Raw genomic sequence first — 144,179 nt, 5'->3', positions numbered from 1 at the left:
CCTCTCCTACCCTATCCTACATGTCCTCTCCTCCTCTCCTACCCTATCCTACATGTCCTCTCCTCCTCTCCTACCCTATCCTACATTTCCTCTCCTCCTCTCATACCCTATCCTACATGTCCTCTCCTCCTCTCCTACCCTATCCTACATGTCCTCTCCTCCTCTCCTACCCTATCCTACATGTCCTCTCCTCCTCTCCTACCCTATCCTACATGACCTCTCCTCCTCTCCTACCCTATCCTACATGTCCTCTCCTCCTCTCCTACCCTAACCTACATGTCCTCTCCTCCTCTCCTACCCTAACCTACATGTCCTCTCCTCCTCTCCTACCCTAACCTACATGTCCTCTCCTCTCCCCCTACCCTAACCTACATGTCCTCTCCTCTCCTACCCTAACCTACATGTCCTCTCCACTCCTACCCTAATCTACATGTCCTCTCCTCCCCTCCTACCCTAACCTACATGTCCTCTCCTCCTCTCCTACCCTATCCTACATGTCCTCTCCTCCTCTCCTCCCCTAACCTACATGTCCTCTCCTACCCAAACTTACATGTCCTCTCCTCCTCTCCTACCCTAACCTACATGTCCTCTCCTCCTCTCCTCCCCTAACCTACATGTCCTCTCTTACCCTAACCTACATGTCCTCTCCTCCTCTCCTACCCTAACCTACATGTCCTTTTCTATCCTACCCTAACCTACATGTCCTCTCCTCTCCTTCCCTAACTTACATGTCCTCTCCTCTCCTACCCTAACCTGCATGTCCTCTCCTCTCCTACCCTAACCTACATGTCCTCTCCACTCCTACCCTAACCTACATGTCCTCTCCTCCTCTCCTACCCTAACTACATGTCCTCTCCTCCTCTCCTACACTAACCTACATGTCCTCTCCTCCTCTCATACCCTATCCTACATGTCCTCTCAACCTCTCCTACCGTATCCTACATGTCCTCTCCTCCTCTCCTCCCCTAACCTACATGTCCTCTCCTACCCTAACCTACATTACATGTCCTCTCCTCCTCTCCTCCCCTAATCTACATGTCCTCTCCTCCTCTAACCTACATGTCCTCTCCTTCTCTCCTACCCTATCCTACATGTCCTCTCCTCCTCTCCTACCCTAACCTGCATGTCCTCTCCTCCTCTAACCTACATGTCCTCTCCTCCTCTCATACCCTATCCTACATGTCCTCTCCTCCTCTCCTACCCTATCCTACATGTCCTCTCTCCTCCTCTCCTACCCTATCCTACATGTCCTCTCCTCCTCTCCTACCCTATCCTACATGTCCTCTCCTACTCTCCTACCCTAACCTACATGTCCTCTCCTCTCCTACCCTAACCTACATGTCCTCTCCTCCTCTCCTACCCTATCCTACATGTCCTCTCCTCCTCTCATACCCTATCCTACATGTCCTCTCCTCCTCTCCTACCCTATCCTACATGTCCTCTCCTCCTCTCCTACCCTATCCTACATGACCTCTCCTCCTCTCCTACCCTATCCTACATGTCCTCTCCTACTCTCCTACCCTAACCTACATTACATGTCCTCTCCTCCCCTAACCTACATGCCCTCTCCTCTCCTACCCTAACATGTCCTCTCCTCCTCTCCTACCCTAACCTACATGTCCTCTCCTCCTCTCCTACCCTAACCTACATGTCCTCTCCTCCTCTCCTACCCTAACCTACATGTCCTCTCCTCCTCCCCTACCCTAACCTACATGTCCTCTCCTCTCCTACCCTAACCTACATGTCCTCTCCACTCCTACCCTAATCTACATGTCCTCTCCTCCCCTCCTACCCTAACCTACATGTCCTCTCCTCCTCTCCTACCCTATCCTACATGTCCTCTCCTCCTCTCCTCCCCTAACCTACATGTCCTCTCCTACCCAAACTTACATGTCCTCTCCTCCTCTCCTACCCTAACCTACATGTCCTCTCCTCCTCTCCTCCCCTAACCTACATGTCCTCTCTTACCCTAACCTACATGTCCTCTCCTCCTCTCCTACCCTAACCTACATGTCCTTTTCTATCCTACCCTAACCTACATGTCCTCTCCTTTCCTACCCTAACCTACATGTCCTCTCCTCCTCTCCTACCCTAACCTACATGTCCTCTCCTCCTCTCCTACCCTAACCTACATGTCCTCTCCTCTCCTACCCTAACCTGCATGTCCTCTCCTCTCCTACCCTAACCTACATGTCCTCTCCACTCCTACCCTAACCTACATGTCCTCTCCTCCTCTCCTACCCTAACTACATGTCCTCTCCTCCTCTCCTACACTAACCTACATGTCCTCTCCTCCTCTCATACCCTATCCTACATGTCCTCTCCTCCTCTCCTACCGTATCCTACATGTCCTCTCCTCCTCTCCTCCCCTAACCTACATGTCCTCTCCTACCCTAACCTACATTACATGTCCTCTCCTCCTCTCCTCCCCTAATCTACATGTCCTCTCCTCCTCTAACCTACATGTCCTCTCCTTCTCTCCTACCCTATCCTACATGTCCTCTCCTCCTCTCCTACCCTAACCTGCATGTCCTCTCCTCCTCTAACCTACATGTCCTCTCCTCCTCTCATACCCTATCCTACATGTCCTCTCCTCCTCTCCTACCCTATCCTACATGTCCTCTCCTCCTCTCCTACCCTATCCTACATGTCCTCTCCTCCTCTCCTACCCTATCCTACATGTCCTCTCCTACTCTCCTACCCTAACCTACATGTCCTCTCCTCTCCTACCCTAACCTACATGTCCTCTCCTCCTCTCCTACCCTATCCTACATGTCCTCTCCTCCTCTCATACCCTATCCTACATGTCCTCTCCTCCTCTCCTACCCTATCCTACATGTCCTCTCCTACTCTCCTACACTAACCTACATTACATGTCCTCTCCTCCCCTAACCTACATGCCCTCTCCTCTCCTACCCTAACCTACATGTCCTCTCCTCCTCTCCTACCCTAACCTACATGTCCTCTCCTACCCTAACCTACATGTCCTCTCCCCCCTACCCTAACCTACATGTCCTCTCCCTCCTACCCTAACCTACATGCCCTCTCCTCTCCTACCCTAACCTACATGTCCTCTCCTCCCCTAACCTACATGTCCTCTCCCTCCTACCCTAACCTACATGCCCTCTCCTCTCCTACCCTAACCTACATGTCCTCTCCTCTCCTACCCTAACCTACATGTCCTCTCCTCCTCTCCTACCCTAACCTACATGTCCTCTCCTCTCCTACCCTAACATACATGTCCTCTCCTCTCCTACCCTAACCTACATGTCCCCTCCTCTCCTACCCTAACCTACATGTCCTCTCCTCTCCTCTCCTACCCTAACCTACATGTCCTCTCCTCCTCTCCTACCCTAACCTACATGTCCTCTCCTACCCTAACCTACATGTCCTCTCCTCCTCTCCTACCCTAACCTACATGTCCTCTCCTCTCCTACCCTAACCTACATGTCCTCTCCTCCTCTCCTACCCTAAACTACATGTCCTCTCCTCCTCTCCTCCCCTAACCTACATGTCCTCTCCTCTCCTACCCTAACCTAAATGTCCTCTCCTCCACTCCTACCCTAATATACATGTCCTCTCCTCCTCTCCTACCCTATCTTACATGTCCTCTTCTCTGCTACCCTAACCTACATGTCTTCTCCTCTCCTACCCTAACCTACATGTCCTCTTCTCTCCTACCCTAACCTACATGTCCTCTCCTACCCTAACCTACATGTCCTCTCCTCTCCTACCCTAACCTACATGTCCTCTCCACTCCTACCCTAATCTACATGTCCTCTCCTCCTCTCCTACCCTATCTTACATTTCCTCTCCTCTGCTACCCTAACCTACATGTCCTCTCCTCTCCTACCCTAACCTACATGTCCTCTCCTCTCCTACCCTAACCTACATGTCCTCTCCTACCCTAACCTACATGTCCTCTCCTCTCCTACCCTATTCTACATGTCCTCTCCTCTCCTACCCTGACCTACATGTCCTCTCCTACCCTAACCTACATGTCCTCTCCTCTCCTACCCTAACCTACATGTCCTCTCCTACCCTAACCTACATGTGCTCTCCTCTCCTACCCTAACCTACATGTCCTCTCCTCTCCTACCCTAACCTACATGTCCTCTCCTCTCCTACCCTAACCTACATGTCCTCTCCTCTCCTACCCTAACCTACATGTCCTCTCCTCCTCTCCTACCCTATCTTACATGTCCTCTCCTTTCCTACCCTAACCTACATGTCCTCTCCTCCACTCCTACCCTAACCTACATGTCCTCTCCTGTCTCGTCTCATCATTGACTCATCTCCTCTGCTGCCACTTACCCATACATTAAAACCGGTTCTCTCTGCTGTCAAACCCATCTTCATCTTAATCACCGTCTTCATCGTCATCTAACACCAGCCCTCCAGACTACAACTCCTCCACCTGTCACTCAAAGCTCCCGGGGTGCCAGGTAAGGAACACTCTCGCTCCCCACGGGGAACACCAGTCATGTCATCCCACCACTCAACAAATCAACTTTGGCATGATACATGTGTTTATGGAGGAGAGGTGGATGAGAGGCGAGGGAGAGAGGAGGGGGAAGGGGGACACAGATCGTTATGATGAGAGTGGGAAAGGGAGGAGAGGGGAGAAGAGAGGGGAGGTAGCGGAAGGGAAGATGCACTGAGAGAGAGAGGGAAGGAGGAAAGAGAGAAACTGATTAGGATTTAGGATGAAATATAGATGAGTCACCTCTCTCCCCTTCCTCATACTTTCTCTCACTTACTCCCCCCCCCCCCCACCACCACTACGAGGAGCAATAATGAAGTAGCAGGTCGGCTGAGCCACGCGCTCCCTAATAGTATTCCCTGGGAAAGAGGCTCTGCTCTGCGTCACTGCTTAATTATTCACCAGGAATCTTCAGGAGAGGGAAGGAGTGTGGAAGAATAGAGCAATACGAAGGAGGAAGAGGGGGAAGAATGAGAGCTCCCCCCAGTCACGAGGCACCACAGTAGTTCGTTTTCACCGCAGGACAGACAGAGAGAGAAAGAGAAAAGAGAAATCTGTAGAAAAGAGGAAGGAAACATGTTTCTTTAATAAGAGGCAGACTGTGCAGTCCCCCATCGATTCCCCAGTCCGGGCTGAATCTCATACAGTATCATCTCAACTATGGAGTTTAAAGCGCATTACTTTCTATCTGATTTTTTTACAGTGACTAAGAGAGCGAAAATAGAGAAATCCGTGGAGGGAAAATGGAACAAACGTTCACCGCCTAACTAAGTATTCTTTAGAAAATGATCTGATCTTTTCTGGAAGGAAAGGAGACAAGGAGAAGAAAGCCACTTTAGACTATGGAGACACAACCTTGGCTGCCACTGTAGTCATTGAACATGTACAGTACACTTTGGGCCATATTCAATTTTCAGACAAAAAAAAGGGAACATCCGCTCACCTTTTTTCTTGTTTTGTCCTGCTCCTGATATTACATCGGACGTTCATAAAACCTCCTCCTTTCAGATTCACTCGTCTAACTTCTCCTTCCACTCTCTGTTCTCCAGGGTTGTTCCAGAGGGCCATAGCCCAGAGTGGCTCAGCCATCTCCAGCTGGTCGGTCAACTACCAGCCCCTCAAGTACACCAAGATACTGGCCCGGAAGGTAGGCTGCAGCCACTCAGAGACGGCAGAGTTGGTGGACTGTCTGAGGAAGAAGAACTTCAGGGAGCTGGTGGATCAGGACATCCAGCCGGCACGCTACCACATCGCCTTCGGACCAGTAGTGGACGGAGACGTGGTGCCGGACGACCCTGAGATACTCATGCAGCAGGTGGGAGTAAAGGAGCAGGGGGCGGGTGTATTGTTGGGGGTGGGGATGGGGTGGCGGTTAGTGTGGGTATATTAGTCATGGCTCTCTGACTGCAGAGACGTATTCTATTGGTTCTGATGAAATCTCAGTGCCAGGGTTACCAAGAGTAACATAAAAAGATTAAGGTTATGATAAGACATTACTATAATGGTTAAGTGTAATTTAAGACAGGTTTATATTTTATGCTTTTTGGTGTTAATAGTGCTTTTCAAGGAGCCCAAAGTGCTTAAAATGTTATGAGGCAGCAAAATCTCATGCACTTCTAATGTGTCTACATACCTAACATGTCATTCCCTCGTTTTGCCACCAGGGGGAGTTCCTGAACTATGACATCCTGATAGGAGTGAACCAGGGAGAGGGGCTGAAGTTTGTAGATGACAGTGAAGACAATGATGGGATCTCAGCTGCAGCGTTCGACTACACCATCTCTAACTTTGTGGACAATCTCTATGGATATCCTGAGGGTAATGGTCTCTATATCCCTACTAATTGTAAACTGTCATTGTCAAAACATATTGATTCAAAGGTTGTAAAGATGGGTAGAGGTCTGTCCGTGATAAAGAGATGGTCTGCTTTTTTTGACACCACACTCCACAAAGCAAGTCCTACATGCTCTAGTTCTATCTTATCTTGATTATTGTCCAGTCATATGGTCAAGTGCTGCAAAGAAGGACCTAGAAAAAGCTCTAACACACACACTTACCCCACCAGACATGCCACCAGGGGTCTTTTCACACTTTCCAATTCCAGAAAAAAATGCAAGAAAACGTAAAGTATTATATAGAGCCATGATTTAATGGAACTCTTCAAGTGAACAGCAAACCTGTTTTTTTTTTTTTTTTTTAAATCAACACGGCGTGGACGATAACTGCCGCTATCGCAACGGCTAATGGGGATCCTAATAAAATACCAGAATATCAATACCAATTCATGTGCAGCTTTTTATAAAGTATTGAGTAAAGTAACAATATAATAACGATGTAAGAATATAATAACAATAATAATATCATAACAATATAATACATTAACTCTAGAGAGGAATGATGTCTCAAAGCCAACTTCTGTGGTTTACTATTTGGTAAAAACGTCTCTTTAAACTTCAATTCACTATCATGTGCCTTTTTATCTGACCTCTCCCTTTCTATACTCTCTATCTCTATTTCCCTTTCTCTCCCTTTCTATATTCTCTATCTCTATTTCCCTTTCTCTCCCATTCTATACTCTCTATCTCTATTTCTCTTTCTCTCCCATTCTATACTCTCTATCTCTATTTCCCTTTCTCTCCCTTTCTATACTCTATCTCTATTTCCCTTTCTCTCCCTTTCTTTACTCTCTATCTCTATTTCTCTCCCTTTCTATACTCTCTATCTCTATTTCTCTTTCTCTCCCTTTCTATACTCTCTATCTCTATTTCCCTTTCTCTCCCTTTCTATACTCTCTATCTCTATTTCCCTTTCTCTCCCTTTCTATACTCTCTATCTCTATTTCTCTTTCTCTCCCTTTCTATACTCTCTATCTCTATCTCTCTTTCCCTTTCTCTCACTTTCTATACTCTCTATCTCTCTTTCCCTTTCTCTCCCTTTCTATACTCTCTATCTCTATTTCCCTTTCTCTTCCTTTCTATACTCTCTATGTCTATCTCTATTTCTCTTTCTCTCCCTTTCTATACTCTCTATCTCTATCTCTCTTTCCCTTTCTCTCCCTTTCTATACTCTATCTCTCTTTCCCTTTCTCTCCCTTTCTATACTCTCGATCTCTATTTCTCTTTCTCTCCCTTTCTATACTCTCTATCTCTATTTCCCCTTCCCTCCCTTTCTATACTCTCTATTTCTTTTTCCCTCACTCTCTCCCGTTCTATACTCTCTATCTTTATTTCTCTCTCCCTCACTCTCTCCCTTTCTATACTCTCTATCTCTATTTCTCTTTCCCTCACTCTCTCCCTTTCTATACTCTCTATCTCTATTTCTCTTTCCCTCACTCTCTCCCTTTCTATACTCTCTATCTCTAATTCTCTTTCCCTCACTCTCTCCCTTTCTATACTCTCTATCTCTATTTCTCTTTTCCTCACTCTCTCCCTTTCTATACTCTATTTCTCTCCCCTCACTCTCCCCCTTTCTATACTCTCTATCTCTATTTCTCTTTCCCTCACTCTCTCCCTTTCTATACTCTCTATCTCTATTTCTCTTTCCCTCACTCTCTCCCTTTCTATACTCTCTATCTCTATTTCTCTTTTCCTCACTCTCTCCCTTTCTATACTATCTAATTCTCTTTCCCTCACTCTCTCCCCTTCTATACTCTCTATTTCTCTTTCCCTCACTCTCTCCCTTTCTATACTCTCCATTTATCTTTCCCTCACTCTCTCCCGTTCTATACTATCTAATTCTCTCCCATCACTCTCTCCATTTCTATACTCTCTATCTCTATTTCTCTCTCCCTCACTCTCTCCCTTTCTATACTCTCTGTACTCCATTTCTCTTTCCCTCACTCTCTCCCTTTCTATACTCTCTATACTCTATTTCTCTTTCCCTCACTCTCTCCCTTTCTATACTCTCTATCTCTATTTCTCTTTCCCTCACTCTCTCCCTTTCTATACTCTCTATACTCTATTTCTCTTTCCCTCACTCTCTCCCTTTCTATACTCTCTATCTCTATTTCTCTTTCCCTCATGCTCTCCTTTTCGCTCATCTTCTGGCTCCGTCTGTATCTCTCTTTCTCAACTTCCCTCTCTTGAATTTTCACTCTCTCTTGTGTCCAACCTCCCTCCCTCCCCTCTCCCCACTCTCCCTCTCCTCCCACCACCCTCCACCCTCTCCTCCCCTCTAGGTAAGGACATCCTGAGAGAGACCATTAAGTTCATGTACACTGACTGGGCCGACCGTGACAACGGAGACATGAGGAGAAAAACCCTCCTTGCCCTGTTCACGGACCACCAGTGGGTGGCGCCAGCGGTGGCCACGGCCAAACTGCACGCCGAGTTCCAATCTCCTGTTTACTTCTACACCTTCTACCACCACTGTCAGACGGAGACGCGGCCGGAGTGGGCGGACGCAGCCCACGGGGATGAGATTCCCTACGTGTTCGGGGTTCCCATGATCGGAGCCACCGACCTCTTCCCCTGCAACTTCTCTAAGAATGATGTCATGCTCAGTGCTGTAGTCATGACGTACTGGACAAACTTTGCTAAGACGGGGTAGGTAGTGAACGGTAGAGGTTAGAAAGTGGAAAGAATGGGGCTTTGTTTGGTTTGCTCTCTCTGCTCTTGAGGACTATTTAATTTAGGGCTCAATTCAAACCGTATCGCCAAAATTCAGCACTATAATGCGCTTGAAATTTAAAGGTTATTTCCGATTGAGCCAAACTGCAGCTAACCTATAAGAATCTAAGCCCTGTCTAAGCCCTGTCTAAGCCAGGGGGGGTTCCACTAAGCTATATGGAATTGTTTTAAGAAGGTCATACCAAGGATTTCGATTTTTGAAGTATCCCAAAAAATTTCATGAAAAATAATTTTGGGCCTTTCTGCTCTTAGCCCAAACAAACGCATTGAATAACATATTCACTACATGAAACAACAGATAGTCCCCAAAACAAAATCTGAAGGAAGTTTGTTCTGAAGCGTCTGTCCTACATCTGAGAGATATAAGAAAGAAACATTTGTTATTTGTTTTTACATGTGTTTAACCCCCTATTGTTGGCACTAAACAGTCTCCATATGTACTTCCATACATTTTGTTCAACTGGTGCCGGGGACCTTCAGACGAGTCTTGTGAGGCTTGTGGGCGTCCGCAGAGAGTAAACGCTACACTACAAATGATTTTGTGAGAAGACCGATTTCCAGGTGTCTCATGGTCTGACAAACACCGTTCTAGCTCTGTCACCTTTCACAGCAGATGTCTCATGGTCTGACAAACACTGTTCTAGCTCTGTCACCTTTCACCGCAGATGTCTCATGGTCTGACAAACACTGATCTAGCTCTGTCACCTTTCACCGCAGATGTCTCATGGTCTGACAAACACTGATCTAGCTCTGTCACCTTTCACCGCAGGTGTCTCATGGTCTGACAAACACTGTCCTAGCTCTGTCACCTTTCACCGCAGATGTCTCATGGTCTGACAAACACTGTTCTAGCTCTGTCACCTTTCACCGCAGATGTCTCATGGTCTGACAAACACTGTTCTAGCTCTGTCACCTTTCACCACAGATGTCTCATGGTCTGACAAACACTGTTCTAGCTCTGTCACCTTTCACCGCAGATGTCTCATGGTCTGACAAACACTGATCTAGCTCTGTCACCTTTCACCGCAGATTTCTCCATGGTCTGACAAACACCGTTCTACCTCTGTCACCTTTCACCCCAGATGTCTCATGGTCTGACATACACCACTCTAGCTCTGTCACCTTTCACCCCAGATGTCTCATGGTCTGACATACACCACTCTAGCTCTGTCACCTTTCACCCCAGATGTCTCATGGTCTGACATACACCACTCTAGCTCTGTCACCTTTCACCGCAGATGTCTCATGGTCTGACATACACCACTCTAGCTCTGTCACCTTTCACCGCAGATGTGTCTCATGGTCTGACATACACCACTCTAGCTCTGTCACCTTTCACTGCAGAAGTCTCATGGTCTGACATACACCACTCTAGCTCTGTCACCTTTCACCACAGAAGTCTCATGGTCTGACATACACCACTCTAGCTCTGTCACCTTTCACTGCAGATGTCTCATGGTCTGACATACACCACTCTAGCTCTGTCACCTTTCACCGCAGATGTCTCATGGTCTGACATACACCACTCTAGCTCTGTCACCTTTCACCGCAGATGTCTCATGGTCTGACATACACCACTCTAGCTCTGTCACCTTTCACCGCAGATGCGAAAGTGCAAAATAGGCGTATGTGGTGGATTGAGACGCATCCAATTTATGGGGACGTGGACATCAACCTTAAGGGGTGAATACAGTCTCCGCTAGGCAGGAATGTAGCCTTTAAATGTAAATTGCACTATACCGCTGAACTTCAGTGATACGGATTGAATCGAGCCCTAAGTCTATGATTTCCAGTCATAACAAGTGTATCATACTATATGCAGGCGTGAAAGGAAACTGGTATTGTCTTGTACGAAGTACCAGCAAAATAAATAGTGGGGGTACCCATACCAGTTAAACATGAGACTATCACAATAATTAAAGCAACAATGCTATGAAAACTGTAGGCTATTAAACTATTATTTATCATTACCACATGTTAGTCGCATGAAAAATGTGTGAATGGACTTGAAAACGTGTGAAATACGCTCCAACATGCGGTGTGGTTTGAAAAAACAGTGACATTTTGCAAAGGCAGACTTGGCCAAGACCGAGACATTTGCGGACAGTGGCTGCATCAATTCAGGTTACAAGTCTAGGCCTAAGGGAGGACAATCACTGAACGTCATTCATTAGACTTTTGGGGTTTTGTTACAGGTGTTTATTTCTATTCCTCATATTATGTGCACAGTGCACTGTATGGATGCAGGAATTATTTTAGAGTGAATGAATACGAGCAGGTAGCCAGGTTTACAGAAGCCTTGTGAACTGATTGTTGGACAATCAGATTAAAACATCATGACTGGTTGTGTTTATGCCACACAAAAAGGTCATACATTTTAAAAGTGAAATGACAAAACTTTAGGACTACGCCCACAGAGATCCTATTGAATAAATATCATTAGGCCCATAAACACCTAAATAAATGGTCATGCACTTGTTGTCATGCAAGCATGTGCACACACCTGGAGGTGACACATCAGGAATAAAATGTAATCTACTTTCACCCCTGACTACACAGTTGAAGTCGGAAGTTTACATACACTTAGGTTGGAGTCATTAAAACTTGTTTTTCAACCACTCCACAAATTTCTTAACTATAGTTCTGGCAAGTCGGTTAGGACATCTACTTTGTGTATGACACAAACTATTGTTTACTGACAGATTATTTCACTTCCTGACAGATTATTTCACTTATATTTCACTGTATCACAATTCCAGTGGGTCCGAAGTTTACATACACTAAGTTGACTGTGCCTTTAAACAGCTTGGAAAATTCCAGAAAATGATGTCATGGCTTTAGAAGCTTCTGATAGGCTAATTGACATAATTCGAGTCAATTGGAGGTGTACCTGTGGATGTATTTCAAGGCCTACCTTCAAACTCAGTGCCTCTTTGCTTGACATCATGGGAAAATCAAAATAAATCAGCCAAGACCTCAGAATTTTTTTTGTAGACCTCCACAAGTCTGGTTCATCCTTGGGAGCAATTTCCAAACGCCTGAAGGTACCACGTTCATCTGTACAAACAATAGTACGCAAGTATAAACACCATGGGACCACGCAGCCATCATACCGCTCAGGAAGGAGACGCGTTCTGTCTCCTAGAGATGAACGGACTTTGGTGCGAAAAGTGCAAATCAATCCCAGAACAGCAAAGGACCTTGAGAAGATGCTGGAGGAAACAGGTACAAAAGTATCTATATCCACAGTCAAACAAATCCTGTATCGACATAAACTGAAAGGCCACTCAGCAAGGAAGATGCCACTGCTCCAAAACCGCCATAAAAAGCCAGACCTCAATCCTATGGAAAATGTATGTGCAGAACTGAAAAAACGTGTGCGAGCATGGAGGCCTACAAACCTGACTCAGTTACATCAGCTCTGTCGGGAGGAATGGGCCAAAATTCACCCAACTTATTGTGGAAGGCTCCCTGAAACGTTTGACCCAAGTTAAACAATTTAAAGGCAATGCTACCAAATACTAATTTTGTGTATGTAAACTTCTGACCCACTGGGAATGTGATGAAAGAAAAAAAAGCTGAAATAAATAATTCTCTACTATTATTCTGACATTTCACATTCTTAAAATAAAGTGGTGTGTCACGATCGTTGTATGAACTGGAAATATACTCAGACTAACGTTTTGGGTACCACATGTTTAATAAAGGAAACTTACAAAGCAATAAACAGCAAAGGAAACATGATGTCATGGAGTGCTCACAGGCAACTACACACAAACAAGATCCCACAAGAACCAGTGGGGAGATGGCTGCCTAAATATGATCCCCAATCAGAGACAACGATAAACAGCTGCCTCTTATTGAGAATCATACCAGGCCAACATAGAAATAATTAACCTAGATAGGAACACCCCCCCTTGTCACACCCCGACCTAACCAAAATAGAGAATAACAAGGCTCTCTATGGTCAGGGCGTGACATAGTGATCTTAACTGACCTAAAACCGGGAATTTTTACTAGGATTAAATGTCAGGAATTGTGAAAAACTGAGTTTAAATATTTTTGGCTAAGGTGTATGTAAACTTCCGAATTCAACTGTATGTAAGAAGCGATGAAATGTATTGCGATTTTGAGTTAAAAAAAAAATGTTTTAATGTCAAATTTAAGAGGTTGTTTAACAGTGAAATATACCATATAGTGTCTGTGTGTAATAACTTTGGAATATCTTTGATTTAAATATTTGAAATGAGATTGGTATTCATTTCTCCTCCAGGGACCCCAACCTGCCGGTGCCTCAGGACACCAAGTTCATCCACACCAAGCCCAACCGCTTCGAGGAGGTCATCTGGACAAAGTTCAACTCCAAGGACAAGCAGTACCTCCACATCGGTCTGAAGCCCCGCGTCAGAGACAACTACCGAGCCAACAAGGTGGCCTTCTGGCTGGAGCTGGTCCCTCACCTACATTCCCTCCATGATGAATTCCCCCCCACCACCAGGCTACCTCCAGGCAGCACCCGCCCACCCGGGGTCCCCTGGAAGCCCAAACCCCGCACCACAGGCCACCCCTACCCCACATTCCCTGACCCCGTGGAGCCCTACGGATCAGAGCGGCCCAGACTGGACCTCTTCCCCGGTGACACACGGGATTATTCCACAGAGCTGTCGGTGACAGTGGCGGTGGGGGCGTCGCTACTCTTCCTCAACATCCTGGCATTCGCCGCGCTCTACTACAAGCGGGACAAGCGGCAGGAGATGAGGCGTCACCGGCTCTCCCCGCAGCGCCACGGCGGGCCCGCCAACGACCTGGCGCACAGCCAGGAGGAAGAGATCATGTCCCTGCAGATGAAGCACTCGGAGCATGATCCGCACCACGACATGGAGCCCCTCCGGCCCCACGACATCCTGCGGCCCGCCTGCCCGCCCGACTACACTCTGGCCCTGCGGAGGGCCCCGGACGATGTGCCCCTCATGACCCCCAACACCATCACTATGATTCCCAGCACCATCACCGGCATGCAGCCCCTCCACCCCTTCAATACCTTCCCCAGCACCGGCCACAACAACACCCTGCCCCACCCCCACTCCACCACACGCGTATAGTAAAGCTAGAGCTCCCTCTGGGGGACCGGTGGACCAACTACTACGCTCTCTGGCTCCCTCTATATGGATATCTCTCTCTCTCTTACTCTCTGTTTCTCCAACCGTCAGCCTGCTGCCCTGATGCTGTGTACTTCCTACAGTGCCACCTGTTGAGGTTAAGTGGAAGTGCAGCTGAACTGCAGGGGCAGCAGATGTTAAGGGGGGACATTGAGACATTTAGAAACTATTTTGATGGGGTCTCGTATTCTCTGACTCGGACAGCCCCCAGACCCTACCAGAGGACAAACCTCTTACTGTGCTTTTCATTTTGTTGTTTTTTTCATCCCCCTTTATATCCGTTTCTGTGCTGTAACAGGGTTGGAGATAGTTTTTGGAGTGTTGGGTAAAGTGACCTCTGATATATTGGAAAACCTCTATCTCTCTATCTCATGTCATCTGCTTACTTGATATAGTGTTTTCTCTTTTCTACATCCATCTCTTTCCCTCTGTAGTTCTAAACCCCCCTCAAATGAACCCCTCAGCCCACCCTTAGGAATTGTTGGGAGTCTTTTTCAAACAAGGCGTACAGTACATACAGTTAGCATCTATCATGAAAATATTGATATTCTGATATCGTCTTTCTACCAGCATTCTTGGTGCCAAGTACTGTGTTGTTTTCCCATAGGATGGAACTGAGAGAGAATCAAGAGTGTGGAGCTGTATCAAGATAGCCTACTGACTGTGTTCATGAAATGTGCCAATTTGGCCTATCTTGTGTGGTTTTTTCTTTGATTGTTTGATTGTTGCTTTCAGTTCTTATTTTTTTTGTGGAAAGAATTTTAAGTATATAGATATATAGTTATATATAAAATGTGTACAAAGAAGAAGATATATAAATGGCTTTCTCAGTGGGGGATCTATGCATGAATTATTTTTTTAAATGATGATGGGGGAAGGACACTGGATAGTCAATGTTTCCACACTTCTCCTGTTTTAAACCATTTCTATCTCTATTTCATATGCTTTTTCTTCCTATTTTATTCTTCAAAAACAAAAAATGGAGGCAATTAAAAAAAACTGCACGGATGCTTCTTTGATTTGCACAATTATCCTTTACAACAAGAAGAACCTGAATGGAACAAACATGAATAAAATAATGATCATACACCTTGAATATACAACACATTGCATATCATCACCATCTCCCATGTTCATTGCTTACTGTCTACTATTGCACTATAGACCACATGCTACCCCAACCAAATCAACTACCCCAGTAAATCAAAACAATCTTTATTCTTACAACACATTTCATACAAAGCAGGTGCAAACCAATGCGACCACATATCAGTCACACAGAGACCCCTCTCTCCCTGCTCTGCTATCATCAGGCCAGGGCCCCTGAGGGCCCCTCTTATGTAATGTGAGATATTGGTGCCACTCTAGCAGCTCTGTCTTTGTCTCGTAATAACCAGGCCATCCACTGAGCCCTGGGCCCCTGTCTCTCTGTGAGTCATTATGGCAGGCATGGAAGCCATAATCTGCCACTGAAATGGCATCCTATTCCCTAGTGCACTACTTCTGGCCAGTCAGGCAAAAAGTAGTGCCTTATAGGCATTAGTGTGTTGTTTTGGACACATTTCTAGAGGTATTGGTGTCCATTATAATCTGGTCAAAAGAAGTGTACTATGTAGGGGATAGGGTGCCCTAGAGGTATTGGTGTCCATTATAATCTGGTCAAAAGAAGTGTACTATGTAGGGGATAGGGTGCCCTAGAGGTATTGGTGTCCATTATGCTCGTTTCAAAAGAAGTGTACTATGTAGGGGATAGGGTGCTGCAGGTAGAGATATTGAAGGTACATACAGTACTCAAGTCTTGGAGGCTCATAGAATGTTCCTAATTCTGTTAGTAGGAAGGAAAGAAAAGGACGAGCTGTTCTCACTCTCCCTCCTTCTTTCACACATTCTGTCCTATCTTCACCTCTATTTCCAGCACATGCATATTCTGTTTGATGTGTGTGTGTGTGTGTGTGTGTGTGTGTGTGTGTGTGTGTGTGTGTGTGTGTGTGTGTGTGTGTGTGTGTGTGTGTGTGTGTGTGTGTGTGTGTGTGTGTGTGTGTGTGTGTGTGTATGTACATGTCAGCACAGCTTCACCGGGGCATGGGTAATTAGAGTTTATGGAGAATGATGGAGGGAGACAGAGAGGGAGAGAGGAGAGAGAGAATGAGAGAGACAGACGTCTCAACTCAGAGGCTCATCCCCATGATGCGAACCGTACTCCAAAATAACATTTCTCCAACTGCTTACACACACACATTCTATTTTCCCTATCCCTTTCTCCTTTCCTCCACCAGTAAACACCAACATTTAACTAACTAGGCGTAATAGCTACATGAATTTGAAGAGTTGAGTAGAACTCACATACTTTTAAACTCATAACTTTGCTGTGTACAGTCATTCAACCCTGCATCTCCTGACCCTTAATCCCTGACCCCTCACCCTGCTGACTCTGTTGCTCCCACAACCCCTTAGCTCTACTGCTGTATATGTAACTCTAAGCACACTGAGCAAGATGGGGGTCTGTCAGCCAGGCCATGGTCTTTGATAACAAAGCTGGGAGAGGACCTTAGACCAAGAGGCAACAAAGTGATCAGTTGTTGCTGGGTTTTAGTTTTATTTCTTTTTTTTAACAGGGAAAAACATGTAAAAGTCGAGGGAAAGTCTATAGAGAACGCCCCTGACTGTAATGCTCTAATATGGCCAGTAGAGGGGGCCGACGGGTTAACATGATTAATCCCACTGAACACAACTGTAGAGCTATGTGTGAACCCATAGTGCACTGTATCCTCTATGGGAAACCGTTAGCGACCATGTTGTGTCTATGCTTGTGTTTAGCTTCAGACTTTTCTTTGGTTTCTATTTCATTAATACTTGAGGATTATGGAAGTTGCGGGGAGAATGTGAGAGAACACAGTGGTAGAGTCAGACTGTGTTGGCCGACTGAGAGACAGTGTGTGGTGGGGAAATGATCAGCTGCACAATATACTGTAACATAGACTGGACTGGGGTTGTGGTCAGTGGGAGCTAGAGAAGACTTAACACAAGCTGTGTTCTTGGACTAGAAGAAGAAACCTGGGAGAGAGACTCAAAGCATCCAAGTCATCATCACAACCTTAAACAAAGGGGAAAGGTTGTGAGATGTAACTGGTCAACTGGGACAGTGGACAGACTTGTTTCGTTGATGGGAGCGATCGGCGTCTGTCCTATGAAGAGTCGCTGTGCCATTATATCCTAGTGAACTATTTTATACTTATTCATGTGATGTCGCAGAGGAAACTACTACTAGTACATATACAACAAAACAGAACTTCAACCAGTAGAAGAGCGACAGAAGCTATTTTTTTCTGTTCTTTTCCTCAACTATTTTCTAGGTTTACACACGAGAGGGCGCCATGGTGACACACAATCACCATAACAACGTACCTGTCATTCTCTGAACATTCGGAATGTGGAGGAATACATTGTTGCGTGACATAGAGACACGTCAAAAAAGAGGAGCAAAACTGTACATTTTTAAGTGTAAGAACAAACAAACAGAAAGAAATATTTGTAAATATAACATTTCTTGTTTGGTTTTTCGAGTGAATGAAATGACTTTGTGACAACACCAGAGACAACAGGTGCAAGTTGATAAGGGGCCACCAGCTAGTATTGTACCTTCACTGTACACCATTTGAATATATTCAGATTCTAGTTCTATGAGCCCCGTGTTGTCAGTGTAGGATGTAACCAAGTTGTGCAGAAGTGAGTAGACAATGGACATTCAGAACAAAGTCATAGAGTTGTCTATGTTGACTGCTAAAACCTGTGAAAGCACTAAGTAAACACTGTAGCAGGGATACTGACGCATTCTTACCCTGTGCTGTTGTTTATATGGTCTCTCTCCCACATGCAAATGGGACAATGATAACTGCAGGCCTTTGTTAGCTGTCTACCACACCAGCATATCTGTATGATGATGCAGGATACCTTAAAAACAGAATCTGTCGTTCCCACTTTCCCCTATGGCAACTACAATGCAGGGACACTTTTACCGGAAATTAAAGTTACAGAGTGCACCTTTAAAAACAACCTTGTGACTTCTGGAGTCCGGATATTCACTCCCTGTTGACTTCCGTATTGTAGCGTAGCCCCAAAATCACAGGGGGATAGAGAAACGAGGGCTTTATGTAACCTAAGATGCCTCTGATTTGGCCTAGTCCCAGATCTGGTTTTGCCCTCTTACCAACTAATACGGTCATCGTCACGACTAGGAGTTGACTAGACAGAACAAACAGATCTGGGAGCAGGCTACCTCTTATCATCATGGGAAATCACATACTGCGGGTGGGTCACATGTCCCTCTGTATACACTGCCTTACGTACAATGTGTGTAGGTGTCCTGTTCATGTAGGTTGTGCTACATGACCTCATCATAAGCTATTGGTACAGCTACGCTTGCCTTCCAGGTGGAGAGGTGTGGTGGGAATGAGTTGCTTAAGCCACTGCACGCCTAGTGGCCAGACGTTTGAACTACATTACAAGACAGGCATAGATATGGACCTGGAAGAGAGTGTATAAGTGAGAGCATGTGTTAGAATAGCTAATGTGTTGTGTATGCGTTAGGTGTGTACTCCATTTTGTTGTAGCCTTGGTTTGGACTGACACAGAGGGAGCAGATATCCAGTGTTAGTTTAAGATGACTTTCAAACAATTGAACTGACCCCCCCAAAATATCCATATTGGATTTTAATGTATTATTCCTCGCACTCAGACCACGATGAGAGTCATTATTTTTGGTCCTAAACCAATTTTGTTGACGGTGTGTTTTCAATGATTATAAAGCAGTCATCATAGTTTTATAGATTTGCCGGAGCGGTGCTCTTTTGGAAAAACACCTGAAATAAAAGGGGCACTACGTAACAATGTTTCATGTAGGTTAACTTCCTGCCTTGCTTGTGACTACATGTCATGGTTGACCTTCAAAACAAAGAAAGGTTTGTATATGTTCTGGTCGATGTACCTGAGTCCAGGTACCCTGAAGCACATGACCAATAACCCTGGGAAACATTCGGAGTTGGGTGTCAGTTCGGCCTGCATAGCAACATTTGCACCTGTTGTCTTCTTTTACATTTCTTTATTGAATTAAGAAACCCAAGACTTGAGATGAAGAAAACATGTTAAAAATTCATTTCAATAAAGAGCATTATTAAACAGGTCAAATCAAAGTATATAAACAAGGTGATGATATTTCTGTTTAGTTATGACACACTGTATGCTGTGATTCTGAAGCGAGGCGCATAAAGACGTCCATAGCCAGGCTGTCGAGTACGTCTCTTCATTTACCTAATGCACCTCCTCAACTTCATTCAGAAGACTGCTTCTTCCATTAAAGCCCCACAAAAGCAAAAATGCACTTTTTCCAGCTAAAAGACAATCCCCAGAGTTTACCCATGATGTTGCACAAAGATTTAAGCCAATAAAACATTGTTTTAGTCAAAGTATGATATGGGTTTGAAGTGGGAAATCCGAGGTGTGAAAGTGTTTCCCCTTTGAGATGACGTGCTAATACTTTTCAGACAACGTTTCTTTTCAGGGCTGGGTTTTATTTAGTTACCACCCACCAGCATGGCATTGTTTTATTTAGTTACCACCCACCAGCATGGCATTGTTTTATTTAGTTACCACCCACCAGCATGGCATTGTTTTATTTAGTTACCACCCACCAGCATGGCATTGTTTTATTTAGTTACCACCCACCAGCATGGCATTGTTTTATTTAGTTACCACCCACCAGCATGGCATTGTTTTATTTAGTTACCACCCACCAGCATGGCATTGTTTTATTTAGTTACCACCCACCAGCATGGCATTGTTTTATTTAGTTACCACCCACCAGCATGGCAATGTTTTATTTAGTTACCACCCACCAGCATGGCAATGTTTTATTTAGTTACCACCCACCAGCATGGCATTGTTTTATTTAGTTACCACCCACCAGCATGGCATTGTTTTATTTAGTTACCACCCACCAGCATGGCTTTGTTTTATTTAGATACCACCCACCAGCATGGCATTGTTTTATTTAGATACCACCCACCAGCATGGCATTGTTTTATTTAGTTACCACCCACCAGCATGGCATTGTTTTATTTAGATACCACCCACCAGCATGGCATTGTTTTATTTAGTTACCACCCACCTGCATGGCATTGTTTTATTTAGATACCACCCACCAGCATGGCATTGTTTTATTTAGATACCACCCACCAGCATGGCATTGTTTTATTTAGATACCACTCACCAGCATGGCATTGTTTTATTTAGTTACCACCCACCAGCATGGCATTGATTTATTTAGTTACCACCCACCAGCATGGCATTGTTTTATTTAGTTACCACCCACCAGCATGGTATTGTTTTATTTAGTTACCACCCACCAGCATGGCATTGTTTTATTTAGTTACCACCCACCAGCATGGCATTGTTTTATTTAGTTACCACCCACCAGCATGGCATTGTTTTATTTAGTTACCACCCACCAGCATGGCATTGTTTTATTTAGATACCACCCACCAGCATGGCATTGTTTTATTTAGATACCACCCACCAGCATGGCATTGTTTTATTTAGTTACCACCCACCAGCATGGCATTGATTTATTTAGTTACCACCCACCAGCATGGCATTGTTTTATTTAGGTACCACCCACCAGCATGGCATTGTTTTATTTAGTTACCACCCACCAGCATGGCATTGTTTTATTTAGTTACCACCCACCAGCATGGCATTGTTTTATTTAGTTACCACCCACCAGCATGGCATTGTTTTATTTAGTTACCACCCACCAGCATGGCATTGTTTTATTTAGTTACCACCCACCAGCATGGCATTGTTTTATTTAGTTACCACCCACCAGCATGGCATTGTTTTATTTAGTTACCACCCACCAGCTTGGCATTGTTTTATTTAGTTTACCTCCCTTCTAGGCCTACTGTATACAGTAGTAACCTCAAGGGGTGTGTGAGGCCAAGAGCACAAATCTGTAGGAAGTGTTTGGAGCTGCTCAAAATAGGAAATCATTGGGTCCCAGGTGGAATAAAATGAGTTTACCCTTGAATTGTATACTTAATTTTATTCCAATTTTAGGAACAGCATCAAATCTTTGAGCCTAAGGGAGGATTGATAGATTTCCAATCCAATAAAATCCTTCTGCAGGCCAACATGGAGGCAAAGGCAATGACATCTAGCTCTCTGTTGGTCTATTGCTGTCTGGTTCTCCAAAAATAGCCATTTCTGCACGAGGCTGCAACTCTATGTTACATGCTTCAGAAAGGGGTTTAAATCAATAATAGTGGACCAATAGTCTGCCAAGCGGGGACCAGAATATGTGAGTCAAGTCCGCCAAGGAGATTTTACACCAGTCACATGTACCATCAATATTTGGGTAGAATTTGGACAATCTGGCCTTACTGGAATGGATACAGGCAAGTACCTTAAACTGTATAAGCCTGAGCCGGGCACAAGAGGAGCTTCCATTTACCCGAAGGCAGGCACTATTACAGACTATCACAGATCTCTCCACCAAGTTCCTTTTTCCACTCAGATCAGATTTTATTGAATGATGGGTTATCATGGGACATGGTGATCTACAAAATATGGGATGAATCCCTTTAACCCGATGATAGAATTGGAAAGGTGGGGCTTTGAGTCAGATTTGGAAATACGTAAATACATTTGAATGGGGTAGATTACATTTGATAGTGAGGTCATTGAAATTGGCATAGGTGCCATCAATATAAAAGGTCAGTAAACTTAGTAGGGCCATTCATCTGCCATAGCCTAAAAGATACATCCAGTTTGCCTGGAAGGAAGAGGTGATTATTACATACAGTGCATTCAGAAAGTATTCAGACCCCTTGACTTTCCTGATCAATCTACACACAATACCCCATAATGACAAAGCAAAAATAGTTTTTATCTTTTGTATTTATTAAAAATAAAAAACAAATATCTTATTTACATACAGTTGAAATCGGAACTTTACGTACACCTTAGCCAAATGCATTTAAACTCAGTTTTTCAATTCCTGACATTTAATCAGAGTAAAAATTCCCTGTCTTTGGTCAGTTAGGATCACCACTTTATTTTAAGAATGTGAAATGTCAGAATAATAGTAGAGAGAATGATTTATTTCAGCTTTTATTTCTTTCATCACATTCCCAGTGGGTCAGAAGTGTACCAACACTCAGTTAGTATTTGGTAGCATTGCCTTTAAATGGTTTAACTTGGGTCAAACGTTTCGGGAAGCCTTCCACAAACTTCCCACAATAAGTTGGGTGAATGTTGGCCCATTCCTCCTGACAGAGCTGGTGTAACTGAGTCAGGTTTGTAGACCTCTTTGCTCGCACACGCTTTTTATGTTCTACCCACACATTTTCTATAGGATTGAGTCTCAGGGCTTTGTGATGGCCACTCCAATACCTTGACTTTGTCTTCCTGAAACCATTTTGCCACAACTTTAGAAGTATGCTTGGGGTCATTGTCCATTTGGAAGACCCATTTGTAACCAAGCTTTAACTTCCTGACTGATGTCTTGAGATGTTGCTTCAATGTATCCACCGAATTTTCCATCCTCATGATGCCATCTATTTTGTGAAGTGCACCAGTCCCTCCTGCAGCAAAGCACCCCCACAACATGATGCTATCACCACCGTGCTTCACGGTTGGGATGGTGTTCTTCGACTTGCAAGCCTCCCTCCTTTTCCTCCAAACATTATGGCCAAACAGTTCTACTTTTGTTTCATCAGACCAGAGGACATTTCTCCAAAAAGTACGATCTTTGTCCCCATGTGCAGTTGCAAACCGTAGTCTGGCTTTTTTATGGCAGTTTTGGAGCAGTGCCTTCTTCCTTTCAGGTTATGTTGATATGGGACTCATTTTACTGTGGATATAGATACTTCTGTGCCTGTTTCCTCCAGGATCTTCATATGGCCCTTTGCTGTTGTTGATTTGCACTTTTCGCACCAAAATACGTTCATCTCTAGGAGACAGAACGTGTCTCCTTCCTGAGCGGTATGACGGCTGGGTGGTCCCATGGTGTTTATACTTGCGTACTATTGTTTGTACAGATGAACGTGGTACCTTCAGGCGTTTGTAAATTGCTCCCAAGGATGAACCAGATTTGTGGAGGTCCACCATTTGTTTTCAGAGGTCTTTGCTGATTTCTTTTGATTTTCCCATGATGTCAAGTAAAGAGGCACTGAGTTTGAAGGTAGGCTTTGAAATACATCCACAGGTAAATCTCCAATTGACTCAAATTATGTCAATTAGCCTATCAGAAGCTTCTAATGTTAAATAATCTGTCTGTAAACAATTGTTGGAACAATTACTTGTGTCATGCACAAAGTAGATGTCCTAACCGACTTGCCAAAACTATAGTTTGTTAACAATGTAAAGTTCCTGACTTCATCTTTAAGTATTCAGACCATTTGCTATGAGACTTGAAATTGAGCTCAGGTGCATCCTGTTTCCATTGATCACCCTTGAGATGTTTCTACAACATGCCTACACACTTGTCTATATAAGGTCCCACAGTTGGCAGTGCATGTCAGAGCAAACACCAAGTAATGAGGTTGACGAAAGAGTTCCGAGACAGGATTGTGTCGAGGCACAGATATGGGTAAGGGTACCAAAAATATTTCTGCACCATTGAAGGTCCCCAAGAACACAGCGGCCTCCATCATTCTTAAATGGAAGAAGTTTGGAACCACCAAGACTCTTCCTAGAGCTGGCCAACTGGCCAAACTGAGTAATTGGGGGTGAAGGGCCATGGTCAGGGAGGTGACCAAGAACCCGATTGTCACTCTGACAGAGCTCCAGAGTTCCTCTGTGGAGATGGGAGAACCTTCCAGAAGGACAACCATCTCTGCACCAATCCACCAGTCAGGCGTTTGTGGTAGAGTGGCCAGACAAAAGCCACTCTTCAGTAAAAAGCACGATTCCCCACTTGAAGTTCGCCAAAAGGCACATAAAGGACTCAGAATGTCAAGTTTCACATCTGGAGGAAACCTGGCACCATCCCTTCGGTGAAGCATGATGGTGGCAGCATCATGCTGTGGGGATGTTTTCAGCTTCGGGACAAGTCTCTGAATGTCTTTGAGTGGCCCAGCCAGAGCCCAGACTTGAACCCGATCGAACATCTCTGGAGAGACCTGAAAACAGCAGTTCAGTGACGCTCCCCATCTAACCTGACAGAGCTTGAGAGGATCTGCAGAGAAGAATGGGAGAAACTCACCAAATACAGGTGTGCCAAGCTTGTTGCGTTATACCCAGAGAGACTCAAGGCTGTAATCACTGCCAAAGATGCTTCAACAAAGTACTGAATAAAGGGTCTGAATACTTATGTAAATATGATGTCATGACGTTGCCCTCTTTGGGTATAGCAAGCCCCATCCCCTCTCCCTGCCTCCCCCTTGCCTCCTTCAACTAGGCTGCTGTGGAGAGAGGTCGTAAATTCCCGAGAAGATCCTGCCACATGGCCGCATAGTATAAGGGGCAGAGTACATTTTCATAGAGCACAAAAGAATTTCATGTTCAGGAGAAAGTATAAAAGATCGGTGAAGAATCCAGTTACGAACTGGTCCGTTTGTTACAACTTGGGGAGGCTCATGGGAGACGGTGTGGCCACATTACCATAATGCTGTTTATATAATAGCCTCAGATATGAGGTTTACATCTAAATGTTGTATAAGATGAATGAGTGAGTATGATACTGTTTGTAAAATTGTGTAATACGATTTTGGACTGATTAAATGTCAATTCAATTCAATTTAATGATAGTAAAGACACGACAGTGATTTCAGTTTTTTTTCATAAGTTTGCAAATATGTCTAAACCTGTTTTTGGTTTGTCATTATGAGATATTGTGTGTAGATTGATGAAGGGGAAAAAAACAATTGAATCCATTTTAGAATAAAGCTGTAAATTAACAAAATGTGGAAAAAGTCAAGGGGTGTGAATACTTTCTGAATGTACTGTATAGGACCTTGAATAGAGAAATCACAGAATTTAAAATGTTCACATAATTGAGCCAGCATTGTAAGAGTAAAGCCAAATTTCCCCCTTACAGAGCATAAATATTCACATTCTACCCTGTCAAATACCTTCTCTGCATCTAAAGAGATATTTACTGCAGGAGAGTGTATGACATTAAGCAGACGTTGAATGTTAGAAAAGGAGTGGCGACCCTTAATAGACCCATTCTGAGCCGTTGAGATGATGTCAGTCATAGTAGACTCTATTCGAGAGGTGTGCAATTTCACTCACATTTTTACATCTGCATTTAACCGTGAGTTCGGTCTGTATGAGGCACACTCAGATGCATCTGTGCCGGGTTTTAACAAAAGTGTGATCGAAACCTCTGTCAGGTTTTGGGGTAAAACCACCCTGGTCCAGGGCGTTTTCAAACATTTCAAGCAGGAGGGGTGCCAGTTTGGAAGAAAACTTGATTGCGTAGCCATTTAGGCCAGGGGATTTCCCACTTTGCATTGCTGTAATATAATTAATAATCTCCTCTAACTGCAAAGGTTGATCAATTTCCTCTCTCTTCTCTGTACTAAATAGAAGGAGTTTCCAAATTGTCAAGAAAATCATTCAAAATGGAATTGTCTTCAGGTGATTCTGATGTGTAAAAATATTAGTAAAATGTTTTGAAAGTATTATTCATTTCAATGGAACAACCTGGGGTGGCAGGGTAGCCTAGTGGTTAGAGCATTGGACTAGTAACCTGAAGGTTGCAAGTTCAAACCCCTGAGCTGACAAGGTACAAATCTGGCTTTCTGCCCCTGAACAGGAAGCTAACCCAGTGTTCCTAGACTGTCATTGAAAATAAGAATTTTTTCTAAACTGACTTGCCTAGTTAAATAAAGGTCAAAAATAAAAAAACACCTGAGGTTTTGAGGGAGTGAGGCAGATTTGCACTTGATTGATGAGTTAGAAGTCAACCAGCGTTTTCTCCATGCTTGTAAACAAAACAGCGCTTGTGGAGGAGCTGCTGCTCAGCCTTATCTGTGGATAGTAAATTCTACTGAGTTTGAAGCCTATCTCTGTATAGTTCTGGTGATGGAGAGGAGGAGTATTCTTAGTCTAATTCCAGAATGGCGTTGTTGTTTATTGAGTTTCCCAAAGTGTCAATGGAAAAATGTAATCTGTTATTTGTCTCAATAAAGACATAATTTGCATTTGATAGAACGGTGCAGAATGAATTGTTCAAAAGTAAAGATGTGTTAAGTCTCAGAAAAAACTGCAAAGTCCTTCCTCATCATGAGTCGCGACTGAGCTGAGCCAAACTGCCTTTTGACGTCCCCTTGCCTGAGCCATTGGAACAAATAAAAATAGGGGGTGAAAACGTATGTTGTTTTTTTACCAGAAATGTTTTGAGTTAGTCTGTATATATATACATATATATATATATATATACACATATATACATATATATATATATATATATACATATATATACATCAAGAAACTTGTGAGAACCTCTGTTTTTATATTACTTTGAGGTATTAACAGACACAAGTAAATATTCCTATAATATTATTAAGTACTACTTTCTTACAGAGAAACAAACAGACAAGCATACTTGAGTAAGTTTATTTTCATTAAATGAAATGTGTATTTACGTTAGAATCTAAGAGAACATTGCCATTTCAATGATGGATCCTTTTCAACACTTGACTGAATCACATCAGTAATAGGGTAACAATGCGTGGTTTGATCCGTAACAAAATTAAATGAAAATGTTTACCCTATTCACCACATAAGAACCAAAATATATATATTTTGAAATATATATAGGAACATTTTGACTTCCAAAACGTATGAGGCATGAATAAAATGCAATCAACATGCAAAATTTTGAAACTTGAATTATTTTTACTTACAGAAGTGAAGTTCGTAAGCAGTTAAAAACAGATTTAGCCTCAGAGCCTAGTACCCTAGGTAGACTGATTCACAGTAGGATTCATTATTTAATCAATTGCTTTCCAGCATAGCAAATAAAACCCAAGTGCAGGACAGATTATCATACCTGCCACCATTCCATGGCTTTTTTTATTGGTAGATTTCAAGGGCCCATGTCTTGACTGAAAACTAAGAACACTTGTTTGGTGTTTAATCTAAGAATGTTCCATGCAGTCTCTTGAGAAGTATTGATGTGTTGGGACTCAGTCAAACCAAGTTAAGGCTATTGCTCTTCGAGGCAATTTAGAGAATCTCACTTGAAGCTAAAAGACTCTTTTATGCTTCTTTCTGCCTGTTCCTTTGAGATCCATTTCCAGACAGGGGGAATATCTGCAGGCAGTGCACCATACTTTTCGGCAAATTGCTTGTTGAATTTTGCCATCACAAATTTCCAGTAGTCCGAGGCCTGTATGCTGGAATCCGCAGGAATAAGCCAGTCAGGGTAAATGTCCCGATATTTCTTGTAAGGATGCCACTGTCCACGTGTTTCATAGCATCTGAAGGCGGAATCATTGAACACTGAAGAGGAGCAGATGTCAGTGACAAGATTTCTTGAGCCCTCAAAACTAACACGACCAAGTCCCTTTGGTCGATGTATTGAGGCACAGTGGTTTGTGTGGGCTTTTCCTCCTGCCTCGCACGGTGCCTTGCAGAATGGACACTGCTTCCCACAGCCAAACACTTTTGTGAACAGCTCGTTCTGTGGCTTGATGTTCTGTCTTTCCAATTTCGTTTTCACATCCTTTGCTCTTTGGAACTCTTCTCTCAGCGACTGTTTCATATCCACTACAGATATTTTAAGCCAGTGGGCAAACGATTCCTGGTTGGAATTGTTCAGCATCATGGTGGCTTCCAACGCATCTTGGGGAAGCACCAGCTTCTCTCCTAGGAGGCTGCATATGTCCTTAATGAATTCCTTTATGTTGCCCTTCTCATTCATCTGTGCTTTTGTGATTGCCTCAGTGATGACACTGATGATCCCTTTGAGTTGACAGTCTTCCAAATCAAACATTTTGTTTCCTTGTGAGAAGCGCTTCAAGATTTCATCCAAAATCCAATTCTTGACAAAGCCTTCGTAGTCACAAATGTAGCTCACATAGTTAGCAAAGTTGAATTCTGACAGTAGTTGCTTCAAGATAGAGGACTGGAAAAATGTCCGAGAGCTGAATTGAAAGGCATTCTGTCCCGTCAGCATTACATCAACAATTTCAGGACCCAGGGAACTGGCAACATAGGCTTTTACTGCTGGTTTGAGACACAGGGTGGTGAACTGCTCAGCTTTCTTATGACACTGATCTTGTCCACTGATCAAGTCTTTGAAGTCTTCCAAGTATTTATCTTTGAACTGTTCAAGGCACAAACGAGGATTATTGTCAGTTATGAACTTTTCATGCAGATTCTGGAAGGTCCTGGCTGCAAACCCACAAATGTGCAATTTGATGTTCAGTTCAAATTTGAGGCTTGTGTCAAGTTCTTTGTTGGCATCCAGCTTCTCTTCAATCATGTGCAGAATCTCTTGTATGTATGTTTCATGGTAGTCTGTTTTCTTTTGGACCTTCTCAAACACAAACTCTTTGCATTTGGCTATCAGGTTGTCTGCCATGGCCTGGGTTTTTCTTGTGTGCTCATCGATGTAAAACTCCTTTAATAATCTCTTGAAAATCCCCTCTGGAGTGACTATGAAGGGTTCTTCTCCATGATCTTCAAGTTTCACTTTGTTCAGCTTTTCATTCACTGAACCTCCCTTCTGGACCATGTTAGACCGAAGCTGGTTGAAAACATCACTCAAAACATCTTGTGGCATCAATCCTTCAAAGTTGGATAGCTCATACACGGTTTCCTCCCATACCTTTTCAAATTCTCTATCAAGATCCTTCTCTGACCGCTCAGAATGGCTCTTTCTGCAGTTCTCAAGCAACTTCAGCACTCTTTTCTCCATCGCGGCTGTGTGGTTCTTCTTGATTGTGTCAAGCTTGATCATTACTTTTCGAATCTCAAAAGCAGCTTCCAGTTTACTCATTATAGAGTTTTCTATCTCCCTTTTCATACCTTTGGTGCTGTTTGCAAAATCCTCTCTGTATCTCTCCACAAGATGGACATGGCCCTCTGTCTGTTCGAAGTACTTGGTCAGGTTGTCAAGAATGGTCTTCTCCCATTTGACAAGTTCCGTTGAGGCTTCCATTTTCAATTTGCTGTGAAAATCCCTCATGTTGTCCATCTGGTATTTCATTGCAACTGTCCCAAAGTTGGAAATCCTTGTTTCAGCATTTGTTGTCCATGTGTGCATGTGCTTTTTGAATGACCATTCCCACTTACTGAACTCAACGCACAACTTCATGTAGGCATCAGCCACCAGGCTGTTTCTGAAGCTGAAGATGAAGTTTTCATACTTCACAGCATTCCAAAGGCTTTTTGTCCACTCCAGAAAGTCCATGATGTTCCCAGAGGCTTCACAGTCCTGGAAAACCTTGATCATGTTCTTTTTGAACTCGTAGACGGACTCGCTGTACCCGGCGCTGACAGGTGCCATTGGAGGGTTACCATGCCAAAGTCCAGGGATGTACCAGTTACCAGTCTCTGGGTTGTACTCCATCACATCTGTGAAGATCTTGTTCTCTTCCTTTTTTTCCATTCTGGCTGCTGCTTGGGTCATCTCGTTCAATTGCTCCAAGAGCATCTTCCGGTCTCTCATGTTCTTGTCGTGTGCCGAGACATCTGCCACATTCTGGTGGACAAACAGACACTTGGGCTTCTTTCCCACCTCTTTCATTCGAAGAAAAGCATGGACAACAATTTGAAGGATGTCCTTCATGTCGGTCGAATTCTCCATGGCAATATTGACAATTGTGACATCACTCAGCCCAACAACTAGAGTGGCTAGCTCATTGTCGTGCTCATAGCTGTCATTCAGCTGTGCCAGCTCTGGCGACTTCAGTCCTTCTGTGTCGATGATCACTAAAAAATCGCAGTTCAGCTCCTTTTTGAAGTCGTCTTTGACTTTGATGAGAAGCATGAAGGCTCCTCTTGTGCATCTGCCACTACTGACTGCGAACTGCACTCCAAACATTGTATTCAGTAGAGTGGACTTTCCTGTGCTCTGAACACCTAGAACAGTTACCACCAGGATCTTGTTCTTCGGCTGCACTAAGACATTGAGCTGATGCAGCACATCACTCACCCATCTCAGAGGTATGTTGGATGCGTCTCCGTCCACCAGCTCCAGAGGAAACCCATCCAGAAGCAGCTCAGCACATAGTCTGGGCAGGTGCTGCATTTGTTGCCGTGACACATCAGTTTCTCTGAGTAAGACAGAAGACTCATAAAGTTGACCCATTTCACATAGGAAATGCTCGGTTCCCAAAGAACTGTTTGAAATCTGTCTGTCAAGGTCTGCAATTTCTTCTTTGTTTTCAGAGGAGTTCTGGCACTTCTCTTTGTACAGCTCTCTGAGGCCAGACAAGTTTCTACGGGACAGATTGTCCAGGTTCATTCGCATCCATTTCAAGAAGTAGGACCTTTCTAGCCCTGTCCTTGACATTGCATTTATGAAGAAAGACATTGCACCTGATATGTCATAGTTTCTCTGCTTTTTCCTGAGTTGTATCTTCTGTGATCGGAGATCACTTTTATACATCTCTATGTTTTGATTACTAGCTTTCCGCAGTCTGCATTCCTCCTTCTCTAGACGTGCCAACTCCTTCCAGACCTGTCCTTGCAAGGGAAGCTGACTTTCCTTATACTGTGGTATGTCATGTATGTTTGAAGTAATTGCATCAGCATTTTGCTTTGCACTTTGACATTCTTGGCAGTCCTCGTCAACCAAGATCCCAAGATTGTGTGCCACTTCAGCCATCTGCTCCAATGGCATTTTGGACTTTGAACTCTTGATCACCTGACCAACTGCGTTTTGCAGCTTCTTCACAAAGTCTGCATCATTCATCTGTTTGTTCTTCAGGATGACGTTGCTCGTCTTCAAGTTTAGCTCTTTGGCGGTTTTCTTCAAAGCATCAATGCTGAAACTCTTGCTCTGTGGGTTACCCACTAGAAACAGCTGTGCCTTGGTGTTTTGGCTGGTCAGTAGCTTGTACTTGTTGTCCAGGTTGTCAAAGAACACAAAGACTGCTGCGGAAGTCTGACAAAGAAAGGAGTACTGGGTCTCAAAGGAACTGATGTCCCCTCTTAGATTAGCTACAGCGACAGGTTCACCAAAGATGTCAATGTTCTTGTTCCCACAGGGAAGGTACCAGCTTATCTCAACCAATCCATTGGATATCCTCCTTGGACTATCACCACATTCCATGTCATGGTGGACAAATGTATCATGATACTGTTGGGGATTACTCAGTAGCTTGTTCAGAATCTGTGACTTGGACACAGAGCACTCACCCAATCTGACAAAAGAGACCATGGGGAGGTCAGAGTGAACAATCCTGTCTTCAACAAATCCTCTTGGGTCTGACAATGAATGAGGTCTAAACTTCTTGACAATGTCTCGCATTGCCCAAAGCATCAGCATGCACTGTTTTGTGTCACAATTGGGGAGAAGTAGGGGCACAGAAAACTGACACATTGACATTTTCAAGACCATCTCTTGCTGCAGAAAACTGTTAGAGCACAGAAAGAGAGCAGTAACAACGTCTAAGGGGTTTATAACATTACTAGAATCCAGGTTATCAACCAGACTCTCCAGATCTAGCTCTATGTTGCAAAATGAAGCATCACAACTTTCCTCTCCTCCTGATGAGGTACATTTCACACTCCTAGCTGTTACATTAACCATCATTAACCTCTTCAAGAAAGTCCATGGTAGGGCTGAGAGAGTCTGAGCGGGTTCATCTCTGACGGTCTTCTCATCGATCTGCAGCACGGTGCTCAGGGTGAGCTTCTCTGTGTAGTGTTGCTCCAACCCCAGGTTCAGCAGCAAGCTCTCCAGGTGGGTTTCTGTGGGGGGAAAGATAGAGATATTTGATCAGGTGAATTTAATACATCTTTTTTTATTACATCTGTAAAGCACAACCCTTATTTTATAGATGACATATCAGAACAGGGGTAGACTGGCCATCTGCCATTTCGAGAAAATGCCAGCTGGTCCATTTTGAGCCCAGTGGGCCGGTCTAATTATCATTATCTGGCTTATACTGTGAGCCTCAAATAATTCTGAAAAAGAAAACACTAATATATCTTAATTAGATAAGTATTCACCCCCGAGTAAATACCATGTTAGAAACACATTTGGCAGCATTTACAGCTGTGAGTCTTTTTGGGTAAGTCTATGGGCTTTGCACACCTGGGTTGTACAATATTTGCTCATTCTTCAAGCTCTATCAAGTTGGTTATTGATAATTGCTAGACAGTCATTTTCAAGTATTGCCAATGATTTTCAAATAGATTTAAGTCAAAACTTTAAGTTGGCCATTTTGGAACATTCAACGTCGTCTTGAGTTGTGTTTTATATTATTGTCCTGCTGAAAGGTGTATTTGTCTCCCAGTGTCTGTTGGAAAGCGGACTGAACATGGTTTTCCTTTAGGATTTTGTACGTGCTTAGCTCCATTCTGTTTATTTTCATCCTGATGACAAGCATACCCAAACAGGATGCATGTTTTGGAATATTTGTCTTCTGTAAAGACTTCCTTCTTTTCACTTTGTCATTTAGTTGAGTATTGTGGAGTAACTATAATGTTGTTGATCCATCCTCAGTAGTCTCCTATCACTGCCATTAAACTGTTTTAAAGTTACCATTGTCCTTATGGTGAAATCCCTGAGTGGTTCCCTTCCTCTCTGGCAACTAAGTTAGGAAGGACGCCTGCATCTTTGTAGTGACTGGGTGTATTGTACACCATCCAGACTGTCCTTTAAGTGTCCACACCACTCCCACATTCTCAAAAATAGAAATATTGTTTAATTATTCAAACTTTTGATGTCCAAAGGTCTCTCTGTGTTCCACAGTTTACACTCCAATCTCAAACACTACAGAGCATAGGGGCAGCGTATTTTACGACCGGCTTACAGCCGACTTCCTGCTCTCCCCCTCTATGAGAGAGAGCACGCTGTAGAGCAGACCCACTGTAACCTGATCCTTCTAACCGTCACAGGAGAGTTATGACAAGTACCGACAGGATGCACTGTGTCACTGTGTGTAGACAGCCTGGTCTCATAAACTGGATGCACTGTGTCACTGTGTGTGACGAATGCAGAGAAAAGCTCAAACCAAGTTCTCACCCCACTGGATTCTGCATTTATATGCCATAGCTTGCACATAACCAACAATAATTTATATGTCAAGACAAGGTTTAGGGTGTGACTTCTCATAAATGTTCATCTGTTTCCCAGAACTGCCTGTTGGTCTATTGTTGAGCGGCTGGTCTCACCTCCCCCCCTCCATTATTGCTTAACACATTGCATTGGTGTCAACCATGCTTTTATTCAGTCAAATCCAGCTGAACCCAGTTATATCTGTTGTAAATGTTTTTTTTATCGTAACAAACTGTGTCTAAAGTTTCATGACATATATTTGAGACTTTAACAGTTAACATGGACATGGGAGGAGATCCTGGATGGTAAGAGACCCTGGAGGCAGGCTGGGGAGTATCGCTGTCCACGGGAGGAACTGGAGGCAGGCTGGGGAGTATCGCCGTCCACGAGAGGAACTGGAGGCAGGCTGGGGAGTATCGCTGTCCACGGGAGGAACTGGAGGCAGGCTGGGGAGTATCGCTGTCCATGGGAGGAACTGGAGGCAGGCTGGGGAGTATCACCATCCACAGGAGGAACTGGAGGCAGGCTGGGGAGTATCGCCGTCCACGGGAGGAACTGGAGGCAGGCTGGGGAGTATCGCTGTCCACGGGAGGAACTGGAGGCAGGCTGGGGAGTATCGCCGTCCACGGGAGGAACTGGAGGCAGGCTGGGGAGTATCGCTGTCCACGGGAGGAACTGGAGGCAGGCTGGGGAGTATCGCTGTCCATGGGAGGAACTGGAGGCAGGCTGGGGAGTATCACCATCCACAGGAGGAACTGGAGGCAGGCTGGGGAGTATCGCCGTCCACGGGAGGAACTGGAGGCAAGCTGGGGAGTATCGCCGTCCACGTGAGGAACTGGAGGCAGGCTGGGGACTATCGCCGTCCACGGGGGAACTGGAGGCAGGCTGGGGAGTATCGCCGTCCACGGGAGGAACTGGAGGCAAGCTGGGGAGTATCGCCGTCCACGGGGGAACTGAAGGCAGGCTGGGGAGTATCGCCGTCCACGGGGGGAACTGGAGGCAGGCTGGGGAGTATCGCCGTCCACAGCAGGAACTGGAGGCAGGCTGGGGAGTATCGCCGTCCACAGCAGGAACTGGAGGCAGGCTGGGGAGTATCGCTGTCCACGGGAGGAACTGGAGGCAGGCTGGGGAGTATCGCCGTCCACAGCAGGAACTGGAGGCAGGCTGGGGAGTATCGCCGTCCACGGGAGGAACTGGAGGCAGGCTGGGGAGTATCGCCGTCCACGGGTGGAACTGGAGGCAGGCTGGGGAGTATCGCCGTCCACAGCAGGAACTGGAGGCAGGCTGGGGAGTATAACCGTCCACGGGAGGAACTGGAGGCAGGCTGGGGAGTATCGCCGTCCACGGGGGGAACTGGAGGCAGCTAAGGCGGAGCGGCAACAGTATGAGGGAACACGGCTGGCAAGGATGCCCGAGAGGCAGCCCCCAAAACATTTTTGGGGGGGCACATGGGGAGTGTGGCTGAGTCAGGTTGGAGACCTGAGCCAACTCTCCGTGCTTACCGAGCATTGACTGGTCCTTGGTACCGGTACCCCCTGTATTTAGCCTCGCTACTGTTATTTAACTGCTGCTGTTTAATGATTTGTTATTTACATTTTTTACATTTCTATTTTTTACTTAACACTTATTTTTCTTAAAACTGTATTGTTGGTTAAGGTCTTGTAAGTAAGCATTTCAATGTAAAGGTCTACACTTGTTGTATTCGGCGCATGTGACAAATACATTTTGATTTGATTTGATACGAGAGATGAAGGCGAGCCTTGAAATGAGTGTTGAGAAAGCCGCAACAGTTGAAAAATAAACTAAAAAGTTGAAGGGTACAGTTAATGTTATTAAAGCTGACGATAATGAACCTAAAAAAGAGAGCAAGTTGTTAACCTCTTGAAACTCTAGGGGCGCTATATCATTTTTGGATAAAAAGACGTGCCCGTTTTAAGCTCAATATTTAGTCACAAAAAGATGCTCGACTATGCATATAATTGGTAGCTTTGGAAAGAAAACACTCTGACGTGTCCAGAACTGCAAAGATATTCTCTGTGCGTGCCCTAGAACGTGAGCTACAGGCAAAACCAAGATGAGACGGCATCCAGGAAATGAGCAGGATTTTTGAGGCTCCGTTTTCCATTGTCTCCTTATATGGCTGTGAACGCGAGAGGAATGAGTCTGCCCTTTCTGTCGTTTCCCCAAGGTGTCTGCAGCATTGTGACATATTTGTAGGCATATCATTGGAAGATTGACCATAAGAGACCACATTTACCAGGTGTCCGCCCGGTGTCCTGCGCCGAAATTGGCGCGCAAAACTCAGCTGCAAGTATTTTTCCATGGAATTCAGAGAAGAAAGCATGCTTCCACGAACGATATATCAATGAAGAGATATGTGAAAAAACACCCTGAGGATTGATTCCAAACAGCGTTTGCCATGTTTCGGTCGATATTATGGAGTTAATTCGGAAAAAGTTTGACGTTGTTGGTGACTGAATTTTCGGTTCGTTTCGGTAGCCAAATGTGATGTACAAAACGGAGCGATTTCTCCTACACAAAGATGCTTTCAGGAAAAACTGGACATTTGCTATGTAACTGATAGTCTCCTCATTGAAAACATCCGAAGCTCTTCAAAGGTAAATGATTTTATTTATTTGGTTATCTGGTTTTTGTGAAAATGTTGCGTGCTAAATGCTACTCAAAATGCTAAGCTAGCTTAGCATACTCTTACACAAATTAGTGAATTGCTATGGTTCAAAAGCATATTTTGAAAATCTGAGATGACAGTGTTGTTAAGAAAAGGCTAAGCTTGAGAGTAGGCGCATTATTTTCATTTTATTTGCGATTGTCAGAAATCGTTAACGTTACATTATGCTAATGAGCTTGAGGCTATAACTGTATACAGGTTTTTTTCATAGCCAAACGTGAACAAAACGGAGCGATTTGTCCTACACAAATAATGTTTTTTTGAAAAAATGAACATTTGCTATCTAACTGAGAGTCTCCTCATTGAAAACATCTGAAGTTCTTCAAAGGTAAATGATTTTATTTGAATTATTTTCTTGTTTTTGTGAAAATGTTGCTGGCTGAATTCTAGGCTTATAGCCATGTTAGCAATCAATACTCTTACACAAATGCTTGTTTAGCTATGGTTGAAAATCATATTTTGAAAATCTGAGATGACAGTGTTGTTAACAAAAGTCTAAGCTTGAGAGCAAATATATCTATTTCATTTCATTTGCGATTTTCATGAATAGTTAACGTTGCGTTATGCTAATGAGCTTGAGGCTATAAATAGAATCCCGGATCCGGGATTGTGCGACGCAACAGGTTAAGAGAACTTGTTATACAGACTACATCAATGCACGAAAATCAGGTGAATTCATGATTAAAGCGGTGCAGATCCCAGGCGATACTGTTGATCAAATTTAGGGCATTGATACAAGTGCCAATCATTGCCAAATTCGCACCCTTTAAAGATTAAATATTGGTTAAAAGCCGGGGCACAAAACTTGCCGGCTTTCAAAATGGCCTGAACGATCCGTTCCTAAAGGAAATAGCAGAACGACGCAAAGTACTGTACCCATCTTCAAAGACAATAGACAAGCTATACATACATTGATAACTGTTTCAAGAAACCAAGACCACTCCATGGCTATTCAAAATGAAATGGAAATCGAAACCTATCAATGGTAGGGATTGTAATATAGAAAAATAAATATTTAAAAAATACAATTTATAAAGAAGCTACACAGTGCATTCAGAAAGTATTCAGGCCCCTTCACTTTTTCCATATTTTGTTAAGTTACAGCTTTATTCTAGAATTGATTAAATAGTTTTTTCTCCCTCATCAATCTACACACAATAACACATAATGAAAAAGCAAAAACAGGTTCATTTTTATACATTCGCAAATGTAAAAAATGAAATAGCACGTTTACATTCAGACCCTTTACTCGGTACGTTGTTAAAGGCACACCTGTATTTGGTGTGCCTTTATCACTGCAGATCCTCACAAGCTCTCTCAGGTTGGATGGGGGGCGTCGCTGCAGAGCTATTTTCAGGTCTCTCCAGAGATGGGCCACTCAAGGATATTCAGTCTGAGGTCCTGAGGTCCTGAGCGCTGAGGAGCAGATTTTCATCAAGGATCTCTCTGTACTTTGCTCTGTTCATCTTTGCCTTGATCCTGACTAGTCTCCCAGTCCCTGCCACTGAAAAACATGCCCACAGCATGATGCTGCCACCACCATGCTTCACCGTAGGGATGGTGCCAGATTTCCTCCAGACATGAAGCTTGGCATTCAGGCCAAAGAGTTCAATCTTGGTTTTATCAGACGAGAGAATCTTGTTTTTCATGGTTTGAGAGTCTTTAGGTGCCTTTTGACAAACCCCAAGTGAGCGGTCATGTGCCTTTTACTGAGGAGTGGCTTCAGTCTGGCCGCTCCACCATAATGGCCTCATTGGGGGAAAGCTGCAGAGGAACTCTAGAGCTCTGTCAGAGTGAACATCGGGGTTCTTGGCCACATCCCTGACCATGACCCTTCTCCCCCGATTGTTCAGTTTAGCTGGGCAGCCAGCTCTAGGAAGAGTCTTGGTGGTTCCAAACTTCTTCCATTTCAGAATGATGGAGGCCTCTGTGTTCTTGGTGAACTTCAATGCTGCAGAATTCTTTTTGGTACCGTTCCCCAGATCTGTGCCTTGACACAATCTTGTCTCGGAGCTCTATGGACAATTCCTTCGACCTCATGGCTTGGTTTTTGCTTTGACATGCACTGTCAATGGTGGGACTTTTTATAGACAGGTGTGTGCCTTTCCCCAAAAAATTATGGAAACCCAAAGGAATCATACCTATCTGCCCCAGTGACTTTCCATGTCACCTTTACACATACAGTTGAAGTCGGAAGTTTACATACACTTAGGTTGGAGTCATTAAAACACGTTTTTCAACCACTCCACAAATGTCTTGTTAACAAACTATAGTTTTGGCAAGTCGGTTAGGACATCTACTTTATTTTCCAACAATTGTTTACTGACAGATTATTTCATTTATAATTCACTGTATCACAATTCCAGTGGGTCAGAAGTTTACATACACAAAGTTGAATGTGCCTTTAAACAGCTTGGAAAATTCCAGAAAATTATGGCATGGGTTTAGAAGCATCTGATAGGCTAATTGACATAATTTGAGTCAATTGGAGGTGTGCGGCTTGCTATAGACCACCCTCTGGCCCCAGCTGTACCCTGGACACCATATGTGAATTGATTGCCCCTATCTATCTTCAGACCTCGTGCTGCTACATGACATAAACTGGGACATGCTTAACACCCCGGCCATTCATCAATCTAAGCTTGATGTCCTCAATCTCACACAAATTATCAATGAACCTACCAGGTACAACCCCAAATCCGTAAACATGGGCACCCTCATAGATATCATCCTAACCAATTTGCTCTCCAAATACACCTCTGCTGTTTTCAACCAAGATCTCAGCGATTACTGCCTCATTGCCTGCTTCCATAATGGGTCTGCAGTCAAACTACCACCCCTCATCACTGTCAAACTCTCCCTAAAACTCTTCAGTGAGCAGGCCTTTCTAATCGACCTGGCCCGGGTATCCTGGAAGGATATTGACCTCATCCCGTTAGTAGAGGATGCCTGGTTATTCTTTAAATGTGCCTTCATCACCATCTTAAATAAGCATGCCCCATTCAAAAAATGTAGAACCCTTCGTTCACTCCAGACCTGACTGCCCTTGACCAGCACAAAAACATCATGTGGCGTACTGCATTAGCATCGAATAGCCCCTGTAATATGCAACTTTTCAGGGACGTTAGGAACCAATATGCACAGGCACTTAGGAAAGCACAGGCTAGCCTTTTCAAACAGAAATTTTCAGCCTGTAGCACAAACTCAAAAGAGTTCTGGGACACTAAAGTCCATGGAGAAAAAGAGCACCTCCTCCCAGCTGCCCACAGCTCTGAGGGTAGGAAACACTGTCACCACCGATTTATCCACAATAATTGAGAATTTCAATAAGCATTTTTCTACGGCTGGCCATGCTTTCCACCTGGCTACCCCTACCCCGGTCAAATGCGCTGCACCCCCCACAGCAACTCGCCCAAGCCTCACCCATTTCTCCTTCACCCAAATCCAGTTAGCTGATGTTCTGAAAGAGCTGCAAAATCTGGACCCCTACAAATAAGCTGGACTAGATAATCTGGACCCTCTCTTTCTAAAATGATCTGCCGAGATTGTTGCAACCCCTATTACTAGCGTGTTCAACCTCTCTTTCGTATTGTCTGAGATTCCAAAAGATTGGTAAGCTGCCGCGATCATCCCCAGCTTCAATTCCATACAACTCTCTTTCCATGGCCTCCAACTGCTCTTAAATGCAAGTAAAACTAAATGCATGCTCTTCAACCGATCGGGGCCGCACCTGCCCGCCCGTCCAGCATCACTACTCTGGATGGTTCTGACTAAGAATATGCGGACAACTACAAATACCTAGGTGTCTGGTTTGACTGTAAACTCTCCTTCCAGACTCACATTAAGCATCTCCAATCCTAAATTAAATCTAGAATCGGCTTCCTATTTCGTAACAAAGTCTACTTCACTAATGCTGCCAAACATACCCTCGTAAAAAGGACTATCCTACCAATCCTCGACCTCGGCGATGTCATTTGCAAAATAGCCCCCAACACGCTACTCAACAAATTTGATGCAGTCTATCACAGTGCCATCCGTTTTGTCAGCAAAGCCCCATATACTACACACCACTGTGACCTGTACGCTCTCGTTGGCTGGCCCTCGCTTCATACTCGTCTCCAAATCCACTGGCTCCAGGTCATCTACAAGTCTTTGCTAAGTAAAGCACCGCCTTATTTCAGCTCACTGGTCACCATAGCAGCACCCAGCATACGCTCCAGCAGGTATATCTCACTGGTATATTCCCCAAAGCCATTTCCTCCTTTGGTCGCCTTTCCTCCCAGTTCTCTGCTGCCAATGACTGGAACGAACTGCAAAAATCACTGAAGCTGGAGACTCATATCTCCCTCATTAGTTTAAGCACCAGCTGTCAGAGCAGCTCACAGATCACTGCACCTGAACATAGCCCATCTGTAAATAGCCCATCCAACTATCTCATCCCGTTACTGTATTTATTTATTTATTTATCTTGCTCCATTGCACCCCAGTATCTCTACTTGCACATTCATCTTCTGCACATCAACCACTCCAGTGTTTAATTGGTATATTGTAATTACTTCGCCAACATGGCCTATTTATTGCCTTACTCCCTTATCTTACTTCATTTGCACACACTGTATATAGACTTTTTCTACTGTATTATTTAATGTATGTTTGTTTATTCCATGTGTAACTCTGTGTTGTTGTATGTGTCGAACTGCGTTGCTTTATCTTGGCCAGGTCGCAGTTGTAAATGAGAACTTGTTCTCAACTAGCCTACCTGGTTAAATAAAGGTGAAATTAAACAAATTTAAAAATAACAGTACCTTCCTTCAAACTCAGTGCCTCTTTGCTTGACATCATGGGAAAATCAGCCAAGACCTCAGGAAAATAATTTGTAGACCTCCACAAATCTGGTTCATCCTTGGGAGCAATTTCCAAACGCATGAAGGTACAACACTCATCTGTACAAACAATAGTACGCAAGTATAAACACCATGGGACCACGCAGCCGTCATACCGCCCAGGAAGGAGACTCATTCTGTCTGCTAGAGATGAATGTACTTTGGTGTGAAAAGTGGCAATCAATCCCAGAACAACAGCGAAGGACCTTGTGAAGATAGAGGAAACAGGTACAAAGGTATCTATATCCACAGTAAAACGAGTCCTATATCAACATAACCTGAAAGGCCGCTCAGCAAGGAAGATGCCACTGCTCCCAAACCGCCATTAAAAAAAATCTAGAATACGTTTTGCAACTGCGCATGGAGACAAAGATCGTACTTTTTGGAGAAATGTCCTCTGGTCTGATGAAACAAAAATAGAACTATTTGGCCATAACGACCATCGTTATGTTTGGAGGAAAAAGAGGGTGGCTTGCAAGCCGAAGAACACCATCCCAAATGTGAAGCACGGGGGTGGCAGCAGCATATTGTGGGGGTGCTTTGCTGCAGGAGGGACTGGTGCATGTCACAAAATAGATGCATCATGAGGATGGAAAATTATGTGGCTATATTGAAGCAACATCTCAAGACATCAGTCAGGAAGTTAAAGCTTGGTCGCAAATTGGTCTTCCAAATGGACAATGACCCCAAGCATACTTCCAAAGTTGTGGCAAAATGGCTTTAGGACAACAAAGTCAAGGTATTGGAGTGTCCATCACAAAGCCCGGACCTCAATCCTATCGAAAATGTGTGGGCAGAACTAAAAAAGCGTGTACTTGCAAGGTGGCTTACAAACCGGACTTAGTTACACCAGCTCTGTCAGGAGGAATGGGCCAAAATTCACCCAACTTATTGTGGGAAGCTTGTGGAAGGCTACCGAAAACGTTTGACCAGAGTTAAACAATTTAAAGCCAATGCTACCAAATACTAATTGAGTGTATGTAAACTTCTGACCCACTGGGAATGTGATGAAAGAAATTAAATATTAAATAAATAGTTGTCTCTACTTTTATTCTGACATTTCACATTTTTCAAATAAAGTGGTGATCCTAACTGACCTAAGACTGGGAATTTTTTACTAGGATTAAATGTCAGGAATTGTGAAAAACTGAGTTTAAATGTATTTGGCTAAGGTGTATGTAAACTTCCGACTTCAACTTTACCCCTGCGTGCTCTGTCATTGTGCTGAGACAGCGCAGCGGAGATACAGATTTTGCACCAACCTGTCACTCAATCATTTGGATCTTTTTGCTCTATATACAGTATAGGAACATAAAACTAAAACTGAGGGGGAACAAGTTTCAACATTTGCCCCCTTGTGGAGCCGGGTAAAGTTCACACATTATTGCAGGAATCATACTTGAGTAAAAGTAAATATACCATACCTTATAGCCTACCCAGTAAAATACTACTTGAGTAAATGTCTAAAAGTATTTGGTATTAAATATAATTATCAAAAGTAAATTAAATTGCTCAAATAATATACTTAAGTATCAAAAATATTAATAATTTCACATTCCTTATATTAAGCAAACCAGACAGCACAATTTTCTTGTTTTTTAAATTTATGGATAGCCAGGGGCACAATCAAACACTGGCATAATTTACAAAATAGATCCGCCAGATGAGAGGCAAGAGGCAACTCTTGGCAAGTGTGTGAATTGGACCATTTTCCTGTCCTGCTAAGCATTCGAAATCCAAAGGACTTTTTGGTGTATGGAGTAAAAGGGAAATGTTTGGAGTAAAAGGGAAATGTTTGGAGTAAAAGGGAAATGTATGGAGTAAAAAGTACATCATTTTCTTAGGCAAGTCAGTTAAGAACAAATTCTTATTTACAGTGACGGCCTACCCCGGCCAAACCCTAACCCGGACGACACTGGGCCAATTGTGTGCTGCCCTATGGGACTCCCAATCATGGCCGGTTGTGAAACAGCCTGGAAACTAACCAGGATCTGTAGTGACGCCTCTAGCACTGAGATGAAGTGCCTTAGACTGCTGCATCACTCGGGAGCCCTATAAGAATGTTGTGTAGTAAATGTGAAAGTAGTCAATTATAAAAATAGGAAAGTACAGATACCGCCAAAAACTACTTAAGTAGTAATTTAAAGTATTTTAGTTTAGTACTTTATACTACTGCATTCTAGTCAACACAATGCGCCACGCCAATCTCGCCACAGTGCGGACCCTTTTGTAGGCCCTCGGATTTTTATTTGTATTTTTTTGGAACTCATTTGGGTAATCAACTTATTGTTGAGAGATAGAATAGTAGTAAACACAAGGTAGGTGCAATTTCGAAATTTGCTTGTGCATCAGAAATGTTTTTTTTTATGTCAGTCACTGACAGTCACTGAATTAGTCCATGTCAGCTAAACATTTTTAGATTGGTAAAGCCCCGGGATACCCAGGGATGGGCAACTGGCGGCCCTCCATTTTGTAGCCCTGCGGATCAATTTCCCAAAAGAATAATAACAACAACAAAAAATTAAAAATGAATTGGGGGGGGGGGACTTAGTCAATGTCTTAGCTTACAGTTGAGAGTTAGAATAGTAGAATATGTGCACCTTTCTCTTTGAAGATAATTTGATACGTACAGTCCATTTAAATTGAGAAAAGAAATGCATTAAAAGCATTTATGTGAAGATTTGTGATTGACAAGGACAATTTGATGTTGGACAACAAACTTTAAATCATGCTTAAGACTGATGAAAGGCAACGTTTGTACTGGTGGGGTTGGCGGGACTTTTAAATACATCATGACTAGGTCACAGAGAGGAAGTTTCCATGACACTCTGCAGCTTGCAGTCTCATGGCCTATTCCCAGGAACTAACTACAGTACAAGGTGTTATTGTGTGTGAGAAATGTAACGTGGAATCACATTTTCACATGTACAGTTTCATGTCATCACATGTTGCTTCACATGTTGTCACATGTTATCACATTAACTTCAAATAAGATCACATTAACTTAACATAAGATTGGGTTTTATATATGTGGGTTTTCAAGTTTAACATTATGTTGTTAAGAATATCACAATTCACTGTATAAGTTATGAATGTTTCTTTTTGCTCAAAGTTTTTAACTGCCTGTATATATTAGAGCTATTGATACTCACAGACTAATCTGCTGCAAATAAATTAAGAGAGGTACATTTCAAGTACCACCAGCAGAGCTATTGAAGTACGGGGCCATGTTCAATACGCAAACGATGTGGGAGGATGCAGATAGAAATGCCATGAATAGAGTTGTCGTGATTCCTTATTCTACATCCCAGAGAGGCATGTTTCTTATACAAAATAAATGTCTATCTGAAAGCTGGCCAATGTTGTATCCTGCTGAACATGGCCCTGTTTAGATGTCTGTTTAATACCTGCTACGGCAGCATCCATTGGTTGAGCTGGCTCAGACTTTAGACCGTCAGTTTGTGCTCTGTGAGATGAATCCTCTTCTTCCCCAAGGTAGAAGTCACATTCCTGCAAATTAAGAAAATAAATCCGAGATTTAACAAGTATAAATGAATGGGAGTTCATCAGCCAATCGAATAATTTCAGAATTTCACACAGGGGGCTCTTTGAGACAAAAACAGGGAGACTTTGTTCAGCTGGAAATGCAATCTAGTCTGTATTGTCACATGCTATTCCCACCTGGAAGTGGGAACTATGGAATTTTCATCCCAAATTGCCCCACTCACTCTTTAACAGCGACATTACTGCCCCTCGAGCAAGGTCTAACTCTTGAGGACTTCTTGTTCTTTCATTTTGTGGGCTGAGAGAGGAGATAGCTTTTCCTTCTAACACAAATAATACTTTATAAAATATTAAAGTTATATAAAGTTATTTTAAAATAGTAATTACCATCAGTGATACAAATACAGCAGTTCGGTCAATAGTCCGACTGTCATGACTCCTACCCAAGGTGGCCCCTCTTCCTGTTCGGGTGGCGCTCGGCGGTCATCTTCACCGGCCTACTAGCTGCCACCGATCCCTTTTCCCTTTCTGTTTTTTTTGTCTGATTAGTAACACCTGTTTCTTGTTTAGGTTTAGTTGGACTATTTAAGCCGGTAGGCCCGCCTGCTCTTTGTGCGGGCTTATTTCATTTCCAACTGTGTATTTTGTGTGGTAGTGCTGGTTGTTTTGGATTTTCCCTCCGGACTGGTGTGGTCCTGGTTTTGGGCGACTGTTTATGTGCGCCCAGTTTCTTGGCAAGTACATTTTTTCCGGTGTGTAATAAAGCGATACTCCACCACGCCCAGTGCGTTACAGAAGCCCGCTCCCCAAATGGAGTCAGCAGGAGCAGCGCCCACCCCCCTTCCATCGATGGAGGAATGCATCCTCCATCGGATTGGGTCCGCGATGGACCAGATGATGGAGCGAATGGACCGAAGGGAGAGGAGTGGTCTCCCCACTTCACCTCCGGCTCCTCCGGCAAGTCCACCTACTCCTTCCCAGGCATCCGGCTCCAGCGCACTTTGTTTTGCGCCCCCGAGGGAGTACGATGGAGCGGCAGCTGGGTGGCAGGGGTTTCTACCCCAGCTCGAGTTGTACCTGGCTACCGTGAGGCCGACTCCCTCGGGGGAGGAGAGTGTGAGCGTCCTCATCTCCTGCCTGACGGGTATAGCTCTGGAGTGGGCCAACGCGGTGTAGAATGGCCCAGACTCGGCGAGGGAGCACTATACGGAGTTCACCCGCCGTTTCCGGGCTGTATTCAACCACCCTCTGGAGGGCCGAGCAGCGGGTGAGCGACTAATCCACCTTAGGCAGGAGACGAGAAGCGTGCAGGACTTTGCGTTGGAGTTCCGGACCTTGGCCGCTGGGGCCCGGGTGGAACGATAGGGCCCTGATGGACTACTACCGGTGCAGCCTCCGAGAGGACGTCCAAGGGGGCTAGCGTGTCGGGACGCCACTCTCTCCCTAGCATCAAACTCACCCAGAGCCCCCTGTTGGTCACATGTTTGCGTTAATTCTTTCCCTTGATTTTTCTCCCTCTTCCCAGCATAGGGCACTAGTCGATTCAGGCGCAGCTGGGAACTTTATGGATTGCGGACTCGCCCTCAAGCTGGGAATTCAGCTGGTGCCGATAGAACCCCCCCCCCTTTAAGTGCACTCCTTAGATAGCCGGCCATTAGGGTCAGGGCTGGTCAGGGAGGCCACGGTCCCACTGGACATGGTAAAGCAGGGGGATCATAGGGAGCGGATTAGTCTCTTCCTTATCGATTCACCTGCGTTTCCAGTGGTGCTGGGGGTTCCCTGGCCAGCCAATCACAATCCCAGGATTTTGTGGAGACAGGGGGTTCTCCAGGGGTGGTCAGAGGATTGTTCGGGTAGGTGTATGGGAGTTTCCATCGGTGCCACGTTGGTGGAGAGTCCAGACCAGGTTTCCACTGTGCGCATTCCCTCTGAGTATGCTGATTTGGCTATCGCCTTCTGTAAGAAGAGGGCGACCAAATTACCACCTCATCGACAGGGGGATTGTGTGATAAACCTCCAGGTAAACACTGCGCTTCCCAGGAGTCAAGTGTACCCATTGTCACAGGAGGAGACGTTGGCTATGGAGAAGTATGTCATGGAATCTCTGGAACAGGGGTACATTCGGCCCTCCATTTCACCCGTCTCATTGAGTTTCTTTTTTGTGAAGAAAAAGGAGGGAGGTCTGCGTCTGTGCATTGACTATAGAGTTCTCAATTCCATCACAGTGGGGTTTAGTTACCCGCTACCTCTCATCACTACGGCGGTGGAATCATTTCGGGTTTTTTCACAAAACTGGACCTCAGGAGCATATAATCTGGTGCGTATTTGGGAGGGAGACAGTGGAAAACTGCGTTTAGTACCACATCGGGCCACTATGAGTACCTCGTCATGCCGTATGGGTTAAAGAATGCTCCAGCCGTCTTTCAATCCTTTGTAGACGAGATTCTCAGGGACCTGCACGGGCAGGGCGTGGTTGTATATATCGATGATATCCTGATCTATTCCGCCACACACGCCGCGCATGTGTCTCTGGTGCGCAGGGTGCTTGGTAGACTGCTGGAGCGTGACCGCGTTAAGGCCATGCGTAATTGGCCGACTCCAACCACGGTGAAGGTGGTGCAGCGGTTTTTAGGGTTTGCCAATTACTACCGGATGTTTATCCGGTGTTCTGGCCAGGTAGCGGAACCCATTACCTCACTGCCGAAGGGGGGGCCGGTGCATTTACGGTGGTCGGCAGGTGCATTTACGGTGGTCGGCAGAGGCTGACAGAGCCTTCAATCGGTTGAAGGCGCTGTTCACTGATGCGCCCGTGTTGGCGCACCTGGACCCCTCTTTAGCGTCCGTAGTGGAGGTGGACGCGTCCGAGGCTGGGGTGGGTGCCGTGCTATCACAGCGCTCAGGTACGCCACCGAAACGCAGCCCCTGCGCTTTCTTTTCGAGGAAGCTCGGTCTGGCGGAGCATAACTATGATGTGGGGACCGGGAGTTGTTCGCTGTGGTAAAGGCCCTGATGGTGTGGAGACACTGGCTTGAGGTTGGCTAAGCACCCTTTCCTCATCTAGACTGACCACCGGAATCTGGAGTATATCCGGTCAGCTAGGAGACTGAATCCGCGTCATGCAAGGTGGGCAATGTTCTTCACCCGATTTAGGTTTACTATCTCGTATAGACCATTATTTTTTTCCCACAATAGTATTTTGATCTTTGAAAGCTGTATTTTTCCCACAATAGCATTTTGATCAACGGTCATATGCTTGTGCTTCTCAGAATGCATCTCTCCCTCATACATGCGGACAGTGGGGAAAGGGAGTGAGAGTCAGCAGCCGACAGCATAACAGGGACAGGCAGATACTTTCATAGCAGGAATTAACATAATGCAGAGGCTATTAAAGCTGACCAAATAATGGATTTTTGAACAATTTACTGGAGCGTTGTGTATATTTTCTTTCTTTAAATCACAGAAAATTACTGATGTAAGCTAAATGCTTAGATAAGAGAAAGAGGAATGTCGGTGCTGGGAATTTTCGGTTTATCTTCCCAGATCTACTATAACACTTAACCACACCACAACAACGCAATAAGGCACAGGGGCATGTGGTATATGGCCAATATACAACGGCTAAGGGCTATTCAAATGCACAACGCAGCGCGGAGTGCCTGGATACAGCCCTTAGCCGTGGTATATTGGCCATATACCACAAACCCCCGAGGTGCCTTATTGCTATTATAAACTGGTGACAAACGTAATTACAACAAGAAAAATAAATATTTTGTCATACTCGTGGTATATGGTCTTGTATACCACAGCTCTCAGGCAATCAGCATTCAGGGCTCAAACCTCCAGCTTAAAAGTACATTTTAGTCATTTAGCAGACGTACAGAAGCAATTAGGGTTAAGTGCCATACTCAAGAGCACATCAACACATTGTTCATCTCGTCGGCTCACGGATTTAAACCCACAACCTTCCGGTTACTGGCCCAACACTCTTAACCTCTAGGCTAAGATGTAATCGTTTAACCATCAGTTACCTATAAATAAGTGTTGAGAACATGTCCAAACAGAACAGCTCAAACCAAGCTAAAACTTAAGCTCATCAGGTTCAAACAAGGTAACCAGACACTTCTCAAGCTCGGTCTAAATTCACTCTCTATTAGCAATGTTCAGCATCAAAAAAGTCAAAGGCAGGAAGCGGTATAGCTCATTTCAACAGGAAGCTACACGCACACAGGCTCAGCTCGCCTCCACGCTATTGCCCTCCTTTTCAGCCTGAGCAGTTGGTGTAACAGAAAGGTGCAGTTGATGATGGCACCAAAACAGCCTCTCTTTTTCTCTGCCCATCATCTGTCCATCTTCACCAACATGGTCAGACGACCAAGTTAACCAGCAGTGAGGCCTCTCAAGACATTTCCAGTCCCTTTTCTCTCCACCCTCCTCTCAGTCTCTGGGCAATAGACAACTTTAGCCTCTGCTCCGTCTGCCTGAAGGGGTATCCTCGGTGGTGCTATAGTTTTACACGATCTTGACAGTATGCAAAGCATCTAGCTATCTGAACAAATATGAATGCCCTCCAATCTGGACACTGTCCTCCTGTACTTGTGTAAAAGCATCAAAAGTCTTTCCTTGATTGCTTGCATTCTATCTCCTTTCCTCTTATCTCAAAACGCATCAGAGATCCATTGCATTGCATTTAAGGAAGAGGGTGAGGAGAGAGGACGTGAGGAATTGAGAAAAGATTGAAGGTTCAACCCCAAGTGTCACAACCTACCTCTTCATTTATATCCATCAGCAGGGTGTTTTCAGCCACGCCTCTTATACACTGGGTCAAAGGTCAAAAACTTTCAGATGGCCTGGATCTGAAATGAGTATGGGATAATAGATAAGTTAACCAATGTAACAAGGCTAATTAAATGACCTTAGGATTAAAAAAACTGCATAAACTTCCATTACAAGTGTTGGTAAAAACATTCATAGATGCTTTATTGTAAATGGTATGTCACTGAAGAGAGAAAGCATCTGACCTTGTTTTAGATTATATAATACTATTCCCCCCCCTAGATTTGGAGATGGTAGGCTGATCCTAGATCTGTGTCTAAGGGGAACTTTAACTGGGCCGCCCCAAAATGACATGGTAAAGGACAACCAGTATTATCAAATGAATTAATGATCTGGAATGGTATGTTATTGTGGCACTCACTAACCATTTTGCCAGAATTTACTTCACTGACAGGTAGCAGCATGACAAAAAACTCAGGCAGCACATTTGGACCATTGGAAGTTGAGGGACCGTACATTTTTGCTTTCTCATTGGTTCTGGGAACGAAGCCATAAGTTTCCTGACCGATAAAACGTTTTTTAAAGCTTCTGTTCCTGTTCTGGGAACACACATTGTTAGGTTGCAGGGAGTAAATGTTTTACTATGGTTCCCTGAAAGTTTTCCAGGGAGGTTTCATTAATATTATGAGAATTAAAATTATAGGTTATTTGAAAATAATTAATAACGGTATGAGAACATGTTTCAATAACGCTTTTAATAACACTGCTAGCTTAGTTTGGCTTAACTGTTTCAAACTCCAAGCACAGATAGGACACATGGAACTTTATTTAATTAGGCAATAATTATACCCCAAACGTTTTATTCATGGGATTATTCTACTGTGCCACCAGGATGTAGTTAGCATGCCATCTTTTTTTGTTTTACTTATACAATCCATTCATTTTAGTCTATTCAAACAGACCCTATTTCAGAGGAAACAAGTACTCATTAAGATCAATAATTGGACGAAGCCAACACACCTGAACACACTTAACGAGATCAAGGCTATAGAGTTTTATTGAAGCTGAGAAAGGACTGTAAGTTTTTAAATAACATTCTTTTAACGTCACTAATGTTTTCTTGTGGTTTATGGTATGTTTCTTAATGTCCTGAGAACATGACTAAATAGAACCACAAGGAAACCTGCAGAAAATGTTATGCTGAAGTAATGAAATTCCCACAGAAAAATGGTTATTTCTTAACCTTCTCGGAATAATTTGAGATGATTACTTCAAATAGAACCATGAAGAAACCTGTAGGAAGCATTATGCTAAAGTAAAAATATGTCCACTTTAGAAACACATGGTTCTCAGAACGTTATGTGCTAGCTGGGTATTCTGCATTATTCCCAGAATATTGTGGGAAGGTTGTATGCAAAATAACCATAGGTCAACCATGGCTCTCACCAAACTCGAATAAGCATATGGTTCTTGGATTGTTAACGTTATGTGCTAGATGGGTACATATTTAGTTTTCACTCATAAAACAGCCATGACTCTCCTCTCCTCTTGCATTTCAAGCAAAACGGATGTCCCTCACAAAGCGTGAGACATCGAGGACACTTAATTTACAGCAAATAACCTGCCACACAACAAGAAGTACGCTACTACATCTCAAGCTGAAACTCTTTTGCATTGCATGTGTAACTCTAGGCCACGTAGCATATTATGAATATTTACATTTGCCATCATGCATGTGTGCACACGTGCAATCACTCAGTTAAATCAGAAAATATGACTGTTGGAATTGATGATGCAGAGCGCACCGATTAAGCTAATGATAGCCTAACAACAAGCCTCACAATTTATTTTAAATGCTTCTATTGACGTTATTAAAACATAAAACAAACAACTTGTCTATTGCCTTGATGATTTAAACTATTATTTGAAAGTTTAATGTATTCTTACTAGCATATCACATACTTTCCGCGAACCAGCTCTTCCAGAGAGTTCAGCAATCTAATAAAATGGTGTTTCATTTTCACCATAAAATGCTCTCGGAGTGAGGTGGTGGGAGGAACCATATGAAACAAGAAATACAATCTTTCATGACTGACTGTTTCTGACCAAAAGTGGTGTTCACGATCACATTGCCGAAGTTTGATTTTGTAATTAACCATTTAAAAGCAAGGATAACGTTTTGGTTCAGTCCGTCCAATATTCTTTCAGTTTCGTGTTTCGGTAAATTGGAAGCAAGCAGTTTTGTTTCGACCAACAGTTTACAGAGAAGGAAAGAAGGGTTAGAAGTTAGAAACAGATCACATTATTGGATATATAGGCTTTAATTTTTACAGTATGTTTGGATCACAGCTCAGGGAGGCGATGGTGACCATAATCCCTCTATTTCACCAGGAAGGCCCTACAGTGGCATGTATTCATTGATGTCAAAGGAAGGCGATAAAATATTTGGCCAATTAAAAAAAATACATAGATATACACAATACCAGTCAAAAGTTTGGACACACGTAGTTGTCAAGTTGCTCAAAAGTAGTAAGTAGTTGCAAAGTTGCTAATTAGTTAAAATTGTCTGGGATGAGATTTGAACATGCAACTTTAGAGTTGGTAGCTGTTCAGGTTGCAACACATTCATGCCCATCCAGCCATTCCTCTGAACTTTTATTTCCCTCACCAACTTTAAACATCAGCTATCTGAGCAGCTAACCGATCACTTCAGCTGTAAATAGTCTATCTGTAAATAGCCCACCCAATCTGCCTACCTCATCCCCATACTGTTTTTATTTACTTTCCTGCTCTTTTGCACACCAGTATCTCTAATTGCACATCATCATCTGCTCATTTATCACTCCAGTGTTAATTGGCTAAATTGTCATTACTTCGCTCCTATGGCCTATTTATTGCCTCCCTCCTCATGCCTTTTGCACACACTGTATATAGACTTTATTTCTTCTACTGTGTCATTGACTTGTTTATTGTGTTATTGGCTTGTTTATTGTTAATTCCATGTGTAACTCTGTGTTGCTGTCTGTGTCACACTGCTTTGCTTTATCTTGGCCAGGTCGCAGTTGTAAATGAGAACTTGTTCTCAACTAGCCCACCTGGTTAAATAAAGGTGAAATAAAAATCAAATAAATTTAAAGAACAAACCACCCTCCTTTCGTTTTTTCCTTAAGTAACCTATCTATCTAAGGTAACCAGTTCTACAGCTGCACCATCGAGAGCATACCGACAGGTTGCACCACCGCTTGGTAAGGCAACTGCTCGGCATCCGACTGTAAGGCGCTTCAGAGGGCAGTGCGTACAGCCCAATACATCACTGGGGCCAAGATTCCTGCCATCCAGGACCTATATACTAGGTGGTGTCAGAGGAAGACCCAAAAAATTGTCAAAAACTCCAGTCACCCAAGTTATAGACTGTTCTCTCTGCTATCGCACGGCAAGCAGTACCGGAGTGCCAAGTCTAGGTCCAAAAGGCTCCTTAGCAGCTTCTACCCACAAGCTATAAGGCTGCTGGACAATTAATAAAATGGCCACCCAGACTGTTTACTCTGACCCCCCACCCCCTTTGTTTTTACACTGCTGCTACTCACTGTTTAATATCTATGCATGCTCACTTTACCCCTACCTACATGTACAAATTACCTAGACTAACATGTACTAGGTACCAATACCCCCTGTATATAGCCTCGTTATTGTTATGTACTTTTATTGTGTTACTTTATTGCATTTTTTTAATTTCGCTTATTTGGTAAATATTTCCTTAACTCTATTTCTAGAACAGCATTGTTGGTTAACGGCTTTTAAGCAAGAATTTCACGGTAAGGTCTACACCTGTTGTATTCAGCGCATCTGACAAATAAAATGTATTTGATTTGATAGTAAACGTTTACATTAGTCTACAAGACCTGTCTGGGCTGCCAAGATTCATGTGACACATCTTGTCATGAGACCCAGCTACGACTGGCTGGACACTGCACTCTCCCTGGAGGTAAGCCCTAGTTTTAAAAGTTTGTTGGCTACGTAGAGAACATTTGCCAATTAATTTTTTGGGACCAAGCAGACTTTGAAGGGAAAGTGTTCACTGGCTCGGATTCAAGCCACACACCTTTTAACCAGTACACCAATTCGTCTGCTAAATGTTCATTCATGTTCAAGACCATTCTTCATTACGTGCCTATGAAAACGTTCTGCAGTCTGCCTTGTCAAAACGAAACTCAACCTAGTCTAGTCTATTCTATCCCCTTACCATTTGAGTGAAATGAAACTGAAATAAAAGTATAGACGGACTGAACCAAATGATAACAAAATCAGGCTATATATGTTTTTTTAACGTTAACTACATTCTAATAAAGTGTAGGCTAAAGTTATATGTGAATACAGTGAACTACTGAACATTTTCAAAATGTGATGGCATGAATGTTGTCGGTCTGGCACAGTAGACAGTTTCATTCATACACATGGTTCATCCCAATGGCATTTAGTGCTGTCGCTGGAACGTTTGATTATGCGTTGTCATTGAGCTGCGGTGTGATATGCAGGTGAGTCGTGTCTCGTGAAGTGTTGCTTATCAAACCGTCTAATATCTTAAATCACAGGGCCACTTATGTTTTTATCCTAGTGAAAGATAATAGAGTGAAGTGAAAGATAATACAACCTGTAAGCCAACGAAATTGTACATCTAATATCACATTAGCTGATTATAAACCAAGGTTGCTGTAAGCCAATACTTTTTACGAATGCAAATGTTTGAAAGGGTAGCCTAATATATGTCCTTTTTTTCCAACATTCTTATGATCTGATTATGCGGCATTGATAAACAGTTTTATTAATTCTATGGGGTGTCTAAATTAGTACAACATTTCACTTTACTGTTAGGCACATATTTTTATTGAGTTGTGTTCCAGACATTTTCAGAAAATGAAGTGTCCTCGATGTAACACCCTTTGTGAGGAGGGACAGCAGTGTTGCTTGAGATGCAACGCAATCGTCGAAGAAGAGATAGGTAAGTAGCGTCGGGCCTTTTCTAGACGAGTGATGAGTCCTGTCGGCTGGAAGCCTATTTCTTTAATTATTGAAAAATACACTACCAACTAGAAAACGGTAGTCATTCAAACAACAATCTCTTCACATTCACAAGTGGAAAAATAAATGCATCAATAGTTTTAAAAAGTATTTCGTAACATCGTGAAAATAGGGCCTGTGATCATTTCATTTTATGAATATTATAGTTTACTTGTGTATAATATATATATACATATATCTTAGAACCTTTTTATTAAATTAATAATAATCAAATCTGTATAGTATTCCCACAAACTCCGAACAATCAAGATGGTAAGATCTGGCGAAACGAGTCATCTTATCCTGTATCAGTGTCAATAGTGGTCCTCCAGCTCAGTTGGTAGGCTATGATGATTGCAATAGGATAGTGGGTTTAATTCCTGGGAACACCCATATGTATGCACGCACGACTGCGTCTCTTTAGATAAAATAGTCTGCTAGAATATCATATTACATACATTTAACCCTATTCCGATAAACTATTGGCCCATTGTCTGTATACAGTATGTATTTATTATGGATGCCCATTAGTACCTTCCAAGGCAGCAGCTACTCTTCCTGGGGTCCAGCAAAATTAAGGCAGCTATATACAATTAAAAAACATTCCATTACATTAAGTGTGTGAACTCAGCCACTACTCTACTACCACATACACTATTGTTCAAATGTTTGGTGTCACTTAGAAATGTCCTTGTTTTTAAAAGGAAAGCCCATTTTTTGTCCATTAAAATAACATCAAATTGATCAGAAATACAGTGTAGACATTGTTAATGTTGTAAATGACTATTGTAGCTGGAAATGGCTGATTTTTAATGGAATATCTACATAGGCATACAGAGGCCCTTTATCAGCAACCATCACTCCTGTGTTCCAATGGCACGTTGTATTAGATATACAAGTCCATCATTTTGGGGGGTGGCAGGGTAGCCTAGTGGTTAGAGATCTGTCGTTCTGCCCCTGAACAGGAAGTTAACTCACTGTTCCTAGGCTGTCATTGAAAATAAGAATTTGTTCTTAACTGACTGTCTACTTAAATAAAGGTTAAAAAAATAAAGGATAATTGATCTTTAGAAAACCCTTTTGCAATTATGTTAGCACAGCTGAAACTGTTGTTTTAAAGAAGCAATAAAACTGGCCTTCTTCAGACTAGTTGAGTATCTGGAGCAACAGCATTTGTAGGTTCGATTACAGGCTCAAAATGGCCAGAAACAAAGTACTTTCTTCTGAAACTCGTCAGTCTATTGTTCTGAGAAATGAAGGCTATTCCATGCAAAAAAATTGCCAAGAAACTGAAGATCTTGTACAACACTGTGTACTACTCCCTTTACAGAACAGCGCAAACTGGCCCTAACCAGAATAGAAAGAGGAGTGAGGAGTGGGAGGCCCTGGTGCACAACTGAGCAAGAAGACAAGTACATTAGGGTTTGAGAAACAGACTCCTCACAAGTCCTCAACTGGAAGCTTCATTAAGTAATACCCGCAAAACACCAGTCTCAAGGTCAACAGTGAATAAGCGGGTACTATTTAATGAAGCTGCCAGTTAAGGACTTGTGAGGCTTCTGTTTCTCAAACTTGACACTATAATGTACTTATCCTCTTGCTCAGTTGTGCACCGGGGCCTCCCACTCATTCAGAAGAAAGTACTTTGTTTCTGGCCATTTTGAGCCTGTAATTGAACCCATAAATGCTGATGCTCTAGATAATCAACTAGTCTAAAGAAGACCAGTTTTATTTCTTCTTTATTCAGAACAGATTTCAGCTTCGCTAACATAATTGCAAAAGGGTTTTCTATTGATCACTTAGCCTTTGAAAATGATAAACCTGGAGTAGCTAACACAGGGCGGCAGGTAGCCTAGTGGTTAGAGCATTGGACTAGTAACCAGAAGGTTGCAAGCTTGAATCCCTGACCTGACAAGGTCCACCTGTCGTTCTGCCACTGAACAAGGCAGTTAACTGACTGTTCCTAGGCCATCATTGAAATTAAGAATTTGTTCTTAACTGACTTGCCTAGTTAAATAAAGGTAAAATAAAAAAAAATGTGCCATTGAAACACAGAAGTAATGGTTGCTATCTGCCAGCTACAATTAACAATGTCTACACTTTATTTCTGATCAATTTGATGTTATTTTAATGGCCAAAAACTTTTATTTTCTTTCAAAAACAGGGACATTTCTAAGTGACCCCAAACTTTTGAACATTAGTGTATCTGCAAACCAAAATCCACGTGTATGTGTTGTTTTAGTGTGTGTATGCTGTGCATGAGGATGAGGGAGTGGGAGGGCTGTATCATGAACAATTGTCAGAATGAGGACGGTCAGTTTAGTTCTTTTTGTCACTGGTGTTACAGTGGGGAGAACAAGTATTTGTTGATACACTGCCGATTTTGCAGGTTTCCCTACTTACAAAGCATGTAGAGGTCTGTAATTTTCATCATAGGTACACTTCAACTGTGAGAGACGTAATCTAAAACAAAAATCGAGAAAATCACATTGTATGATTTTTAAATAATTAATTAGCATTTTATTGCATGACAAGTATTTGATCACCTACCAACCAGTAAGAATTCCGGCTCTCACAGACCTGTTAGTTTTTCTTTAAGTATCCCTCCTGTTCTCCACTCATTACCTGAATTAACTGCACCTGTTTGAACTCATTACCTGTATAAAAGACACCTGTCCACAAACTCAATCAAACAGACTCCACCCTCTCCACAATGGCCAAGACCAGAGAGCTGTGTAAGGACATCAGGGATAAAATTGTAGACCTGCACAAGGCTGGGATGGGCTACAGGACAATAGGCAAGCAGCTTGGTGAGAAGGCAACAAGTGTTGGCGCAATTATTAGAAAAGGGAGGAAGTTCAAGGTGACGGTCAATCACTCTCAGTCTGAGGCTCCATGCAAGATCTCACCTCGTGGGGCATCAATGACCATGAGGAAGGTGAGGGATCAGCCCAGAACTACACGGCAGGACCTGGTCAATGACCTGAAGAAAGCTGAGACCACAGTCTCAAAGAAAACCATTACTAACACACTACGCCGTCATGGATTAAAATCCTGCAGCGCACGCAAGGTCCCCCTGCTCAAGCCAGCGCATGTCCAGGCCCATCTGAAGTTTGCCAATGACCATCTGGATAAACCAGAGGAGGAATGGGAGACGGTCATGTGGTCTGATGAGACAAAAATAGAGCTTTTTAGTCTAAACTCCACTCGCCGTGTTTGGAGGAAGAAGAAGGATGAGTACAACCCCAAGAACACCATCCCAACCGTGAAGCAGGAGTTGGAGGTGGAAACAACATTCTTTGGGGATGCTATTCTGCAAAGGGGACAGGACGACTGCACCATATTGTGGGGAGGATGGATGGGGCCATGTATCACGAGATCTTGGCCAACAACCTCCTTCCCTCAGTAAGAGCATTGAAGATGGGTCGTGGCTGGGTCTTCCAGCATGACAATGACCTGAAACACACAGCCAGGGCAACTAAGGAGTGGCTCCGTAAGAAGCATCTCAATGTCCTGGAGTGGCCTAGCCAGTCTCCAGACCTGAACCCAATAGAAAATCTTTGGAGGGAGCTGAAAGTCCATAGTGCCCAGCGACAACCCTGAAACCTGAAGGATCTGGAGAAGATCTGTATGGAGGAGTGGGCCAAAATCCCTGCTTCAGTGTGTGCAAACCTGGTCAAGAGCTACAGGAAACAAATGATCTCTGTAAATGCAAAGATTTCTGTTCCAAATATTAAGTTCTGCTTTTCTCATGTGTCAAATACTTATGTCATGCAATAAAATGCAAATGAATTACTTAAAACACATACAATGTGATTTTCTGGATTTTTGTTTTAGATTCCGCCTCTCACAGTTGAAGTGTACATATGATACAAATTACAGACCTCTACATGCTTTGTAAGTAGGAAAACCTGCAAAATCGGCAGTGTATCAAATACTTGTTCTCCCCACTGTATATAATTATGTAATAAGGGCCAAGGGGGTGTGGTACATGGCCAGTATACCACGGCTAAGGGCTGTTCTTATGCACGACGCAAAGCAGAGTACCTGGATACAGCCCTTAGCCGTGGTATATTGGCAATATACCACAAACCCCTGAGGTGCCTTATTGCTATTATAAACTGGTTATCAACGTAATTAGAACAGTAAAAATACATGTTTTCTCATCCCTGTGGTATATGGTCTGATATACCACAGCTGTCAGCCATTCAGGGCTCAAACCACCCAGTTTATAATGGAAAATAAAGCATCTTATAATGTTATATGTTTTTGATGTGCTGCAACATGAGCTCATCTATTATCCCAAACGTATTGCAGAGCCAGGCAGTCTGAAAGATGTGACCTATGACCTGGGTAGGAGTGGGGCGGCTGAAGACACCTTGCCAATGGACAGTTCCTCAGATGAAGAGGTAGGGTTTTCTGTTCCTCTTTCACCAAAAGGTTTTTGAAGATAGATATGTATTGTATAACTTATCATACTGTATCAAAAACCTTGTCAGTTCAATATACAGTACCAGTCAGAAGTTTGGACACACCTACTCATTCCAGGGTTTTTCTTTCTTTTTACTATTTTCTACATCTATGAAATAACACATATGGAATCATGTAGTAACCAAAAAAGTGTTAAACAAATCAAAATATACCTTATTTTTGAAATTATTCAAAGTAGCCACCCTTTGCCTTGATGACAGCTTTGCACACTCTTGGCATTCTCTCAACCAGCTTCTTGAGGTAGTCAACTGGAATGCATTTCAATGAACAGGTGTGCCTTGAAAATGTCTTTCCTTAATGCAATTGAACCAATCAGACCAATTTGTAAGTCTCTCTGGATAAGAGCGTCTGCTAAATGACTTAAATGTAAATGTAAATGTGTTGTGACAAGGTAGGGTTGGTATACAGAAGATAGCCCTATTTGGTAAAAGACCATGTACATATTATAGCAAGAACAGCTCAAATAAGCAAAGAGAAAAAACAGTCGATCATTTCTTTAAGACGTGAAGGTGAGTCAATGCGGAACATTTCAAGAACTTTTAACGTTTCTTCAAGTGCAGTCGCAAACACCATCAAGCGCTATGATGAAACTGCTTCTCTTGAGGACCACCACAGGAAAGGAAGACCCAGAGTTTCCTCTGCTGCAGAGGATAAGTTCACTGCACCTCAGATTGCAGCCCAAATAAATGCTTCACAGACACAGAGTTCAAGTAACAGACATCATAGCATCAACTGTTCAGAGGAGACCTTCATAAACGAATTGCTGCAAAGGAACCACTTCTAATGGACACCAATAATAAAGAAGAGACTTGCCTGGGCCAAGAAACACCAGCAATGGACATTAGAAAGGTGGAAATCAGTCCTTTTATTTGATGAGTCCAAATTTGAGATTGTTGGTTCTAACCACCATGTCTTTGTGAGACGCAGTGTAGGTGAACAGATGATCTCCGCATGTGTGGTTCCCAACGTGAAGCGTGGAGGAGTGATGGTGTGGGGGTGCTTTGCTGGTGACAATGTCTGTGATTTATTTAGAATTCAAGGCAGACTTAACCAGCATGGCTACCACAGCATTCTGCAGCGATACACCATTCCATCTGGTTTGCACTTAGTGAGGCTATCATTTATTTTTCAACAGGACAATGACCCAACTCACCTCCAGGCTGTGTAATGGCTATTTGACCAAGAAGAAGAGTTATGGAGTGCGGCATCAGATATCCTGGCCTCCACAATCACCTGACCTCAAACCAATTGAGGTGGTGTTTAGATGAGTTGGACCGCAGATTGAAGGAAAAGCAGCCAACAAGTGCTCAGCATATGTGGGAACTCCTTCAAGACTGTTGCAAAAGCATTCTAGGTGAAGCTGGTTGAGAGAATGCCAAGAGTGTGCAAAGCTGTTGTCAAGGCAAAGGGTTGGTATATAAAGGGTGGCTATATTTTGATTTGTTTAACACTTTCTTGGTTACTACATGATTCCATGTGTTATTTCATAGTTTTGATGTCTTCACTATTATTCTACAATGTAGAAAGTAGTAAAAATAAAGAAAAATCCTTGAATGAGTAGGTGTGTCCAAACCTTTGACTGGTACTGTATATACAGTGCCTTGCATAAGCATTCATACCCCTTCGATTTCTTCACATTTTATTGTGTTACAAAGTGGGATTTACATGGATTTAATTGTACGTTTTTGTCTACTCAAAATACTCTGTAAAGTCAAAGTGGAAGAACATATCACATTAAAAAACGATATTCACAAAAATGTGATAGCTAAAATGTAGTCGTTGCTTAGTTATTCCTTAGCCTAAATAAGTTCAAGAGTAAATTTGGCTTAACAAATAACATAATAAGTTGCATGGACTTTGTGTTAAATAATAGGTGTGGACATTATTTTGGAACGACTAACCCTTCATCTGTCCCCCATACATGCAACAGCTGTACGGTCCCCCAGTCAAGTACTGAATTTCAAGCACAGATTCAACTACAGAGCCTGTTTCAAAAGCCTCATAAAGAAGGGAAGTGATTGGTGGATGGGTAGCAATAACAAATCAGGGATTTATTATTTTACCTTTATTTAACTAGGCAAGTCAGGTAAGAACAAATTCTTATTTTCAATGACAGCCTAGGAACAGTGGGCTAACTGCCTGTTCAGGGGCAGAATGACAGATTTGTACCTTGTCAGCTCAGGAATTTGAACTTGCCACCTTTCAGTTACTAGTCCAACACTCTAACCACTAGGCTACCCTATCTCTTTAAGCATGTTCAAGTTAATATGCTGTAAGATTATGAATTACACCACGGGCACATGCCAAAGATACAGTCGTCCTTCTGAATTGAGCTGTGGGACAGGAATGAAATTGCTCAAGGATGTTACCATGAGACCATTGGTGATTTTAAAACAGTTACAGTACAGAGTTCAATGGCTGTGATGGGAGAATACTGAGGATGGATCAAAAACATTGTAGTGACTCCACAATAATGACTGATGATTTGAAAAGAAGAATACAAATATACAAAAATATTCCAAAACATGTATATTGTATGCAACAAGGCACTGAAGTAAAGTGAACAAAAGTATAAATACAACATGTAAAGTGTTGGTCATGTTTCATGAGCTGAAATAAAAGATCCCAGAAATGTTCCATAAGATTATTTCTCTCAAATGTTGTGCACAAATTTGTTTAAGACCCTGTTAGTGAGCATTTCTCCTTGCCAAGAAAGTCCATCCACCTGACAGGTGTGGCATATCAAGAAGCTGATTAAACAGCATGACCAACGTCGTTTTAGAGAATTTGGCAGTATGTCCAACTGACCTCCCAATCTCAGAACACATGTATGTTTTTGTGTGGGCGAGCGGTTTGCTGATGTCAAAGTTGTGAACAGAGTGCCCCATGGTGGCGGTGGGGTTATGGAATGGGCTACGGACAATGAACACAATTGCGTTTTATCGATGGCAATTTGAATACACAGAGATACCGTGACGAGATCCTGATGCCCATTGTCGTGCCATTCATCCACCGCCATCATCTCAGCATGATAAAGCATGAACATTTCTAATTCTTCCATGGCTTGCATACTCACCATGTCACCCTTTGAGCATGTTTGGGATGCTCGGGATCGACATGTACGACATTGTGGTCCAGTTCCCGCCCATTTCCAGAAACTTCGCACAGCCATTGACGAGGAGTGCGACAACATTCCTCAGGCCACAATCAATAGCCTGATCAACTCTATCCGAAGGGGATGTGTCGCCCTGCATGAGGCAAATGGTGGTCACACCAGATACTGACTGGTTTTCTAATCCACGCCCCTGCCTTTCTATTAAAGTATCTGTTACCAACAGATGCATATCTGTATTCCCAGTCATGTGAAATCCATAGAAGAGTACCTAATCAATTTATTTAAATTGAACGATTTCTTTACATGAACTGTAACTCAGTAAAGTCTTTGAAATTGTTGCATGTTGCATTTATATTTTTGTTCGTTATAATTCTGCAAAAAAACACAGCACAGAAATACACTTTTTGTCCTAAAATGCAAAGTCTTATGTTTGGGCCAAATCCAACTCAACACATCACTTATTTTCAAGCATGGTAGTCGCTGCATCATGGTATGGGTATGCTTGACATCGGCAAATACTCTGGCATTTTTCAGGATAAAGAAAAATGGGGTGGCACTAAACACATCAACATCCTAGAGGAAAACCTGCTTCAGTCTGCTTTCCACCAGACACTGGGAGAGGAATTCACCTTTCAGCAGGTCAATAATCTAAAACACAAGGCCAAATCTACACTAGAGTTGCTTACCAAGAAGACAGTGAATGTCCCTGAGTGGCCAAGTTACAGTTTTGACTTAAATCTGCTTCAAAATCTATGGCGAGACTTGAACATTTTAACATTGTTGTGTAGATTGTTGACAAAAACATACAATTAATTCCATTTTATTCCCACTTTGTAACAGAGTAAAATGTGAAGAAGTCCAAGGGGTATGAATGCTTTAGCAAGGCACAGTATACATACAGTGTATTCTGAAAGTATTCAGACCCCTTGATTTGTTCCCACACTTTGTTACATTACAGCCTTATTCTAAAATTGATTAAATCGTTTTTTTTCTCATCAATCTACACACACTACCCCATAATGACAAAGCAAAAACATTTTTTTTGAAATACAGTGCCTTGCGAAAGTATTCGGCCCCCTTGAACTTTGCGACCTTTTGGTACATTTCAGGCTTCAAACATAAAGATATAAAACTGTATTTTTTTGTGAAGAATCAACAACAAGTGGGACACAATCATGAAGTGGAACGACATTTATTGGATATTTCAAACTTTTTTAACAAATCAAAAACTGAAAAAATGGGTGTGCAAAATTATTCAGCCCCTTTACTTTAAGTGCAGCAAACTCTCTCCAGAAGTTCAGTGAGGATCTCTGAATGATCCAATGTTGACCTAAATGACTAATGATGATAAATACAATCCACCTGTGTGTAATCAAGTCTCGTATAAATGCACCTGCACTGTGATAGTCTCAGAGGTCCGTTAAAAGCGCAGAGAGCATCATGAAGAACAAGGAACACACCAGGCAGGTCCGAGATACTGTTGTGAAGAAGTTTAAAGCCGGATTTGGATAAAAAAAAGATTTCCCAAGCTTTAAACATCCCAAGGAGCACTGTGCAAGCGATAATATTGAAATGGAAGGAGTATCAGACCACTGTAAATCTACCAAGACCTGGCCGTCCCTCTAAACTTTCAGCTCATACAAGGAGAAGACTGATCAGAGATGCAGCCAAGAGGCCCATGATCACTCTGGATGAACTGCAGAGATCTACAGCTGAGGTGGGAGACTCTGTCCATAGGACAACAATCAGTCGTATATTGCACAAATCTGGCCTTTATGGAAGAGTGGCAAGAAGAAAGCCATTTCTTAAAGATATCCATAAAAAGTGTAGTTTAAAGTTTGCCACAAGCCACCTGGGAGACACACCAAACATGTGGAAGAAGGTGCTCTGGTCAGATGAAACCAAAATTGAACTTTTTGGCAACAATGGAAAACGTTATGTTTGGCGTAAAAGCAACACAGGCCATCACCCTGAACACACCATACCCACTGTCAAACATGGTGGTGGCAGCATCATGATTTGGGCCTGCTTTTCTTCAGAAGGGACAGGGAAGATGGTTAAAATTGATGGGAAGATGGATGGAGCCAAATACAGGACCATTCTGGAAGAAAACCTGATGGAGTCTGCAAAAGACCTGAGACTGGGACGGAGATTTGTCTTCCAACAAGACAATGATCCAAAACATAAAGCAAAATCTACAATGGAATGGCCAAGTCAAACTCCAGACCTGAATCTAATCGAGAATCTGTGGAAAGAACTGAAAACTGCTGTTCACAAATGCTCCCCATCCAACCTCACTGAGCTCGAGCTGTTTTGCAAGGAGGAATGGGAAAAAATTTCAGTCTCTCGATGTGCAAAACTGATAGAGACATACCCCAAGCGACTTACAGCTGTAATCGCAGCAAAAGGTGGCGCTACAAAGTATTAACTTAAGGGGGCTGAATAATTTTGCACGCCCAATTTTTCAGTTTTTGATTTGTTAAAAAAGTTTGAAATATCCAATAAATGTCGTTCCACTTCATGATTGTGTCCCACTTGTTGTTGATTCTTCACAAAAAAATACAGTTTTATATCTTATGTTTGAAGCCTGAAATGTGGCAAGAAGGTCGCAAAGTTCAAGGGGGCCGAATACTTTCGCAAGGCACTGTATATCATATTTACACAAGTATTCAGACCTTTTACTCAGTACTTTGTTGAATTACCTTTGGCAGCGATTACAGCCTCGAGTCTTGGGTATGACACTATAAGCTTGGCACACCTGTATTTGGGGAGTTTCTCCCATTCCTCTCTGCAGATCCTGTCAAGCTCTGTCAGGTTGGATAGGTGCACAGCTATTTCCAGGTCTCTCCAGAGATGAATGATTGGGTTGAATTCTGGGCTCTGGCTATTCCACTTAAGGACATTCAGAGACTTGTCCCGAAGCCACTACTGCATTGTCTTGGTTGTGTGCTTAGGGTTGTTGTCCTGTTGGAAGGTGAACCTTCACACCAGTCTGAGGTCCTGAGCACTCTGGAGCAGGTTTTCATCAAGGATCTCTCTGTACCTTACTCCGTTCATCTATGCCTCGATCCTGACTAGTCTCCCGTTTCCTGCCGCTGAAAAACATCCCCACAGCATGATGCTGCCACCACCATGCTTCACCATAGGGTTGGTGCCAGGTTTCCTCTAAACTTGACGCTTGGCATTCAGGCCAAAGAGTTCAATCTTGGTTTCAAAGAGTTCAATCTTGTTTCTCATGGTCTGAGAATCTTTAGGTGCCTTTTGGCAAACTCCAAGCGGGCTGTCATGTGCCTTTTACTGAGGAATGGCTTCCTTCTGGCCACTCAGCCATAAAAGCCTGATTGGTGGGTTGCTGCAGAGATGGTTGTCCTTCTGGAAGGTTCTCCCATCTCCACAGAGGAACTCTAGAGCTCTGTCAGAGTGTTCTTGGTCACCTCCCTGACCAAGGCCCTTCTCCCCCGGTTGTTCAGTTTGGCTCTAGGAAAATTCTAGGAAGAGTCTTGGTGGTTCCAAACTTCTTCCATGTAAGAATGATGGAGTCCAATGTGTTCTCTGGGACCTTCAATGCTGCAGAATTTTTTTGGTACCTTTCCCCAGATCTGTGCCTCGACACAAACCTGTCTTGGAGCTCCACAGACAATAACTTTGACCTCATGGCTTGGTTTTTGCTCTGACATGCACTGACAACTCTGGGACCCTATATAGACAGCCTTTCCAAATCATGTAAAATTAAATGAATTTACTATAGGTGGACTACAATGAAGTTGTAGAAACATCTCAAGGATGATCAATGGAAACAGGATGCACCTGAGCTCAATATCAAGTCTCATTGCAAAGGGTCTGAATACTTATGTAAATAAGGTATTTCATATTATTATTGTTATATACATTTGAAAAACTTCAAAAACCTGTTTTTGCTTTGTCATTATGGGGTATTGTGTGTAGATTGATGTGATTTTTTTTAATACATTTTTGTAAAAGGCTGTAACGTAACAAAATGTGGAAAAAAGTAAAGGGGTCTGAATACTTTCCAAATGCACTGTATATATTCTTATTATTTTTATATTTTTAATATTTTGTATGTTTTACAAATATTAAAATGTTTCTTCCACTTTGACATTACAGAGTATGTTGTGTAAATCATTGACCGAAAATGACAATTAAATTCATTACAATCTCAAATTGTATCACAAAAAAATTGGGAAAAAATCATGGGGTGTGAATACTTTCTGTCGTTGTCCTTAAAATGTGCCCTCTTTTATCAATTCATTTGCTTTGCAATTTGCAATGTGGGGACATGTTTTAATCATTACATTGACAGAAATGTGAGTGTAAAACCTTTCATTCAAGCTGTGAACGTTTTTCTATTCATTTGAAGGACTTTCATGATGCAAGTGATCAATTCCTTGACTTAAAACTTGGGGAAGATGAGGACACATGTCAGAGAGTACAAGTTGACGGTCTGGAGGTAGAGCCAGCTCAACAGATGGAGGCTGCTGTAGAAGGTGCTTCAGCAATATTAGAGAAAATTATATAATTTACAAAATACTGTATCTCTGAATTATTGTCAAGCTTAGAGTATTCTTTATAATTTCATAAAATGAATATCAGTTTCTTTCCATTCACATGAAAACACTGCATCTGTATGCATATTAGGGAGTTGTAGTGATATTATGTTGTAACCAGTGGTGTAGTGGGGGGAAAACACACCTAAATTATTTGTATTATATTCAAGAGTTTACTCGCATATCATGGAAACGTGCATAAGATATAGGGAGCATTACTTTATTCACTGTGAACAATCATAAGCAGTTACCCACCAATTTGTTTTACCACTACATCAGTTGTAGTTTTTAATAACCGTCACCGGTTGTATCTGTATTTCACTGCTAGCATAACAACAGTAGCGATAATACAGTATACAGAAAAAGCATTTATTTATAACCTTTTCATACCATCATCATAAGAACTTGTTTTATTAAATTAAGAATTTCAAATGTCATGGTATATCCCTGTGTGTAACAATGTCACAATGATAATATCGTTTAATAACACAAGCTTTTCATTGTTATAATAGGCCTAATATTCATTTTCTGCTAAAATGAACATTCACACAAGTAATCGAATACTAACCTCCATTCGGATATTGGAATAACTGTGCCCATCCTTAGCTGCTGCAACTCTTTCCCAGAGATGAACATTATTTATAACTTAACTTTTTACTCTCTTTCACAGAGCTGTCCTCCCCGGGAGAAATAACAGTTCACTATGTTGGCAGTGACTCTGTTTCTCTGAGCTGGCTTCCTTTTGACCCGGCATGGAGGTACAAATTGACCTACTCCTGCTACACCCAAAGAGAGATCCTGTCCATCCAAGGATCCAACAGCACTGACGTGGAAGGCTTGTACCCGGGGACAGAGTACACTTTCAGCGTCTCATCGGTCACTGACGATAGGAATCTGAGAGCATTGGTCACAATGTCCATGTATACAAGTAAGTGCTTTGATTCAAACATGGCCTCTTGCATTACAGGGAGAATGATGTTTAACTTGTGTTTTCATTATTTCAGTTATAATTGGATTGGGTCCTTTGTCCTTTATGCAGAACCTGTGCCACCTGAAAAGATAAAGATAGATCATGTCAGCAGTGAATCAGTGTCTCTGAGTTGGGACAAACGTGTTGGTGTCACTGAGGCATGTCTCGTGACCTGTTCCTGTAATGGAGAGGATGTCCAGAAGATAACAACAGAATCCAACACCCTGACGTTCTCCAGTCTGAGTCCAGGTGTCAAATACTCCTTCCACGTCTCTACGGTGCTGAAAAACGGGACCCAAAGCAAGTCTGCTGTGACATATGTACGCACAAGTGAGTGTATTAAGAATTTTCACTGTGTTACTTTGACAGGAGGGTGTTTTCTAATGGATTGATTGACAACCAAGGCGCTCAGATCTGAAACCCTTCTCGATCCCTCACAGAAACCCACCTGGAGAGCTTGCTGCTGAACCTGGGGTTGGAGCAACACTACACAGAGAAGCTCACCCTGAGCACCGTGCTGCAGATCGATGAGAAGACCGTCAGAGATGAACCCGCTCAGACTCTCTCAGCCCTACCATGGACTTTCTTGAAGAGGTTAATGATGGTTAATGTAACAGCTAGGAGTGTGAAATGTACCTCATCAGGAGGAGAGGAAAGTTGTGATGCTTCATTTTGCAACATAGAGCTAGATCTGGAGAGTCTGGTTGATAACCTGGATTCTAGTAATGTTATAAACCCCTTAGACGTTGTTACTGCTCTCTTTCTGTGCTGTAACAGTTTTCTGCAGCAAGAGATGGTCTTGAAAATGTCAATGTGTCAGTTTTCTGTGCCCCTACTTCTACCCAATTGTGACACAAAACAGTGCATGCTGATGATTTGGGCAATGCGAGACATTGTCAAGAAGTTTAGACCTCATTCATTGTCAGACCCAAGAGGATTTGTTGAAGACAGGATTGTTCTCTCTGACCTCCCCATGGTCTCTTTTGTCAGATTGGGTGAGTGCTCTGTGTCCAAGTCACAGATTCTGAACAAGCTTCTGAGTAATCCCCAACAGTATCATGATACATTTGTCCACCATGACATGGAATGTGGTGATAGTCCAAGGAGGATATCCAATGGATTGGTTGAGATAAGCTGGTACCTTCCATGTGGGAACAAGAACATTGACATCTTTGGTGAACCTGTCGCTGTAGCTAATCTAAGAGGGGACATCAGTTCCTTTGAGACCCAGTACTCCTTTCTTTGTTCAACCTCTGCAGCAGTTTTTGTGTTCTTTGACAACTTGGACACCAAGTACAAGCTACTGACCAGCCAAAACACCAAGGCACAGCTGTTTCTGGTGGGTAACCCACAGAGCAAGAGCTTCAGCATTGATGCTTTAAAGAGAACAGCAGAAGAGTTGAACTTGAAGAAAAGCAACATCATCCTGAAAACCAAACAGATGAATGATGCAGACTTTGTGAAGAACCTGAGAAACACAGTTGGGGAGGTCATCAAGAGTTCAAAGTCCAGAATGCCATTGGAGCAGATGGCTGAAGTGGCACACGAGCTTGGGATCTTTGTTGATGAGGACTGCCAAGAATGTCAGAGTGCCAAGCAAAATGCGGATGCAATCACATCAAAAATTCATGACACACCACAGTATAAGGAAACACAGCTTCCCTTGCAAGGACAGATCTGGAAGGAGCTGGCACGTCTAGAGAAGGAGGAATGCAGACTGCGGAAAGCTGGTGACAAGAACATTGAGACGTACAAAAGTGAACTCCAAACAGAGAAGAGACAACTTAGGGAACAGCAAAGGAGTTATGACATGTCAGAGGCAATGACCTGCTTCATACATGCAATATCAAGCACAGGGCTAGAAAGGTCCTACTTCTTGAAATGGATGAGAATGAACCTGGACAATATGGCTCGTAAAAACCTTTCTGGCCTGAGGGAAATGTATAAAGAAAAGTCTCAGAATTGGTCTGAAAACCAAGATGAAATTGCATACCTTGATAGACAGATTTCAAACAGTTCTTTGGGAACCGAACATTTCCTACGTGAAATGGGTCAACTGTACGAATCTGCGGTCTTACTGAGCGAAACTGAAGAGTCACGGAAACAACTGCAGCACCTGCCCAGACTATGTGCTGAGCTGCTTCTGGATGGGTTTCCTCTGGAGCTGGTGGACGGAGACGCTTCTAACATACCTCTGAGATGGGTGAGTGATGTGCTGCATCAGCTCAATGTCTTAGTGCAGCCGAAGAACAAGATCCTGGTGGTAACTGTTCTAGGTGTTCAGAGCACAGGAAAGTCCACTCTACTGAATACAATGTTTGGAGTGCAGTTCGCAGTCAGTAGTGGCAGATGCACAAGAGGAGCCTTCATGCTTCTCATCAAAGTCAAAGAAGACTTCAAGAAAGAGCTGAACTGCGACTTTGTAGTGATCATCGACACAGAAGGGCTGAAGTCTCCAGAGTTGGTACAGCTGGATGACAGCTATGAGCATGACAACGAGCTAGCCACTCTAGTTGTTGGGCTAAGTGATGTCACAATTATCAATATTGCCATGGAGAACTCGATTGAGATGAAAGATATCCTGCAGATCGTCGTCCATGCTTTTCTCCGAATGAAGGAGGTGGGAAAGAAACCCAAGTGCCAGTTTGTCCACCAGAATGTGGCAGATGTCTCGGCACATGACAAGAACATGAGAGACCGGAAAATGCTCTTGGAGCAATTGAATGAGATGACCCAGGCAGCAGCCAGAATGGAAAACAAGGAGGAGAGCATGAGCTTCACAGATGTGATGGAGTACAACCCAGAGACTGGTAACTGGTACATCCCTGGACTTTGGCATGGAAACCCTCCAATGGCACCTGTCAATGCCGGGTACAGTGAGTCCGTCTACGAGTTCAAAAATAACATGATCAAGGTCTTCCAGAACTGTGAAGCCTCTGGGAACAACATCATGGACTTTCTGGAGTGGACAAAAAGCCTTTGGAATGCTGTGAAGTATGAAAACTTCATCTTCAGCTTCAGAAACAGCCTGGTGGCTGATGCCTACATGAAGTTGTGCATTGAGTTCAACAAGTGGGAATGGTCTGTCAGAAAACACATGCACACATGGATGACAAGTGCTGAAGCAAGGATTTCCAACTTTGGAACAATAGCAATGAAATCTCAGACAGGAGATGAGAGGGATTTTCTCTGTCAATTGAAAAGTGCAGCCTCAACGGAACTTGTCAAATGGGAGAAGACCATTCTTGACAACCTGACCAAGTACTATGAGCAGACAGAGGGCCATGTCTATCTTGTGGAGAGATACAGAGAGGATTTTGCAAACAGCACCAAAAGTATGAAAAGGGAGATGGAAAACTCTATAATGAGTAAACTGGAAGCTGCTTTTGAGATTCGAAAAGGAATGAAAAAGCTTGACACAATCAAGAAGAACCACACAGCCGTGATGGAGGAGAAGGTGCTGAAGTTGCTTGAGAACTGCAGAAAGAGCCATTCTGAGCAGTCAGAGAAGGACCTTGATAGAGATTTTGAAAAGGTGTGGGAGGAAACCGTGCAGGAGCTCTCTTTTACAGGATTAAAGAAACAAGACATTGTGAGCGATGTTTTCAACCAACTCCGGTCTAACATGAAGCAGAAGGGAGGTTCAGTGAATGAAAAGCTGAACAAAGAGAAACTTGAAGATCATGGAAAAGAACCCTTCATAGTCACTCCACAGGGGTTTTTCAAGAGATTATTAAAGGGTTTGTACATGGATGAGCACACAAGAAAAACCCAGGCCATGGCAGACAACCTTATAGAGATATGCAAACAATTTGTAAATGAGAAGATCCAAAATAAAACAGATTACAATGACACATACATTCAAGAGATAATGCATATGATTGAAGAGACGTTGAACGCCAACAAAAATCTTGAAACAAGCGATAAATTTGAAGTCTCCATTAAATTGTACATTTGTGGGTTTGCATCCAGGGCTTTCCAATCAATGCATGAACAGTTCATATGTGACAATGATCCTCGTTTGTGCCTTGAACAGTTCAAAGGTAAATATTTGGCGAACTTCAAAGACTTGTTCAATGGACAAGATCAGTGTCAGAAGAAAGCTGAGCAGTTCACCACCCTGTGTCTCAAACCAGCAGTAAAAGCCTATGTTGCCAGTTCCCTGGGTCCGGAAATTGTTGACGATATGCTGACAGGACAGAATGCCTTACAATTCAGCTCTCGGACATTTTTCCAGTACTCTATCTTGAAGCAACTACTGTCAGAATTCAACTTTGCCAACTATGTGAGCTACACTTGTCACTATGAAGACTTTGTCAAGAATTGGATTTTGGGTGAAATGTTGAAACGATTTTCACAAGGGAAAAAAATGTTTGAGTTGGAAGACTCTCAACTCAAAGGGATCATCAGAGTCATCACTGAGGCAATCACAAAAGTACAGAAGAATAAGAATGGCAACATAAAGGAATTAATTCAGGACATATGCAGGGAACTTGGAGAGAAGCTGGTCATCCCCCAAGATGCATTGGAAGCCACCATGATCCTCAACAATTCCAACCAGGAACAGTTTTCCTACTGGCTCAAAACATCTGTGGTGGAGATGGAACAGACTCTGAGAGAAGAATTCAGAAATGCAACAGATGTAAGTAAGAAATTGGAACAACTGAGGATTAAACCACAGAACGTCCTGTTCACAAGAGTGTTTGGCTGCGGGAAGCAGTGTCCATTCTGCAAGTCACCATGCGAGGCAGGAGGGGAGGCCCATAATGATCACTGTGCTTCAATACACAGACCACAGGGACTTGGTCGATACAGGTTTGATGGTTCAAAGGAACTCGTGACTGATATCTGCTCCTCCTCTGTGTTCAGTGAGAGTTCTTTCAGATGCTATGAGACAAATGGAAAATACCACCCTTTCAAAAAGTACAGAGACATTTTTCCAAATTGGCATATTCCAGCAGATCCCAGCATACAAGCCTCAGACTACTGGAAATATGTGATGGCAAAATTCAACAAGAAATTTTCCAAAGAGTATGATGCATGCCCAGGAGATATCCCCCATGCCTGGAAATTGATCACAAAGGAACAGGCAGAAAAGAGCCTTAGAGAGTCCTTTAGCATTACTAATGCTTTGAGTCCCACGGTATCGCCAGCACATTCTAGTGCTTCTAACCCCTTTTAAACATTGTGTGTTTTAGCTACAGACTGGTGTTTCTTTTGCATTAGATCCGTCTATATCTTCTGCATCTGCCAAAACCAACCATTCGCCTGCGCAAATTAACAGGTGCTGAACTAGAGCAGTGTTTGTGAGACGAGGGCAGATCCCGAAAACGGTTGTTCTCACAAAATAAACATCTATAATGTCTGAACGGTTTGAGCTAGAAAACTATTATGAAAAGCTGAGACTCTCACGAATACACACAAGTAATGTTTTGCTCTATGACATGCACAAGCCACACGAGCCATTAGAAGGTAAGGGTTCTCCTACATACATCCCAGGACATATGGCTCAGCGGTCTAAGGCACTGCATCTCAGTGCAAAAGGTGTCCCTGGTTTGAATCCAGATTGTATCACATCTGTCTGTGATTGGGAGGCCCATATGGCGGTGCACAATTGGCCCAGGTTTGGCATGAGTAGGCCGTCATTGTAAAGATTAATTTGTTCGTAACTGACTTGCCTAGTTAAATAAAACATTTGGTCTATAATACTGTAATAAGCTCACAAAATTGTTTGCACAAACTCCGCATAGTTGTCACTGGAAATTATATGGTATAACACTTGAATATGAGGGCAGAGTAAGCAGATAAATGAAAGTAGTGAATTTCAGGTATTTTGTCCAGGTATTCCGTGTCTAAAAAGGTTTTTAATTTAGAGCCCATTCATCCTCTCGAAGAGGAATAGCATCTTGTAGAGTAATGATGTGTCGGGCCATAGTAAAAAAACAATTTTTAAATGCCTTTGCTGGTAAGAAAAATGGTCAGATTTAACACTAAACAAAGAAAATACATTTATGATAAAGATGCTTAAATCTGATTATGTTTTAGGTTTTAGTTTACAAAATCAAGACAAGGCATCTGCTTCATCACTCAGCAGAATAGTCTAATCGAAGAGCCACAAAATGGTGGTTGGAATGATAATCTGTTATACACTGTGCCTCAGCTTCTTTGCTTGAAAGCAATTCGCTAAAGATACATCAGTCCTTGAACTTGGCGTGACTATCAGTCTACTTTGGCAGGCACTGACAACAATCAACAAGGAATCTGTTGTCCGATGCGAACTGCAGAATATTGCCTCTTGAAGTCGACACTTTTTTTGTGAATCTTCTACATTTAAATAAATGGTAGTATTTACAGAGAATAATTTTCTAATTTTGTTTTGTATTTGTGCTAGTATTCATTTACAGTTTGTTTTTTTATGTGGTTTTATCTTTCATTTTTCTGTAACATTGGGTTTGGTCAAATCAAGCATGGTCTGACATTTAACTTACACTTCTGTGATTCAGGAAAGTGTTGAGAAACCATTGAATTGGACAATTGTGAGAATATAATACTTTTCTAAACTTTTCGCTTTTCTAAAGAGACTTTGACATGATATTGTCCCTGTGAAATATCAGTGCTTAGCTATTTGTAGTAGCTGAATAGTAAGATTAAATTGTGTACTTACAATAATATACCCTGAAGTACACACACAATCATCCTGATGCCTCCTACTGTCAGGGTTGGGTTAAATTCCATTTAAATTCTGGTCAATTCCAAAAGTGAACCAAACGCCAATTCAAATTCAAATTGTTCGAAATTGAAGTGATCTGGAATTGTAATTTTAGTGTACTGTACATCCTGATCTGACGGGAGCTGAAATGCAATTGACCCCAACCCAGCTTAATGTATTAGTATTTCCCACCAAATATATTCCATAATAAAGAAATCACTTTCTTGTATAACATATCAATGGAAAAGAATCTTAACAGTGACTCCTTGAACTGGTCCAGTTGGTCAATGAAGAGGTGTAGTCAACAAAGTAGGCTACACCAACTGTAGTAAATATTCCTTTCTAAAATGTATTAAATTATTATATATTTAGAGAAAAATTGCTTCCATTGAATACAACATAAAAGCAGAACATTTCTTTTCAAGTGAGGGTCAATGAATTGATGTTCTGGACTACCAGCTGAATATTTCAAATCAAGTAGCTTTTTATTGCAGTGGTAGCACAAACAACATGGCACAGTCATGAGAGAATGAAAACATAAATGTCCATTTTAATGCATGATATTTCATTTTGTAATTGTACATGGCCCCTGTTCAATAAACATATAAACATGTGTATAAACCATTACCTTCAGAAATACATAGGATATACAGCACTTTGGATGTTTTTGTTGGTGTTTTAAAAATTTTTTTTTACCAAAGTAAAATGATTTATGGTTCAAAACAATAGGTTAGAAATGGTATGCCTTAAAGTTAGATAGGCCAGGATAAGGTTTATAGTGCATAGCATAGCGGTTTTGATCACAGCTCACTGAGAGCAAGGAGACAAGGGGAACCATTATCCCTCACATGCGATGTGAGATTCATGTGTTTTTTCCATGACCATTAGCCTTCTGCTTAACCACGAAAGCCAGGGGGTCTCCTAGGGGCCGGCCCGTCCGGATGTGAGCCAGCAGATCCTGGGTCATGTTGAGGGAGTTGCGGGAGGTGTAGAGGTCAGAGAGGTCAGAGTTCATCCCAGAGGGGACATACTCCCCACAGGTGGAGCCCCCAAGTCCTGTGGCACAGTCAACCTTGTAGGAAAAGAACAGGGTTCCATGATTCATGGGACACATTTTGATGTGAGAACCCAGCCGTACGCTGCACTCCCCCAGGAGGTCGTTCCAAGACTTGTACCAGGTTTTGTCTTCATCGTACACAGCAAACTTCAGCTCACTGGCCAGGGAGAGCTTGACGAAACCGAAGTCTAATATTTTTTCCCAGGCGGGGTTGTTGTTGTTGTAGATCACCCTGGTCTGCATGGCTGCTCCATCTATTGACACCTTGACGGATCAAACCAAATCAAACTTTATTTAAAGGTACTGTATGTGATTAGAAAAAGAAAAAAAAACAGGGCTCCCTGCCACTTGTTTTAGTATAGTATATACACTACATGGCCAAAGGTATGTGGACACCGGCTCGTTGAACATCTAATTCCAAAATCATGGACATTAATATAGAGTAGCCCACCTCTTTCCTGCTATAACAGCCTCCACTCTTATGGGAAGGCTTTCCACTTGATGATAGAGCATTGCTGTTTGGACTTGCTTCCATTCAGCCACAATCATTAGTGAGGTCGGGCACTGATGTTGGGTGATCAGGCCTGGCTCGCAGATGGCATTCCTATTCATCCCAAAGGTATTCGATGGGGTTGAGGTCAGGGCTCTATGCAGGCCAGTCAAGTATGGCACTATGCAGGCCAAACCGATCTCGACAAACCATTTCTCTATGGACCTCGCTCTACTGACAATGTTTGTCTATGGAGATTGCAATGGCTGGCTGTGTGCTCTATTTTATACACCTGTCAGCAACGGGTGTGGAGGAAATAGCCAAATACACTAATTTGAAGGGGTGTCCACATACTTTTGAAGGGATGTCCACATAGTGTAGAGGGATGTGGCTACGGAAATGTAAATCACGTAAAATTGTAGACTTTAGCATTCAAGTCCATTTAAAAACAAATTTCTTAGTAAGATAAAATAAAAGAGATAATACCTTGACGAAGCCGTCGGTCTCAGAGGTGGTGTCCCCCCAGAGGCCCCTGGCGTTCTTCACGGTGACGGTAAGGTGGGCCTGGCCCTTCTCCTGCGGGCAGCACTGGCTGGTCATCTCCTTGCTGGCCTGGCACACACACTGGCAGGAGTCGTGGGCACTGGAGCTGGAGCCTCCCTTGCACTTCCCAGAGCAGCGCTTGACCAGAGCATGTTCCAGGATGTAGTCCTCCACAGCCTTCTTCAGACCAGCCCTCTTACTTGCCTGCTTCACCAATAGGTGGAGGGGGTGAAGGGAGTAGTTGATGACATCAGGGATGGTCTTCAGGCTGCTCGCCCAATCAGCGAAGGCTTTGGAGTTTCCACCCGTTTGGGAGAAGAGCAGGTCTGGCGTCCCGTCCGTCTCTCCCCCCACCACCTCGGTAAACCTGTTTGTTCATCATTAGTCATGATTTGTCTTAAACGAGGACCACAATGGAAATATGTGTTTTATAAGTCTTGTATAATGCCCATTAACCCCCAAAAATCTATGAAATCAAAATCAATCGAACCTCTCTTGGAAGGTGCTGCTGAAGCGGTCCTTGATGTCACGTTTCTGAAGATCTGCCTTGCAGAACTTGGTCTCTGTCTTTACTTCGGCTGTTCCGGTAACGGTGGCGACGGAGGCCTCAGCCTCAAGACAGTCCTTGACCTGGATTATTATTGTTTTTAACATAATGTACATTTTCTTTAAATAAATAAATACATTTACTTCTATATTTTGATTGAAAAGGACTTGACCTCGTTCTCGTTGTAGCCGCTCAAGGCCGCCTGACACACTCGCAGGGAGGTCACGCTCTTCACCCGCCCCCCTAGGAGAACCTTCTTGATGAAGTGGGTGCCAAAGTTGGCAAGAAAATATCTGTATTCAACCTTGGTCTGGGCTGTGTAGAGGGGGGGCAGGAGGCCCAGGGAGCGAGAGAACTCAGGGTGCAGGGGAGGGTCATCTAGCAGGCGGTATCTGAGAAAGAAACACACAAGATGGAGAGTTTATAGCCTGTAGAGAGCAGTGTTGGTTCTATAAAGTTAAACTTCTAGAATACAAGTGATGTTATATTTATAAGGTATATCACCTGTAATAAGAGCAGTGTATATCCTGTTTGATGAAGCTGTACTTGTCCTTCTTCGACTGGCTCATCACCGTTTTGGCAGCTCTGGAGTGGGTGCCCCCCACCATGACCGACCCCTTAGCCTGGGGGGTCATAATGTCCAGACCAATCTTCCAACTGACATCTACCTACACATGGTGGTGGATAAGGTGCGTTTACCCACATAAAGCACTTTGAGTATTGGGAAAAGAGCTATATTTGAATATATATTGAATCAATTATTCTTATTTATATTATTATTATACTTCTGACTATTATTATAAATCTCTCTCTCTCTATAAATATATATTTTATATACTGAATAAAAATTTGAATGCACCATGTAAAACTTCCAAATATTTTACTGAGTAACAGTTCATGTGAGGATATCTGTCAATTTAAATTAATTCATTAGGCCCTAATCTATTGATTTCACATAACTGATAATACAGATATGCATCTCTTGGTCACAGAAACCTTTAAAAAAAATGTGCTTCACAATGGGATTCATCATGACTTTTTCAGGACATATGTGGCAATAATTTATTTCAGAAGGAGCCAGCAAAACTAGTGCACTGTGTGTGCTCCGGGTCATTAGACACCATTAAACATGCACCTCTCTGGGGTGTGGACACGACTGCCTTATCCTGTAACTGTGTTCTGGCCAACTATGTACTGTTGCTATGGTTAAACCTCTTGGGTTTTTTTCCAGAACACGGGTGTCCCTTTCAGAGGAGTTAGCAGGATGACATGTATGGTCATTCCTGTGAAGTGCCAAGGTCTGTTACTATGGTCCAACATGCATGAACCTGGCTTAAGGCGAGTGCAGACTATTTGTGTCTCTTTCTGTGGCTCTACGGGTTCCATGCCCTAATATGAAACCAATACGGTAACGGTGGCTAAATGCCTGAGGGGATGAGCCATTGAGAGGAGTTACTGTGAGTGTGGCGAAAGGAGGACAAATATATAAAACGTGTGTGCCAACACTGGAAGGCTGTTGTATTCATGAAACAGCTCGGCTTTTGTGAAGTGGTAATGAAAGTCTGTTTGAACGCACATGCTCCAGTATTTGTGAAATATGACTGACCAAATTTTTCCACGACAGCTTTAGGATCTCGGCACGGTATTTCGGGTGTATTCAAATTCTCATCGATAATATGCAATTGTGTTCGTTGTCTGTAGCTTATGCCTGCCCATACCATAACCCCAGAACCACCATGGGGCACTCTGTTCACAAAGTTGACATTAGCAAACCGCTCACCCACATACTGTATTTGTTCTGTGTTTGGAAGGCTGATTGGACGTACTGACAAATTCTCTAAAACGACAGAAGCCGCTTGTGGTAGAGAAATTAACATTAAATTATCTGGCAACAGCTCTGGTGGACATTCCTGCAGTCAGCATACCAATTGCACGCTCTCTCAAACCTTGAGACATCTGCAGCATTGTGTTGTGTGACAAAACTGCAGATTTTAGAGTGGCCTTTTACTGTCCGCAGCACAATCAGCTCATTGATATGACACGCCTGTCAAGTGGATGGATTATCTTGGCAAATGAGAAATGCTCACTAACAGGGATGTAAACAAAGTTGTTTGCAAAATGTTCGAGAAATACGCTTTTTATGCGTATGGAACATGTCTGGTAACTTTTCTTTCAGCTGATGAAACCAACACCTGACATGTTGAGTTTAGCAGTATTACCTCTGTCTGGCTGCTGCTCACAAACGCCTCGCTGGAGTCGTAGACCATACTGGCTAACTTCATGTTGCACTTCTGCGAGGGACGCCAGTCCACCACAGCCGCAGGCAGCCTCTGAGTCTGGCCTTCCATGAAAGGGTTAACACAGAGGGTACAGGTCCCGTTATCGCTCTTCCTCCAGGTGTCCACGTCGATGACATAGGCCTGCTTGCGTTCCATGGTGACGACGTCGAAACCCTCGCCCGCCAGGTTGGTACCGGGAGCTGACAGCGCAGCCTTGCACTCTGCTGGCCGGCCCGTGGTGCACGAGGACAGGACAGGGGAAAGCCACGCTCCCCACAGCCACAGCAGGGCAACCAGAGAAGTCTGTGTGCCTGGAGAGGAAGAGGAGAAAGTAGATTTGACATACATTTAAATCAAGGTCAATTCAAGTGGTAAACTTAACGGGATATTACATTCCAATCTCAACGCTTGTCGGATGTTTTCAGAACTCAAAACGTGTCTAATGTTAAGATATTGTGGCGTAATTTGATTTGTCTAGCGGAAAATCACTGTTAATTCCTGGGTACATATGCGACAGGGGTTCGATCCCTGAGTCAACTGCACAGCTCTCATCTTTCTCCTTGCTCACTTCACCTCTGTAACTATCTCCATTAAACTATACAATGTGTAGGGGGAGCAGAATCCTGTTCCCCCACAAAAAGAAAAGGGAGGAAAAACCCAGAGTTGCTCTCTTTTGAAGACATACATAGAGAGTAAAGCATAGATATATAACCTCTCACCTGACATAATATCAATCACAATCTATTGGTGATGATGATGGCTTTGATGAAGATGATCATGGAACAATGGAGCATTCTGTGTCTGTCGGACATCTGACTGACTAGCTGACTGCAGGGAAACAAACAGCAAGATGTCTGTGGGTTCCATCCTGGAGGCGGCGTTTCAGTTGTGGTGAAGGCTTTGTTTATGTAGATGGGGCCTGCAGTTTCCTTTGGTTATGAACCACCACCTGCTGTTGCTATGTGTGTTTAGGTGTGAGTGTTGGTGTTCACTTATAAGAAAGCCTTTGCAGACAGGTAAAGATAGTTAATATCTGTGCATTAGTGAATGTTTCACCAGAAAAACAACACTAGACCCAGCAGTTTCCTAACTCTAATTCCACACACCTGTCTGCTACTGCTTTTCCATAAATAATCAACCAAGCACCCAATAAAACGGGTCCCTGGCACTGCCACTTGACATACAGAGCCATTTGACTGTTTAGGCAGTCATTCTCCCTCTGAGATCTGTGGATAGGGCTGGGCAATATGGTCAAAATATCATATCACAATATTTTGAACTCTGTGGTCAAATCAAACTGAAGAGATAATCAAATCACATTTGACTTGTCACATGAGCCGAATACAGCAGGTGTAGACCTTAGCGTGAAATGCTTACAAGCCCTTAACCAACAATGCAGTTTTACGAAAGATAAGAGTTAAGAAAATATTGACTTAATAAACTAAAGTAAAAAAAATACATAAATAAAATAACAATAATGAGGTTATATACAGGGGGACCGGTACCGTCAATGTGCGGGGGTACAGGATAGTCGTGGTAATTCAAATCAAATTTATTTGTCACATACACATGGTTAGCAGATGTTAATGCGAGTGTAGCGAAATGCTTGTGCTTCTAGTTCCGACAATGCAGTAATAACCAACAAGTAATCTAACTAACAATTCCTAAACTACTGTCTTATACACAGTGTAAGGGGATAAAGAATATGTACATAAGGATATATGAGTGAGTGATGGTACAGAGCAGCATAGGCAAGATACAGTAGATGGTATCGAGTACAGTATATACATGAATATATATGAATATGTAAACAAAGTGGCATACTTAAAGTGGCTAGTGATACATGTATTACATAAGGATGCATTCGATGATATAGAGTACAGTATATAGGTATGCATATGAGATGAATAATGTAGGGTAAGTAACATTATATAAGGTAGCATTGTTTAAAGTGGCTAGTGATATATTTACAACATTTCCCATCAGTTCCCATTATTAAAGTGGCTGGAGTTGAGTCAGTGTCAGTGTGTAGGCAGCAGCCACTCAATGTTAGTGGTGGCTGTTTAACAGTCTGATGGCCTTGAGATAGAAGCTGTTTTTCAGTCTCTCGGTCCCAGCTTTGATGCACCTGTACTGACCTCGCCTTCTGGATGATAGCGGGGTGAACAGGCAGTGGCTCGGGTGGTAGATGTCCTTGATGATCTTTATGGCCTTCCTGTAACATCGGGTGGTGTAGGTGTCCTGGAGGGCAGGTAGTTTGCCCCCGATGATGCGTTGTGCAGACCTCACTACCCTCTGGAGAGCCTTACGGTTGAGGGCGGAGAAGTTGCCGTACCAGGCGGTGATACAGCCCGCCAGGATGCTCTCGATTGTGCCTCTGTAGAAGTTTGTGAGTGCTTTTGGTGACAACCCGAATTTCTTCAGCCTCCTGAGGTTGAAGAGGCACTGCTGCGCCTTCTTCACGATGCTGTCTGTGAGTGGACCAATTCAGTTTGTCTGTGATGTGTATGCCGAGGAACTTAAAACTTGCTACTCTCTCCACTACTGTTCCATCGATGTGGATAGGGGGGTGTTCCCTCTGCTGTTTCCTGAAGTCCACAATCATCTCCTTAGTTTTGTTGACGTTGAGTGTGAGGTTATTTTCCTGACACCACACTCCGAGGGCCCTCACCTCCTCCCTGTAGGCCGCCTCGTCGTTGTTGGTAATCAAGCCTACCACTGTTGTGTCGTCCGCAAACTTGATGATTGAGTTGGAGGCGTGCGTGGCCACGCAGTCGTGGGTGAACAGGGAGTACAGGAGAGGGCTCAGAACGCACCCTTGTGGGGCCCCAGTGTTGAGGATCAGCGGGGAGGAGATGTTGTTACCTACCCTCACCACCTGGGGGCGGCCCGTCAGGAAGTCCAGTACCCAGTTGCACAGGGCGGGGTCGAGACCCAGGGTCTCGAGCTTGATGACGAGCTTGGAGGGTACTATGGTGTTGAATGCCGAGCTGTAGTCGATGAACAGCATTCTCACATAGGTATTCCTCTTGTCCAGATGGGTTAGGGCAGTGTGCAGTGTGGTTGAGATTGCATCGTCTGTGGACCTATTTGAGCGGTAAGCAAATTGGAGTGGGTCTAGGGAGTCAGGTAGGGTGGAGGGGATATGGTCCTTGACTAGTCTCTCAAAGCACTTCATGATGACGGAACTGAGTGCTACGGGGCGGTAGTCGTTTAGCTCAGTTACCTTAGCTTTCTTGAGGTAATATGTACATGTAGGTAGGGGTTAAGTGACTATGCATAGATAATAAACAGCCAGTAGCAACAGTGTAAAAAAAGAAGAAGGGGGGGTCAATGCAAATAGCCCATGTAGCCATTTGATGAATTGTGGAGCAGTCTTATGGCTTTGCGGTTAGAAGCTATTCAAAGAATAGACCGTCTGCTACAGTGGTGAGAAGAGGGCTTTATTGTGGCGGTGAGCACAGTTGAAACCCTTCCTCTGCTACTCTGGCATGGTGGCTAGATGTCTTGATAAGCACAGCACCAAATGACACTTCCCTCACAATGAACAGGTCTCACTGTGAACAAAGTGCAGGTAAATGGTACACATTGTTACATCGTACTATTGATATTCCTGTTTGCAATTTGTATAATAACTCATTTTTATACGCATTCATCTGTTGCATGCTACTCCTCACTCTCTCACTCTCTCTCTCTCTCCTCTCCAGCTATCCAGTGGCACCTGTACCGTGTAGCATCTATGTTCTGTCTGTGTAATCACACACTGCTCTATCCCTCTCTATCTACTCCATCTGTCCAGTGGCTCCTGTACCGTGTAGCATCTATGTTCTGTCTGTGTAATCACACACTGCTCTATCCCTCTCTATCTACTCCATCTGTCCAGTGGCTCCTGTACCGTGTAGCATCTATGTTCTGTCTGTGTAATCACACACTGTTCTATCCCTCTCTATCTACTCCATCTGTCCAGTGGCTCCTGTACCGTGTAGCATCTATGTTCTGTCTGTGTAATCACACACTGCTCTATCCCTCTCTATCTACTCCATCTGTCCAGTGGCTCCTGTACCGTGTAGCATATATGTTCTGTCTGAGTAATCACACACTGCTCTATCCCTCTCTATCTACTCCATCTGTCCAGTGGCTCCTGTACCGTGTAGCATATATGTTCTGTCTGTGTAATCACACACTGCTCTATCCCTCTCTATCTACTCCATCTGTCCAGTGGCTCCTGTACCGTGTAGCATCTATGTTCTGTCTGTGTAATCACACACTGCTCTATCCCTCTCTATCTACTCCATCTGTCCAGTGGCTCCTGTACCGTGTAGCATCTATGTTCTGTCTGTGTAATCACACACTGCTCTATCCCTCTCTATCTACTCCAGCTGTCCAGTGGCTCTAGGACAGGTAACATGCAGCCATTCCCCAGGTCTACATCCAGACTCCTAGCCATGGAGCAGAGCCAGGCATGGCCAGCTGGACCCCGACCAGCACCAGGCCCGGGGACAAGGCCTCCACCTACAGCCTGGCCAATGTGGTGCCCCAGGCCAAGGAGTTCCTCCAACACAACTGGCTCCCCACCACGCCGCAACAACTACTGCCATGGAGCGGTCTATGTTATCACCGGCCTCACCACCACCAGTAACACCATTCAGAGAGGTATTGTTACCCAGGGGGTACAATTTTCATTCACCAATTATTTGTTGCTATGCCCAATACACACGTACAGAAACATAAACTGTTATGGCCTTGACAAGGAAATGGATCAACTGAATCACTCATGTCGTTGAGGTACAGTGGGGCAAAAAAGTATTTAGTCAGCCACCAATTGTGCAAGTTCTCCCACTTAAAAAGATAAGAGAGGCCTGTCATTTTCATCATAGGTACACTTCAACTATGACAGACAAAATGAGGAAAACAAATCTGGAAAATCACATTGTAGGATTTTTTTATGAATTCATTTGCAAATTATGGTGGAAAATAAGTATTTGGTCAATAACAAAAGTTTATCTCAATACTTTGTTATATACCCTTTGTTGGCAATGACAGAGGTCAAACGTTTTCTGTAAGTCTTCACAAGGTCTTCACACACTGTTGCTGGTATTTTGGCCCATTCCTCCATGCAGATCTCCTCTAGAGCAGTGGTGTTTTTGGGCTGTTGCTGGGCAACACGGACTTTCAACTCCCTCCAAAGATTTTCTATGGGGTTGAGATCTGGAGACTGGCTAGGCCACTCCAGGACCTTGAAATGCTTCTTACGAAGCCACTCCTTCGTTGCCCGGGCGGTGTGTTTGGGATCATTGTCATGCTGAAAGCCCCAGCCACGTTTCATCTTCAATGCCCTTGCTGATGGAAGGAGGTTTTCACTCAAAATCTCAAGATACATGGCCCAATTCATTCTTTCCTTTACACGGATCAGTCTTCCTAGTCCCTATGCAGAAAAACATCCCCAAAGCAGGATGTTTCCACCCCCATGCTTCACAGTAGGTATGGTGTTCTTTGAATGCAACTCAGCATTCTTTGTCCTCCAAACACGACGAGTTGAGTTTTTACCAAGAAGTTATATTTTGGTTTCATCTGACCATATGACATTCTCCAAATCTTCTTCTGGGTCATCCAAATGCTCTCTAGCAAACTTCCGACGGGCCTGGACATGTACTGGCTTAAGCAGGGGGACACGTCTGGCACTGCAGGATTTGAGTCCCTGGCGGCGTAGTGTGTTACTGATGGTAGGTTTTGTTACTTTGGTCCCAGCTCTCTGCAGGTCATTCACTAGGTCCCCCGTGTGATTCTGGGATTTTTGCTCACCGTTCTTGTGATCATTTTGACCCCACGGGGTGAGATCTTGCGTGGAGCCCCAGATCGAGGGAGATTATCAGTGGTCTTGTATGTCTTCCATTTCCTAATAATTGCTCCCACAGTTGATTTCTTCAAAACAAGCTGCTTACCTATTGCAGATTCAGTCTTCCCAGCCTGGTGCAGGTCTACAATTTTGTTTCTGGTGTCCTTTGACAGCTCTTTGGTCTTGGCCATAGTGGAGTTTTGAGTGTGACTGTTTGAGGTTGTGGACAGGTGTCTTTTATACTGATAACAAGTTCAAACAGGTGCCATTAATACAGGTAACAAGTGGAGGACAGAGGAGCCTCTTAAAGAAGAAGTTACAGGTCTGTGAGAGCCAGAAATCTTGCTTGTTTGTAGGTGACCAAATACTTATTTTCCACCATAATTTGCAAATAAATTCATTAAAAATCCTACAATGTGATTTTCTGGATTTTTTTTCTCATTGTGTCTGTCATAGTTGAAGTGTGCCTATGATGAAAATTACAGGCCTCTCTCATCTTTTTAAGAGCGGGAGAACTTGCACAATTGGTGGCTGACTAAATACTTTTTTGCCCCACTGTACCTGACACTTGTTTCCCCTTTAAAGGGTGTGCTGGAAGGGCTCTCTTTGATTCCCCATCAAGTCATGCCTGAGTACACATGACACCAACACAACCTTACATGGTCATCCAGCATAACCATATACAAGACCATCTATGAGTATAGCCACCACAGCCTTCCAGGAAGAGACTGAAACCTATCACATATGATATGACGTATGAAACACCAACACATCTATAAAAAAAACTTTTGACACGTTGAGTGGCAGGAACTGGCCCCTCAGAGCGAGCTGAGGTAAGTTTGGTTTTCCATCCACTATGGTCCAAACTCTAGTACTCTGGGGAATAAGCTCTTGAAAAGTGACAGGAACCGCTCGTTCTAAAGTGACCAAACAGTCACCTGTCAATCAGTCTGTATTCAGTCTTTAGAGGTTTCAGTCCAGCTGAATTAATTCACTTCCTCTAACCACCAATGGAAAAACCCATCAGGATTTGGTAATAGCCTACCCTGGTCCCAGATCGTGTGCTGTATTGCCAACTTCTATAGTTGATGTCAACACAAAGTCCATAGCCATTGTCTCTACAGCACAAATACATCTGGGACCAGGCTAGCAATTACCTTTTTATTCCTCCTTATAGCCAATGATGGGCGAGTCAGCTGGGCTTTAAGGTGCATGGCTTTGCATACTTTGCCCAGATTAGGGAGAGCTAACGCTGAGACACAGGTGTACCTCTCCTTCAGTGCTGCCGACACAAAGAGCTCAGGGACACATATAGGTACTAAGAGGGACGGAAAGACAGACAGACAGATAGTAACAGAGAGAGAGACACATGCACAGGAATGCAAAGGACATATCACCTCATTGAAGCTCCTCAGACTCACACACAGACTTCTCCTTTCCTTCCATTGGGACAGCTTAACTCCATTTCTACATCGTGACCTTGTAGCTGAAGTCATCATGGCCGTACTCTGGGCACAGGCCTTACTACTGGTCACCATGGCAATGACGGATGGTTTTCAGGGGACGGTGGAGAAGGAGTTGCTGTACATGGAGACGCCCTCCGTGGGCCTAGAGGACCACTCGCTCCAGAAGATCTGCCAACACTACAACAAGCCGCACTACGTCACACTGTACGACACGGCCGACCACCTCTCCATTTACTCAGCCTATACCTTCAGGAGCTCTCACTGGGAGAAGAGGGGGATGTGCCCCGGATGTACAAGCCACAGGTTACGTGGTGACATTTCAAGTCAATGTTTAAATCCCAAATGGCACCCGGTTCCCTATTTAGTGCACTACTTTTGACCAAGGCCCATCAGTCCAATGTATTATTCCATACTGATTGGCTTTCACTGACAGACTGTTTATTTATTTATATTTCTTTATGTATGTTTTTTTCTATAGTATTTGAATTTGAAAGTATGTGGTGCTAACTCAATAAAATTACAATTACTAACTAGTTACTAATTAAAAAAATGTTTTAAACAAAAAAAAAATACAACATCCAGTCAACTTTTTATACCAAGTAAGTAAAATAGCAACACCAGTGGTAAAATGACTTCCTAAACCCTAACAACCAATAAACATGCACAGGTATGATGTGGCACTGTCTTTCAGGTCTGAGAATTCAGCGCCGGCACCTGAGAGGAACAGGAGCACGTCATCCACAAGCCCCTCAACAACTACTGCCGCTGCACCACCTACATTATCACCAGAATCGATGAACATGATCCGGTGCCATAACATCAACATTACAGCCATCTAGGCCAGATTGTTCTTCAAGACGTTTACATTTTAGTCATTTAGCAGACGCTGTTATCCAGAGTAATTAGGATTAAGTGCTTTGCTCAATTGCACATCGACAGATTTTTCATCTAGTCGGCATGTGGATTCAAACCAGCAACCCTTCGGTTACTGGCCCGATGCTCTTAACCGCCAGGCTATCTGCCATCCATGAACTATTGCTTGCTCGCTCCAGTTATTCACTCAACAGCTCAGGGAACCTGGGCACCTGGAACAGGCAAGTGCTAACGTCAACACTTGCTACAGTGGTCCCTAACATTAAGCCAGGCCTGGAGTGCCACCATTACCCCCCTTCTCTCTGGCCAGGCGGAGCCCGGCCGTTGTGTCTGAACGGCTGGGTGGGTCTACCTTCGGGTCTGAAGCATAGTGAGGAGGACGTGGAGGGCCATTATATCCTTTACCGGACGTTTAAATGTTAACAGATGATAGATGATCAACCTGGAACTGAGTGAGTTGTGTTTGGTGTGATGTTATTATAGCCAAGAAAAAAATGAAAAATGTAAAAGTACATTACAATGATATATTTGACTTTATGGGGACTGAATGCTGAGTTAAGGCTGCCAGGCTTGCTAAGGACAGACCAGATACAACTTCAATTAGCACTGAGGTGTGAAGTGAAAGGTGTCAAGGTCTTTGGGCCCCAACAAGTGGCAGGAGTCTTTGAAGACTCCTTTGAAGCCCCCTTCTGTTACGCCCTGGCCAAAGAGAGGCTTTTATTCTCTATTTTGGGTAGGCCACGGTGTGACTAGGGTGGGCATTCTAGTTTCTTTATTTCTATGTTTTCTGTTTCTATGTTTTGGGTTTTGGGTTTGGTTCTCAATCAGGGACAGCTGTATGTTGTCTCTGATTGGGAATCATACTTAGGCAGCCTTTTTTTCCTTAGTATTTTGTGGGTAGTTATCTTTGTTAGTGGCACTATTGCCCTCGTAAGCGTCACGGTCATTTCTTTGTTTCTTGTTTTGTTGGCGACATTTATATAAATAAAGAAATACGCTCACCACGCGGCACCTTGGTCCGGTCATTTCCAGGAAGACGCCCGTGACAGAACTACCCACCACCAAAGGACCAAGCAGGGTGGCCAGGAGAGGCAGCCCCCCAAAAACCTTTTGGGCGGGCACACGGGACAGGTTGGAACCAGAGCCAGTCGGGGAGAGGAAGGTGAACTTGGAGGGTAGTGAAGGGAGTGAAGCAGAGACAGTTAAGGAGTTGATGGGGAGATTGGAGGAGAGAGTTAGGAGAGAGCTGTTGTGTTGGTGCATGAGGCATGACATTCGCCCTAAGGAGCGTGTCCTCAATTTGATGTCACCTGAGTCAGCTCTCCATACTCGTCCTGAGGTGCATGCTAGCCGTCTGGCCCCACGCACCAGGCCTCCTTTGCGCCTCCCCAACCCTGCACGTCTTGTGCCAGCTCTACGCTCCAGACCTCCAATGCGCCTCCACAGCCCGGTGAGTCCTGCGCAGGCTCTGCGCACTGTGTCTCCGGTGCGCTGTGACAGCCTGGTTCGTCCTATGTCTGCGTTCCGCACGTGCTGGGTTATAGTGGGCATGCAGCCAAGAGGAGCGGTGCAAGGTCTAAGCACCAGATCTCCAGTGCTCCCCCACAGCCTGGTTCGTCCTATGTCTGCGCTCCGCACGTGCTGGGTTATAGTGGGCATGCAGCCAAGACGAGCGGTGCAAGGTCTAAGCACCAGAGCTCCAGTGCTCCCCCACAGCCTGGTTCGACCTGTGCCTGCGCTCTGGAGGTGCCAGGCTAGAGTGGGCATTCAGCCTGGAAGAGTGGTGCCAAGGATACGCACCAGATCTCCAGTGCTCCCCCACAGCCCGGTTCATCCTGTGCCTCATTTTTTGCCTCATGACTCCTGCATGCTTTGTTGATTCTGAACTTTTTTTGGTGTTTGTTTAGGGACAGTGTTTGTTCCCACGCTCGGGACTGACTCTCTATTGGTTACACAGACTTTTAGCCTCCCATCCTATTCTAACCACTTCTTGCCAGATTTGTATTCATGTTACCTGATGAAATTGCTGTACAATATGATCTTGTTGCCATCTGATGTTCATTCAGATGTCATAAATCAACACTGCAGATCTCTCCCTGTCCTATGCCGTGCCCTGATTGTATTCCTGTTGATAATATCTAGAAATGTGCATGTACACCCTGTCCCATCTACAGTTGCTAGCCCCAATTCTGACTTGTGCTCTGATATCTGCTTCATTAATTTCTGCTCTCGTAAAAGCCTGGGTTTTCTGCACGTTAACACTAGAAGCTTATTACAGTTCCTTGCGAAAGTATTCGGCCCCCTTGAACTTTGCAACCTTTTGCCACATTTCAGGCTTCAAACATAAAGATATAAAACTGTATTTTTTTGTGAAGAATCAACAACAAGTGGGACACAATCATGAAGTGGAACGACATTTATTGGATATTTCAAACTTTTTTAACAAATCAAAAACTGAAAAATTGGGCATGCAAAATTATTCAGCCCCTTTACTTTCAGTGCAGCAAACTCTCTCCAGAAGTTCAGTGAGGATCTCTGAATGATCCAATGTTGACCTAAATGACTAATGATGATAAATACAATCCACCTGTGTGTAATCAAGTCTCCGTATAAATGCACCTGCACTGTGATAGTCTCAGAGGTCCGTTAAAAGCGCAGAGAGCATCATGAAGAACAAGGAACACACCAGGCAGGTCCGAGATACTGTTGTGAAGAAGTTTAAAGCCGGATTTGGATACAAAAAGATTTCCCAAGCTTTAAACATCCCAAGGAACACTGTGCAAGCGATAATATTGAAATGGAAGGAATATCAGACCACTGCAAATCTACCAAGACCTGGCCGTCCCTCTAAACTTTCAGCTCATACAAGGAGAAGACTGATCAGAGATGCAGCCAAGAGGCCCATGATCACTCTGGATGAACTGCAGAGATCTACAGCTGAGGTGGGAGACTCTGTCCATAGGACAACAATCAGTCGTATATTGCACAAATCTGGCCTTTATGGAAGAGTGTCAAGAAGAAAGCCATTTCTTAAAGATATCCATAAAAAGTGTTGTTTAAAGTTTGCCACAAGCCACCTGGGAGACACACCAAACATGTGGAAGAAGGTGCTCTGGTCAGATGAAATCAAAATTGAACTTTTTGGCAACAATGCAAAACGTTATGTTTGGCGTAAAAGCAACACAGCTCATCACCCTGAACACACCATACCCACTGTCAAACATGGTGGTGGCAGCATCATGGTTTGGGCCTGCTTTTCTTCAGCAGGGACAGGGAAGATGGTTAAAATTGATGGGAAGATGGATGGAGCCAAATACAGGACCATTCTGGAAGAAAACCTGATGGAGTCTGCAAAAGACCTGAGACTGGGACGGAGATTTGTCTTCCAACAAGACAATGATCCAAAACATAAAGTAAAATCTACTGATGCCCCTAGTGGCCGGTTTCCAAGTCATTAGACATGGATGGAAGTTGAATACTAACTTGTATCACGGGGGACCTGCCTGCTTATTCAGAGCTACATTCAGCTGGTGTGTGTGGGGGGTGGGGGTGTCAACTTGTGAACAGCTCACCAGCTAAAACATACAACAGGAAATAGAGGTTGTAGTCTAGTCCTGTTCCTGTACATACACACAGAAGATATGAGAATGTGGTTTACAACCCCTCAGGGGGAAATTAAAAACCTTCCTCTCCCCTCATGTGGTTTGGAAACAGAAAATATGTAAAACAACAGTTATTGGTACAAATAACAATGAGTAGAAATTAAAACTCAAAGTCATTGCTGCTGATTTAACTGATGATCCTGGATGGAATGTTGTTTTTCATACACAAAGACAGAAAATAAACACCCACAACTCAAAAGTGAAACCAGGCTACCTAAGTATGATTCTCAATCAGGGACAACGATTGACAGCTGTCTCTGAGTTCCTCTCTACTGAGCAGAAAGCATAAGATTAAAAACAAAAACACAGCCTTTCAGGGCCTAACAGAGGCTGCAGAGCATGAAAGAGAGGAGACGGTAGTGTCAGCCAGTAAAATACGTCTATCTGATGATGATGCTCTATCTGGGCAATTTAGAAAGGTGGGAGGGAGAGACAAACGACTCAAGCACAGAATACTGTGTTAAGGTCATAAGGAGAGAGGGAACACATGCTGAGACAGTGTTAACTGAAAGAGGCAGACAAGACCACTAAAGAAGATCGGTGCAAGGACAATGAGAGAGAGAGAAGGATGGTCATCATGAGACACCTATCCATCTACTCTTCTCTGTCCCTGGCTGTGGTGCTGATCCTGCTGGGCTGTATGCGGGAGTCCCCGGCAGGGGTGGTGGAGGGCTTTAACCACATGGAGCGCTGTAAGGACTCCCTGTACATGGGAACCCCATCGCAGGGCTACCTCCTTAGTAACTCCCTGAAGAAGATCTGCCAGCGCTACGAGGACAAGCCGCACTTCATCACCCTCTGCGACCCCCACAAACTCATCCCCATCTACTCGGCCTATATCTTCAAGAAGTTTGACAGCGGGAAGAGGGTGGACCTTCCCTGGTTGTTCGAGCCACAGGTATGTGGCAAGTATGTGTGTGTGTTGGATTTTGAATGAACATAGGCCAAGATGGTTGCATGCTCTAGATAGCGAGTTAGAAACCCTATGTCATTTCAAACATGTTCTCTCATGGATGCAGATGACTAACACCCATACACTAGTTGGAATGGCTTGCTGAGCTGTGAGGATAATATTGCTGCTCTACGCAAAATGAAACACTGGAGATAAGCAACTGTATAGGTTGTGAGAATGGCTGTTACAATGGGATATTGTTGTGATAGCCGTTCACGTAGGAAACAGGTGTTGTGCATATGCAAAATGAATTGATTCTCCCCTCATTTTCGATCTCTCGCCACCTCTCCACCTCCCTCTATCTATCTGTATCTGTCTCTACCCCCTCTCTCCCTCCATCCCTTCCTCTCTTGCCCTCCTTCCCTTCCACTCTCTCTTCATCCCTTCCTCTCACCCTCATTCCCTTTCACTCTCTGTCATCCCTTCCTCTCTCGCCCTCCTTCCCTTCCACTTTCTCTCCATCCCTTCCTCTCGCCCTCCTTCCCTTCCACTCTCTCTCCATCCCTTCCTCTCGCCCTCCTTCCCTTCCACTTTCTCTCCATCCCTTCCTCTCGCCCTCCTTCCCTTCCACTTTCTCTCCATCCCTTCCTCTCGCCCTCCTTCCCTTCCACTCTCTCTCCATCCCTTCCTCTCTCTCCCTCTGTAGTTGGTGTCAGAGAACGGCAGAAAGCAACATGGAGCAGTTCCCCCAGTCCTCCCACATGCACATGAACTTCGAGGACAGCCGTGCTGGAAGACTATGCTGACGTGGCCCGGTACGAGAGAGGCCTCCTCAACCCTGATGAGCACCAGTCCGACTCCCTGGACATGGCCTTCACCTACACAATGGCCAACGTGGTGCCCCTGGTACGTTGGTTCAGTCTGCACATTTTAAAGAAGGTTTGGTGGAAGATGAATAATAATCAGAAGACTCAGAGGAAGGATAGATATGGACAAAAACTTTCAGATCATAAGAATTACTGTGGAGAATTACTGTATTCACATGTGATATTCACCAGGCTTGGAGACAGTCATCTTTAAAAGGCCCAATGCAGCCATTTATTATATCAATATCTGGAATAGTGTTCCATTAAAATAGTAAAAAAGAAACAAAAATAGCTTTTTTATTGCAAAAACCTATTTCTCAAGCAACAATTTAGCTAGGACTGTCTGGGATTGGTCTGAGTGGGGAGGGGAAAACAGAAAAGTGGCTGTTATTGGCTGAGCGATTTGGAACACACTCTTTGTTATTGGTCTATTATACCTATTACATATATTGATCATGTCACCAGGAAGGCTGAAACAACACCCATGCAAAACCTGCTGATTAGAAAGTCCTGTGTAGATTGTATTTTCAACAAGCAACTGTCAGGAAATAGCACTGAACAATTTTTTTTAACACTTTTAAAGTGTTAGTTTCATCAGGTGCTGTACAATATAATACAAAACACAGGGACTGCAATTGGCCTTTAAAGGTTTAGTCATTGCCTCACACTGTATGAAGAGTCTGCAACTGCAGTCATCCACAAGAGGGAAATAGTGTCCTACTCGTGCAATACTCCCTACTGCTGCACAGGACAATACAAGTAGGCTATATTTAACAGATATTTGTGAATATGTTTACAACAGCCATTTAATTAAGTGATTATCCAATTAAGACCTTACAAGAATTCTCTCTCTGTCAAAGAGTTCACAATACAATGAGTCTTAATTTCCGGGCTGATCTGTCCTTCTCCCTTTCATTTCCTAGGAGTCTGAGGCAGACAGGTTATAGAATAAGCTATCATCCAGTGACCCCACTTTTTCCATGACACCCACCCTGCACTGATGCCCTCTCCAGTGGAGGCCTCACCCTAACCTTAACCACACTGATAACCATGCGCCTAACCCTAAACCTGACGCCTAACCCTCAACTTAAATTAAGTTCATTTATTAAAAATAGCCCAAGAATATATCGACAACCGCAAAATTGCAACTCAGTTTGTCACTGAACTGGTTCCCCGTATCAGCAAACGCTGATGATTGTGTTCCTATCTGGGCTTGCTTTAGCGGGAGCAACATGCATGTGCGCAATTTCATAAAGAGTGCGCTTGGCATGTCATTGGAAAATGGGAAACCTTTAAAGCATTACAGATTCTCTATATTATTATATATTACGTTTCCTTCTCTAACACCCTCCCCCTCATTTTGCACCAAGCGCACACCTGTAGCCTACATTTTTGATTGACACCTGGCTGTCAGTGACTATCAGTCTACATTCTATTAATAACCTATCAGCCTTGCCATTTTAATAGTCGAGTAGATCTGTTTTTCTTACTAAATTGGATATTGTTCTCAGATGATCTCCCTCAGTGCTTGACTTGGACTGAAATAGGTGCTGGTACTCATTTTGGGTGCTGGCACAGTTTATATTTAGGTGCAGGAGCTCCACAATAGTTTTGAGTTCATATTCCATAACAGGAACAGGAGCTCAAGTAGTAGAAGGGTGAGCTCCTGCCCAAGTCAAGCACTGCCCATAGCCGTGGGAAGTATGTTCGGGGGGGGGGGACTGGAAAACAGCTATATCAGGACTATTAAAAGGCTCAGCGCAATACTTTTATTTTTATTATATATATATTTTATTAAAATTTTATTTGTATTCAGATTCTTCAGGGGATGCTGTAGCACCTTCAGCACCCCTACTTCCCGCGGCTACGGCACTGCCAACAATCCTATGTTTTACCATTTAAAAAGAGTTTTCTCCCTTTAATTGTAAACATGGTAGCGAGGCCTACACACAGACACAGGCCCTGTTTTGTCATTGACCATGAAATACTGCCAGACAAAATAATACTGAGAAAATAGGACCATTTCAGATGTAGCCTAGAGACACCATGTTGTGCAGGAATTCAGTGGCCGTTGGATCATCACAAAGACAACAATATGATGGTGAGAAAAGGATGCCTCTGCTTTCGAATAATTACCTCCACTGCAATTCCCACATTTATTTCTTCACATTTTATCTGTAGTTCGTCTTTATCCCAATGTTGTTCTGATTTTAGGGTACTTGGAGACACAATTGAGACAGGTTTTTGGCTTGAATGAGAACCGGTGGATCAAACCGGCAGAGTTGGAGGCATCTCGAGATGACCGTTGGAATTCAAAAATCTGTAGTCATCATCGGCACACGGGCACAAGGTAGGGAGAGTTCTAAGATAATTACTTTAGGCCTATTGAGGGTTCTTCTCCTCACCCTTGCAGCTGAATGGATAATGGCTGATCTATTCCAACAAGCTGCTGTTATCTCCTGGAATATTCCCCACCCTCAGTGGCAGCCTGATAGTCAGAAGAGGCGAAATGACACAACTGTTGTTACCCCTTGGGGTAACAGGTAGCCAATACTCTAGCCTAGTGGTTAGAGTATTGGGCCAGTTACCAAAAGGTTGCTGGATTGAATCCCTGAGCTGACAAGGTAAAAATCTGTCATTCTGCTCCTGAACGAGGCAGTTTCAGTTCCCTGGTTAGCCGTCATTGTAAAAAATAATTTGTTCATAACTGACTTGCCTTGTTAAATAAAATAAACTGGGCCAAAAATGTATTCTCCAGCAGGTGGTGTTGTTTTGCTTCTTTTGCTCACCAAGCGAGGAGTTTTTGTATGGAGGTCAATGAGGTCTCGGAGAAAAAACACTTTATATCGGAGTTGTCTCGAGATAGCTATGCATATTCATGATATGAGGCTAGTAGCATAGCATAGCATCTCTGTCCATTGAATACAAGCGGTTGACATCAACGCCCCTCATCCACTATTCAAAAAAGTATTAAAATAATGAGATGTATACACTTTTTAGTCATTCAGTTTTTATTATTCTTTAGTTTTGTATCTCCTTATGTTCGTTGTAAATAAACAGCCACAAAAAGTATAGTCTTAGTGCCAGCATCTGTCTGTGGTGGTAAATAAACAGCCACAAAAAGTATAGCTGAAAACTCTCTAGGCAAGTAGTGTGTCCTGCAATTTATCACAATATACTCTACTTCAGGCGAGCAAAATCTACAGACTTCCTCAGATTTCGTGCACCAGCTGTTGTTTACAAATATGCACAGACCATACAATAAGTTTTGTAATGATTCCTGTGTTGAGTAATGAGGAGCAACCAGACACTGCCACAGGACTTCCTGACGGGCCGGCCCCCCAGGTGGTGAGGGTAGGAATCAACATCTCCACCCCGGAGATCCTCAACACTGAGGCCCCACAAGGGTGCGTTCTCAGCCCTCCCCTGTACTCCCTGTTCACCCATGACTGCGTGGCCATGCATGCCTCCAATAAAATCATCAAGTTTGCAGATGACACTACAGTTGTAGGCTTGATCACCAATAACAACGAGATAGACTACATGGAGGAGGTGAGGGACTTCGGAGTGTGGTGTCAGGAAAATAACCTCACACTCAAATACGACAAAACAAAGGTGATGATCGTGGACTTCAGGAAACAGCCTAGAGAGCACCCCCTATCCACATCGACGGGACAGTAGTGGAGAATGTGGAAAGTTTTAAGTTCCTCGGCGTACACAGACAGCGTGGTGAAGAAGGCGCAACAGCGCAACAGATGCAACAGTAGCTAACAGGGGGAGAGGTCTGTCCATAATAAATAGCAACTCTGCCTTAGCAACACTATCAACAAGGCAGGTCCTGCAGGCCCTACTTTTGTCACACCTGTCCATTCGTGTGGTCAGGTGCCACAAAGAGGGATTTAGGAGAATTACAATTGGCCCAGAACAAGGCACTTGGGCTGGCCCTTAAATGTAAACTGAGAGATAACATTAATCATATGCATGTCAATCTCTCCTGGCTCAAAGTAGAAGAGAGATTAACTTCATCACTACTTGTTTTTGTGAGAAGTATTGACATGTTGAGCTGTCTGTTTAAACTACAAACACACAGCTCAGGCACCCACGCATACCCCACAAGGCGTGCCACCAGAGGCCTCTTCACAGTCCCCAAGTCCATAACAGACTATGGGAGGAGCAGAGTAATACATAGAGCCATGACAACATGGTACTCTATTCCACATCAAGTAACTCATGAAAGCAGTAAAAACAGATACACACCCCCCCCCATAAAAATCACCTTATGGAACAGCAGGGACTGTGAAGAGACACACACAGGCACAGACACACGCATACACACACACGATAACATACGCACTGATGGCGCTGACAGAGATGGCCGCCTCGCTTCTAGTCCTTAGGAAACTATGCAGTATTTTTTTAATGTATTGTTTCTATGTATTATTTTTTACATTGTTAGCCCAGAAAATCTTAAGTGTTGTTACATACAGCCAGGAAGAATTATTGGATATCAGAGCAACGTCAACTTACCAACATTAAAACCAGGAATACGACTTTCCCGAAGCGGATCCTTTGTTCGCACCACCAACCAGGCTTGGAGGGTACTATGGTGTTGAATGCTGAGCTGTAGTCAATGAACAGAATTCTTACATAGATATTATTTTTGTCCAGATGGGATAGGACAGTGTGCAGTGTGATTGTGATTGTGATTGCGTTGTCTGTGGACCTGTTGGGGTGGTATACAAACTGAAGTGGGTCTAGGGTGGCCGGTAAGGTGGCGGTGATATGATCCTTGACTAGCCTCTCAAAGCACTTCATGATGACAGAAGTGAGTAAATGCGGTAGTCATTTAGTTCAGTTATCTTTGCCTTCTTGGGTACAGGAACAATGGTAGCCATCTTGAAGCATGTGGGGACAACAGACTTTCGATAGGGAGCAATTAAATATGTCTGTAAACACACAAGCCAGCTGGTCCTCGCATGCTTTGAGGATGCGGCTATGCCATCTTGGCCAGCAGCCTTGCGAGGGTTGACAAGTTTAAATGTTTGACTCATGTTAGCCACTGAGAAGGAGAGGGGGGGCGCAGTCTTTGTTAGCGATCCGCGACGGTGGCACTGTATTATCCTCAAAGCGGGCAAAGAAGGTGTTTAGTTTATCTGGAAGCATGACGTCAGTGTCCGTGATGTGGCTGTTTTTGTCCCTGTACCGGCATTTCGATTTTTTTGATTGCCTTGCGGAGCGAATAACTACACTCTTTATACTCAGCCATATCTCCAGACCTCTTCCGTGGTTAAATGCAGTGGATCGCGCTTTCAGTTTTACACGAATGCCGCCATCCATCCATGGTTTCTGGATAGGGTAGGTTTTAATGGTCCCAGTGGGTACAACGCCTCCAGTGCACTTATTTATAAATGCACTCACCGAGTCAGTGTATAGGTCAATATTGTCCTCTGAGGCTGATCAGAACATATTCCAGTCTGTGTGATAAAAACAATCTTGGAGCGTGGCTTCCGATTGGTCAGACCAGCTTTGAATGGTTCTCGTCACTGGTACATCCTGTTTGAGGTTCTGCCTATATGCCAGGACGAGCAAGATGGCGTCGTGGTCAGATTTGCCGAAGGGAGGGCGGGCTTTGTATGCATCGCGGAAGTTAGAGTAGCAGTGGTCGAGAGTATTAGCCTTACATGTCGTGCAATCAATATGCTGATACAATTTAGGTAGCACTGTTCTCAAATATGCATTGCTATAAGAGAGGATCTGTTTCTACCAACAATACAACATGCCCACAAATGAGCAAGACTGTTACACAAATAGGCCTGAAACTAATCTAAGTCCACAATGACAGTCACAAGTACTGAGCAATCAGACAGTTCAAACAGCAATGACTAACTAGGCTACTAAAAAAAAGACAGCACTTACATTAAATTACCCTAGCAAGACAATACCAATCAAAACTTATCCTTGCAGCTCTTGTAAGAGTTGATCCCCTTCCAAACTATAGATGCAGACTAGACGAGAAGCTTGTTGAAGTTGACATAATATAGACAAATGATATTGACTAATTGGATGGGCTACTGATGGTTCATCAGTGCCTCTCCTCCTTGCAGTGATTAGTGAATGACATGACAATACCGTTCCTCCTATCTCCTCTGTCCAGAAAAGTCAGACACCACAGTGGGCCCACTCCGGACTCGACCGAAGAGGCCAAATTTCTATTGCTGGACAACCTTCTCTACTTCCAAACACTTGATCCTGAGTTTACTTCAGGTGAGTACAGAGCACTTTAAGCTAAGAGAATACAATGAAAATACACTGATAAAAGAAACTATGTGAAAATAATATGTTGATTTTGTTTGCATGAATAATGTGTCTGAAAGCATGCTGTGTTGAGATGAAAATGGGTAGAACCCACAGGTAGTGAACTGTACTGGGGTCCAGATGGATCAGGTAGTTTGAGTATCACTATGAGTGTGGTAGGGCCCTGTGTGTTGGTTGATCATGTCACATGACCAGGATTTGAACCGTTATTTAAAGCTTTTTCATCCCACTGTCTTTTTATGTCAGATGGTCCTGCACCATCCACAAACAATTACTTACATTTTTGGTTTAATTCTCATTTCTGGAAAAGGCTTCAAATAAAAGTTAAGGTCATGTTGTCACACCCTGACCATAGTTTACTTTGTATGTTTCTATGTTTTGGTTGGTCAGGGTGTGATCTGAGTGGGCATTCTATGTTGGATGTCTTGTTTGTCTATTTCTATTTCTGGCCTGATATGGTTCTCAATCAGAGGCAGGTGTTAGTCATTGTCTCTGATTGGGAACCATATTTAGGTAGCCTGGGTTTCACTGTGTTTGTGGGTGATTGTTCCTGTCTCTGTGTTTTGCACCAAATAGGACTGGTTTAGGTTTTTGCACGTTTGTTGTTTTGTTAGTTTATTTGTGTACAGTTTCTTTATTAAAGTCAAATGAATAACAACCACGCTGCATTTTGGTCCGCTCCTCCTTCTACAGACGAAAGCCGTGACACATGTGACATGATAAACCAAAACACAGGTCATACTCATAGGTCATACTCATAGGTCATACTTCTAGTTTCTTCTGTACAGAGTATGTTTTTTTCTGAAACAAGGACTTGATAATAATGTCTAAATACTGCCTGTAAAAGCTATGCAAAAAATCCAGAGTTAAACTGAACATAATGGATGTTATGTACTGTACCTATGATTAACTGAACATACCCATAAAATCCCAATCTGTGCTTTCCAGATAAGCCTGCCATTTCAACGAGCACCAACATATCCCCATTGTGAAAAGAAAGGAAAACAATCATGTTAACATAGACAACTGAGAGGCTTAACATTTCTTCCCCTCTATAGCTTCGTATGTGCTCTGCATCCCTATCTGCTGGAGAAACTCATTGTTGAATTTTTTTTAGGTATTTTTCTTAAACTGCATTGTTGGTTCTTGCTTCTTATGGCTTGAATCCCGCTAACGGGATCGATATGACAATTGCCAGTGAAAGTGCAGGGATCCAAATTCAAAACAATAGACATCTCAAAATTAAAATTCCTCAAACATAGAAGTATTTTACACCATTTTAAAGATAAACTTGTTGTTAATCCCACCAGTGTCCGATTTCAAAAAGGATTTACGACGAAAGCACACCAAACGATTATGTTAGGTAAGCACCTAGTCACAGAAAAACACAGCCATTTTTCCAGCCAAAGAGAGGAGTCACAAAAAGCAGAAATAGAGATGAAAATGAATCACTAACCTTTGATCTTCATCAGATGACACTCATAGGACTTCATGTTACACAATACATATGTTTTGTTTGATAACGTTCATATTTACATACAAAAATCTGAGTTTACATTGGCGCGTTATGTTTAGTAGATCCAAAACATCTGGTGATTTTGCAGAGAGCCACATCAATTTACAGAAATACTCATAATAAACATTGATAAAAGATACAACTGTTATGCATGGAATTTTAGATCTACTTCTCCTTAATGCAACCGCTGTGTCAGATTTTTTAAAAAAGCTTTACCGACAAAGCACACCATGCAATAATCTGAGTACAGTGCTCATACAACAAATCAAGCCATACAGATATCTGCCATGTTGTGGAGTCAACAGAAGTCAGAAATAGCATTATAAATATTACCTTTGATGATCTTCATCAGAATGCAATCCCAGGAATCCCAGTTCCACAGTAAATTTTTGATGTGTTCGGTAAAGTCCATAATTTATGTCCAAATACCTCCTTTTTGTTTGCACGTTTTTCTCAGTAATATTAAATGCTTAATGTGCTTAGTTCAGACGAAAAGTCAAAAAAGTTATATTACAGTTTGTAGAAACATGTCAAACGATATATAGAATCCATCTTTAGGATGTTTTTATCATAAATCTTCAATAATGTTCAGAGAATTCCTTTATCTTCAGAAATGCAATGGAACTCAAGCTAACTCTCACGTGAACACGCGTGGTCAGCTCATGCCTCAAGCAGACCTCTGACTCAATCCCCTCTCATTCCCCCCTCCTTTACAGTAGAAGCATCAATCAAGGTTCTGGAGACTGTTGACATCTAGTGGAAGCATTAGGAAGTGCAATTTGACCCCATAGACACTGTATACTCGATAGACTGAGTTGAAAAACTACAAACCTCAGATTTTCCACTTCCTGGTTGGATTTTTTCTCAGGTTTTTGCCTGCCATATGAGTTCTGTTATACTCACAGACATCATTCAAACAGTTTTAGAAACTTCAGTATTTCCTCTCCAAATCTACTAATAATACGCATACAGTGCCTTGCGAAAGTATTTGGCCCCCTTGAACTTTGCGACCTTTTGCCACATTTCAGGCTTCAAACATAAAGATATAAAACTGTATTTTTTTGTGAAGAATCAACAAGTGGGACACAATCATGAAATGGAATGACATTTATTGGACATTTCAAACTTTTTTAACAAATCAAAAACGGAAAAATTGGGCATGCAAAATTATTCAGCCCCCTTAAGTTAATACTTTGTAGCGCCACCTTTTGCTGCGATTACAGCTGTAAGTCGCTTGGAGTATGCCTCTATCAGTTTTGCACATCGAGAGACTGAATTTTTTTCCCATTCCTCCTTGCAAAACAGCTCGAGCTCAGTGAGGTTGGATGGAGAGCATTTGTGAACAGCAGTTTTCAGTTCTTTCCACAGATTCTCGATTGGATTCAGGTCTGGACCATTCTAACACCTGGATATGTTTATTTTTGAACCATTCCATTGTAGATTTTGCTTTATGTTTTGGATCATTGTCTTGTTGGAAGACAAATCTCCGTCCCAGTCTCAGGTCTTTTGCAGACTCCATCAGGTTCTCTTCCAGAATGGTCCTGTATTTGGCTCCATCCATCTTCCCATCAATTTGAACCATCTTCCCTGTCCCTGCTGAAGAAAAGCAGGCCCAAACCATGATGCTGCCACCACCATGTTTGACAGTGGGTATGGTGTGTTCAGGGTGATGAGCTGTGTTGCTTTTACGCCAAACATAACGTTTTGCATTGTTGCCAAAAAGTTCAATTTTGGTTTCATCTGACCAGAGCACCTTCTTCCACATGTTTGGTGTGTCTCCCAGGTGGCTTGTGGCAAACTTTAAACAACACTTTTTATGGATATCTTTAAGAAATGGCTTTCTTCTTGCCACTCTTCCATAAAGGCCAGATTTGTGCAATATACGACTGATTGTTGTCCTATGGACAGAGTCTCCCACCTCAGCTATATATCTCTGCAGTTCATCCAGAGTGATCATGGGCCTCTTGGCTACATCTCTGATCAGTCTTCTCCTTGTATGAGCTGAAAGTTTAGAGGGACGGCCAGGTCTTGGTAGATTTGCAGTGGTCTGATACTCCTTCCATTTCAATATTATCGCTTGCACAGTGCTCATTGGGATGTTTAAAGCTTGAGAAATCTTTTTGTATCCAAATCCGGCTTTAAACTTCTTCACAACAGTGTCTCGGACCTGCCTGGTGTGTTCCTTGTTCTTCATGATGCTCTCTGCGCTTTTAACGGACCTCTGAGACTATCACAGTGCAGGTGCATTTATACGGAGACTTGATTACACACAGGTGGATTGTATTTATCGTCATTAGTCATTTAGGTCAACATTGGATCATTCAGAGATCCTCACTGAACTTCTGGAGAGAGTTTGCTGCACTGAAAGTAAAGGGGCTGAATAATTTTGCACATCCAATTTTTCAGTTTTTGATTTGTTAAAAAAGTTTGAAATATCCAATAAATGTCGTTCCACTTCATGATTGTGTCCCACTTGTTGTTGATTCTTCACAAAAAAATACAGTTTTATATCTTTATGTTTGAAGCCTGAAATGTGGCAAAAGGTTGCAAAGTTCAAGGGGGCCGAATACTTTCGCAAGGCACTGTATATTAGCAACTGGGCCTGAGTAGCAGGCAGTTTACTCTGGACACCTTATTCATCCAAGCTACTCAATACTGTCCCCAGCCATAACATGTTAAGGGCTTGTAAGTAAGCATTTCACTGTAAGGTTGTATTTGGCACATGTGACAAATAAAATGGGATTTGATTTGATTTTCCCATCACAGGAAACAAGGCAGTTCGTATTGGCGACTGTAGTCTTACTTGCAAGATCAATACCACGTTCTTATGTGACTCTCTTATGGTTAAGACCTGACTGTTTAGTCCGGCTCTGGATCGAGGACCTAACTGTTGCATCTGAATCAATAACATTCATAGGCGGATAAAATTACAAAGAATTATACCACATTATATAATCACATGGCCTTATCTGATGCTTTTCATTGCAGCATTAACCTTTCCCATGATAGAGCCAACTTTAGGCATTAGGAAGCTCAGGGCTCAGTCAATGAACAGGGGCCTCAATGTTTTTATAGATAACAGATTATTCAGATAGGGAACTCTGTGGCTCAATAGTTAAGGAGAGCATCAAGCGAGTTCAACCACAGAACCACAGCACCTGCAAGAAAAGATCCATGCATTTTTATTAGTTTGTTACGCTTGTTGGATTTGCGCCTCGCCTGCCACACGTTGTATTGGCACTAAAACAGCTGTTGTATTGGGTAGTTTGGAGTGTGTTTTCTATTATGCAATGTTACACAATGGGATTGGGGCTTCGGAGAATGTAATTGGCTTCTGCTCCCTAAGTTTGAACAGCTGTGTGAGCCCTCAGCCCTGCACTGCTCATAGTCATAGGGATCTCTCTTTTGGCACAGTTCGGGAGCATAATAGATGTTACAATGTTTTGTTTTTGTTTGATGAGGTTGTAGCATTTAAATAGTGCCACAGTGTTTTGATTGATGAGGTTGTAGCATTTAAATAGGGCCACAGTGTTTTGGTTTTGTTTGATGAGGTTGTAGCATTTAAATAGGGCCACAGTGTTTTGGTTTTGTTTGATGAGGTTGTAGCATTTAAATAGGGCCACAGTGTTTTGATTGCTCACCTGCCACAAGTTAAAATGTCAATGGACCTACCAGAGGAGGGCCCGCCAAGGTACTGGTCGACAGCTTTCTAAACAACCTGACAGGACAAACAATAAACGGAAGCCTCCAATAGAACTATAGCAAATTAGTCCAATTCTCATTTGTCAGGGGTCTTACACAGGCTAAAACTTGGATAATTTCCGACCCTAAGAAGAATCTAAAAGTAGGCTGACCTTTCCCCGTACAGAAGTGTATGGTAATATAACTGTTTATTATTCATTCAAGTGATTACAGAAAAAATCTATGGAGGAGTGACTAAGTTAAATACCGAACATATATCTGCTGTTTCCTGCCAGTGTAAAAAGGTTATTCTAGCGACGTGGAACCAGTCCCAGACCAAGTTGTTGTTTATCAGTAGAGGAGGCTCTTCTCAGTCTATTAAAATCTTCCTGCTGAAGAGTCGCCTGGTTTTCCTAAAACAATCAGCAGAGGTGACTCGGGGTCAGCTAGGCCACAGGGACAGGCGGTGTGTGGAGCCTGCCAAAAGTGAGATTGTCATATACAATGCAGTTCAAGTGTTTCTGGCATCCAGATACTGACTTAGAGTGGGGAGGTAGTTGTGATGGTTATCGTAAGCATTGTTTACATCCATAAGGCCAGGAAGTTCATAAAATGTATTAGCCTAAGTGGCTACTTGCTACTGTTATTATGGGCAGGACACAATACAAAGACTCGGGGGAGGGGCTCCCTAGCCTTGTGGTGACGATCTTCGGGGCTTCCTGTCCCAGAAAAGCCCTATTGGATGTGAACAGTATCACAAGTGACCAGAGTGCTGTAGAGGTCACGACATTAGTGGAACCTGTCCCAGGCCAGACACGACTGGAAGATTACTCTGCCTCCGCGGACAGACGCCTGTGTTGGACCAAAACAATAACTTCCGACAGGCTACTGTCCTGGCTCCTGCCTCTCTGGTCTACCCATTCTTTCATGTGAATTTCCTGTCTTGTGTCGCGCCAGTGGACTGACCTCCAGAAAGTAGATCTATCTGGCTCTCTTCCCAGCGGTAGGGAGAAAGACTGCCGCCATGAACTTTCACTGGTGCTGTTTACTATGTTGTGGATTCTCTCTCTCTCCCTCCCCCCCTCCGACTCCTGGCTTTCTTTGTTTATTATCAAAAAGGGCAGGGGGGTGTCCTTGGGTTCATCCCGCTTTCCCTTTTAAATCATCCCTAATTCAACGACAACATCGGTTCTACCAACGGAGTCATTATGACGGGACGCCCCCGCACCCAGCCCCGATACATGGCTTGCAGCACGTACCTTGTCTCTCTGTCCCCTCTCTCATTTTGGCTCAGACATAAGCAAACAGCCCAGAGTTTTATTTGAGCAAACAGTACAGCAAGCCATGATCCCAGACAGACTGAGAACCATGACTATGTTAAGAGCCAGTGGGACTGGACAGTCAGTCACATGTGGGTTGTCTTTGACGCCTCACTGCGTGTCTTTGTGAAGGTGTCCTTTGTAGTCCACCTGTCCTTTGTAGTCTATCTGTTCAAGGTTCCCACAAGTTACTTGAAATGCAATATTTTACAGCAATAATTGGTTAGAAATCCACATCTTCCATGGTTTTGAACAACTATTTATAGAAAGTCTGAAATAATGCCATTATTGTTTGAATTTGAATTTGGTCTGTTGTGTTTCACTTCACCATTGACCTTTGTTTCTTAGAATTTTAAGAAAAATCTTAACCTCTTGAAACTCTAGGGGCGCTATATCATTTTTGGATAAAAAGACGTTCCCGTTTTAAGCGCAATATTTTGTCACAAAAAGATGCTCGACTATGCATATAATTGGTAGCTTTGGAAAGAAAACACTCTGACGTTTCCAGAACTGCAAAGATATTTTCTGTGCGTGCCCTAGAACGTGAGCTACAGGCAAAACCAAGATGAAATGGCATCCAGGAAATGAGCAGGATTTTTGGGGCTCCGTTTTCCATTGTCTCCTTATATGGCTTTGAATGCGAGAGGAATGAGTCTGCCCTTTCTGTCGTTTCCCCAAGGTGTCTGCAGCATTGTGACGTATTTGTAGGCATATCATTGGAAGATTGACCATAAGAGACCACATTTACCAGGTGTCCGCCCGGTGTCCTGCGCCGAAATTGGTGCGCAAACCTCAGCTGCAAGTATTTTTCCATGGAATTCAGAGAAGAAAGCAGGCTTCCACGAACGATATATCAATGAAGAGATATGTGAAAAAGCACCTTGAGGATTGATTCCAAACAACGTATGCCATGTTTCGGTCGATATTATGGAGTTAATTCGGAAAAAGTTTGACGTTGTTGGTGACTGAATTTTCGGTTCGTTTCGGTAGCCAAATGTGATGTACAAAACGGAGCGATTTCTCCTACACAAAGATGCTTTCAGGAAAAACTGAACATTTGCTATGTAACTGAGAGTCTCCTCATTGAAAACATCAGAAGCTCTTCAAAGGTAAATGATTTTATTTATTTGGTTATCTGGTTTTTGTGAAAATGTTGCGTGCTAAATGCTACTCAAAATGCTATGCTAGCTTAGCATACTCTTACACAAATTATTGAATAGCGATGGTTCAAAAACATATTTTGAAAATCTGAGATGACAGTGTTGTTAAGAAAAGGCTAAGCTTTAGAGCAGGCGCATTATTTTCATTTTATTTGCGATTTTCAGAAATCGTTAACGTTACATTATGCTAATGAGCTTGAGGCTATAACTGTATACAGGTTTTTTTCATAGCCAAACGTGAACAAAACGGAGCGATTTGTCCTACACAAATAATATTTGCTATCTAACTGAGAGTCTCCTCATTGAAAACATCTGAAGTTCTTCAAAGGTAAATGATTTTATTTGAATTATTTTCTTGTTTTTGTGAAAATGTTGCTGGCTGAATTCTAAGCTTATAGCCATGTTAGCAATCAATACTCTTACACAAATGCTTGTTTAGCTATGGTTGAAAAGCATATTTTGAAAATCTGAGATGACAGTGTTGTTAACAAAAGTCTAAGCTTGAGAGCAAATATATTTCTTTCATTTCATTTGCGATTTTCATGAATAGTTAACGTTGCGTTATGCTAATGAGCTTGAGGCTATAAATAGAATCCCGGATCCAGGATTGCGCGACGCAACAGGTTAAACTTGCTATCAGTTGATATAATGTGTTCCAAACTTATTTAAAGTTGCACTGTGTATAAATTGCTCTGCCATTTTCTGGTTGCTAAAATTGTAATAGTTCGCCTAACTTCAGTTCATGTGACAAAACAAGCAAGTACAGTGTAGAGAATCATTGTACCATCAAAACCGCTGTGAAATATATTTTCCTTAAACAAAACGATTGCATTTTCAGCTGTTTGAAGCTGGTGTACAAAACCGAAAGTAAAAGATGCAAAAACAAAACTTAAAGCTGCAATATATTACTTCTTGGACAATGTGACCAAATACACATAGAAATGTGAGTTATAGATCTGTCATTCTCATTGAAAGCAAGTTTAAGATGCATTAGATCTGTTCTATGTGCATTAATTCTATAATTATTGTATTTTCAGCTTTGAATAACTGAAAAAATATATGTTTGGTTATGTAAAAGATTGTACAATGATGCTCTACACCAGGTATTCCCAAACTGGAGTACACGTACCCCCATGGGTACGAGCAATACGCCAAATAAAAATGTATTTTTATTTTTATTTTTTTCACATTTTCAAACAGTCCATTTAGATTTTCCAACAGGGCTATACATCTGGTTGATGGTTTTTTTCTTGCCTGAGTAGCCTCGTTTCACTGCCAAAAAATAAAATTAAACCGTCTAGTGTTCAGCGAAATAACAGCACAATGTCAAATACAGGTAGCCTAGTCAAATAATTAACATCCAATCACATTAACCGGGAATTACACTAACGGTCCGTATGTAGCCAAAAGTAGCTGCTGCTCATTCCTTTTGCTCAAAAATGGATCCATGTTTAAAAAAGTAAGGCCTGCATTCATAGAGACACATACCAGCTCTACTTGTAGTACTGCTACTACCAGCAGTACTGCACCTGCACCTGTCAACGACACAAGCTGTTCTGTTTCCATGAGCACATCCAATGCTAGCATCAGTAATTCTACATCTGTTGTTAGCCCAGCTAGCATGGACACTGAAAGTTGTGAATCTGATGCAGCTGAAGAGCTACTGCCCCCTTACCTGGGAAATCACTGAACAACAGACAGGGACGTTGGACCATCGAAGAGGCGCAAAGATGATGAGAACTACATTGATTTGGGGTTCACTTATATTGGGAGTAGTGCCTTTCCTCAGCCACAGTGTGTTATATGTGCAAAAGTACCATCTCACAACTCTATGAAACCTTCACTCTTGCGCAGACATTTAGAAACAAAACATACCAATTTGAAAAATAATCTACAAGAGTTTTTTGAGCAAGAATTAAGATGACTTTCGAGTATTAAGACATTTATAAAAGTAACAGATACCATTAATAAGAAGGGGCTAGAAGTGTCTTATATGGTGAGCTACCGAGTGGCTAGGACAGGCAAGCCCCATACTATTGTGGAGGACTTAATTATTCCTGCTGCCGTGGATATGGCTGGGACAATGCTGGGGGAAAAGGCCCAAAAAACTATACAGACAATGTCTTCATCAAACAACACCATTTCACAACACATCAGTGACATGGCAGGAGATGTTTTGAAACAATTACTGCGTCGCATACAAGTGAATTCAATGCGTTACAGCTGGATGAGTCAATAGACGTGGCGGGCGTGGAACAGCACCTGGTATATGTCCGTTACGTTTATGGAGGGTCAATTAAGGAAGACATCCTCTACTGCAAACCACTAGAAAATCAGGACAACAGGAGAGGACATTTTTTAAGTACTATACAGCTTAATGGCATCAAATGGACTTTGGTGATCAAGACGTCTTTATCTGTACTAATGGCGCAAAAGCCATGACAGGGAGACATAGTGGAGTGTTAACGCGCGTGCAAGAAGTTGCTCCCAATGCTATTTGGATACACTGCAGCATCCACCGAGAGGCTCTTGCTGCCAAGGGAATGCCTGACAGCTTGAAGACGTTTTGGACACTACAGTGAAAATGGTTTGTTAAAGCAAGGTCCCTGAAATCTCGTGTATTTTCTGCGCTATGCAATGATATGGGCAGCGACCATGTAACGCTTTAAACAACCAACAGAAGTGAGCTGGTTCTCAAGGGGGAAAGTATTGACACATTTTTTTAAATTGAGAGACTAGCTTAAAGTTTATTTTACTGACCATAATTTTCATTTGTCTGACAGCTTGTATGATGACGAGTTTCCGACACAACTGGCCTATCTGGGCGATGTTTTTTCTCACATGAATGATCTGAATCTAGGATTAAAGGGACTCTCCGCAACTATACAAAATGGAGGCAATGGTTAAGAAGTTGGAGCTCTTCTCTGTCTGCATTAACAAGGACAACACTGGTCTTTCCATCACTGTATGATTTTTTGTGTGCAAATGAATTCAAGCTTACGGGCAATGTCAAATGTTATATACCGAAGCACCTGAAAGAGTTGGGAGCGCAATTACGCAGGTACTTTCCCGAAACGGATGACACAAACAACTGTATTCATTATCCCTTTCATGCCCTGCCTCCAGGCAGCGCATACCGATATGTGAACAAGAGAGCCTCATCAAAATTGCAACAAGCGGTTCTGGGAAAATTTAATATAATCAGAAGCTACTGCCAGATTTCTGGATTGGGCTGAACTCAGAGTGTGCTGCCTTGGAAAATCGCACTGTTAAGACACTGATGCCCTTTGTAACCATGTACCTATGTTATAGTGGATTCTCGGCCCTCACTAGCATGAAAACTAAATACAGGCACAGACTGTGTGTGGAAAAGGATTTAAGACTGAGACTCTCCAATACAAACCAACATTGCAGATTTATGTGCATCTTGTCAAGCTCACCCTTCTCATTAACCTGTGGTGAGTTATTCACAATTTCCGATTAACATATAAGGTTTTATATGTAAGATTGCTAAATAAAGAGCAAAATAATTGATTATTAGTATAATATTATTATTTGTGCCCTGGTCCTATAAGTGTCACATCTGACCCTGCCATGCAATCTGGTGCTCATCTGGTGTCCCATAGTGTCGCTGAGATGGCAATCGAGTTTCGCTCCCTCGCTGCTGAGAGTGGCTGGAATGAGGAGGCCCTTCAGGGAGCATTCCAGAACGCTCTCACCGATACCATCAAGGATGAGTTGGTGTCCAGGGATGAGCCTGGTGAACTCGAGGAGCTCATCTCTCCTGCCATCTGCATCGACAACCGTCTCGTGAGCGTCAGAGAGAGAGGGCAGAACCAAAACCGTCTCTCTCTTGAGGAGAGGCATCGGCGAGTCAGCACGAGGCGCTGCCTATACTGTGGCCAGGTTGGTCAATTTGTCTCCACTTGTTCACTGAGGCCAGCTAAAGGGGATGGCTCGGCTGTTGTGGGGTATATACTGTTGAGTCAAGCACCGGTCCATCTTCCCCCAGACCCTTGCTAGATGGAACTCTTGTATGGCAAAGCTAGGATTTTTCTCTACCTGCCCTCATCAACTCGGGTGCTAACAAGAGTTTCCTGGACCGAGGTGTTTTTTCCCAGTTGGGTCTGGACACTGTTCCACTCGATTCACCCCTCGATGCCAACGCTCTCAATGGACAGCTCAATGGACAGTGTCAGTGAGAGAACCGTGCCGGTCATCCTGCGTCTCTCTGGGAATCACCAGGAAAGGATCAGTCTCCACATAATCGACTACCCTTGCTCTCCCCTGGTTCTTGGCCATCCTTTGTTAAAGCTGCACAACCCACAGATCGACTGGACTGCTGGAAGGGTCACCACATAGAGTACATCTTGTCACTCTAATTGTCTACATTCTGCCCTTCCCCCTGCCTTGTCTGTGCCCCTGTCCATTCCAGAACCCCTAGAACTGTCATCTGTTCCTCCAGAGTATCACGATCTAGCTCCTGTGTTCAGCAAGCACCCCACACTGTCTCTGCCACCTCATCGGCCATACGACTGCACTATTGACCTCTGGCCTGGATCTCCTCTCCCCTTTAACCGGTTGTATAACCTCTTTTGCCCCGAGCAAGAGGCTATGGAGGGGTACATCCAGGATTCCCTTGCTGCAGGACATGTCAGGCCTTCTTCCTCTCCATTAGGGCCTGGATCTTTATTTGTCAAGATAGAAATTAGGCACTGAGGCCATGCATAGACTTCCGTGGGCTGAATAGTATCACTGTTAGGAACAAGTATCCCTTGCCACTCATCAGTTCTGCTTTTGCCCCCCCCCCCCCCCCACCATGGTGCCACGGTGTTCACTAAACTCGACCTCTGGAATGTCTACCACCTTGTCCACATCAGAGAAGGGGACGAGTGGAAAACGGCATTCAACACACCACTTGGACACTTTGAGTATTTGGTTATGCCGTTTGGTCTCACTAACGCTCATGCTGTTTTCCAGAGACCGGTTAATAACATTCTGAGGGATGTGATTGGATGCTTCGTTTTTTGTCTATGTGGATGACATTCCAATTTTTTCTAAGGACCCTGAGGCTCACCAGCAACACGTTTGCCAAGTTCTCCAATGGCTGTTGGAGAATAAGCTTTTTGTTAAGGCTGAGAAATGTGAGCTTCATGCTTCATCTGTGTCCTTCCTGGATTACATAATTTTACAAGGACAGTTACAGATGGACCCTGCCAAGATCAGGGCAGTCACGGAGTAGCCTGTGCCCTCGAATCTGAAGCAGCTACAGCGTTTCCTGGGGTTTGCCAATTTTTACAGACATTTCATCTGTGACTACAGCCATTTGGCAGCCCCTCGCACCACTCTCACCTCCACCTCCACTCTGTTCCACTGGTCCCCTGAGGCAGAGGCAGCGTTCCGGGAACTCAAACGCCCCTTCACTTCCGCTCCGACCTTCACCCAGCCAGACCCAGAACTCCAGTTCGTCATTGAGGTGGAAGCATCCGACACCGGGGTAGGTGCTGTTCTGTTTTAACGTTCCCCATCTGATCAGAAGCTCCACCCATGTGCTTTCTTGTCCCGCAAGCTCTCACCTGCAGAAATACATTTTCGACATAGGTAACCTCTTAGTGTGGCGATCCCGCTAGTGGGATCAAATTCAACAACATCCAGTGAAATCGGAGCGTGCCAAATTCAATATACAAAATCGGAATATTAAACATTCATGAAAATACAAGTGTCATACATGATTCTTTACCTTAGAATATTGGTAATCGAACTGCGTTGTCAGATTTCAAAAAGGATTTACGGCGAAAGCGTAGCATTTGATTGTCTGAGGACATCGCCTCACATTAGCATATTTTCCAAACCAGAACAGGCTTCACGAAATAACAAATAGCGATAAAATAAATCACTTACTTTTGAAGATCTTCCTCTGTTTGCAATCCCAAAGGTCCCAGCTACACAATGAATGGTCATTTGAAATAACAAATAGCGATAAAATAAATCACTTACTTTTGAAGATCTTCCTCTGTTTGCAATCCCAAAGGACCCAGCTACACAATGAATGGTCATTTGGTTCGATAAAGTCCTTCTTTATATCCCAAAAATGCTGTTTAGTTGGCGCCATTGAATTCAATAATCCAGTCCTTCAACATGCATACGAAGGATTCCAGAAAGTTACCAGCAAAGTTTGTCCAAAAGAGTCAAACTATGTTTTTTATTAATCCTCAGGTTGTCTAATATCTAAATAAACAATAATATTTCAGACGGAGATTACTATGTTCAATAGCAAAGGAAAAGAACAAAGAGCGCGCCCACGTTCATGCGCAAAAAGACTACTTTTGCCCTGGCGCTCAACTTGGAAAGACTACAAATAGTTCTTCATTTAAAAAAATGCAGTCGAGGTAGAAGTGCCCTCAGTCCATGATCACTTGCGCTGTTGTCATCTCACCTGGAGGAGGGCCAGGGCCACCATCCACCATGCCTCCGTCAGGACCCAATCCCAAGCTAACCGTCACTGTACCTCAGCTCCAGTCTAAACTCCAGGCCAAAGGGTATGGCTCTCGTTGAAGGACTTGCCCTTGAAAGTGGCTTCCAGAAAACATGCCCCCCGATTCATTGGTCCCTTTGAAATTGATCGTGTGATTAACCCCTCTGCTGTGCACCTGAATCTCCCAGACTCTCTTAAGATCCACCCAACCTTCCATGCGTCCCTGATTAAACCTGTCTGCTCCAGTCTTGTCTCCTCCTGCAGCAGCTCCTCCACTCCTCAGCTCATCGATGACCATCCGGCAGCTTTTGGATGTGCACTGTTGGGGTCGTGGTTGGCAGTACCTGGTGGACTGGGAGGGATACGGGCCTGAGGAGCGCTGCTGGGTGGCCCGCCGAAACATGCTGGACCCCTCCCTCTTATGGGATTTCCATACCTCACACCCAGATAAGCCTGGTTGGGCACCAGGTGGCTCCCGTTGAGGGCGGGGTACTGTCACATCTGCTCCTTCAACAACCTCTAGTGCTCATCCGGTGTCTCCTTGACCTGACGCTGTTTTCGTCTCCGCTACAGTTCTGCCCACTTGGTCCCTGTCTCCAGTCCGACTTGTCCTAGTCCTGCAACTCTGTCCTGGATTCCCCACTCTACGCTCCCTTGGATTCCCCTCTGGAACCAGCTTACCCTGTCCCCACACCTCGCGCTCCAGCCTCAGCCTCCGCACCTGGTTTCCAGCAGGTTTCCCCTGACCTGCACTCAATCTTCTCCCCGTGTTTCAATAAATACCTTGGTTACCTCATCCCAGTCTCCTTGTCTGAGGCTGCGCTTTGGTTCACCTGTTCCGCTCCACATGACAATAAGAGCTCTGTCACTTCCCCGTGTTGTGACAAAAACTCACACTCATTCTTATGTTTAATAAATGTATTGTATAGTGTGTGTGGCAGGCTTATAATGATGGCAAAAAATATATATTTTAGAGTGTGCTGACCCTGGTGCTAGAGGGAGTACAGCTGACCCTGGTGCTAGAGGGGGTACGCAGCTGGAAGTGGAATGTTAGAAGGTGTATGGAACTACACAAAGTTTGGGAACCACTGCTGCTACACTATACTTGCTTGTTTTGTCACTTAAATCAATCAAATGTATTTATAAAGGCCTTCTTACATCAGCTGATGTTACAAAGTTCTGTACAGAAACCCAGCCTAAAATCCCAATAGCAAGCAATGCAGGTGTAGAAGCACGGTGGCTAAGAAAACTCCCTAGAAAGGCCAGAACCTAGGATGAAACCTAGAGAGGAACCAGGCTATGAGGGGTGGCCAGTCCTCTTCTGGAGATTATAACAGAACATGGCTAAGATGTTCAAATGTTCATAGATGAACAGCATGGTCAAATAATAATAATCACAGTGGTTGTCGAGGGTGCAACAGGTCAGCACCTCAGGAGTAAATGTCAGTTGGCGTTTCATAGCCGATCATTCAGAGTATCTCTTCCGCTCCTGCTGTCTCTAGAGAGTTGAAAACAGCAGGCTGGGACAGGTAGTACGTCCGGTGAACAGGTCAGGGTTCTATAGCCACAGGCAGAACATTTGAAACTGGAGCAGCAGCACGGCCAGGTGGACTGGGGACAGCAAGGAGTCATCAGGCCAGGTAGTCCTGAGGCATGGTCCTAGGGCTCAGGCCCTCCGAAAGAGAGAAAGAAAACTTAAATTCCCACAGGACACCAGATAAGTGTCAGGACCCGGTTACGAACCTGGGTCTCCGGAGTGAGAAACAGTCACTTAACCAACTGAGCCACGAATAGTCAGCAGTACCCAGAAGATGAGGCAGACACAGCAGTACTTAAGACGGTGTATTTAATAAAGTAAAAAGGAGAAGTCCTTAAATACAAAAATGGCAAATCCAAAAGGTGGTAGGAATAGCACAAAAAAGCCTCAAGAGATACTCAAAAACAAAAACAGAATTCCACAAGAGCATCCACCGGAATCGACAAGAAAACACAGAACACTAGGGCTGGGTGCTAACATACAAACACAGAGCACAGAACTGAGGGAAACTAAGGGTTTAAATACAATCAGGGGAAACGAGGTACAGGTGCAAATAATAATGGGGAACAAGGGAAAAATCATAAGGTCAAAAACCACAATGGGGGCATCTAGTGACCAAAACCCGGAACAACCCTGGCCAAATCCTGACAGAATCCCCCCCCCTAGGAACGGCTCCTGACGTTCCTACCAGCTCTCTCAGGGTGGAGGGCCCTGAACTGACGAATGAGGTCAGGATCCAGGATGTCTTTGGCAGGAACCCAGGAGCGCTCCTCGGGACCGTAGCCTTCCCAGTCCACCAGATACTGCCAGGACCGCTGCACCCGGCGGGAATCCAGTATCCGATGGACGGTATAAGCCGGCTGGCCTCCAATGACACGAGGCGGAGGGGGAGGTCTGTCTGCCGGGACAAGGGGAAAAAACAACAGGTTTTAACAATGAAATGTGAAATGTGGGATTAATCTTAAGGGATCTGGGTAAGTGTAGGCGATAAGAAACTGGGTTACCTCTCCTGGCAACCTTGAAGGGACCGATGTATTTTTGGGACAGCTTGCGAGACTCCACCCGTAGAGGTAAGTCTCTTGTGGAGAGCCAGACTCTCTGGCCGGGGCGCAGGGTAGGCCCGGGACGGCGACGTCTGTTGGCTTGTTGTTGGTACCTCTGTGAGGAACGCATAAGATTAAGACGGGTCTTCCTCCACATAAGCCGACAGCGTCTGACGAACTTCAAGGCTGAAGGCACTCTGACTTCTGCCTCCTGGTCCGGGAACAATGGAGGAGCATAGCCAAACTGACACTCGTGCGGGGACATACCAGTGGAGGAGGAGCGCAAGGTGTTGTGCGCGTATTCGGCCCAAACAATAAAGGATGACCATGTGGACGGGTTGTCACGAGTCATACATCGGAGGGTGGTTTCCAGCTCTTGATTCATCCTCTCTGTTTGGCCGTTGGACTCCGGATGGTACCCTGAAGATAGACTGGCAGAAGCCCCCATGAGTTGGCAGAAGGCCTTCCAAAACCTTGAGGCGAACTGGGGACCTCTGTCAGAAACCATATCTTGAGGAATGCCGAAGACTCGGAACACATGATTAATTACCAACTCAGCCGTTTCCTTGGCAGAAGGTAACTTAGTCAGAGGGACGAACCTGGCCGCCTTTGAAAACCTGTCGATTATGACTAGGATAGTAGTATTGCCATGGGATGGAGGAAGTCCAGTAATAAAGTCCAATGAGATATGGGACCAGGGTCTGTGGGGAACAGGTAAAGGGTGAAGGAGTCCTTGAGGGCGGAGGTGAGAAGATTTGCCCTGGCAGCACACGGGACAGGCATTGACGAAAGTGGCAATGTCTTCTCTTATGGTAGGCCACCAGAACTTACGCTGGATGAACTCCAAGGTGCGACCTACGCCCGGATGACAGGTGAGGCGAGAGGAGTGCCCCCACAGAAGGACCTGAGTCCTCACTGCCTTGGGGACAAACAACCGATTGGCAGTACCTCCTTTCGGGTCCGGTTCGCTAGCTTGAGCACGTCTCACGGTATCCTCAACTTGCCACGAGATCGGTGCCACAATCTTAGCAGCAGGAAGGACAGGCATGTCCGTGTCATCTCGAATGGCAGGAGCGTAGACTCGGGACAGGGCATCCGGTTTGAGATTCTTCGACCCGGGCCGATAGGTGAGGATAAACTGGAATCGATTGAAGAAAAGAGACCATCTAGCTTGTCTAGAGTTCAACCGCTTCGCCTGCTGGATATACTCCAGATTTTTTTGGTCCGTAAGCACTTGAAACGGGTGAGAAGCCCCCTCGAGCCAGTGTCTCCATTCCTTCAATGCCATCTTAACCGCTAGGAGTTCACGATCCCCCACATCGTAGTTCCTCTCAGTCGGGGTAAGCCGGTGTGAGAAGAAAGCGCACGGATGAAGCTTCTTGTCTTCACCCCTCTGAGACAGGACAGCTCCAACACCAACCTCTGATGCGTCTACCTCCACCACAAATGGTTCATCTGTAGTCGGTAGTATCAGGATGGGAGCAGAGAGAACGCGCTGCTTGAGTCCTTGGAAGGCCGTCTCAGCTTCTCTTCCCCACAAAAACCTTGCATTGCCACCCTTGGTTAAAGCTGAGAGAGGGGCTGCCACCAAGCTGAAGTTCTTGATGAACTTGCGGTAAAAGTTTGAAGCCCAGGAAACGCTGAACTTCCTTAACGGATTTGGGGGTGGGCCAATCCGCTACCGCCCCTACCTTCCTGTGGTCCATTTGGACTCGACCGGGTTCCACTACAAATCCCAGGAATTGTACTCGGGATGAATGGAATTCACATTTTTCCGGCTTAACGTACAGATGGCTGTCCAGGAGGCGTTTGAGTACTTGTCTGACATGCTTAGTGTGTTCTTGAAGGGAGCTCGAAAAGATGAGGATGTCATCCAAGTAAACAAACACAAATATGTTAAGCATATCCCTAAGCACATCGTTTATGAGCGCTTGGAACACCGCTGGGGCGTTGGTCAGGCCGAAGGGCATCACCAAGTATTCATAGTGACCAGTAGGCGTGTTGAAAGCGGTCTTCCACTCGTCACCAGGTCTGATCCGCACAAGATGGTATGCGTTCCGCAGGTCAAGTTTAGTGAAAACAACTGCTTCCTGGAGCAGCTCGAAGGCTGTGGCCATAAGGGGTAGCGGGTAACGGTTACGGACGGTTATGGCATTGAGTCCCCGGTAGTCGATGCAAGGACGTAATCCACCGTCTTTCTTGGCCACAAAGAAAAACCCTGCTCCCGCCGGGGAGGTGGATGGACGCATGAGGCCTGCTTCCAGAGCGTCCTTGATGTAGGTATCCATAGCAGCTCGTTCGGGTGGAGATAGGGAAAAGATCCGACCCCTGGGGGGCAAGTGCCCGGAAACAGGTCGATGGGGCAATCGTAAGGTCTATGGGGTGGTAGCATGGTGGCCCTCTGTTTGCTAAACACCAGTTTGAGGTCATGGTAACACTCGGGAACTCGGGTCAGGTCGATGGATTCTAAAGACTCGGGAGTAGAACTCGGGAATTCTGGAAAATACAAGTAGCTTGGCACGTAGGACCCCACTGCTTGATAGTGCCCACAGACCAGTCGATGTGAGGGTTATGGCTGTGAAGCCAGGGGTATCCAAGGACGAGAGGGAACTCGGAACAGGAGATCAAATGAAAGTTCATCAATTCCTGGTGTTGTGAAACTGAAAGTCGCAAGGAGGTAGTGACATGAGTGACAAGTCCAGATCCCAAAGGGCTTCCATCCAATGTAGTGACCCTCATGGGTTCACTTAGAGGTTCAGAGGGAACGCCATTCTCCTTCGCCCAGACACAATCCATGAAGTTACCTGCGGCTCCAGAGTCTACCAAGGCTTGAAGGTGAAGCTTGTGGTTGTCCCAGGAGAGGGTGACTGGAATGAGCAGACGGGAGTTGGACGGGTGGGAGGAGGTTATGTTTCCCGTTACAGTTCCCCCCGGTCTGTACGGGACAGAGCGTTTCCCTGGAGCCCGGGACACGTGGAACGGAAATGGCCCGGTTTGCCGCAATATAGACAGCGTCGCTCCCTCATCCGGCGGTCTCTCTCAGCCTGGGAGATGCGTCCAATCTGCATGGGTTCCGATGGAGCCAGCGAGGATAAAGGTGGGGACTCGGAGCTGGGACTGATAGGGGCTAGAGGTCTACGGTTGAGTTTCTCTCTCTCAGACGCTGGTCAATGCGTGAGGCCAACTTGATCAGGGACTCGAGATTGTCCGGTGGTTCCCGAGTGGCCAGTTCATCTTGGATAGTGTCGGAAAGGCCTTTCAGAAAGCACACCGTGAGCGCCTCGTTGTTCCAGCCACTTGCTGCTGCCACCGTGCGGAACTGGATGGCATAGTCCGTCACGCTGCGCCAACCTTGGTGGAGAGTCAGGAGCTGTTTGGCTGAGTCAGAACCACTGCTTGGGCCTTGAAACACTCGTTTGAATTCCTCAGCAAAGGCAGAGTAGCTGGCACAGCAGGAACTATGGGCATCCCACACAGCAGTAGCCCAGGCCAGGGCTTTTTCCGACAGCAGGGTGATGATATAAGCGATCTTAGACCGGTCGGTGGGAAACGACGAGGGTTGTAGCTCAAAGGAGAGAGAACATTGGGTGAGAAACCCTTTACAAGCACTTGGATCACCTGAGAACCGTTGGGGAGGTGGAAGACGAGGTTCAGCCAGGGGGTTAACTGCCATGGGTACGTGAATCTGAGGTACTGGGACGGGAACTGTTGCCGGGGTAAGACGATCAGATATTTGCTTAATGGAAGTCAGCATCTCCGACAGAAGATGAGAATGTCTAGCCATTAAGGCCTCTTGCTGAACCAGGGCGGCTTCGTGGCGTTGGACAGTCTCCTGGTGGTGGGACAGCATGGCAAAAAGGTCCTGGGAACTGGCTGCCTCTGGGTTCATTATTGGCTCTGTGTTTCTGTCAGGACCCGGTTACGAACCTGGGTCTCCGGAGTGAGAAACAGTCACTTAACCAACTGAGCCACGAATAGTCAGCAGAACCCAGAAGATGAGGCAGACACAGCAGTACTTAAGACGGTGTATTTAATAAAGTAAAAAGGAGAAGTCCTTAAATACAAAAATGGCAAATCCAAAAGGTGGTAGGAATAGCACAAAAAAGCCTCAAGAGATACTCAAAAACAAAAACAGAATTCCACAAGAGCATCCACTGGAATCGACAAGAAAACACAGAACACTAGGGCTGGGTGCTAACATACAAACACAGAGCACAGAACTGAGGGAAACTAAGGGTTTAAATACAATCAGGGGAAACGAGGTACAGGTGCAAATAATAATGGGGAACAAGGGAAAAAACATAAGGTCAAAAAGCACAATGGGGGCATCTAGTGACCAAAACCCGGAACAACCCTGGCCAAATCCTGACAATAAGACAGGAGAAATACTCCAGATATAACTGTTTGACCCTATCCCCCCGACACATAAACTACTGCAGCATAAATACTGGAGGCTGAGACCGGAGGGGTCAGGAGACTCTGTGGCCCCATCCGACGATATCCCCGGACAGGGCCAAACAGGCAGGAAAAACCCCCACCCACTTTACCAAAGCACAGGCCCCACACCTCTAGAGGGATATCTTCAACCACCAATTTACCATCCTGAGACAAAGCCGTGTATAGCCCACAAAGATCTCCGCCAAGGCACAAACCAAGGGGGAGAACACCCGGACAGGAAGATCAAGTCATTGACCCAACCCACTCAAGTGATGCATCCCTCCTTGGGACGGCATGGAAGAGCACCGGTAAGCCAGTGACTCATCCCCACTAATAGGGTTAGAGGCAGAGAATCCCAGTGGAGAGAGGGGAACGAGCCAGGCAGGGACAGCAAGGGCGGTAAGTTGCTCCAGTGCCTTTCAGTTCACCTTCACACTTCTGGGCCAGACTACACTCAATCATAGGACCTGCTGAAGTGATGCGTTTTCAATAAAGATTGAGACCGAGTCTGGTTGAGACCGAGTCTGCCTCTCTCACATGTGTAGGCAGACCATTCAATAAAAATTGAGCTCTATAGGAGAAAGCCCTGCCTCAAGCTGTTTGCTTAGAAATTCTACAAACAGTAAGGAGGCTTGCGTCTTGTGACCGTAGCGTACATGTAGGTAAGTACAGCAGGACCAAATCGGAAAGATAGATAGGAGCAAGCCCATGTAATGCTTTGTAGGTTAGCAGTTAAACCTTGAAATCAGCCATTGCCTTAACAGGAAGCCAGTGTAGAGAGGCTAGCACTGGAGAAATATGATACAAAAAAATGGTTCTAGTCAAGATTCTAGCAGCCGTGTTTAGCACTAACTGATGTTTATTTAGTGCTTTATCCAGTAGCCGGAAAGTAGAGCATTGCAGTAGTCTAACCTAGAAGTAAAAAATGCATGGACAAATTTTTCTGCATCATTTTTGGACTAAAAGTTTCTGATTTTTGCAATGTTATGTAGATTGAAAGAAGCTGTCCTTGAAACAGTCTTGATATGTTTGTTAAAAGAGAGATCAGGGTCCAGAGTAACGCCGAGGTCCTTCACAGTTTTATTTAAGACGGCATTACAACCATCAAGATTAGTTGTCAGATTCAACAGAAGTTATCTTTGTTTCTTGGGACCTAGAACAAGCATCTCTGTTTTGTCCGAGTTTAAAAGTAGAACATTTGCAGCCATGCACTTCCTTATGTCTGAAACACAGACTTTTCCATGTGGATTTTAGTCACCAAAAAGTAGAATAAAATCTGCCATGACTACAAGGTCCGATAGGAATTCAGGGAACTCAGTGAGGAACGCTGTATATGGCCCAGGAGGCCTGTAAACAGTAGCTATAAAAAGTGATTGAGTAGGCTGCATAGATTTCATGACTAGAAGCTCAAAAGACAAATGTTTTTGTAAATTGAAATTTGCTATCATAAATGTTAGCAACACCTCTGCCTTTGCGGGATGCGCGGGGGATATGGTCACTAGTGTATAACACAGTAAATTCATCAGGCTTAAGCCATATTTCAGTCAGGCCAATCACATCAAGATTATGATCAGTGATTAGTTCATTGATAATAACTGCCTTGGAAGTGAGGGATCTAACATTACGTAACCCTATTTTGAGATGTGAGGTATCCCAATCTCGTTCAATAATGGCAGGAATGGAGGAGGTCTTTATTCCAGTGAGATTGCTAAAGCATGTTTAGTTTTTCCCAACCTAGGTCAAGGCACAGACACGGTCTCAATGGGGATAGCTGAGCTGACTACACTGACTGTGCTAGTGGCAGACTCCACTAAGCTGTCAGGCTGGCTAACAGCCTGCTGTCTGGCCTGCACCCTATCTCATTGTGGGGCTAGGGGAGTTAGAGCCCCGTCTATGTACGTAGATAAGATGAGAGCACCCCTCCAGCTAGGATGGAGTCCGTCACTCCTCAACAGGCCAGGCTTGGTCCTGTTTGTGGGTGAGTCCCAGAAGGAGGACCAATTATCTACAAATTCTATATTTTGGGAGGGGCAGAAAACAGTTTTCAACCAGCGATTGAGTTGTGAGACTCTGCTGTAGAGCTCATCACTCCCCATAACTGGGAGGGGGCCAGAGGCAATTACTCGATGCCGACATCTTTCTAGCTGATTTACACGCTGAAGCTATGTTGCTCTTGGTGACCTCTGACTGTTTCATCCTAACATCGTTGGTGCCGACGTGGATAACATTATCCCTATACTCTCTACACTCACCAGTTTTAGCTTTAGCCAGCACCATCTTCAGATTAGCCTTAACGTCGGTAGCCCTGCCCCCCGGTAAACAGTCTATGATCGCTGGATGATTTGTTTTAAGTCTAATACTGCGTGTAATGGAGTCGCCAGAACCGGTTGAATGTTTCTGTCGGCTTATGAGCGACACCATTTAAGCATTCCTTTAGCATTCCTTCCAGGAGCCATGAGAAAGTTGTCCGGCTGCGGGGGCCGTGCGAGGGGATTTATACTACTATCTGTACTTACTGGTGGCACAGACTCCATTTCATCCTTTCCTACACTTAAATTACCCTTGCCTAACGATTGCGTCTGAAGCTAGCAGCACAGCTATCTCGCTGTAAGGCAATCGTTCTCCTGTATATTATGAGTACAGCGACTGCAATTAGAAGGCATCATGTTAATGTTACTACTTAGCGTTGGGTGGTGGAGGTCCTGACATACCACATCTAGATAAAGCGTCCGGAGTGAAAAAGTTGAATGTAAAAATTTGAGCGAGTGTAAAACAAAAAATATAAACGGTAATTAGAAAGTAGAAACCGTAAAGTTGGAAAAATAAGGTTAGCAACCAAACGCACAGCAGAACGTAAACAAGTCTACAAATTGTGACAGAGCAACCAGGAAATGGTGGATTGATGTCTGCATAGTGCATCTTTAAGCTTGGGAAACATAGAAATAGTGCACATAAAACAGATCTACTGCTTCTTAGACTTGCATTTAATGAGAATGGCAGATGTATAACTCAAATTTCTATGTGAATTTGGTCAGGTCGCCCCAAAAAGTTACAAATTTCAGCTTTAAGGGTAAATCTATTTGATTCAATCAATTTGATTGGACCTGAATGCCAAGATATTCAGGAGATAAAGGTGCTCAATGTTTACCCTCAAAGTTGACCATACCATTAGACATCCATGTCTTTGTCACTGGAAAGGATGAATGGTTGAGTTTATCATTAACAAACAGAGTTGTCAAACTATTTTATAATATCTTGGGGGAAAGTCTTTCAATGAACATTTAATGTCATATATGTAAAAAAGTGTAGTCAGATTCTTTTCATATTCGCAGATGCAGCTTAGACCCTACTTCACAACATCTAAGGTTTCTGACACAACAAGCTCTTGACTACGGGGTATTATATAGAAAAATATTTAATAGAATGGGCCTATCCTTTCATACCACTGCAATTGAGCTGGTACACCATTGAAATGTAATTAAAATGTTAACTTCTAATTAATACCACAAAGATCGCCACCAGTCCACCTAACGCCAAATGTCAACTTAAATGTGTATTCTATTATTTATATTTATACGATTTCAACAGGTTTCATATTGAGGCTTGATAGTATAATTTAAAAGAGCAGATATTCCCATTCATGTCAACATTCTCTGATGTGTAGATCTCCAACCATTTTTGTGGTACCATTTGAAAGTTGAAATTTCCATTTGATTCTCTTTTTAGTACATTTATTAGCCAAAACACAACACCAACCCTGAATGACTTGTGTAGTTTGACTAATTTACCCAGAAGATGTTTCACAGAACACTGGGAGTATTCTTGTAGACCAGCTGGCCCGTGGTGCCCGAGCATAGTCGCTGTGTGTGTACGTGCATGTATGCGGGTGCATTTACAGTACGTTTGTACAGTATAGAATGTACGTGAACATGTATGTCTACAGTATCGGGTTTCCCTGTATTTCTTTAAGTAAGGCAGTGTGATCCGCTAAGCGTCAGTGACACCTGATAGGGCACATTCAAACATACCACTACTTCCTCTGTGACGTAAAAGGATCTCATTGTCCACTAAAAGGGGAACTCTTTAAAAGGCCTTCTATTATTCTAGGAATGAAGAGGAGTAATTAAGCCATCCTACAAAAACTCCCTTCAGAGTGAACAGAACTACTAGGGCGGAGTACTTGTTTCATTGTAACTAACACAAGGGAACAAAACCAGCAGGAAACGTTTCTAAGAATGCCATCTGCAAACATGCATCAAATACTATACGTACTATACATCAAATACTATGCATACTACATGTCAAACGATTTGGCGGCGTTCTGAGCAACAACCATGTCATTACGGTTTCTTAATGAAACCATATATAGTCTTAAATCTGCCGTTCTGCCCCTGAACAGGCAGTTAACCCACTGTTCCTAGGCCGTCATTGAAAATAAGAATTTGTTCTTAACTGACTTGCCTAGTAAAATAAAGGTAAAAAATGTTTTTATCAAATGTAGGGCTTATGTACAAGGCTCTATTCAATAACCCAAGTCCAAACCAGAAGGAAACTATTTGGACCTCCTTCTGTGATTGGCTGTATATCAAATCATGGTCTTAGTCTATATCCACATGAAAACTATGTTAGCCCATTGAGCTAAAGCCTAGGCATTTATCTAGGGGAGCCAACACAGGACCTCAGGTCTTACATCACGTGAGAGAATATTAAATAGTGTTTTACAGTGCACACTACCAAATTAGGTCTTCTTGTTTGGTCATGTATATGTTTTTTTTAACCCCCACCAACCCCCAATATCTAACATGTTGATGTTGAATGAGAAGGGGATCATCAACTCCTACATCTGAGAGCAAAGAAATTGACATTGGTCCCCCTGCTAATATGTCACCTGTTTCTGTGAACGTGCAGGACAGTGACCAACATACTTTTGATCATGTAGTGTATGTGGACACATGCTCGCCGAACATCTCATTCCAAAATCATGAGCATTAATATGGAGTTGATCTCCCCTCTGCTGCTATAACAGCCTCTCCCCTTTTGATGTTGGAACATTGCTGTGGGGGCTTGCTTCCATTCAGCCACAAGAACATTAATGAGGTCAGGCATTCTATTTCATCCCAAAGGTGTCCGGGGGGTTGAGGTTAGGGCTCTGTGCAGGCCTGTCAAGTTCTTCCACACTGATCTCGACAAACCATTTCTGTATGGACCTTGCTTTGTGCACAGGGGCTTTGCCATGCTGAAACAGTAAAGGGCCTTCCCCAATCTGTTGCTACAAAGTTGGAAGCACAGGATCGTCTACAATGTATGCTGTAGTGTTAAGATTTCCCTTCACTGGAACTAAGGGGCCTATCCGGAACCATGAAAAACTGCCCCAGACCATTATTCCTCCTCAACCATACTTTACAGTTGGCACTGTGCATTTGGGCAGTTAGTGTTCTCTTGGCATCCTCCAAACCCAGATTCATCTGTCGGATTGGCAGATGGTGAAGCATGTATCGTCACTCCAGGGAACGCGTTTCCTCTGCTCCAGAGTCCAATGGTGGGGAGCTTTAAACCACTCCAGCCGACCCTTGGCATTGCACATGGTGATCTTAGGTTTGTGTGCGGCTGCTCGGCCATGGAAACCCATTTCATCAAGCTCCTGGCGAACAGTTATTGTGCTGACTTTACTCCCAGGAGCAGTTTGGAACTCGTAGTGAATGTTGCAGCCGAGGACAGATGATTTTTACACACTTCAGCACTCGCCGGTCCTATTCTGTGAGGTGGTGTGGCCTACCACTTGGGTGCTGAGCCATTGTTTCTCTTAGACGCTTCCACTTCAAAACAACAGCACTTACAGTTGACTGGGGCAGCTCTAGCAGGGCAGAAATGTGAACAACTGACTTGTTGGAAATGTGGCATCCTATGAAGGTTCCACTTTAAAAGTAATTTTACTGCCTAAGTGTGTTTATGGAGATTGCATGGCTGTGTGCATGATTTTATACACCTGTCAGCAACGGTGTGGCTGAAATAGCCGAATCCACTCATTTGTAGGGGTGTCCACATACTTTTGTATATATAGTGTATTTGGACAGGAACCTCGGAGGGCTCCAAGCCTCCCCACCCCCGCCACGCGTGGCTGTGTCTCCTAGACAGCAAGCTACAAGTCGGGAAGACAAACGCTAGCGACTTGCGCCAACAAAACTGGGTGGGGGTTGTTTGCGTCTCAACAAAGCTCTAAGATGTTGACGCTAAAGGCCTCTGAGGAATGCAATCAACAGGCAAATAACGGCATTATTAAAGTAACAATCTAGGACAAGGCTATTTAATTTGGTAATGTTCTAGGCTGTCAGCGCACCATGGCGCACCGGCACTTCTGGCACACTTAACATTATTAACATTATTTACATAACATTATTTACATTTGGGGACTATTGTTTGAAAACATGGATATTATTTGGATGACAATATAATACAATAAATGTCCCAAAACAAAGGAAGTCGTTCAGATAGTCATCACAGGACAATGTAACTTTATTTTCATTGTCATCAATTTAAAAAAAATCTCAGTTGTAGAAACACCTACCGGATAGCCCAGGGACAATCCATAAAAGAGCTTCGAGTTGCAATTAGTGGGCAATAGACGGGCCAATGTGCGAAACGGCGAGGATCCTGTGAGGGACTATGCAGATTCCGATATGGAGTTGCCACCCAGTGAGTAACTAGTAATGCTTTTAGTTTTATTCTCCTGAAGTTGAATATTTTCATGGTTTGGCAAAGGACTACCTGAGTTGGCGTTTTATAGCTCTTGTCTGTGTTGATGCGTAGGCCTGAAGAGCGTGCGCTCATCCCAATCGGCTGTATGGCCTTATCGCTTTGCTGAGGGGAGGTAAATACACGTTTTAGTGACTTGCCAAAGCAGTGACGAAAAGCCTGATAGATCGTTGCTCCGGCGAGGAGGCTACTGTAGCCTATATTTGGCTCTGACTGGTAGACGCAGCTACAGCACTAAGCTCCTCACATTCAGCACCTGGAGAATGAGGACCAGTACACTGGGCATGGTTGGGAATTTTTAATGGACCGTTGGCTTTTGCATGTTGAGGAGTGGGTGAACAGATGTTATTATTTCGCGCAATGTGTTTAAACGACACATCATTGCTTTGCGAATGTTCCACAATTCAAGTCGAGGTAAGACCGTTTTCTAATTACTTGGTATGCTCTAAACGAAATAGGCTGCTATAGTCACATTTTCTGGTACAACTAATAAGGAGGCTATACATATTATACAGCCCAAATAATGTGAAGCCGAAAAACTGTCGATGTGCCCTCGGGCAAGGAACGTAACCATAGTCACTCTGAATAAGAGCGTCTGCTAAATGTAAATATCAGCGTTTAAACCACGTTTTGATATTGGCTTTCAAATTATGCTTTCATAAAGGAACTTTAATACAGTAAAAGTAGTTTATTTTCACATCCAGGTTTTGACAGAGAATGGGTCAACTACGTGCGTAAAGTCCCCTATATCTATAGTCTAGTGAGGCGGCGCATGGGCGCTCAATATCTCCGCCGTTCCAGCTCAAATAGTTTGGGATTTTGTGTAGTTTTTTTAAAATACATTTTATTGATTGATCGATTGATTTAACCAGAAGGTACTCATGGTTGACATATGTACAGTACGTTTTTACCCATGACCTTTCCATGAGTACCAATTCAGTAGCCTTGTGTTTAGTGTCATTTACATTTACATTACATTTAAGTCATTTAGCAGACGCTCTTATCCAGAGCGACTTACAAATTGGTGAATTCACCTTCTGACATCCAGTGGAACAGCCACTTTACAATAGTGCATCTAAATCATTTAAGGGGGGGGGGGGTGAGAAGGATTACTTTATCCTATCGTAGGTATTCCTTGAAGAGGTGGGGTTTCAGGTGTCATCTCTGAGATGTCATCTCTGAGATTAGATGATTGAATTGATGGATTGGGGGTAAAGCCCTGCCCTGCAATAGACGGCTCAGTATCCTGTCCAGGGGGTATACTTGTACATCCAGCTGCCTCAAGCTACAGACAGAAACAGGAGAGGGGCTCCTGCCCTATGGGCCGTTCTGGCTCTGACAATGTTACTTCTTACTTATCATGAGTAAGGCGATGGATGTGTTTCCTGTTAGTTAACTGTAGCATGACTGCAATGTTGAGGCAGCAAGGAAGTGACATGCTTCCAGGTAATGCTGATTAATGTTAGAATGGGATGACTTTACATTTCTCAAAGGATGATTGAACAGAAAAAGGATTTCCACAGAGGATGTTCAAGATTCCACCCTTTGACTTTGCATTGCATTGGGAATCCTCACAGGAAATGATGTCATATCAGTGTGACCTGCTTGCTGATTACTCACAACTTTGCACTTTCAGTCTAAGAGTCAGGCTGGCAGTGTAGTAGGTTGTTATACATCATTTACCTGTCACTCTTCCCAATTGGATTGAAGTGTTGAGATCACCTTGAGAATGAACCAATGTCATGTAGAAGTAATTTGATTTATTAAACGTCAAGAGTAGGAATGAAATCGTTTCAAAAGAGAGCATCACTGACAGCTCGGTGACCTTTGAGAGATTCATCTGCCGCTCTGTCTCTGGTGATTGCCAAGGTTTACCATCAGTGCACAGCGCAGAACTAGACCCTAGAATGGCAAAAAAATAGAAGTCAAATCTTGGCATTTGATGCTGCTGGCATTGGTTCTGTTACCTTTCACTTTGGCCAGCTTCCTGGACTCCAGAGTCCCTGTGCTCAGCACGTGACTGGCAGGCAGGCAGAGTAGTCTATGGGTCAGCATTGCAGAGTCAGTCAGTGAGGTAGTCTGGGAGTGAGTGAGTGCATAGGGAGGACACGCAATCAGTCTCACACGTAGGCCATGGCAAAGGTCGGAGGGTCACACTAATCAACTTTTTAAACATAGTGATTGAAAAGTGTGGAATTCAGACATTCAACCCTAGAGGAGGTCAGTTATGAGGTTGGCTATGCTGCTCTTTCCAAACCACCTACAACCTCTCAGACTGGAATGGGGTGTAAGGTTATATGAGTGTAATCCATACTTTTGTTTGTCTTGTCATTACATGTCCCTAAGTACCACCCACGCACAAACACACACACTCAAACACACACACTGCTGCAGCTGGCCTAATTTCTTAGTCTCCAAAGGCCAGTGTGGGGTTCCAGTATGTGACACAGATAATCAGCATTACTTTAGAAGCATGCGACCATATCACCGCAGCCCATGATTATAGCTGACTTAGTTATGACTAGGGTTGCAAAGCTACCGGTAGTTTACCAAAGTTATCAGAACCTTTAGTAGTTTTGGTAATTAACAGAAAATCTATGGCATCTGTTGTAACTTCGGTAGTTTATACTTGATTTACTTAAAAAAAAAAATCATATATAGCATTCATTTTTTATATCAGACCATGTTTTCCATACGTTTCTAATAGATGGACAATGTGGTTATTCATAAAACATAAAAACACACTTTTATTTATAAAATAAATAAAAGTGTGTTAAAAAAACAATACGCTGAAACCCTCATATTAAACACCAACGGTATTCACTAAATTGATGGGATAATGTTTTATAGCTTTGTCATTCAAGTTGTTTGAAAATCATCTTATAAAATGATTCAACATACACTGAACAATAATATAAATGCAACTTGTATAGTGTTGGACCCATGTTTAATGAGCTGAAATAAAATATTCCACACAACGCACAAAAAGTATATTTCTCTAAAATGTTGTGCACATTGTTTACATCCCTGTTGGTGAGCATTTCTCCTTTGCCAAGATAATCCATTCACCTGACAGGTGTGGCATATCACGAAGCTGATTAAACAGCATGATCATTACACAGGTGCACCTTGTGCTGGGGACAATAAAAGGCCACTCTAAACTGTGCGTTTTTTTGTCACACAACACAAAGTTTTGAGGGAGCACACAATTGGCTTGCTAATTTAATGTTAATTTATCTACCATAAGCCGCCTCCAACATAGTTTAGAGAATTTGGCAGTACGTCCAACCAGCCTCACACCCGCCGAAGACGTGTATGGTGTCATGTGGGCGAGCGGCTTGCTGATGTCAACGTTGTGAACAAGTGTCCGGCCTAATGCACCGCCCCACGTCGCAAGGATCTGTGCACAATTCTTGGAAGCTGAAAATGTCCCAGTTTTTCCATGGCCTACACACTCACTAAACATGTCATCCATTAAGCATGTATGGGATGCTCTGGATTGACGTGTATGCCAGCGTTTTCCAGTTCCCGCCAATGTCCAGCAACTTCGCACAACCATTGAAGAGGAGTGGGACAACATTCCACAGGCCACAATCAGCAGCCTGATTATCTCTATGCGAAGGAGAGGGGTCGCGCTGCATGAGGCAAATGGTGTCACACCAGATTCTGACTGGTTTTCTGATCCACACCCCTACCTCTTTTTTTTAAGGTCTCTGTGGCCAAGAGATGCATATCTGTATTCCCAGTCATATGAAATCCATAGATTAGGGCCTAATTAATTTATTTCAATTGACTGATTTCCTGATATGAACTGTAACACAGTAAATCTGTTGAAATGTTCATGGTGCATTTATATTTTGTTCAGTATATTTTAGATTTGAGGCCACACAAAGAACCAGAGACAATTACAGATCTCCAAAAGAACCACTAGATGTCTTGTAATAGATTACATATATAAATTCTGGTATTTTACTGGTAAATGTAGAAAGTTCCCAGTAATATACCCTCCCTAAGTATGACACAGACAACAACACAGACAGACAACATAAAGGGGTTTTATGTACACAGGGTGAAGACCCTGAGAGAGGGTTAGAAGGGGCATTTCCTCTTTGACCCTTAAAAGGGATCTCTGTGAGTCCTCTTCGTCCTCCCCGCAGCCAACATTGTTTTTTAAAAACATCAATGGGCTAAGAACATCTTTTGTTATCTGAGTTTAAAAAAAATCTTGGATGATAAGCCAACTTTCTATGTTTAGACCACTAAAGGCTAAACCCAAATAATTGGCAAACATTTGACTCAACTTTGCAGAATGGTTTTGGGGAAACGGCTGCGGAGGCTACCAGTGATCAGCCTGACGCGAGGCAGCCTTGGAGAGCAGTCTGTAATCTGTAGCATTTTACTGCGTCATACAGTCAGGCTGCAGTGAAAGAGGTCATTCACATGATGTCCATATTATGGATCCCCATTAGCTGTTGCTTTGGCAGCAGCTACTCTTCCTGGGATCCAGCAAAATGAAGGCAGTTATATGACCTGAACAACTCCATTGAACAGTCATGTGTAACACATAGGGTTTACCACAAGTATTATGGAACAGTTTGCTGAACGTGTGGAAAGGCCGGGGGTGTATTCATTCCCACTAATCTTTTGATAAACATTTCTTAAACGTAAGCAAACAGAACGAAACGGGGAGGGACTTACCTGATTTGCCCAATACAAACTCTAATTTTTCTCTGTTTGCTTCCATTTGGTTCTTAAACGGTAAACGATTTCCATAATGCATACATCACTGTTGAGCCCATTTTTACCAGGCTGTCACTAGAAATACCACAAAACGCATACACTTTAAGAACACACGAGCCAATATACGTGAAGCTCAGGAATACATAGACGACAGATTTCCACAAAAGCACTGTTATGTGCTGTGTACAGTAGCATTGTGCTGGAATACTAGCCACTCTGTGTGTCCACGACCATGTCTGATCTCATGTTCTAGATGACGGATCACAAGTAACCTTGATCCATTGCGTTAGCTTGCAGGTCAAGAATACCTAGTAACACCTAATTCAAACAGTTATTCTTCTACAGTGTAAATTAAATCATCTTAGCCTGAATAGAAAAACACTAGTTTGTCTTGAGTGAAGAGGCAAGCAGTGGAGAACATAGTTACAGTAGTGTGCTGAGAGGCACATCCCGTGCTACAGCAGCACGGTCAGAGCTAGAAAGAGCAGTTCAGACATCAGAGTATGGGTTTGACTTAGGGGTAGCTCCTGTGACTGGGTGGTTAGTATGTTACTCCTAGGTTAAAAGGGGGTTTGCAAAGGACCAGGGGATGGGCTCAAAACATGGGGCAAGGAGATGGAGGAGGGGATGCTACAGAGGATGGGAGGCAGGGAAAAGGGATTCAACTTGGGACAGATGGATGTAAACAGAATTGGGAGAGACTACTAGAACCAGAGAGGTCTGGGTAGAGAGAGGATGACACCTACATGCATAGGCTAGCATACATAGCTCCAAGCCAATGGCATGTATTTAATGACAGTTTAAAAGCCTGAATACAGCTATTCATTCATTGGCATATATATATGAAGAAAGACATTCTTTGCATCAGTATTAGTAGTGTTGGAGCTCCTTGTGTAGCGATGCAGCATGCAATATGAATCCCTGCTAAAATGCAGGTTAAATAATATCCAAAGTCCCCCTTGTGGTCAATACTAGTACCAGAGCATGATTGCATTTGACTCACCCAAATACAGACATATGTAGTCTATATATAATTAGTCAGCCTTGCTCAAATCCACCCTTACCCCTTTGATAACATGTTTTCCATATTGCTTATGGGTTAAGCTACAGATTGTTTAATTGGTTATGGCTGATAATGGTATGGACTGTTGACAGTATGTTTGCTGAAGCCCCTCTGTGTGTGTGTGTGTGTGTGTGTGTGTGTGTGTGTGTGTGTGTGTGTGTGTGTGTGTGTGTGTGTGTGTGTGTGTGTGTGTGTGTGTAGGACTCTTTACGTTGCTGCTGATGCTGTTGGAGTGGACCAGACCAGGCCTACCGTCCCCCCTGCGGCCGATCTGTGACCTGCGGGTCCTAAAACACTTCATTGAAGAGGCCAGAGATGCCCAAGCAGCCATGGTGAGAGACACACCACATCCATGTCTGGTCTGGTCTGAGCCCTTATTAATAAATCGTCTAAAAGTAGGAGTGCTTATCTGGGATCACGGCCCCTTCCCCCTTTTCAATTCTTTATAATCTTATGGCTCAGACACACCCATAGCTTTTGCTGGCCGAGAGTACTCTGAATATCATTTGTGAACTGAGTGTGCACCGATTTTACATGTAGAGTCGCATGAAAAATAACGGCAGTCGGACCTCTACAGCAGGTGGTCCCTAAAACACAGCGCGAACACTAGGCAGACGAACGCGAGATCCACATCCGGTGCGATTTGTGTGAGCTTTAAGAGAAAAACTGATCCTTGATCAGCATTCATATTCACCCTTTATGAATACGGGCCCTGGCCATGAACTGGTGCTATTTACAGTGATTGTCACGGTGTTAGTTACATTTCATCTCACACATCTCTGATTTTCTATCCATTTTTCCTTGCCCCGTTTCTTTTCTCCATCCGTCCCCCGCTCCCTCCCTCAGCTGACTTGTAAAGAAGGATGTGGTCTTCCAGAGGCCGTCACTGTTCCCCAAACCAAAGTAGACTTCAGCATCTGGGAGAGGAAAAATGTAAGTAACAACAGTCTGCCTCTCTCCCCAAGAAGAAGAACCAGTCTACCTAAGAATGTGCTCTACCGTTATCAGATCAGCAATATATCCTGTTAACTCATTGCAGAGCCACATAGAGAGAGTTTGGCCATTGAGGTTTCAACCTAAATCACATGGCTCTGGTCAACTGGGCAACTATGTCTCTCTCTGTGTGTTTTTGTAGGCACTGGAGCAAGCTCAGGAGGTACAGACTGGCCTGTGGCTGTTAAACCAGGCCATTGGCTCGCTACGAGCCTCCGTCACCAACACAGAGTTGCAAAGCCACATAGACAACAGCCTCATAAACATCTTCAGAATAGGAAAGGTGCTGCGCAGCCTCAACATCCAGGTAAGCCAGGTCAGGGAATCAAAGTGCAAGGGCTTGTGGAAGTTGCTATTGCAGACAAGCATAGGAATGCATAGGAATGAAAGGTCACTATCTTAAGTTCACTTTGGGCCCTGTCCAGATGCATTCCTAGAGACACGCAATGTTTAACCTGAATGACCCAGTTACTACTATTCCCACACGGTGGCTGGAGCTTGCTGCTGATGGATAGTTGTGTCATGCTGACTGTACGCTCTTTGGAGAAAAAAGGTGTTATCTAGAGCCTAAAAGGGTTCTTCGGCTGTCCCCATAGGATAATTCTTTGAAGAACCTCTTTTGGTTCCAGGTAGAACTCATTTCCACAGAGAGTTCCACATGGAATCCAAAAGGTTTCCACATGGAACCAAAAAGGGTTCTCCCATGGGGACAGCCAAAAACCCCTTTTGGAACCTGCTTTTCTAAGAGCATAAGGGACTGTTAGGTAGAGAAATTCAGAGAATCCTCTCGGGGGCGGTGGTTCTTAGATAGTAGCAGAAATGACGACAAACACACTCACATCCACCAGTGAGGTGGGGCACTAACAGGCAGGCAGAGTTTACTGGGTACACGCCAAGGCCATGGAAAGACTAAATGAGCTCCAGTCATTCCATCTGTGCTTTCAGGCTCAAGGGTTACTGCAGAGCTTTCATAGTATAGACATCAAACAAACAGCTCTCTAGGCTTGTACCTGTATGAAATACTGCTGATATTCCTTCATCAATGGGATATTGTTTTTAAATCTTTCCATCCAGTCTAGTGTCTAGTGTAGTGTGTCATTTTTTAAATATTGATTTCATGGTTGTGTTCATCAGGATACACCGTGGCGAAATGTTGTACAACGGAAAAAGAAAACAAGTGCATCTTGGACAAGTTCAAATGGAATCTCCCCGTTTCACGCCGTTCCTGACAGTTTTCTTCTGGTTTTTGCCAAGTGAACAAAACCCAGTAGGCTACTCCATTTTGTGTATGCTGACCAGGCTTGGGCGATATACCGTATACTGGGGTATTTTGACATACCGACGGCGGGCTCCGGTAGTGCGTGTTATGTTACTTCTTATAACTAAATTAACTATCTAAGATATGCCAAATAAATGATATCCAACTCAGGGCTCCAGCTATGCATTTGGTTTGCTAACTTGCTAGCTAAGTGGCTAGATGGCAAGATCAAGGTTATTGGTTACAGCAGAGACCATCAATCCCCTCCTGGATTAAGATCCATGTTGCCTAAATAAATTTTGTGTGTAAAAAAAAAATACATATTTTTTTTAAGAAGGAGCGCCCCTTGTGTGTACATCCGGTAATACCATATACCCCAGTATGGTACAGAAACGATATGATGGTAGGAACATCTAGATACCGTCCAACTCTAATACTGACATATTTCTTCTCCTGTCTTCCTGTCAGGAGTGCAACCCTCCATCAGGAGGAGGGTCTGGAGGAGAGGAGACATGGCGGGTGTCGTCTGCTTCAGAGCTGCTTCAGGTCCACGTCAACTTCCTGCGAGGCAAGCTGCAGCTCTTGCTGTCCAACGCGCCCATCTGCCACTAGGGCGGCAGCTGATTGGGGCTCTCCGAGACAGGGCCAAGTTGATTGGAGCTTCCCGAGGCAGGGGGTGGGATCTGACACTATTGACCCTGCTTGTTGCCAGGTAGAACTCTAAAAGATGAGTGGGTGGACCAGATCTTCACAGGAGAGAATTAAGCTATATGGACAGAACAGTTCCTATTGGACTTTAAAAGGAAAAGAGCAGGTAGCACCTTGAACATGGAGATGAGGGAAGTATGTGGTTAAGAAATCACACACCGAAAAGGAATGGGGCCTACAGAATACACAGCTTCACAGCTCTTTAATGGGCACCCTTCAGCACTTTGTGTGTGTCTGTATGTCTTTTAGCATGAGTGTGATTCTGTGGCCCCTACTGCAATGGAATGTGACTTCTCATCGCCAAGCCTGCGTAATCGACGCAGATTGCACATGACGACACCTTGTTGGAGTTCTACTCAACTGTCATTGACTGCCTATCAAATACCAGAATGAGGGGGCCTAGCCTGTACCACAAACTCTTCAAACACCACCTGCCTCGTTCTTAACACAAAACACTTCTCCAACTGCTGTCTATCAGTGTCCTCATATGTATTATATATTGCTAATGTAATTACTTATTTATAGAGATCTATATTTTTACTTTTAAGCTCCAGTTACTGTCATGACTATAGTAGTATGAGAGATATACTGTAACTAGGAGCTAGAGACCACAGTTGAGCTCTAACGATTGACCATAATTACTGTATACAACCACTGAACATTGTTGTTAAGATATTTGTACAAGTCAATATCCAACTGTTCACTGTTTGTCACCCTTTGTAGAAGAAATGATCTTTGTGTTTGTATGTACTGTATGTGTGAGAGAGTACCTGTTTGAATGAGTTTTATACAACTCCTTATAACCCTATTGAATGGACGAGAAGGGGAAGAAACAGAAGCAGAGGTTCTGTTGGTTGAAGGAGGAAAAGATTGAGCGGAAGAGGGAGAGGGGGCTTACGTGAGAACTCCGAAGCTATGCTGTGATTATCAGTGTCTGGTTTATGCACACCAGCACCCAAATAGAGCTTCGACGCAGACAGCATGACTGCCAGGAAAAATATTGATTGGTTCTCATGATGAACATCCTGCATGCCTCTCTCTCGCCTTCATTCAAGCAGCAGCCAATCAAGCGCAATCCTGGGAACCTTTGGAGTCGCTGACGTTGGGGATTCTTCCAATGTCGGGATTAGTGTTTTTCTCCTGTGTTTTGTTTCCCGTATTAAAAGTCTTGCAGTCACAGTGCAGATGTTTGTACATGTTTTTTCCTGTTTGTTTCAGATGTTTTGTCCCTTCTATTACACTGCCATTTGGTATTTAAATACAAAATATTATTCTTAGATTAAAAGGATGGACGAAAACAATGTAAGAGGAAGTTTGTCTGTGTGATAAGTGCCTCTCTTTTAAAGTCCAGATATATCTGGTGTTGAAAGAAAGCCTTGTTTTGGGGTTGCATACTTAGCAACAGTTCAAATGAATTCAGGTAGAAAACATGGGTATTGTTAAATTTCAAACTCAAATCACGGTTCAATAGTTTCACATACCTAAAACATGCATTGTGCAAATGAAGCATTCTATTGTCACCTAGTGGAAATTCACTGTTACTATACCTGAAAAAATGACTGGATTATAGTTTTGCACTTTAATGTTTTATTAAATAAACCAGTACTATTCTCAATCTATTTTATGGCACATAAAAAAAACTAGATTGAAAATATACAATAAATACTGTATATACATGTTCAAATACTGAAAAACAAAATGTGGCCAAAGTCAAATAAAAAAATAACGTTTATTGAATCTTCCACAGAGCTAGATTTCAATGTATGGAATCGGTAGGTAAAACATATGATTGGCATGCCTCATGCCCAGACTTAGTTTGTAAACTTCAATTTGACCAGAAATGACTGAAGTATTACTTATTTCCCATGGTCAAATAATATTCAGTGTTACCACAAGAAACAAAAAACGTAACAAATACATTTAATGAAAGATTCAAATCCACATCCTTTTCAGAGATTAAACATATTCCCACATGGGGAACAGGTGTATTGTAGCTTGTATGAGTTGGTCTTAGTCTGGTCTGTCCCATTTCCTATGGGAGTTTGTTTCAGGCAGTAAGGGATTGTCTGGAAATGACGATGCCATGAAACAACACACTCTTGATACCGACAAATGCACTGCTCTGACTGACATCATGCATGACAAAATATGTAACAAAACTGAGAAAGAGATTCCAATAGTGGATAGATCATTATCCCTGCATCTAAACAACACTATCAGTCTCAGCCACTGCAGGTGGATGGAATAGGTGTAACCCTGATATGACTCGACTCCATCAGTAGGATATTACAGACAACACATCAATGGAGGTAGTTAGCCATATCCAAGCTAGGGACGATAGTTGTGGTTCGGGTCACTGTGAGTCTGGGTAGAACACTTTGATATGAATAGCAGAGTTATTCCGGGAGCGCGCCATGGGTTCCCCCGCCTCGTCAGGATCCTCAGGCTCCATATCGTCCAGCAGCTCCACTGTGGACGTGTTGGCTGCCAGCTGTAGCGCCCCCTGGCTACTGGCCTGGAGCTGCAGGGCAATGTTGATGGCCCTGTTGATGGCCAGGCCCAGACCGTGGACACGAATCTCTCCTTGGCCTCCTCCTTCGAGCAGCTTTTGGCAGCGGGCCAACTGGGCCCGGAAGTCTGTCTTCATGTTGACGTACACGTCGTTGCGGCACTTGGGCAGCTTCCTGGGGAGACGCTTGCGTAGGGTGTACTCTATAGGGTCCATCATCACCCCTGTGCCGCTGCCGTCGGCTGGGGGCATGATGATGCCAGGGGGTGTCTGGGGGATGGAGGCGGAGATAAGGCTGCGTGGTTCTGCCATTACAAGTGAGTCAGAGACAGGGAAGGGTGAGATGGAGCACTGCAGTAAAGCAAAAACAACAGGAAATGTCAATGACAAGAATGGACAACCAACACAAATTGTTATCCTTTATTTAACTAGGCAAGTCATTTAAGAACAAATTCTGATTTACAATGACGGCCTACACAATCATCTTTCATACAGCACATATACTGCTTAGCCATACTACTTTAGGTTCAAATAATGTATATAATAGCAAAATAAAAAATAAATGAACACATAGTTATGCCACTGACGTCATGAAATACCACTACCGGGGGGAGGTCTATATGGATTTAAAGTTAGGTAGCTGGCTAGCTAGATTAGAATTTAATGTAATTTAGCCGCTACACTCTCTTTGCAAAAATGTGTCACTCCAAACTAATTTAGTTAACATTCTGACAATATTAGAAAGTGAAAGCAATCCGACTGTACCTCCAACTACTGTTTGCAACCAAATTATTCTTGTTTTTTTCTATCTTGCTGGATGGAGACTTTCAACCTGACTATGAACGTCCGGAAACACAGACGTGCCCCGGAAGTAATCAAATGATAATGACAACGTTCTCCTCCAACAAGGAATTATTTTAAGTCATATTGCGCCACCCTTTGACTGCTCGAGAAATTAAAACAACGTTGCAGTCTGACCAGAGTGACTTTTCAAATCAAATGGTTCGACAGAATCGCCGCGATAGTATCTGTTACAAACTTGCAGGCGCAGTCCCCCATGTAAACATTACACGTGCAGAGTATAGCCTAGGCAGCGGATAGTGCCGCAGATCTATCGCTCACTGTCGGCTTCCTAGGCTACGCACAGTGCGGTCTTTCGTATGTGGATCGATTACAGACCCACTACAACCACTTGCGAGCACTCAAAATATACATTATTAGCTTCAACTAAATTGCTAAGAATTATACATGCTGTGTATGCTAAGTTATACATGTTGTGCGAACGGGGTGATTAATCTTAAAGTAGTATACCGATATACCTAAACACTGGCCAACAACCACTAGTAACGCAAGTCAATGTATAGTCACGTGGTGCGAATAGAACGGCCATCTTTCTCTGAAAACACAAACAACAAGAGTAGCGAGCCGACAAGACATCAACACGCAGTGACTGTAGGAGGGGGGAAATAATAAATACAATATTTTTAATCATTCACAAAATATTGAATGAATGAAGATTGTACACAAAAATAACGTATTTGAAAAATAATCAACATTGCTTCAGTAAGGTAAGCTATGGTTGTTATTGTCACAGCTAGCTGGTTTGCTAGCCACTGGCAAATCACTTAAATATGAGAGGGCACACGCAAACACAAGTCGAATGCCTAGCTAAATTCTCTTGTTTAAGAAGATAGAGCTGTGAGCGAGCCGTTGTATAATGTGTATCGGTTACCATTGCTGTTTTATTGGTTTGTTTTGCTCAGGTTGTTGAAGGCCAAAGCAAGCAGCGAGGTAACGTTAGTTGTAGCTTGGGCGGCGGATTGGCGAGGGGGGAGCGCGATTAACACACGGCGGGCACTCCGCCCCTCTTCGCCATATCTCGTGTCATTTGAACCTTGGATGTAAACCCAAGGCCTTACACGGCTAAAGATACACATTGTAAATGTTATGTAATCTAAATATGATTAGTTGGATTAATCAGTGTTCATTGATAAATTACCCAGGTATTTAACATTTTAGCTAAAATCGATTGTCCTGTTCATTTTCAAATGGCGTTTTTGACTCGAGCCTTGTTAGCGTTACTTCATGGCCCAACAACGCCGGTAATGTTAGCTAACTAGTTGCTACTCGAATTCCAAACAAGCGGGATACTGTAGTACTCAATCAAGTAATTTCCACAATGGTTAAACTTTAAGGAAAACTATTTATAAATAATCTGACATTAAAGGCAGTAACAAGCTGATATTATCACTATATTTTGCTTAAAATAACACCGGAATCCTGTTAGGTAATTGTCGTTACAGAACCAACCAATCGGACACCGGTTGGCCATGTTGTTTACTGTAGGCTAATATTGGACGGATTCGATTATTCTGAGCCGCGGGGCACTAGTATACGGTCCGTGACTTGAACTGGCAAACGCGGTGTGGGTGGAGCGCCCTCTTAACTCAAACAGTGAGGGGGTTCGATTAATCTCGCCGGGGTGGCCGTGTAGGCATATTTTGCATCGGCTGAAAGCTGATTAAATTCGATTTGGAACCGGACTGCCTCCTGGGCGTTAGTCAGGTGCCCATATCAAAGCCCATGGTGAAATCTGCTCAAAACGAAACCGACGTAATTAAGCGCGTGTAGTAATTAATATGATTCTGTGTTCATGTGCAAAAGTCCACCTATGCATAACTGGGCATCTCTATGAAGAGGAGAAGCCATCAAATTAGAATCACCTGATAAGATTGCCGTAGTCTGAGGGTTTAGCACAGTCTGAATTCTAATTCTATGGGGACAGCACTACAAGCCCATAGCCTAGGTGTCTGACTGTTGGTTGTCTGTTTTTTACCACAAAGCCTGGGGTTGGCATTCTGTTCCTTGAATATTGTTGTTGGCATTGTGTTTTCAGGTTCTGTCTCCAACTGGTGCCGGTTTTTTTGTAAGAGTGTGACATCATAATTGTATTAGTCGCTGGGGCTCAATTTCTGTGAAAATGGAACCCTTTTGACTAAGTTAGTTATTATTGACGGCAAAGGTCTTGCCCTGTTGATTATTAATTTGTGTGAGGAAAAAAATACACAAAGGAACACAGATGCATGCTCAGGGTGGAAGGCCAGAGTACAGTAGCTGGGGTGTACAGTAGCTGTGCATCGTTTTCCACAAGTTTGCCTACAACTCCTGCACCTGCAGAAAGTACCTAGATGTGAGTATGTTCTTGAGCTAGAGTACAGTAGCTATCATATTATACAAAAAAATAAATTCTGAAAATTCCAAATCCTTTAAGAAGTTTACCAATCAACACTCAAACACCAGCCACGAACTATGTGTTTACAATACTGCGTTGGTAATAGAGCCTCATTTGTTTGACCGCAACTTCCGGGGTAGCTTGCTTTAGCTTGGTACCTAGCTAGCACCATTGCAACCAGCCTGAAAACAATGACCAGTAAAAACTGCAGTCATTTTCATTATTCTTTGCAATGATTTAGGAATCCTTGTGAGTAAGTATTAGCTAGGTTGCCACTTGTTGTTCACCTATTGAAATTGAACTTCAGTTCATAAGCAGCCAGCGAGCTTCATCTGGCTTGTGAGGCTCGACCGGACCGGGTCATGTGTTGTGAAGCTAGCCACAATAAGGATTAGGCACAATAGTGGAATTTGCTGTTTGCTTTCAATGTCATTGACAGTGATGCGAATGAATACAAATTGTATAATTATGGAATACTTTTATTTTGTAGGCTAGCCGCAAAGTCCACTATTGTGGCTAATCCTTATTGTGGCCAGCTTCACATAGATGGGTCCGACTACCATGATTAAAATAAGAGGATGACATCTAGCTAGCTAACTATAGGTCCTGAAACAGATGTAATTTTTGCTGTGTTTTTGGGGAAGAACATTGTTTGCATCCATAAGCTAGCTAGCTTTTATTTAATGACCAGCACTGTAGGTGCGTGAGACAAATATACCAGCATCATAGCATACGTATCGACGAATCGTTGTGACTTATGAAATACGAGTGATAGTGTAATCAATGTGTAATAACTATGTTCAAAATGTATGAACGTGTTTAAATTATCATGTGACGTGCAGTCATTCAGGTCCTGATTGGTCAGCAAGCTTATTTGACACGTCAAATAGTGTTAAATAGTATATTTTGACATGCAAAGAACCAAACGGCGTTCCATAGAAATCCTGGTTGAGAATGAAACGATTGAACAAATGAACAACTAAACAGCACATCAAGTAAGTGAAAGAAATAGGGTTCGATTATGTTTTACTGGTAATGGGGAGATACGTAAATGCAGACAAAATAACATTTTGGTCAGTGTGTGTAACCTTTATTTAACTAGGCAAGTCATTTAAGAACAAATTCTTATTTACAATGATGGCCAAACCTGGGCGACGCTGGGCCAATTGTGTGCCGCCCTATGGGACTCCCAATCATGGCCGGATGTGATACAGCCTGGATTCGAACCAGGGACTGTAGTGACGCCTCTTGCACTGAGATGCAGTGCCTAAGACCGCTGCGGCCATGTGTGTTAACTATTTAACTTTACTCGAATGCTTAAAAGGCTGCAACATTTTTAAATATCGTTTATCGGTGTCATGTTTTTTGGCAAGGAAAATATCGGATATTGAACAACAATGCCATATTGGTGCAGCACTGGTTGTAAGGCAAAACAAGAATCCATACAACAGGTAGGCCTTACAGTGAAATGCTTACTTACAAGCCCTTAACTAACAATGCAGTTTCAAGAAAATACCCCCCAAATAGTAAGAGATAAGAATAACAAATTATTAAAGAGCATCAGTAAATAACAATAGTGGGGGGGGGAATCGGTGTTGAGGTAATTGAGGTAATTTGTGCATGTGGGTAGAGTTATTAAAGTGACTATGCATAGATAATGAGAGAGTAACAGCACTTGCTATTATTTACTTCTTTCTTTTTCTTGTTTCACTTCTTTCTTGTTTTGCAGCAGTTTGAAGGGAGGTGGTCAGGAATCAAAGGTGTCCTCACCTGGAGAGTCTCGGTCAAGCCACGTTTCAGTTGGAGAGAGAACGACAGAAGGCGAGAAGAGAGGGAGAGGAGGAGGGAGAGAGTCGCGTCTGTTCCTGGCAGCTGTTCCAGCAGCCTGTTTTCTTCCCTACGTTTAGATTTAAATCGAGAAGGATCTTTATTTTTTTAAGTGTGATATTACTGCTGTTGTCGTCCAACCATTATTGTTACTATTGACAGTGTTTTATTTTGTTTGTTTCGTCGTTATTGACTCGACAGTTTATTCCAATTTCTTTGTTCTTGTTTTTTTAATTTGTACTGCTATTTTTTCGGCTGTGAGCAGAGGCTTCTTCCAAACTGTTCTCTTACCCGAACCAGCACTCTATCCCCTATACACACTTGAAACAGGCAGCTATTCTTTATCTCTGTGTGTTTTGGGGAGCTCTGTGATCACAGCAAAATAAGCACCACTCAGCCTTCTCACCTAAGCCTAACTAAGCCAGTCCTAGCCTGATCCAGCCTGGTCCGCTCTTCTGGACAGGGTAAGAGCAAAGTGCGTTTGTGTGGGGGGGGGTGTCCATGTCTGGAAAATGCTATGCCTTGTTGGTGTGGTTATACTGCCTGTATGCGTGTGTGCACACGTGTTTGTCGGTGCGACCAAGCATGCATGCTGTGTGTTAGTTGGTGTGTCACTGACAGATGCATTCTTTTCTTGCACTTTTCTCCAGATACTCAGCTCTGTAAAGACGTAGGGAATATGACTGCTGAGACACTTAACTTCGGCCCCGAATGGTAACTCATTCTACTTCTCTTCCTCTCTCACCGCTCTTGCTACTCCGTCCTTACCATTGTTGATCGGGACTCCTGCCCTTACCCTCCTCGTCCTCTTCTTCTCCTTCTATTCTGTCCAATT

The 144,179-nt window shown here is 43.6% G+C and overlaps 7 protein-coding genes and 1 pseudogene across 15 annotated transcripts in view; 5 read left to right on the top strand and 3 right to left on the bottom strand.

Annotated features, from left to right (window-relative positions):
- LOC135510524 (neuroligin-2-like) overlaps window positions 1–19,551 on the top strand; it is a 329,641-nt gene extending 310,090 nt beyond the window's left edge. For all 3 annotated transcript variants that reach the window (XM_064931530.1, XM_064931531.1, XM_064931528.1), the window contains 4 exons: window positions 5,533–5,798; window positions 6,148–6,301; window positions 8,661–9,027; window positions 13,385–19,551. In XM_064931530.1, coding sequence (XP_064787602.1) covers window positions 5,533–5,798; window positions 6,148–6,301; window positions 8,661–9,027; window positions 13,385–14,213 — 1,616 coding nt within the window. In that variant the 3' untranslated portion in view covers window positions 14,214–19,551. The remainder of the gene's footprint in view (window positions 1–5,532; window positions 5,799–6,147; window positions 6,302–8,660; window positions 9,028–13,384) is intronic.
- Window positions 19,552–26,874: 7,323 nt separating this feature from the next.
- On the bottom strand, window positions 26,875–51,348 carry LOC135510523 (up-regulator of cell proliferation-like). 2 transcript variants are annotated; one of them, XM_064931526.1, is made up of 4 exons: window positions 51,307–51,348; window positions 49,352–49,439; window positions 44,490–44,592; window positions 26,875–32,198 (listed from the first exon to the last, which is right to left on the bottom strand). In XM_064931526.1, exons 2-4 carry the CDS (start codon window positions 49,367–49,369, stop codon window positions 27,511–27,513), a joined length of 4,809 nt encoding a protein of 1,602 aa, XP_064787598.1. In that variant the 5' UTR covers window positions 49,370–49,439; window positions 51,307–51,348; the 3' UTR covers window positions 26,875–27,510. The 2 variants fall into 2 exon arrangements, with proteins under 2 accessions (XP_064787598.1, XP_064787599.1); XM_064931527.1 differs by having other exon boundaries at window positions 51,322–51,348.
- A 1,968-nt stretch (window positions 51,349–53,316) lies between these two features.
- On the top strand, window positions 53,317–74,888 carry LOC135510521 (interferon-induced very large GTPase 1-like). Of its 2 annotated transcripts, none has more exons than XM_064931524.1 (7): window positions 53,317–53,344; window positions 54,261–54,358; window positions 58,735–58,826; window positions 66,402–66,528; window positions 67,259–67,516; window positions 67,628–67,888; window positions 67,999–74,888. In XM_064931524.1, the coding sequence occupies exons 2-7, from the start codon at window positions 54,274–54,276 to the stop codon at window positions 72,738–72,740; spliced, it is 5,565 nt and encodes a 1,854-aa protein (XP_064787596.1). In that variant the 5' UTR covers window positions 53,317–53,344; window positions 54,261–54,273; the 3' UTR covers window positions 72,741–74,888. The 2 variants fall into 2 exon arrangements, with proteins under 2 accessions (XP_064787596.1, XP_064787595.1); XM_064931523.1 differs by lacking the exon at window positions 53,317–53,344 and adding an exon at window positions 53,827–53,894.
- On the bottom strand, window positions 74,728–79,998 carry LOC135510522 (perforin-1-like). Its single transcript, XM_064931525.1, has 7 exons — window positions 79,903–79,998; window positions 79,124–79,494; window positions 77,409–77,572; window positions 77,077–77,296; window positions 76,848–76,987; window positions 76,301–76,724; window positions 74,728–75,588 (listed from the first exon to the last, which is right to left on the bottom strand). The coding sequence occupies exons 1-7, from the start codon at window positions 79,907–79,909 to the stop codon at window positions 75,130–75,132; spliced, it is 1,785 nt and encodes a 594-aa protein (XP_064787597.1). The 5' UTR covers window positions 79,910–79,998; the 3' UTR covers window positions 74,728–75,129.
- Window positions 79,999–91,588: 11,590 nt separating this feature from the next.
- LOC135510078 (endonuclease domain-containing 1 protein-like) lies at window positions 91,589–93,857 on the top strand (annotated as a pseudogene).
- A 33,021-nt stretch (window positions 93,858–126,878) lies between these two features.
- Window positions 126,879–136,955, top strand: LOC135509936 (erythropoietin-like). Of its 2 annotated transcripts, none has more exons than XM_064930754.1 (5): window positions 126,879–126,954; window positions 133,019–133,149; window positions 133,664–133,750; window positions 133,953–134,117; window positions 135,537–136,955. In XM_064930754.1, the coding sequence occupies exons 1-5, from the start codon at window positions 126,939–126,941 to the stop codon at window positions 135,678–135,680; spliced, it is 543 nt and encodes a 180-aa protein (XP_064786826.1). In that variant the 5' UTR covers window positions 126,879–126,938; the 3' UTR covers window positions 135,681–136,955. The 2 variants fall into 2 exon arrangements, with proteins under 2 accessions (XP_064786826.1, XP_064786825.1); XM_064930753.1 differs by lacking the exon at window positions 126,879–126,954 and adding an exon at window positions 127,103–127,428.
- Window positions 136,956–137,486: 531 nt separating this feature from the next.
- On the bottom strand, window positions 137,487–140,173 carry LOC135510519 (ribonuclease P protein subunit p20-like). Of its 2 annotated transcripts, none has more exons than XM_064931520.1 (2): window positions 140,018–140,173; window positions 137,487–138,636 (listed from the first exon to the last, which is right to left on the bottom strand). In XM_064931520.1, exons 1-2 carry the CDS (start codon window positions 140,018–140,020, stop codon window positions 138,130–138,132), a joined length of 510 nt encoding a protein of 169 aa, XP_064787592.1. In that variant the 5' UTR covers window positions 140,021–140,173; the 3' UTR covers window positions 137,487–138,129. The 2 variants fall into 2 exon arrangements, with proteins under 2 accessions (XP_064787592.1, XP_064787594.1); XM_064931522.1 differs by lacking the exon at window positions 140,018–140,173 and adding an exon at window positions 139,051–139,139.
- The window catches only part of LOC135510518 (GRB10-interacting GYF protein 1-like), a 32,307-nt gene continuing 27,572 nt past the window's right edge, over window positions 139,445–144,179 (top strand). Inside the window, exons 1-3 of one of the 3 annotated variants that reach the window (XR_010451129.1) lie at window positions 139,445–139,853; window positions 143,250–143,808; window positions 143,995–144,058. Coding sequence is in view for 1 of the 3 variants with exons in the window: in XM_064931519.1 (XP_064787591.1) it covers window positions 144,024–144,058 (35 nt within the window). In the remaining 2 variants the exon portion in view is untranslated. Of the gene's footprint in view, window positions 139,854–143,246; window positions 143,809–143,994; window positions 144,059–144,179 lie in introns of all 3 variants that reach the window. The other 2 variants (XR_010451128.1, XM_064931519.1) reach the window with 2 other exon arrangements.

Source organism: Oncorhynchus masou, chromosome 23, assembly GCF_036934945.1.
Source record: "Oncorhynchus masou masou isolate Uvic2021 chromosome 23, UVic_Omas_1.1, whole genome shotgun sequence".
Classification (NCBI taxonomy): domain Eukaryota; kingdom Metazoa; phylum Chordata; class Actinopteri; order Salmoniformes; family Salmonidae; genus Oncorhynchus; species Oncorhynchus masou.
Note: the sequence above shows the minus strand (reverse complement) of the source record. Positions and strands in the feature narration are given on the sequence as shown.

Coding starts and splice junctions, on each gene's coding strand:
- LOC135510523 (XM_064931526.1), bottom strand. Junction 32,199..44,489: donor AATGGATGCTGCCGTAGCAG/GTATTAAACAGA, acceptor TTCCCCCCACAG/AAACCCACCTGGAGAGCTTG.
- LOC135510521 (XM_064931523.1), top strand. CDS start 53,827: ATGGCATTTAGTGCTGTCGCTGGAACGTTTGATTATGCGTTGTCATTG. Junction 54,359..58,734: donor AATCGTCGAAGAAGAGATAG/GTAAGTAGCGTC, acceptor AACGTATTGCAG/AGCCAGGCAGTCTGAAAGAT. Junction 58,827..66,401: donor ACAGTTCCTCAGATGAAGAG/GTAGGGTTTTCT, acceptor ATTCATTTGAAG/GACTTTCATGATGCAAGTGA.
- LOC135510522 (XM_064931525.1), bottom strand. Junction 77,573..79,123: donor TGAGCAGCAGCCAGACAGAG/GTAATACTGCTA, acceptor CACCATGTGTAG/GTAGATGTCAGTTGGAAGAT. Junction 77,297..77,408: donor ATACACTGCTCTTATTACAG/GTGATATACCTT, acceptor TTTCTTTCTCAG/ATACCGCCTGCTAGATGACC.
- LOC135509936 (XM_064930753.1), top strand. CDS start 127,407: ATGTTCCACAATTCAAGTCGAG. Junction 127,429..133,018: donor GTTCCACAATTCAAGTCGAG/GTAAGACCGTTT, acceptor GTGTGTGTGTAG/GACTCTTTACGTTGCTGCTG. Junction 133,751..133,952: donor GCATCTGGGAGAGGAAAAAT/GTAAGTAACAAC, acceptor GTGTTTTTGTAG/GCACTGGAGCAAGCTCAGGA.